This window comes from Mesoplodon densirostris, chromosome 2 (assembly GCF_025265405.1).
Source record: "Mesoplodon densirostris isolate mMesDen1 chromosome 2, mMesDen1 primary haplotype, whole genome shotgun sequence".
Classification (NCBI taxonomy): Eukaryota; Metazoa; Chordata; class Mammalia; order Artiodactyla; family Ziphiidae; genus Mesoplodon; species Mesoplodon densirostris.
The window spans coordinates 65,097,023-65,241,201 of NC_082662.1; positions in this window are offsets into that span (position 1 = coordinate 65,097,023).

Sequence of the window (144,179 nt, forward strand, 5' to 3'; positions counted from 1 at the left end):
ACTTTTATAATCTCTGGCCTTACATTTAGGTATTTAATCCATTTTGAGTTTATTTTTGTGTATGGTGTAAGGGAGTGTTCTAATTTCATTCTTTTACATGTAGCTGTCCAGTTTCCCCAGCACAACTTATTGAAGAGACTGTCTTTTCTCCATTGTATATCCCTGACTCCTTTGTCATAGATTAGGTGGCCAAGGTGCATGGGTTTATCTCTGGGTTTTCTATCCTGTTCCATTAATCTATATTTCTGTTTTTGTGCCAGTACCATAATGTTTTGATCACTGTAGATTTGTAGTATAGCAAAGGAAACCATGAACAAAACAAAAAGATGACACTTAGAATGGGAGAAAATATCTGCAAATGAAGAAACTGACAAGGGGTTAATCTCCAAAATATACAAACAGCTCATGCAGCTCAATATCAAAAAAAGAAATAACCCAATCAAAAAATGTGTGGAAGATCTAAATAGACATTTCTCCAAAGAAGACATACAGATGGCCAAAAAGCACATGAAAAATGCTCATCACTAATTATTAGAGAAATGTAAATCAAACCCACAACGAGGTATCACCCCACACCAGTCAAGACAGCCATCTTCAAAAAATCTACAAATGATATATGCTGGAGAGGGTGTGGAGAAAAGGGAACACTCCTACACTGTTGGTGGGAATGTAAATTGGTACAGCTACTATGGAGAACTAAAAATAGAACTACCATATTACCCAGCAACCCCACTCCTAGGCATATATTCAGAGAAAACCATAATTCGACCAGATACATGCACCCTAATGTTCATTGCAGCACTATTTACAATAGACAGGACATGGAAGCAACCTAAATGCCCATCAACAGAGGAATGGATAAAGTAGATGTGGTACATAGATACAATGGAGTATTACTCATCCATAATAAAGAACAAAATAATACCATTTGCAGCAACATGTATGGACCTAGAGATTGTCATTCTGAGTGAAGTAAGTCAGAAACAGAAACACAATTTCATATGATATCACTTATACAGGGAATCTAAAAAAAAAAGGTACAAATGAACTTATTTATAAAGTAGAAGTAGAGTCACAGATGTAGAAAACAAAGTTATGGTTACCAGTGGATAAGGGGGGAAGGGATAAATTGGGAGACTGGGATTGATATATACACACTACTATATATATAAAAGAGATAACTAATAAGAACCTGCTCTGTAGCACAGGGAACTCTACTCAATACTCTGTAATAACCTATATGGCAAAAGAATATAAAAAAAGAAAAGAAGAGAGGATATATGTTTATGTATAACTGATGTAATTTGCTGTACACCTGAAACTAACACAACATTGTAAATCAACTATACTCCAATAAAAAATTAAAAAAAAAATCAGACATGAAAGGAGAGCTGTTATAACTGATAATACAGAAATAGAAAAGGATTATAAGCAGTTACTATGAACAATTATACACCAAAAGTTGGATAATCTAGTTAGAAGAAATGGATACATTCCTGGAAACATACAAATTACTAAGACTGAATCATGAAGAAACAGAAAGTCTGAACAGACCAATGTGATTGAATCAGTAACCTAAAACCTCCCAACAAAGAAAAACCCAGGACCAGAAGGCTTCACAAGTGAATTATAACAAATATTTAAAGAAAAATTAATGCCAGTTCTTCTCAACTTCTTCCAAAAATTTGAAGAGGAAGAAACCCTTTGAAACTATGATGGTTAATTTTATGAGTCAACTTGGCTAGGCCATGTTATCCACGGTACCCAATTTGTGGTCAAACACTGGTCTAGATTTTGCTGTAAAGGTATTTTTAAGACGTGATTAACATTTAAGTAAGTAAGCTTTGAGTAAAGCAGATTGCCCTCCAGAAATTAGGTAGGTCTCATCCAATCAGTTTAAGGTCTTAAAGAAAATAAGATGTTAAGTCCCCTGAAGACAAAGGAATTCTGTCTTTGGACTGCTGCAACATCAGCTGGTGCCTCAGCCTTCAGCCTTCTGACTGCCCCGCAGAATTTGCACTTGCCAGCTCCCATAATCACGTAAACAAATGAACCAATTTCTTAAGACCTCTCCCTCTCTGTCCTATTGGCTCTATTTCTCTGGAGAACCTTTACTAATACAACCCCATTTTCAGGATAACTTCAGAGAACCTAGCATATATTATGTGCAAAAGCAAAGAATTTAGGAGGTGCTAGTCTGACAACTTCAGTACAACAGAGTATAGGCTTGAAATACTGCTTTCATGTTTCTGAAGAAGTAATGATTGTAAGTCATTCCTATTTTAATTAGGCCAGATTTATGACACATTCACCATACAGAGATGAATTTTCCAAAACTAGGATCCCCCTGGCACAGCCTGATATGTATTATTGTATTTTAAAAGTCAATTATAAGTGTGTACTATCTTGGCTTGCTCAAAGCAGGCCAGGATCTTAGCAAGAGATAATAAATATTTGCCTTTATAATATTATAAGCTTTTGTGATGTTCATGTAAAAAATTATCTTTTATGAAAAAGCTGATTAAGTGTGGTCAGAGCAGAAAACTAGAAGTGGAACTTATAGAAGTATATGGCAAATCCTCAATCTTATAATGCATTTAATTTACCTGAGTTTAGAAGACATAATATGGTTTAGGAATTCCACCTTGGGGCTCTCAGATATATATTTTTCATCTATTGTCATAGAGGTAGTTTCATGGCAGGGTCATGGACTGCTGAAATACATGATGGGTCAGGATAGAATATTAGGCTATTACTCAGAGAACCATGAACGCTTTTCAATGAAAATGTTCAAGAAATGAAAGATGGCCAGGATATTCTAGAACCCATCTGTCATTTCAGAGCACTTCAGCTGGCTGATGATTACAGAAAGAAAAGAAAAGAAACTATCATCCTCCACCAACTCCCAAATGGACACAGTTCTAAAAATATGAGATATAACTTCATAATGCATTTGGTAGAGGGTTTCAATGATTTTTCAGTTAGATGATAGACTCACTTGGTGTTTTCATTAACATAGAAGTCCAGGAAGAGCCAGGCAAGGTTTTTTCTTCTATTCTTTCAGGAAGACCAATCTACTAAAGAGAAAATGGAGAGAGTCTAGTAAAACTCTGCTTCAAGATAGTGACATACAGATTCCCTAGTCTTGGATCCAGAGGACATGGGATGGGAAAACAGGCTCAATAACCAGATCCATTGCAAAGTTGCATTTGTAGTGGTGATAAATGGAGGTGATGGTGGTGGTAATAGTGTTAGTGGCAATGGTATTTAGAACAGATGTGGAGTCTGGGGAGTAGAAATGGATTCTCCAAAATATATATTGCATATGCAAGTAATTGTATTATAAAACAGAGTATATATACTGGTGACCCCCCAAAATGGGAACTCAATGAACATTTAATACATTTTATTCACACTAAAGGGAAAGTAAAATTTGAGGATTTTGATTAATATGATCTTTCTGAAAGCCCCAAACTACTTCTGAATGATTGCCAAAATTATAGAAACACAGATGCTGGTTTTAAACTATATTGTCTACCACATTAGTATACCTACAAATTCACACATGTATACACATATTAGTATCCAATAATCAGACTTTGTAGTGTTCAAAATTAAAAGAAGAGTAAATAAGCCTATATAACTAGTTCAAATTTACATTGTCCATTGGTCTTAGAGAGGAAATAAAATTATTTTGTTTGAAAGTGAGATTTTTTAATTAATATGACAAAACTTACCATAATGTTTCTATTATTTTGTTTTTAGATAAATACAACAAAGGAGGAATAGAATTGTACAATCCTGAGTTGACATTAGACCACTGTGTTAAGGCACAGAATTAAACTTGTTTGATTCTGATTTTAAGTTAATGGCATCTGAAATTTCTTAACCAAGTATTCAATGACTTTCTATATCTCTCCACTATGTTAAGTATATTACATTTGACCCTGTGTGATTACCTTTTAAGAGGAGTGTTTCAGCAATCAAAACTGGGTTGCAACTAATTTATTGAAATTTTATCAATAAAATTGATGAATTATCAGTTAACCAGTCAGAAAGCTACATATTATTTTACATAAGCCCACTAGGTAAAATAGTTCTATATAAATATTATAAATAAGTGAATTTAACTTTCCAATTGACTTTGATATGTACTACATTACCATATACTATATCTTTTACTTCATGCTTTTTGCTATTCCTTTTTCACATATTTGACTGATCTGCAAATTGATTTTATTTTATAATAACTAGAAAAAATAAAGTGCCAATTTTTACCCAGATAGATATTTTACTGTATTTTCCCCCAAATATCTAATTCTTGTTAAGGACATATAATGATATTCATGCCACTAAAGTGAGACTGCAATTTGGAATTCCATTAGCTTAAGGGAAGAAAATGATCTTAGGGTAAAGGCAAGAAATTTCAACCTCAAACAGCCAGATTTCCAAATTTCATATAGACAACATAAGTTTGATAGTCTATCTCCTTATTTTTTGTACTTTAAAAGAGATAAAGTGCATAATATTACAAGGCCTTAGCTGGAGCTTAAATTAATATTACTATTAATATTAGGCATGAGAAAGAGGGAATGATAGACTTAAAAAAATCTGAGTTTCTATCTCTGAGTTATTTGAGCAAGGAGAAAAAATAAGCTCTGTATTTTAGCTGTCAAGGCAATTGCTCAAATATAATTTTGTGGTTGGGTAACTCAAGAGTGGATTAGTTACAAAACTTCTGATTTCTGTCTTTTGCTGTTCAAAGTCCTGAATAGGAAGGAAGGCTGCCTTGTTTCACAATGTGCATTTAAAAAACAATGTGGTGTCAGTTGTTTCTCCTTTTTCATTACTAATTCTATTGATTTGAGTCTTCTCCCCCTTTTTTTTTTGATGAGTCTAGCTAATGATTTATCAATTTTGTTTATCTTCTCAAAGAACCAGCTTTTAGTTTTATTGGTCTTTGCTATTGTTTCCTTCATTTTTTTTTCATTTATTTCTGACCTGAGAAAACCATAATTCAAAAAGAGTCATGTACCACAATATTCATTGCAGCTTTATTTACATTAGCCAGGACATGGAAGCAACTAAGTGTCCATCGACAGATGAATGGATAAGGAAGATGTGGCACATATATACAATGGAATATTACTCAGCCATAAAAAAACAAAATTGAGTTATTTGTAGTGAGGTGGATGGACCTAGAGACTGTCATACAGAGTGAAGTAAGTCAGAAAGAGAAAAATAAATACCATATGCTAGCACATATATATGGAATCTAAAAAAAAAATGGTTCTGAAGAACCTAGGGGTAGGACAGGAATAAAGATGCAGATGTAGAGAATGGACTTGAGGACATGGGGAGGGGGAAAGGTAATCTGGGATGAAGTGAGAGAGTGGCATGGACATATATACACTACCAAATGTAAAATAGATAGCTAGTGGGAAGCAGCTGCATAGCACAGGGAGATCAGCTTGGTGCTTTGTGACCACCTAGAAGGGTAGGATAGGGAGGGTGGGAGGGAGACACAAGAGGGAGGAGATATGGGGATATATGTATATGTATAGCTGATTCACTTTGTTATAAAGCAGAAACTAACACACCATTGTAAAGCAATTATACTCCAATAAGGTTGTTAAAAAAAAAAAAAAAAAACAATGTGGAAACAACAGCAATCTGCATCTCATCACTTTATTGGGATTTTAAGCAATTCTGCAGTCTTCCTCTGCTTAAAGCTGTACAGACCAGAGGGCTCCAGATGTTTGCAGCAAAGGGCATTTGCTTTCACCAACATTTTTCTGACCACAGGGGATTCCCAGTTGGCTCTGGACAAAAGCAACAGAGGCTTTGTGTCATTCCAGGTGTCATGTAGCTAACCTCTAGAGATGCTGGGCTTTTTGTATAGTCTGCCTATTGCTTAACCGTCCTTCCCATAGACAGATTTCTTTAGTGCACTCAGACAGTTTGCAGAGCATGCAATAAAATGTTTAAGTTAACATTATTAAGAAAATGTAAACAGTGATTTGATAGATGTCGTGAATCTGCTCAAAGTACAGAATCGGTTGCAGTGGAACAGCTGGCTACTTACTGATTTAAAAAGAGCAGAGGCTGAATGCACTGTCGTTTATCTACTTCTTTCTCCAATAGAATTTGGAAATGTCCCTAGAGTATTGGTTCAGACACTTGCTAAGATGAAAGAAAGGATCTATTATACAATTAATAGTTATTTAGTTCTGCATCAATAAAGTCTGCAATTTTTTAGCTGACTTTGATCCCCTAGTCTTTTATCTAGTTACTTGATGGAACTAATTATTTATAAATACAATCATTTAAAGTGATATTTCATCATAATGCTAATCTCTAACTACATACTTGGTTCATGAAAGTTTTCAAATTTTATTTATTTTCAGAATACCGCTTTTGTTTATTTGGCACTTTTATTTTTATTCATATGGTTGAGCTGGCCTATTCTTTCTGAGAATCTATTTTCAGTGGCTTATAAATTTCCCCTTGGAAGGTCTCATCTTAGAGATAATTTTTAAAATTTTTTTTCAGAAAAATGTATTCATTAATTTTTAAAAATCAGATGCTAAAGTCAGTGATGGGTAAATGGAATGCTTAATTTCCTGAATAGCATGCACACTGGCACTATCTTATTTTATGATTAGGGCTGACTCTCTGGGGCCAATATTCATACTTATAGATATTTGGTTTTCCTTCCTTCCCCAAACAGCTAACAGAAAGTAGAAAAGCTTTTCAGTACTCAGTTCTCAGTTTTCTGAAACTCAAACAATAAGCAATCTATAAGCCTTACCCGAATGTAAGTTCTTCTTTTCATCAGTCAGCAACAGACAAAAAGAAGTAATCCAAGACTCCATCAGACTCTGATTAAAAGGTTATTTCCCTCCACTAGGCTTTTTCTAAATCTTTATTCTTGTTTTTTGTTGGTTATCTACCATAATCTTCAGCACTCTCTTTGTAGGTAATTTTATTGGCTGGTCCTATGAATCCTACTATACCTTTTGAGAATCAGATGCTTTTGAGACCAATGAAACACATTATGGGTCAGGATCTATTTTATTTGCCTTTGAGGAACTATGATCATCGAATGGAAGAAACTATCGTGACAGGGTCTCACTGCTATACCTCTTTGGAGGGTTAGGAAGTCTGAAGACAGAGCAATGTGTCTGAATCCACAAGGTATTCCTGACCAAATGCCACTTGGTGCACCTGAAGTGGCTAAAACCATTCGATTCTCTAAAACATAAAATATGCTTTGCCCATGGGCAGACCCTATTCATCTATTCATGAAATAGATAAGCCCATGATTTTTACACTTCACAGCGCCAAAGTTCCTGTGATCTTGGTCTGATGTAGCACATTTTGATTAAGATTATTTGTACAGTTATATCTTGTTAAGCTAAATTTTCCTATTCATTTACTTGGTTGGTGAATTATGGATACTTCTTTATTTTCCTACATAAAAATTATCAAGGGTTTAGAAGAGCTGACACTATATTACGTTGCAAATTCTTGTAATAATGGAACATTAAAGATATATATATATGTATATATATACATATATATGTTAGAACTATAGGAACCTAGAGCACAAGAGAACAGAAAGATTATGAACTTCGTACTATGACTTATTTTGATAAAATAGATGTCTTAAAGGTTCAAGCATTTGCCTGGGTCACATAGCTTGTTAATGACAAACTTAATATTTTAACCTGGAACTTGATATTTTAACCTGAAGCCTAACCAAAGGTCTAGTGTTATCTAAGTGGATTCACAAAATAATAATATGATAATAATAATAATATAATTACAATCAAAATAGAAACAATACCACCACCCATAACAAGAACACTTAATAGTAATATGCCTGTGTAAAAGTAGCTCTGTGTTCTTTATGCATTTTTCAACCCAATAAATAATTGCAAGAAAGAGACTTTTCATCATAACAGTGACATTATAGCAATTTAGTCTGTGGTATGAACAAGACTAATTTGAGAGATCTCGGGCGAGTCATGGCTTCTCTGTGTATATGTAGTCATCTTTAAAAGTAGGAAGTTTGGTCCAATATTTAGTGATATTTCTTTCCAGTTTTGAGCTTCTCTGATTCAATGATCTGAAGATAATTATTGAAAGTGATCTTCTTTTAAATGTTTACAGCTTTCATTTAAGTAATTTTTATCTTCCATAGATATATTTAAGTCAGGTAACAAATCTATAACAGAACTCAAAAAATTAATAAATAAATAACAACACCTGTTATATAATGTTTGAAGAAGTTCTTTTGGCATCCTTAATAATGGCTCTGTAGATAACTTATGTTAAATCTATGGAGGGTTGTAAGACATAATCTTGACTGACAATTTAGGTTTGGGACAAATTGCACCTTTCAAAAAACTACAGCATGGCCACACATAAAACATTCCTGGCAGATCAACACCATAAATTTTGAAAAGTCTGGAAGTATCCAATCGGTGTTCTTATTGCCATGCATTACACCCTTAATACAAACAGTTGTTGTATGTGTATCCCAACATCTAAAATTTCCATAGAGTAAAACAAACTGTAACTCAATATATATATATTTTTTATCTTGTTACTTCATTGGGAGAAACCAAGCCAGTTTTCTTAGCATGACTGAAAAAAAAACATTAAAAGTGAAAAGGAAAACACATACTCTCTTCTTTCTTTCTCCCTCAATAGATAGATAGATAGATAGATAGATATAGATAGATAGGCAGATAATAGATATATAGATCAATATAGATATTGATATGTAGAGAGTTATCTATCTATCTAAACAGATAGAGTAGAATATAAGCTTTGCTTTTTATTTTTAATGTTTTTTCATTCATCTCTTTCTATGTAGAGATGTTTATACAGAGAGACAATATATAATTATATGCATAAAACTGTGTATATAAAAAACAATGTATAACTACATAAGTTTCAGTCTCGCTCTTGATATAGTTGGATGATACGTGATAGATAAATAGATAATCTAAAGAGTCTGCTTAGAAACAATTTGCATGATACAGAAAGTATTCATGTCCTAAATTCTTAACTAATTACTCTCAAGATATTTGGTCATACAACACAAGTTCAGTATTCGTGTTGAACAACTATTAACACTAGTATACAGGTTGTTCCATGTGTGAACTCCATATTGTAACAACATAATATAAAAATCAGTGCAATAGAAAGCAATGGAAATGGATATATTCCTGTTAACCCTGGAAAAACAGTCTGTCCCCTTATTTCAAAACAGTGATAGATTTCACAGATATCATAATACTATTATGTTTCAAAAATTCAGTATGGAAAAATCAGATCTTTTGAACCTTATTATACAGCTATAAAATAGGTGATAAACTCCAAACAACAGGTTTGAAAAATAAGTGAATGATTAAATGGATAAGCAAACAGTCACCCTGATCCTATTGCAGACCTGATTGGATGTTTCAGAGATGGCTATTGCTACTGACCTTGTTGATGAACTTGTGAAACTGTCTCCTCCAGATGAAGGTGACAATGCTGTTACTGATAGACACAAACAGAAGCAAATGGTAGAAGATAAACTTAAAAGGTCTATGGAGGTGCTCAGTAGTGCTCTAAAACACCTGTTAGAAATAAAATCTCTGTCAAAAAAATACATATAGAAAAGACCTCATAAAATACAAGCTGAGGGCTTCCCTGGTGGTGCAGTGGTTGAGAGTCCACCTGCCGATGCAGGGGACACGGGTTCGTGACCCGGTCCGGGAAGATCCCACACGTCGTGGAGTGGCTGGGCCTGTGAGCCATGGCAGCTGAGCCTGCGCATCCAGAGCCTGTGCTCCACAATGGGAGAGGCCACAACAGTGAGAGGCCCGCGTAGCACACACACATAAAAAAAATACAAGCTGAATTCAGAGTTATGAATCTCCAAAATACCCATACGTCATCTTATTCTCTTTGAATTTATATTTATCTCCCTGAAAGGAAAATACTTCTATTGTTTCAGGTTCCTTTTAAATTCAGATCCACAGAAGTCAATGGGTAAATAATTTTGCAAAAGCTGACAGTATAGCTTAAAAAGTGTGGTCTGTAAAAGTAGCAACACACACACACACACAGACATATATATATATAATTATTATTGTTATTTTCTAGTAATTTTTATGCTCACCATGTATGTTTTGATATGTGAGTTAGGGAAGCTCTGACATTTTTAGGCACTCACTTCAGGTCACACAACTGATAAGATTTGAGTTTCCAAACCTCATCTTCTATCTATATTTCTTGGCTTCTTTTTTCATTTTGTTTTATTTTTTGGTCTAATCTTAGTTAGTAAATCATAGTTTTAAGTACAGCTTGAAGGGCTGGATGTAGAGATTCCCTTTGGGGGAGGGAGCATATCACCTCTATGTAGAACATATCCCTGCCCATTTTCTGTGGGTTAAGTAGTGATCATGGATAACATCTATATATGTCCCTTCTGCTCCAGTTACTAAAATATATACTTAGAATTGTGGAAGCCATCTGTCAAACAGGAGATCACCAGATGTTCCCATAGTAGGTGGTTACTATAGGCATAACAATTAAGTCCTGAGCTTGAATTTGTCAATTTGTGAAATATGAGTGGTATTAAGAGGGAGGAGCATCACCTTGCTAGCATTCCTTTTATTGCTCCAATGAGAGCATTTATGTCTGTGGAGATATATTCAGGACTCATGAGTTATATTGTTTCTATGTATGGAAACATAGATTAAAATGTGTCCTTTTCAGCTTGGGCTGCTATACCTGGATACCATAGATTGGGTGGCTTAAACAACAAATATTTATTTCTCACAGCACTGGAAGCTGGAAGTCCAAGATTAGGGTAGAGGTATGATCAGATTCTGGTGAAAGCTCTCTTCCTAATTTACAGCCTGCACTCTTCTTCTTGTATCGTTAACATGGTTGAGAGAGAGAAAAAAAGTGAGCAAGATCTCTGATGTCTCCCCTTATAAAAGCACGAATACCATCTGTGGGTGCTACCCTCATGACCTAATTACCTCCCAAAGGCTCTGTCTCCTAATGCCATCCTCTTGGGATTATGGTTTTAACATACGAGTTAGGGTGAAGAGACACAGAGATGCAGTCCATAACAAAACACTTTAATCAAAAATTTAAAACGTGGTTGACTTCCATAAACATAACATTGATATCATGTTCTTATTTCAGTGCAAGCAACATCTGAGAAGGTTAAAATATCTGGGATTACATATCTGAGAAGGTTCATCCTATATGGATGAAATGCATCTGCCTCATGGGCCCAGAATTTATAAAAAAAAAAATAAGGCAAGAATCAGCCATTAGTTAGCTGACTCTCTAACTTCCATTAAAATAGTATTCATCTATTGAAATAAGATGTTATATGTGATTTGAGTTTCAGAATGTATAACTTCCTATCAAAGTAGGAGGTGCATTAATGTTTACTGAGGCCCTTTGATATATTAGGCCAAGTAATCAGGACTTTAAATATATTATCTCATGTAATACTCATGATGGCATAATCTCATGTAATGATCTCTGACTCTCACTTTCAGCCATAATGAAATAACAGCTACAGAAAAAATAAAATGTTATGAAACAGTGGTTTGAGGAACAAAATCTTGTAGCTTTTCTCTGTTGATGAGGCATATTCAGAGTTTGAGACTGATGTAACTAAAATCTTCAGTGTAGAGTACTGGAGAGAGGGATCTACAGAGAGAGCATTAGTATTCTAGAGTGGTTCCTTGAGTTTTGGGCTGAGTACTGATCTGTGTATGTATGTGAGGAAGATACCAAGATCAGGGAAGTGCCACCAGAAAGTAATAGGAAGAAAAAGCAATCAGAGCTCATACACGGCCAAGAATGTGTTGTATTCCCAGGATATGAATGAGGAAAATCTTCCAATGTCAGGGCATGAGATAACATTCTCAGAAGAGTATTGTCACAAAAGGGTTTTGCTGCAGAGGTGAGGAAGTTAGCCCTAAAGCAAAGGGTACTCAAAATCCTTGCTAAGAAAATTTGAAAAGAAGTCTCAGAGGAATCAAATTGATTGCAAGAAGCTTAACTAAATGACAGAAAAAAAAATCTTACACTACTTAAAGGAATAAAATATAATCCAGCAACCAACAATGTAACACATTTGGAATTAAGTTAAAAATGATCAGGTATGCACAAAACAAGAAAATGAATAGTCAGGAAAAAATATTTAAATAGAAAGGGACCCAGAAATAACAGATAATGAAATCAACAACTCAGAACATTAAAACTCTCATAAATACATCTATGTATTTAAGTAGGAAAAGAAATGCATGAACAGTGATAAGAGGTATAGACAATTTAAAAAAATCCATACCAAAAGTTTAAAGTTAAAAACATACAATATTTGGAATAGAAAATTAACAACAGATTAAAAACCACACAAGAAAATACTAGTGAATTTGAAAGACATGCAATAGAATATATCCACAATTTGAAAAACAAAAAGAAAAATACTGAAAATAAATGAATAGTGCTTCACCAAGCTCTAAAACACTACCGGGCCTCCCTGGTGGCGCAGTGGTTGAGAGTCCGCCTGCCGATGCAGGGGATACGGGTTCGTGCCCCGGTCTGGGAGGATCCCATATGCCGCGGAGCGGCTGGGCCCGTGAGCCATGGCCGCTGGGCCTGCGCATCCGGAGCCTGTGCTCCGCAACGGGAGAGGCCACAACAGTGAGAGGCCCACATACCGCAAAAATAAAAATAAAAATAAAAATAAAAATAAAACACTACCAATCAGCATCATATATATATATGTAACTGGAATTCAATAGGAAAGAAAAAAGAGATAAGTTATGGAAACAAAATAAGATATAAGAGATAGAAATATTAAATATTATCAAAAAGAACACAAATAACAAATATTGGGGAGGATGTGAAGAAAAGGGAACCATTGTACACTGTTGGTGGGAATGTAAATTTGTGCAGCCACTTTAGAACAGTGAAAGCAAACTAAGTGTACATCAGAAGATTAATGGATGAAGAAGTTGTGGTATATATATACAATGGAATACTACTCAGCCATCAAAAAGAACAAAAATTTCCCATTTTAAACAACAAGGATAGACTTGGAGGACATTATGCCAAGTGAAATAAGTGAGACAGAGAAAGACAAATACTGTATGATATCACTTATATGTGGAATCTAAAAAAATACAACAAACTAGTGAACATAACAAAAGATAAACAGACTCACAGATATAGAGAACAAACTTGTGGTTACCAGTGGGGAGGGGGAGGGGCAATATGGGGTGGAAGAGTGGGAGGTACAAACTCTTGGGTGTAAGACAGGTTCAAGTATGTATTGTACAACATGGGGAATATAGTCAATATTTTGTTATAACTGTAAAACTTTAAAAAATGTATAAAAATTTCCAAAATGTTAAAAGTTAGAAACCCATAGATCTAAGACATTCAAAGAATTTCAAGAAGAAAAAAAAGAAGAAAATTATGCCAGTGTATATCATAATCAATTATGAGGAATTTCATGGTAGCAAATCATTCTAAAATAAATCAGAAAAAAGGATGATAGCAGACTCCTCATTAGAAGTGTACAAACCAGGGGAAAGTGGAGTGACATTTAACAAATACTGAAATTTAAAAAATGTTAAATAGGGGCTTCCCTGGTGGCACAGTGGTTGAGAGTCTGCCTGCCAATGCAGGGGATACGAGTTCGTGCCCCAGTCTGGGAGGATCCCACATGCCGTGGAGCAGCTGGGCCCGTGAGCCTTGGCCACTGAAACTGTGCGTCCGGAGCCTGTGCTTCGCAATGGGAGAGGCCACAACAGTGAGAGGCCCACGTACTGCAAAAAAAAAAAAAAAAAAAAGGTAAATATCAAACATATTTTCAAAAATGAAGTAGAAATATGTTTCCCATCATACACAATAAAGCATACATAATTAATGAGAAGATGGGAGAATTATAATAAGTGTTAATTAAGTCCTTTAGGAAAAAAGAAAATTATAATGAATATAAATTTTAATCTACACAAATAAGTGTAGAGGATAAGAAAAAGTAAATATATAGGTAAATATAAAATACATTTTAATCTCATTCTGCAAACCTCTTTGAAATATAATTGATACTTTAAAGAAAAATGATAACAATATATTGTATTTTAAAAAAATATGTAGAATTAAAATGTGTAACAGCAATAACAAAAATGCACAAAAGTTGAAATGAAGGTTTTTGTCATTAGGGTTTTATATTATACATGAAGTGTTATAATATTGTTTGATTATAACAAAAGTCAAAATATGTATTTTAAATCTTAGAGCAACAGCCATTTTAAAAAGAATTAATGAACTGTAGCTAATAATCCAATAGTGAAGATGAAAGTGAATTCTAAAATTTACTCAATGTAAAGGAAAGCAGAAAAAGAAGAAAAAAGGGAAAAAAAAACTTAATGATAGAAATAGAAAACAAAGAGCAAAATGCTGTTTCTAAATCCAATTATGTAGAAGAAGCATTAAATGCAATCTTCTCAAAACTTAAGTTAAAGACAGAGATTTTCATATTGGATAAAGAAAGGCAAAATCCAACAATATGCTGTCTACAAAAAAAAATACCTAAAATATGAAAACATAGGTGGATTTATAATAAAAAGATATACTATAAAAAGATATACTATACAAACATTGTTCAAAAGTAAACTGGGGTGACTATATCAATAACACAAGAAGTAGTTTTAGAGAAAGGAATAATAATCAGAGAAAAACAGGTTACTGATAAAGAGGTCAATTTTCCAAGAGTACATAACAATCTTAAATGCATATGCACAAGATAATGAACATTTGTGTACAAGAAGCAAAACTGATTGAACTGAGACAAGGTATAGAAAATCCACAATTGCACGTGGATATTCCAAAACACCTATCTCAATAGTTGGTAAAATAAGTAAACCAAAAAATTAGTGTGGATATGACAGAGTTGTACAACACTATCAACCAACATGATATAATTGATATTTATAGAGCACTTCATATTACTCCAGGAAAAGACATATTTTTTTTCCTGTGTATGTGAATAAACCATCTCATGCATATGGATAAGATGAACCATATTCTGGAACATGAAACTAATCTTAATTTTTATAAAATATTTGAAATTGTACAAATTCATTTTGGAATCCCAAAAAAAAGAAAATTATAAAAAAAATAGCATAAAGGTGTTTGGAATGTTCCCCAAATATTTGGAAAAATAATTTTAAATAACTTAAGGGTCAAAGAAAAATTATAAAAATGTAAAACAGGGCTTCCTTGGTGGCGCAGTGGTTGAGAGTCTGTCTGCCGATGCAGGGGACATGGGTTTGTGCCCTGGTCCAGGAAGATCCCACATGCCGCAGAGCAGCTGGGCCCGTGAGCCATGGCCGCTGAGCCTGTGCATCTGGAGGCTGTGCTCCGCAACGGGAGAGGCCACAACAGTGAGAGGCCCGTGTACCACAAAAAAAAAAAAAAAAAAAAAGTAAAAAAAAATAGTTCTTGCTTAATGAAAATACAAAATAAAAATATCAAAATTTGTTGATTGGAGATAAAATGGTGATTTTAGAGAAATTTATAGCATTAGGATGATTTTAGAAAAATGGAAAATTTTCATATCATTGATCTTGAATTCTACCTAAGGAAACTAAAAAAAGACGATCAACATCAACTCAAACTAACCACAGTGAAGGAAATAATAAATCATGAGTGAAAAAGAGAACATAGAAAACAACAGTGAAAAATCAAAGAGAAGCAGGGCAAATATAAGAAAAATAAATGTATAATTTGCAAGCCATAATTATCAGGAAACAAGGGAAGAAACACAAATCTCCTATGTCTGGATTGAAAGAGATGACATCATTACAAATATATTATAGATACTAAGGAGAATAATAAAGGACCATAACAAGCATCTTCCTTGCAACAAACTTAATTTAGTTGAAATAAACACATTCTATCAACAACACAAACAAAACATTTTATGAAAAAAGGACATAGCCTGAGTAATTTTATATTAATGAAATTAAAGTTGTAGTTAAAAGTCAATGGAAATCCCAAGATCAGATGTCTTTACTACTGAACTATAATAATTAAAACAAATATTTAAGGAAAATAGCAACAACCCTACCCTAGCAAATGGTGAAAGACAGTTAATTCAAATCACTCTAATGAACCAACATTACTCTGATACGCTTGTGAGACAAATATATTAAAATAAAACAACAGATCAATATCCCATATAAACATGGATATAAAAAATTAATAAAATGTTAGCAAACCACATTCAGCAATATCTAAAATTGAAAATACAACATGAGAGTTATCTCTGGAACCCAAAACTCATTTAACTTTCAAAAATATTTTAATATAATTCACTCTATTGAATTTTTTTAAATAAAAATAATGTGATTTTAGCATATGACTAAATTCAACATAAGTTAATGACAATAAATTTTTTCTCAAACTAGGAATACAAAGAAGCATCCTCAACATAATAAAGAGCATATACAGGTAGCATCAAGCTTAATAGAAGACTCAATGCAGTCCTCTTGAGATTGGGACAAATGAAGGATGTCAACTATCAAAATTTATTTTCAAGTTTTTACTTTGAGGTCCTGGCCAATACAATAAGGAAAGAAAAAGAAATATGCCACATACATATTGGAAATATATAACTAAAACCATATTTATTCACAGACAACATGGTCATTTATGTAGACAATACTAAGATAGTTACACAAGAAAAAAAGTAATAGGTGAGGTTAGCAATATTTCAGGATATAAGGTTAACACTAAAAATCAATTTATAACTATATAAATATAAAATTGAAATTTAAAAAATCATCATTGCAAGAGCATCAAAAATATAAAACATGTAGGGAATCTTAATAAAATATATGTAAGACCTACATATTAAAAACAATGAGACACAGATGAAAGTGAATAATACATAAATAAATGGGGAGTTAGACCATGTTAATGATCAAAAAACTCAATATTGTTATCAATTCTTTCCAAAGTGTTATTTAGATTCAACACAATTCAATGAAATTTCCAGCATATTTTGTATTTTTTCAAAATTAAATTGATATCTAAATTAACATGATTTTTCTTAAAATAATATTAAGAAAATGAAAAGATAAGCTACAGACTGAGAGACATGCTTGCCAAATATATATCTTCTAAAGAATTAGTACCTAGAATAAGTAAAGAAACATTATATTTCAATAATATAAAGACAAGCAACATAATTTAAGAAATGACTAAATTATTTGAAGAGTCATTTTACCAAAAAATTAAATGGGTGACAGATGACAATATTTGATATCATTAATCCTTAAGATAATGCAAATTATGACCATAATAGGACACTTTTATATAACCACATAATGTCTAAAATTGAAAAGACTGACACTTCATAGGGTTTGGAGGATGCAGCTGGAAGTCTCACACATACCTTGTGGGAAAGCAAAATAGGATAATCACTTTGGAAAAATGCTCAGCAAAGTCATTTAAAGTTAAATTACCATTTTGTGCAGCAATTCCACTCCTAGGCCCAAGATAAATGAAAACATACATTCACACAAATAATATCAGGCAAATATTCACATAAAATTTATTCATAATAGCCAAAACTAGAAATAACCCAAATGTCCATCAACTAGTGAATGCATAAGCAAATTGTGGTATAACCATTAAATGGAATACTGTAAGCAATATAAAAAAAACTGAATCACCAATACAGACAATTACATAGGCAATTACATGGATTAATCTTAAAAGCTGTGTGTTAAGTGAAAGAATCCAGAATCCAGTCATAGTTTATTTTTTGTTTTTTTTTTTTTTGTATAACATTAAGGAAAGATGCAAACCTTTTTTTTTTTTTTTTTTTTTTTTTTTGTGCTACGCGGGCCTCTCACTGTTGTGGCCTCTCCCATTGTGGAGCACAGGCTCCAGATGCGCAGGCTCAGCGGCCATGGCTCACAGGCCTAGGCACTCCACGGCATGTGGGATCTTCCCGGACTGGGGCACGAACCCTTGTCTCCTGCATCGGCAGGCAGACTCTCAACCACTGCGCCACCAGGGAAGCCCCAAACCTATTTTTATAACAGTACATCAGCAGTTTCTAGGGACCAGAGAGTGGAAGGAGGAAATTAACTGCAAAAAAAAAAAAAGAAAAAAAAAAAGTTGGTGACTAAACTATTCCATTCCATGATTGTGGTGGAAGGGGTTATACAACTATATATATATTTGTCAAAGCTCATCAAATTACACATTTGAAATTGATTGATTTTATTGTATGTAAACTGTAGCTCACTAAAGCTGACAAAATTTGATTTTGAGTAAAGATCTCATTGGTTGTGGATAGAACATTTGCATAGGAAAACTACTGATGAATGAATTAACTAAGAAATGTCTTCTTACAATGTTATTCATTATTCTGTCCAAGATGGTCCAGAGCTTGTTTTATTGTTATTGATAAAATATACTGCCAAAGATCAGCAAACTCTTTTTTCTTTTTTTAACAAATTGAAGAATAAAAAACATATGATCATCTCGATAGATGCAGAAAAAACCTTCTGACAAACTTCAACACCTATTTATGATAAAACTCTCCAGAAAGTGGGAATAGAGAGAATCTACCTCAACATAAGAAAGGCCATATATGAAAAACCCACAGCAAACATCATTCTCAAAGGTGATCTTAGAGGAAAAGCATTTCCTCTAAGATCAGGAACAAGACAAAGGTGTTCAATCTCATCAATATTATTCAACATAGTTCTGGAAGTCCTAGCCATGGCAATCATAGAAGAAAAAGAAATAAAGGGGATCCAAATTGGAAAGAAGAAGTAAAACTGTCACTGTCTGCAGATCACATGATGCTATACATAGAAAATCCTAAAGATACCTTCAGAAAACTACTAGAGCTAATCAATGAATTTGGTAAATGGCAGGATACAAAATTAATACACAGAAATCTCTTGCATTCCTATACACTAACAGCAAAAGATCAGAAAGAAAATTAAGGAAACAATCCCATTTACCACTGCAACAAAAAGAATAAAATACCTAGGAACAAACCCACCTAAGGAGGCAAAAACCTGTATGCAGAAATCTATAAGATACTGATGAAAGAAGTCAAAGCCTACACAAACAGATAGAGAGATATACCTTGTTCTTGGACTGGAAGAATCAATATTGTGAAAATGACTATACTATCCAAAGCAATCTACAGATTCAATGCAATCCCTATCAAATTACCAATGGCATTTTTCACAGAATTAGAACAAAAAATTTTACAATTTGTGTGGAAACAAAAAAGACCCTGAATAGTCAAAGAAATATTGAGAAAGAAAAATGGAGCTGGAGGAATCAGACTCCCTGACTTCAGATGATACTACAAAGCTACAGTAATCAAGACAGTATGGTAATGGCACAAAAGCAGAGATATAGATCAATGGAGCAGGATAGAAAGCCCAGAGATAAACTCACACACTTATGCTTCCCTAATCTATGACAAAGGAAGCAAGAATATACAATGGGAAAACGACAGTCTCTTCAATAAGTGGTGCTGGGAAAACTGGACAGCTACATGTAAAAGAATGAAATTAAAAATGATAATACATGATATATTCTATCTCTTTGCATATTTTCTAGCCAGTAATTCTCACTATCTAATATTTCTAAGGGTTTGAAGGATTTGGGCTGATCAAGGAAAACATATGATCACAAGGGTTATTTAAACACAACAGGATTTATTTGGGCAGCTTTTGAAAAGGGTTGCAGGAGAGGGAAGCTCACTCACAACATGAGTCCATTCAGAGGCTATAGAGCTGGGGTTACAACTTAGAGGAGAGGAGGGCAAGGAAACTCCTAAGAGAGAGGAGGATTGGAGAGGGGTCTTACATGTCTAAGTAATGTTGCTCAGCCCCATAGGAGGGGAGTCTCTGTGTCAGAGTTCCAAAGGGCCATAGCAGCTTGGGGCCTTATAACTGTAAGATCCTATCTTATCAATAGGTAACAGCTGTTGGATAAGGTTTTGCCGGTGCTCAGAGCAGGTGTTCTCTAAATGGCTAAAGTTTGTTCTTTTGGGCTTTTAAAAGAGTAAATAGATGTTTCAAAATTTGAGTTTAGTGCCAGAGGGTTTTTGAGAAAATGGGTCTCAGTTTGCGATAAAGAAATGAACAACCTGGGGGCCGATACACAGAGGCCACCTTTGACTTATTTATTTAATAAATAGATGCATATATTTCATTTATTTATCTTTATTATCTAACAGCCTCACTAGAACACAAGCCAAACAAAGGTGGGGATTTTTGTTTACATTGGTCACTATTCAATCTTCAGGCCTTAGTATTTGCCCAGTACACAGTAGGTACTTAATAAATATTTGTTGGATTAATTAGTTAATTCTATGAATGTGAAAAATAGCTCATCCCTTGACATCATAAAAGCAGGTCATGAGTTATATAATCAAAAGAGGCAATTGAAGTAGAGGTTTACTAAAATGTATATTTAAAAATAACAAATTTTTAAATTAAAATTTACAAATATATATTTATTTGTCATATTTTAATATGGGAATAAGACTTTTATTTGAGAGTTGTAACTACAGTTCCGCATTGTGATTATAGAATAAACAACATTAAAATAGCCTTAAGTATAATTTCAAGCTTGGGATATTTTGAATTCTGGTGAGAACTTAAAGATATTTGTGAGGAAACATGAGTGGAGATTGTCTAGATTCTTTACATTTTCCCGTTCTTTGACAATTATCTTGCACATAATGAGACAAAAATATTTTTGAGTAATTTGTCTTTATCTAAACTTTCAAAATATTTAATTTGATTTTTTATAAAAAGCAACTCTTTCTTTTAATACTTTGCTATATACATGAAAACTGAAATTACAATAACAAATATGGCCAGCATAGACATGTTTGGAAACAAACACATTTGTTATTATTAAAGACACAACTTGTGTAGAATTGTGTCCAGACATTACCCAGTGTTCTTTTTTTTTTTTTTTTTTTTGCGGTATGCGGGCCTCTCACTGTTGTGGCCTCCCCTGTTGCGGAGCACAGGCTCCAGACGCGCAGGCTCCGGACGCGCAGGCTCAGCGGCCATGGCTCACGGGCCCAGCCGCTCCGCGGCATATGGGATCCTCCCAGACCGGGGCACGAACCCGTATCCCCTGCATTGGCAGGCGGACTCTCAACCGCTTGCGCCACCAGGGAGGCCCTACCCAGTGTTCTTGAGCCCCTATTTTTTTTTCTACTCCTGGCCATGAAGGGATGGATGGCTGTTATTGGACTTGCTCTCCTGTTATAATAATCAGGAAGCCAGGCAAACTATGTAAAACAACTGTTTCAGAAACTGGACAACAAGCAGTACAAAATGCTGATCCTCAGAGAACGAAAACAAGAGAGGGAACTCTTATGATCTGTCTGGCTTTCTGTCTGCAGTCAGGAGGATATCACAGGAAGGGTGTGCCCATCCCACTGAGTATAGGACAAAGAGATTAGGCTAGAATTTTTGGAGCACAGAGTAAGAGATGAAAAATCTATGTAGGAAAAGATCATCATAAATTGGCATATGGGTGAGCTTAAATGTTTCGATTAATACTGAATTGCATGTTTCTAGGAAAGGAAACCACAAGGGTTGTCAAAGAACAACTACAGAAGAATGAAAAATTACTGAGGAGCTGGGAGTTGAAAATCCTTAGAGTTCACACATTTGGGATCCAAAAGTCAGAGATGGGTTCTCACTGAAACTGTGAGACATTTGGTAGAGACCTCAGAGTATGGAGTTTTTCAGCTGGGGACAATTTTGCCCCATTGGGACTCTCTAGAGATAATTTTGATTGTCACAACTTAGGGGGGTGTTACTGCATCTAGTGGGGAGGGGACAGAGACACTGCTGAATATCCTACAATGCACAGAACCACCTCCTACAACAAAAAATATCATAAGAGTGAAATGTATAGTAACTAAATAAACCACCTTAAATATAGTCACTTTTTAAAAATAAATGTTTGAAACTGAAAAGTCATGTACACTTCATTTTTCTACTGCTAATTACATTATAACTTCAGTGAAAATAATTTGGATATCTGTGTGTATGTGTGAGTGTGTGTGTGTGTGTGTGTGTGTGTGTGTGTGTGTGTTTGGGGTAAGTCGTATTAACACAGCATTAAAATTTTCCATGATTTAATTTTATCACCAATAATATAATATTATCAGCATTCATTTCACATGCTTCAAACTTATCAGCTGTATTTAAAGCAGCTAATGTTTGTCAGAGATAGTATAGGAGGCCAAAGTATCACTGTCAATAATACTGAATGTCTACACAAACCACAAAATTAAATACCTTGGAATAACATTACAAAGTCTCATGTTTGCATTGGCATCAATTGAACTAAGAAAGAGGAGTCCCAGAGGAGGTTCATTTGCATAGAATTTACATTACCACTCTTGTCAATTAGCTCAAATATAAGCCAACTCTGTAGACACATATGAGGCCAACCTAAAGGAAAATATGTCAGTTTATTTTAGCTTCCATGACAGGAGGCACACGTACAGTATTTGGTAGAAAGGAAAAAATGGAAAAGTCAAACATTATATTAATAATATTATATATGTATGTGTAAATATTGTCGACTTAAAAGTTGCACAATATGAAAGTTGTGAGTCAAGTTTTACTTGGGGCTAAATTGAGACTATAGCCCGGGAGACAACATTTCAGATAGTTCTGAGAAACTGCTCCAAAGACGTATCAGGGAAGGTCAGTATATATATGATTTTTGTGAAAGGGGAGTACATACAATCAAACACATATTTTTTTGCAGAAGGTTTCTGCTAGTCACGAGGAGCAATTTTCACCACGAAGGATTTTAGTGCTTTTATAAATATGAGGATATACACAAATTAGGCTCATAGAATCTGCTCCTGTAAATATCCAACTACCTGAAGACCTGTTCTGCCAGTTTTCCCAGAGCACAGAGTGCCTCATTTCTGCTCTCCACCCTGAACTCCTTTCAGGGGATGTTGAAAATCAGCAGCTACAGGAGCACGTGATTTAATCCTTGTAGAGGTAGGTGGTAAGTGCCAAAGGCAGGTGCCAATTTGTTTTGACAATATGTATAAATATAAATCTATAAATAAATAGATGGGTAGATATAGATAGATATGTATAATCTATGTTGCTTTCTTTCAAACTTAAACCAAACCTGTTGAGATGCACAAATAGTTTTGATTGTAAAGTTGCTTATTCATATTTCTAAATATTGTCTAAGAAAATTTATTGGTTTATAAAAATTTAAATCTGAAGCAAAGTGTCTTTCATACTGAAAATGGATCACCAAATTCAGTTTATTAAAAATTGGTATATACATTTTCAAACACATGTTTAGCAACACTCACACCTTTATTTTTCAATTAGATTGTTTTTTTCTATTCTGCAGGGAGATTTCTTCTACCTGTGTCATAAACTTGTGTAAAATTTGGGAGCTCAGTTTAAGAATCCTGGTGTTGTTTTCAATATTTAGAATAGAAAAGGCCAATTTATTACTTGAGAATGAATTCTAAAGTTCTTCTTAAAACATTCAAAGCAGTTTACCTTCCTAATAGAAGCAATATAGATTTTGTAAAGTCCAGATGTATTGTGAATGTTGGGCATGTATTTTGTTTCCTTACAACATCATAAACTACCATCTTAACCTTGCATTAACATTTGTGTATTCTGGGTGTGCTTGTTTTTCCTGTTAAAGCTTTGAAAATTTGTATATATATTGAAATTGAATATGCCCCACATGATCCCAGAACATATTTATGTTATTGTTACCCAGGATTAAAATACAATGGTATTATATTCCACATGCATGATTATTGCTTTATACTTTGTTAATAGTGTCAAATCAGGAATTTTTTTTCTTCTTACTCCCTCTGCCTATATGTCATCTCCTTCTGTTTATCCACCTTAAATTTATAGATGTCTGCAGTGCTAAGGGTCAAGTTCTCAGTGTCTGCCAAATTCTTCCCTTTGTCTTGACTAGAAGAATGAATTGAACTGACTACCAACTGAAAATAAAATTAGAACTGGGAGGCATCATCAACTCTTGTGCAAGAATGCCAGCTGCTCAAAGGCAAAGGCCATAACTTTATGTGACTATAAGGTAGCATACTGCTTGGAACATAGAAAATGCTTAATACTTATAACAGCAATTAGTGAGTTAATAAATGAATGACTGAATAAGCCTAATGGTCTTTACCTATTTTGTAAATATAAGAAATGATTTCAGGGTATTTAGGTAACTTCTCCAGACTTGCAGCTATTTAATGATAAAAGATTCATATAATTCTGTACTTTTATGTATTTACTTTGAAGCTATATTATTTGGAGCATACAGAAATTTTCAGTTACTTTTTTTTTTTTAATTTCCAAAATTGTTAGTTTGTTCTGTTTTGAATCTGGCTGGTCAGGTTTGATAATCTCTCCTTTTCCATTGTTTCAAGTCTTTCTTGTATATCTTTATAAATACAACTTTAAATTTTGCATCTTTTTAATTTAATAATTGAATTTGCTGTGGACATAATTATACATTTTTTAGTGCTTTATCTGTCTTTTTCCTGTTGGTGGTGAAGTTTTCTCATATTTTTAGTGATTTTCAATGGTGAGTTCACTTTCCTTGGAACTTTGTGGAAAATATTTGAGGGCTAGGTTTGACATTATTTTCTCCAGAGATAATTTACCTGGGCTTCACCAAGGTGCTTAATTATTTCCAAAGATCAAAATAACTTGTGTTCACAATTTTTCAAGTTTGAATTTTAGAGATTTTGAGGAGGGACTATACAAAGGTAGAATGACTGATGCTTTGTGATAGTTTAGAGAAAATGGTGAGATGGAGATAAATTCCCAAAGTCTTACTCTGCTAGGAGTTTTCTTATTTTTTCACATCCTTCACTAAGATTACCCCTTTGGGGATGTCAAATGTGAGGATGGAGATGATGAAGTTGAGAGGTTGATGACTTCCCACCTGCTTTGTCTTCTGGCCAACTTCTAGACTAGCAATTATTGGTTCCAGTTTCTTACTTTCTTATTATTATGAATTTTAGTTTTTGTGTTATTTCTGACTTCCAAAGAATTAATTAAATTTCTGGCTATGTCAGCCATGTCTTAAATATATATCTTTATTTTTTCAAGCATTATTAAATATACTGCATCTGGAGTGGTTTCTCTAAACATTTAATCTTCTGTACAAGTATACTCTCCTTTTTCTCACTAGATAAACTTACATTTCTAAAATTATGTAGCTGGTAAATATCAATACAAGCTTAGTAAGTTTTTCCATACAGCTCTAATAGAACAATTCAAGCATATGATTCACATCTGAATCAACTACAAGACAACAGAACCCATCGAAAGCAGGCCATGTTTTAAGCTATCTAAAAGATCAGGAAGTAAGAAAAAAAATAGATGCTATTTGAGGAAATGATGGTTCATTTGTGTAAATCATATTCCACATTTATTTTTATAGGGAGAACAAGATTTGGGGAATTAAGGAGAATGGTTGAAAAAAACATTTACAGTTAAGCTTAATAAGCACAAATTATCCAACATAAATTAATTTCTCCTAAGAACTAATGAATTAGAAAATTTAACACAGATGAAAACAGTAAGTCTGTTACTACTGGTTTTTCTGAAATTACAAGAGAATAGCTGTTTGTGTTCAAAACAAAAAAATAAAGATCTACTATATGCTATTGTGAATATTTTAGCCACACATATGATAAAAAGAAATTTAATAACTAAATTTTATGCAAGAATAATGTGAGTAAAGATACTTCTGATGTTCAATTTCCCTTTATATGTCCAATTAACCTTTATTTACTGAGAAATCATAGAATTCTAATTTGATTGGCAGCACTAGAGCTGGCGCCAGTAAGGGAAGTTCAGAAACTCTGCTGGAAAATCATGGTTTATTAATACATCATTAAGCACTTTAAATGGATTCCAATGGTGTATGTCTAAGGAAGGAAATAATTCAACATTTGTTAGTTACTGACAGAGTACAGAATTGAAATTTACATTATAAGCCTTATGTTAAAAATCATAATGTGCTAGCAATTGAATTACACATCACAAAATGATAGTGTATGTCATCTGCTTTTTTACCACAGGGAGAATTATAAATGTTTATGATTATACACTTTCATCCAGACAAAAGCATATTATCATACAGTAATATGATCTAGAAAAGTATGAGTGCAAATAAAATAAAAGCTAGATTTATTTGCAATATGCTTGTGATGGGTATTTAGTCCATTTATGATTTAAAGCTAAATGATGTCATGTACAGTTGAATATTTGCAATCTGAATTGTACTTTGTTTCTAATGACCACACAATCAGTACAGATATCTGTGATTTTAAGACAGCATTATATTTTTATCTATGTTAACATTCTAAATCACTTCTAAGAAAAACATAAATTCCTGAGTTTAGAAAACATTCACATCTTTATTTTAATTTCTGATATCAATATAAACCATGGTTACATTTGTTCATATCTTTCTCATGTTTATGGTTGAATATGGATAATATAAGAAAAAATTATTTTTACACATTTCTAATTAATTCATGATTGCAACATAAAACATAAAAAAATATTTTTTGGAGATACTTTATATTTCCTAGCTATGTAAGACTATTAAAATACTTTTCATCAAACATAGACACTTGGGGCTTCCCTGGTGGTGCAGTGGCTAAGAATCCACCTGCCAGTGCAGGGGACATGGTTTCAAGCCCTGGTCCAGGAAGACCCCACATGCCATAGAGCAACTAAGCCCATGCACCACAACTACTGATCCTGTGCTCTAGAAGCCGTGAGCCACAACTACTGAATCCTGTGCACTTAGAACCTGTGCTCCACAACAAGCAAGCCACTTCAATGAGAAGCCTCTACTCACCACAACTAGAGAAAGCCTGCATGCAGCAAAGAAGACACAACACAGCCAAAAATAAAATAAATTTACAAACATAAATTTAAAAAAAGCCTAGACACTTGATTATGAATAGATATATTTTTTGCATGCAAAATTTTTACAGTATTAGAGATCTATAAATATTAAAATTTGCACAATACTGCTCTAAATCCTCTTCTTTTGGTGTAAGCTGAACTGTCAATTTCTATTGACACATTCGTTGGAGATTTTGTATACATTTGACTGATGTACCAAGAAGAGCAACCACAATAATTAAGGTAATTCAATTATACTAACTATGCCACTTGATTGAAATCAATATTTCTCTAATCACATGCTTTGGTATTTAGGGAAATTGTTCTCTGAGAAATTCCAAGAAACAAATTGGTAGCAGGAAATTTGGAACTGTATATAAGGAAGTAGTGCAATCACTCCTTAAGTTCATATCAACACAATTCTTTTCTTCCTCTCTAGTGACAACATAAAATTAGTTATGTGATAACACACAGCACACAGTCACCTTTCATGGCTCTATCTTAGTCTCCTTAACTCAGGTGAGAACTTGATCATTATGGAGATAACCATTGTTGAGGAAAATTTCAATATTTCAATGCACATTGCATACAGGGAATGAGGTGGCTAGGGGTGGAAGGAGTAGGAGACAATCTACTTTTTTGTAGGCAGAGATAAAGATGTGGTACCTTAGAAACTGACACAGATGTGGGTAAGGCATGGAACATATTTCAGCATCCTTTGAAATGTTTCAAAAGATAGTTCTTAGTGTAGACACAGGATGAAAAGTCAAGTTCCAAATGGAATTTTCTACCTCTTCTTCTTATTTCCCTTTTATATAATGACAACCCTGGATTCAAATTACCAAATTAGTCAATTGTGTAAAATCTGTAAATGCCATAATATACCTACAGTCAAGTTTCTGTGCATAAATTTGAGGACGTATGTTTTTATAGTCATGCTTCAGTGTGTAGATTCTTTAAAACAATGTCACATTTAATTTTTTTCTCACTTTGAAAATCAAAAACTCATCAGCATGATTAATGTATTGATAAAAATATGCAAAATATTATATGTCTTTATAAATTAAGATTGATGTACAAATTATGCTGATTTCTATGTTAAGAATAGACTTCTTAATAAAGGCTGTCAAATGGATCTATGAGTATTCATTCAGAATATCTATATTTTGTTTAACTTATATTACATAACCCCTGCTCTGAAACATTTTCTACATTGAAAATGAATAGCTATGTGCACTAAATCTTTTATTATCATGATTCTTCAAAGTAAGTATCTAAACAACATTCAGAAAGTGTGAATAAATCTGAAAGATTCAACAAATAAAAACTTCAGATACAATAATGAAGAAATTAGGATTATTGACTCCTTAAATATCTTTGGAACCACATTGCCTGTACATTAAAAAGTGTGTCATTTCTTATCCATACAATATATACACTAGTAAGAGTTGATAAATGACTTTAGTAGACTGTGGTGATATGTAAGGAAAAATAGAAATGAAAGCCATTTATGAGATTGTGGAGAATAACATATGTGTGTAAACTTTTTGCCACAATTTCAGTTTGTGAAAAAAAATATATACATTTTGTTAGGTGGGAATGTGTAAGAGAAAAATGACTATTGTTGAATTCATAGTTTAGATAGGAGTTAGATAGGAAGTTAGAAAGAAAAATGATCAAGGAGAGAGCAGCCAAGAGCAAGAAGTAAGCTGTGATTCTAAAATGAAAGTAAGGGAAAGTGAAACCAAAGGTAGATAGAGATGACACTGAAAATAGAGTGTGATAAGGAAAACTAGGATCATAAACTCACAATTTTACACACCGCACTTCTGTTAGAAGTTGTAGGCAGGGGATCAAAAACTAAAATAAAACACGATAGAAAGAGAAATAACTGACAAGATGCTAAGAAAAAATTGTTTTATACACTTGAATTTTGTATGAGCATGAGTAACTGGAGGTCAATTTTAGATATTCTCTCTTTGGAATGTTTTTAACATCAATAATCACCAATAAACGCAATCACACTCTCTTCATTCCCTTTTTCAAACATGAAATGATATAAATTTAGGTTGGCAGGAGGCAGAATTGATTCTACTATCTCATGAATTTTTTATCTCAAAATATTAACTCATCACTGTGGCAGTTATTCTGTTTCTTCTCTGTGTGTTTGGGAAGGTATTAAGGTACATTAAGAAAACTAGAGAGGAATAAGTAAAATTAGAAGAACACAGACTTTTTGTTTGTTTACTTTTACAATTTTTCTGAGACTCCATAAAGTTGCCTGCTATATGTATCTAAGTTTAGACATTCAATTATAAACTATTTGTGTTAAAAATCAATCCTATTTTGCTTCCTGGTAAAACCAATAGGTGACCACCTTGTGAAAGCAGAACAAAGTAGATTTGGTACACAGTATTTATCCATGTGTATATTGTGCTGTGGTAACACTAGTGATTAACATGCTATGGGCTTGAAAATGTTATTTCAATGATTAAAATAGAAGAGAAAGTTAACAATAAAAAACTGAGGACTAACATTTCCTAAACAACAACAAAAAATAATAGCAACAACAAAAAAACCTAAGCAGTTAGAGAAAATCTATCTATATTTATCTGTCTCCCTGGAGAAAAGAAAGGAAGGAAGGAAAGGAGGGAGGGAGGGAAGGAGGGAGGGAGGGAGGGAGGGAGGAAGGAAGGAAGAAATTAAAGTCTTCAAGGCCAGGAAGTACAGATTAATACAACTGAAGTAGCACAACTAAAATGAGGTAGGTAGAACCCTATTAAAAATCAGAAAGACAGGGCAGACAGCAGAAGCAAGAAGAATTACAATCCTGCAGCCTGTGGGACAAAAAACACATTCACAGAAAGATAGACAAGATGAAAAAGCAGACAGCTATGTACCAGATGAAGAAACAAGATAAAACCCCAGAAAAACAATTACATGAAGTGGAGATAAGAAACTTTCCAGAAAAACAATTCAGAATAATGATAGTGAAGATGATCCAGGACCTCAGAAAAAGAATGGAGGCAAAGGTTGAGAAGATGCAAGAAATGTTTAACAAAGACCTAGAAGAATTAAAGAACAAATAAACAGAGATGAACAATAAAATAGCTGAAATGAAAAATACAATAGAAGGAATCAATAGCAGAATAACTGAGGCAGAAGAATGGATAAGTGACCTGGAAGACAGAATGGTAGAATTTACTGCCACAAAACAGAATAAAGAAAAAAGAATGAGAAGAAATGAAAACAGCCTTAGAGACCTCTGGGACAATATTAAATGCAACAACATTCACATTATAAGGGTTGCAGAAGGAAGAGAGAGAGAAAGGACCCAAGAAAATATTTGAAGAGATTATAGTCAAAAACTTCCCTAACATGGAAAGGAAATAGCCACACAAGTCCGGAAAGTGCAGAGAGTCCCAGGCAGGATAAACACAAGGAGAAACATGCCTAGACACATAGTAATTAAAATGACAAAAAAGAAAGACAAAGAAAAATTATTGAAAGCAACAAGGGAAAAATGTCAAATAACATACAAGGGAACTCCCATAAGGTTAACAGCTGATTTCTCAGCAGAAACTCTACAAGCCAGAAGGGAGTGGCATGATATATTTAAAGTGATGAAAGGGAAGAACCTACAACCAATATTACTCTACCTGGTAAGTATCTCATTCAGATTCGACAGATAAATCAAAAGTTTTACAGACAAGCAAAAACTAAGAGAATTCAGCACTACCAAACCAGCTCTACAACAAATGCTAAAGAAACTTCTCTATGTGGGAAACACAAGAGAAGAAAAGAACCTACAAAAACAAACACATTACAATTAAGAAAATGGTAATAGGAGCATAGAGATGGATAATTACCATAAATGTGAATGGATTAAAGACTCCAAGCAAAAGACACAGGCTTGCTGAATGCATACAAAAACAAGACACAAACAGACTGAAAGTGAGAGTATGGAAAAAGATATTCCATGCAAATGGAAATCAAAAGAAAGCTGGAGTAGCAATACTCATATCAGATAAAATAGACTTTAAAATAAAGAATGTTACAAGAGACAAGAAAGGAAGCTACATAATGATCAAAGGATCAATCCAACAAGAAGATGTAAAAATTATCTATGCACCCGACATAGGATCACCTCAGTACATAAGGCAAGTGCTAACAGCTATAAAAGAGGAAATTGACAGTAACACAATAATAGTGTTGGACTTTAACACCTCACTTACACCAATGGACAGACCAGTTAAACAGAAAATTAATAAGGAAACACAAGCTTTAAATGACTCAATAGACCAGATAGATTTAATTGATATTTATAGGACATTTCATGCAAAAACAGCAGATTACACTTTCTTCTTAAGGGCACATGGAACATTCTCCAGGATAGATCACAACTTGCAACACAAATCAAGCCTCAGTAAATTTAAGAAAATTGAAATCATATCAAGCATCTGTTCTGACCAAAATGCTATAAGATTAGAAATCAATTACAGGGAAAAAGACGTGAAAAACATAAACACATGTAGGCTAAACAATACGTTACTAAATAACCTAGAGATCACTGAAGAAATCAGATAGGAAATCAAAAAATTCCTAGAGACAAATTACAATGAAAACACAGTGATACAATACCTATGGGATGCAGCAAAAGCAGTTCTAAGAGGGAAGTTTATAGCAATACAAGCTTATTTCAAGAAAGAAGATAAATCACAAATAAACAATGTAACCTTACACCTAAAGGAACTACAGAAAGAAGTACAAACAAAACCCAAAGTTAGTAGGAGGAAAGAAATAAAGATCAGAGCAGAAATAAATGAAATAGAAACAAAAAAAAAACCAATAGCAATGATCAATAAATCTAAAAGCTGGTTCTTGGAAAAGATAAAATAAATTGGTGAACCATTAGCAAGACCAAAGAAGAAAAAGAGGGAGAGGATTCAAATCAATAAAAATAGAAATGAAAAAGGAGAAGTTACAAGAGACAACACAGAAATACAAAGCATCCTAAGAGAAAATTGCAAGCAACTATATGCCAAAGAAATGTACAACTGGGAAGAAATGGACAAATTCTTAGAAAGGTATAACCTCCCAAGACTGAACCAGGAAGAAATAGAAAATATGAACAGACTGATCACAAGTAATGAAATTGAAACTGTGATTAAAAATCTTCCAACAAACAAAAGTCCAGGACCAGATGACTTCACAAGTGAATTCTACCAAACATTCAGAGAAAAGTTAACACCTATCCTTCTCAAACTCTTCCAAAAAATTGAAGAGGGAGTAACACTCCCAAACTCATTCTATGAGGCCACCATCACCCTGATACCAAACCAGGCAAAGATATCACACAAAAAGAAAATTACAGACCAATATCACTGATGAATATAAATGCAAAAATCCTGAACAAAATACTAACCAACAGAGTCCCACAACACATTAAAAGAATCATGCACCATGATCAAGTTGGATTTATCCCAGGGATGCAAAGATTCTTCAATATACATAAATCTATCAATGTGATGCACCATATTAACAAATTGAAGAATAAAAACCATATGATCATATCAGTAGATGCAGAAAAAGCTTTTGACAAAATTCAACACTGGTTTATGATAAAAACTCTCCAGAAAGTGGGCATAGAGGGAACTTACCTCAACATAATGAAGGCCATATACGACAAACCCACAGCAAACATCATTCTCAATGGTAAAAACATGAAAGCATTTCATTTAAGATAAGGAACAGGACAAAAATGTCCACTCTCACCACTATTATTCAAAGTAGCTTTGGCAGTTGTAGCCACAGCAATCAGAGAAGAAAAAGAAATAAAAGGAATCCAAATCAGAAAAAAAAGGAGTAAAACTGTCACTATTTGCAGATGACATGATAATATACTTAAAGAATCCTAAAGATGTCACCAGAAAACTACTAGAGCTAATCAATGAATTTGGTAAATTTGAAGGATACAAAATTAATGCACAGAAATCTCTTGCATTCCTATACACTAATGATGTAAAATCTGAAAGAGAAATTAAGGAAACACTACCATTTACCACTGCAACAACAACAAAAAAAGAATAAAATACCTAGCAATAAACCTACCTAGGGAGACAAAAGACCTGTATGCAGAAAACTAATGAAAGAAATTAAAGATGATACAAACAGATGGAGAGATATACCATGTTCTTGGATTGGAAGAATCAATATTGTGAAAATGACTATAATACCCAAAGCAATCTACAGATTCAATGTAATCCCTATCAAATTACCAATGACATTTTTTATGGAACTAGAACAAAAAAATCTTAAAATTTGTATGGAGACACAAAAGACCTCAAATAGCCAAAGCAGTCTTGAGGGAAAAAAATGGAGCTGGAGGACTCAGACTCCCTGACTTCAGACTATACTACAAGGCTACAGTAATCAAGACAATATGATACTGGCACAAAAACAGCAATATAGCTCAATGGAACAGGATAGAAAGCCCAGAGATAAACCCATGCACATATGGTCAACTAATCTATGACAAAGGAGGCAGGGATATACTATGGAGAAAAGACAGTCTCTTCAATAAGTGGTGCTGGGAAAACTGGAGAGCTACATGTAAAACAATGAAATTAGAACACTCCCTAACACCATACACAAAAATAAACTCAAAATGGATTAAAGACCTAAATGTAAGACCGGAATCTATAAAACTCTTAGAGGAAAACAAGGAAGAACATTCTTTGACATAAATCACAGCAAGATCTTTTTTGATCCAACTCCTAGAGTAATGGAAGTAAAAACAAAAATAAACAAATGGGACCTAATGAAACTTAAAACCTTTTGCAAAGCAAAGGAAACTACAAACAAGAGGAAAAGATAACCCTTAGAATGGGAGAAAATATTTGAAAATGGATCAATTGACAAAATATTAATCTCCAAAATATACAAACAGCTCATTCAGCTCAATATTAAAAAAACAAAACAAAACAAAAATCCAGAAATGGGCAGAAGACCTAAATAGACATTTATCTAAGGAAGACATACAAATGACCAAGAGGCACATGAAAAAATATTAAAAAGCAGGAAGATATTTTTTTACAGGAAAGCTAGACTACAAGGCAGGAGGAGGCAGTGTACTGTATTATCTAAAGGGAGATATAACATGTACTCCAAAGACCAAAGCAATCTTTTGGATTACAGTAAAAAATAGAAATGGAAAGGAAATAAATGATAAGAAGCTGTTATATCTCACGCAGGTTGAAAAAGCAGATTTAGAAATATGTATTCAGATAAGAAAAACCTATAAAAAAGCTAAGGCATTAATCATGGAAATTTATAATTACACCAAATGCCAACAAGGCTGACTATAGGATGATGCCTGTGGAAGGTGGCACACCTGAAGAAAACTGAATGTATAATGTAAAGATAATATTCATAAAGAAAACATATCTGTATGTACACTGGAGTTAGATTTTGGAAACAGCCTCATAGAATTATGATAAATGTGGTTGGTATAAATAGAATCAATAGGAAAATGAAAAAAAAGAGAGAAAAAGAAAAGACAGTAATACATAGTGATTAAATATCAAGACAGTTTTATGTAGTTCAGCGTAAGAAATTTCACCATTCAGTAGATTTAGTGAGCACCTACTGTACATAAAGCACAGAATTTTAGAAACTAATACAAAGATGGATGATCCATAGTCTCCAGACTCAAAAACTACAGTTTGAATTTATGCAGTATTTACTGGTGTTTAGTGAGTATGCCAAGTGTTTAATTTATGATAGTCTATTTCTGCTGGGTTGAAAATAACACATACATTTCCAGCTGAGTCTTCTGATTCAAGTAACAGAACTCCACAAATCTTAGTTATATTAACAAAGAAGTTGTATCAATTTGATATGGGAACACACAGGCAAAAAGCACCAAGGTCACATAAGAAACTGAATCCTTCATCTGAAATACCAAAACAAAAACAAAGCAAAGCCAAGCAAGCCCTCTTTCACCTTGGCTCTTTCCAAGTATATAGTTTCTTAACTCAACTTTTTTCCATATGGTTGCACTAAGAAGCATTGTGTACAGTTTCTGACCTCTAGTCACCTGTGTTTGAATTCTTGATCCACACTTACTGTGTCGTGTGGCAGAAGTTGAATTCCTGTAACACACTTACTGGGTCTTGGAGCAAATTACTTATCCTTTCTGTTTCTGTTTCTTCAATGTTAAATGGAGCTAACAATACCTGTTTCTCAGATTCTCTCCACAATAGAGGTGAAAGGAGGAAATATAATAATTGTGAATAGTACCTAGCACATTGTAGGGGCTAAATAACCTTTCACTCTTTTCTATCTCCAAGGTGGTTGCCTTTCAGCTCTGGAGTTTTTATTTAATATAACCTTTAATTTTAGCAACATGTCAAGATTAAATTGTAATCTTTAAATCTCAAGTTTAAATTTCCAGAAGGAATAGGCCAATAATCATAAAATACCTAAGCATTTTTATAAATATCTATTATTTAGTAATTATTATAAATTATAAGGTTACAAACTAGGTGGTTTTACAGCTGAATTCAATCTATACTTTATATAAGAAACCACAATTCTATATCTATTCCAGATAGTCAAGATCATAGAAAAAAGATGCAAACTATCTAGTTTTACTTTACAAAGTTACTTTAGCACAATTTTAATAGCAAAGCAATTTTAGCAGCAAAATAATGTTGAAATGCCAGAAATTCATTGGTATCTTGTAGAGAAACATATCCAAAGGCTTAGTGATAGTGGGATCTTAGAGTATTTTATCATAGAAGACCTGCTCACACTCCTTGGAAAGGTCAAGAACACAGAGATTTTAACCAAGACTATGAGAAATAAATTTGTGAGAGGAGCCTCATCACCACTGAAGGTCTCTGTGGTGACACTTCTTTGTAAGTCAGATATTAGTGATAACTGCTACCATTGAAGTAGGATCCCTAAATGCAGTGAGAATGACAGAATCCTAGAGTGGCAAGAAGCAAGTGATGGTATTCATTCACCAAAGACAAGGTGATCATAATTACTGAAATGGACAGTGAAGGCAAAACAGTAATCAGAATAGTTTTCCTTGCAGGGACCTTTGGCACTGGCTATTTCATCATGTCATTCCTAAAAATTAATATATGGGAAACCTACTGTGTTCTTCATGTGATTATTCAATGTGGTTTGAGCACATATAATGGGCATTTGGATTCTTAGAGGAAGAGAAGCTTGGAATGAGAAATTCCAGAATTTGATTTCTGCCACATTCTACTAGCCAACCCAGTCAGAGTCAGCCCATATTCAAGAAGAGGGGAAATAATCTCCATTTCCTGAATGTGGGTGTTCATACAGGGAGGGAAGGAATTTATTGTAAGAGACCAACTATCATGGTCCACACTCTGGCAACAATAACCACATCCCTCTTGTATGCAAAATATACTCAAATATTATATTCGTTAAATCATTGGTTGGCAATACAGGATCTTATCAGCAGGTGTGGAAGAAGCTTCTAATGTAGCACAATAGAAGCAACTTCTCAGGTGCATTTTCTAATTTGCCGAGATAAGTTATCTTCCCTAGAACATATCCACTTTTACAGTGGTGAAAAAGAGACAGCATAATCATAGCAGACATGCCAGCTCACAAGGGGGAAAATAAAAGACACAATACAGTTAATGGTGCATAGAAATTTTGAAATCAAACTGGACACATAGTGTTATTTCCTCCACTCCAGAGGTAAGAACTTTTCTTTGCTTGGGACTCAATTTTTTTTTCCCAGGAGTAGTTATCAATGGCTGTTGACTTTCCCTCTGGAATTTTGACTCTTCTCTCTGATTCATCTTTTATTTTCCACTAGAAATGATCCATGTTTGCAGATAAGTATCATCCTCCACTTGCAGGGAGAAGGATTGGGATCCAGTGACCTCTTTACATATTGAACTATGTTCCTTTTAGTCAAAGATGATATGTATTTAAATATTCTTGAGATCTTCCTGCATATCAAGTTATAATAAATCTGCTTAGGCAAAAGTCTCAATCAGAAATATATTTGAGAGGGTGACCCTCTCCCTACTTTAGACTGAGATACAGGGTGCTATAGGACAACAGTCAGAATTCTTAGAAGTATTTCTGTCTGGGTCAGAGCATCTATAAGGCAAATCCCTAAATCTTTCCAACATTTCAAAAAAGGTTCTTACAGACATATTTTGATCTCATCTTTTATCTGAGGCTACAATTTATGGGAAAAGCTGTGGATTAGGATTTGATCTTTGGCCACAGGCTTTAAATAAATCATTAGTTAATTTATTTTTGGAGACTATCTTGTGGGCTGGAGAAACTGTAAATGATATATAGTTTGATTTTCCATCTTGGTATATCCTTGTGGAAAATGTTTCCCTAAATTTGCCCTGTAAACAGAATAGCCCCTTTTCTAGTTCAACTCTCCTGTCTATAACTTATATATAACTAAATGAAACCAGTTGACAATTTCATTATTTGATCTGGAAATATGTTACTAAAGTATCAAATTCATTAGGTATATTTTTTTGAACCATAATGATTAATTTATTACATCAACTTGGCTAGACTATGGTATCAGCTGTTTGGACAAACAATAGTTTAGATGTTGCTGTGAAGATATTCTTTAGATATGATTAACATATAAATCAGTAGACTCTGAGTAAAGAAGATTACCCTCCATAATGCAGGTAGACCTCACCCAATCAAGTGAAGGTCATAAGCCCAAAGATTGAGGTTTTCTAAAGGAAAAGAAATTCTGCCAAAACCTTGAAACATATAAATCCTGCCTGAGATTCTAGCCTGCTGGACTGCACTGCAGATTTTAGACTTAAGACTGCATACAGTATCAGCTCTTACTTGAATTTCCAGCCTGCTAGCTTGTCCTATGAATATCAGAATTGCCAGACACAACACATTCAACTTTTTAGTGGCTTAAAACAAGAACAATTTTTCTATCTCTCATTGTTCTGCCAGCTGACTAAGGAGGTTAGGTTGGTGGTTTGTTTATTCTATATAATGTCAGCTAGGGCTAAAACCGAGAGAGATTGGTTCTCTCCCCTCATTGCAAATAATTTTAAGAAGAAGGGAGAGGAAGCTACCAGTTGGCATACAGCCTGGGATCAGAAGTCCCAGGATGTCATATATGCCACATTCTACTAGGTAAGGCATTACAGGATAAGACAATATTGAAGGAGAGAATCCACCTCTCTATGTGCATAGATGTAGAAAAAGAATTAATGTTGGTCACTCATGTGGGAAAGGAATTAGTGATGGCCATTGCTAAATACTCTCCACCACGACAAAATTACAGACATCATAAAAAGGTGAAATATGAAACTTATCTATAAAAATGATATGTGAGAAAGAGGTGCCTGCTATCTCCACTATTATCCAATAGTTTGTAAGTCAGAGATAATGTAATCAAATGGGGAAAAGTAAATGTGGCGGATTTTATTTTTTAAAGATGGTTGCAACAATATTTACCATTCTACATACTCTTTCTACAGTATATCCTTGATGTTCCTCCTACTGAATAATAGGGTTTATATTGTCTTCCCTAGAATATGGGCAGAGCTTTATAACTACCTCAACAGCTAATAGATACTATGCACTTTCAAGACAAGATTTTTTAAAATACTATTCACTTCTGCTTTGTTTTCTTGCAACTCTCGTGTTTGTAAGCCATTCACCATTTTGTGAGAAAGCCCAAGCAGTCACATGCAGATTTTCTGGTTGACAGCCACAGCAAACACTACAGTCAACAGCCAGCATCTACTGCCAAATATGTGAGTGAATGAGTCCTTCCAGATGAGTCCAGCTCTTAGCTACTAAGCCATCTCTAGCCTTTGAATATTCCCACTTGACTCTGGAGATATTTTGAGGGAGAGAAAATCATCTGCATTATACCCTTGTCCAACTCATGACCTACTGACTCTGTGAAAATAATAAAATATTTGTTGCTTTAAGTTTTAAAATTTTAGTTGACATGTATTTTCCTGCAGCAATACATAACTGAAACAGTAATCCTTGGAAAAGAAAAAAATTAAATTAAATTTGCATGTTTACAGTTGTCTTAACAATCAATAATTTTTTGTATGTTTTCTTTTTTGTATGTTTTATATTAGTCTTCACAACAATTATATTTGTAGTTGCTATTGATTCCCATTTGACAGGGGAGGTAACTGAAGAATGGTATGGTTATGCAAATTCTGAAAAATCAGGAATTGACAGAGCTGGAATTTGAACCCAGCTGTTTCACTCCAGAGCATGGATGTTTATCTTCTATCCCAGTGTCCCTAACAATAAAACCCAAGAGAAAGGGAAAGGAAAGCTCCAGAAAGAGGAATCAGAGAGAACAAGAAATGACCTAGAAAATAAATAGAATTCAACACAGTAGAGTTCAAGAAAGGAGGAATAAGGCTGGTGAATTAAGAAAAAACAAAATGAACTTTATTGAAAGCAGTGATGGACACAGTGAATTTCATTGTGGCTGAGCAGCTATGCCAAGTATCCATGAGGTTGTGTCCTGAATAAGTGATTTTTTTTTTTCTGGCTAGATCTAAGTCATTGTAAGAGAATCATGAAATTTGTTATCTTTTCCAGAGGTAACTAGAAAACCAAGGCATTGTTGACCATTTACCTTTTTTTTCTTAACATTTTCTGTATTTACTTTCCATGCATGGAAGATACGCAACAGTAATTATTGTCTATTTCAAATGTGATTTTTTTTAACATCTTTATTGGAGTATAATTGCTTTACAATGGTGTGTTCATTTCTGCTGTATAACAAAGTGAATCAGCTATATGTATACATTTATCCCATATCTTCTCCCTCTTGCATCTCCCTTCCACTCTCCCTAACTCACCCCTTTAGGTGGTCAAAAAGCACGGAGCTGATCTGCCTGTTCTATGCAGCTGCTTCTCACTAGCTATCTATTTTACACTTGGTAGTGTATATATGTACATGCCTCTCTCTCACTTCGTCCCAGCTTACACCTCTCCCACCCTGGGCCCTCAAGTGTATTCTCTACCTCTGAGTCTTTATTCCTGTCATGGCCCTAGGTTCCTCAGAATCTTTTTTTTTTTTTTTTTTTTTTTTAGATTCCATATATATGTATTAGCATACAGTATTTGTTTTTCCCTTTCTGACTTACCTCACTCTGTATGACAGACTCTAGGTCCATCCACCTCACTACAAATAACTCAATTTTGTTTCTTTTCATGGCTGAGTAATATTCCATTGTACATATGTACCACATATTCTTTATCCATGACTCTGCTGATGGACATTTAGGTTGCTTCCATGACCTGGCTATTGTAAATAGTGCTTCAATGAACATTGGGGTATGTGTATCTTTTCAAATTATGGTTTCCTCTGGGTACATGTGCAGGAGTGGGATTGTTGGGTCATATGGTAGTTCTATTTTTAGTTTTTAAGGAACCTCCATACTGTTCTCCATAGTGGCTATATCAACTTACACTCCCACCAACAGTGCAGGAGGGTTTCCTTTCTTCCACACCCTCTCCAGCACTTACTGTTTTTAGATTTTATGATGATGGTCATTCTGACCAGTGTGAGATGATAACTCATTGTAGTTTTGATTTGCATTTCTCTAATGATTAGTGATGTTGAGCATCCTTTCATGTATTTGTTGGCAATCTGTATATCTTCTTTGGAGAAATGTCTGTTTAGTCTTCTGCCTATTTTTGGATTGGGTTGATTGTTTTTTTAATATTGAGCTGTATGAGCTGCTTGTATATTTTGGAGATTAATCCTTTGTCAGTTGCTTCATTGGCAAATATTTTCTCCCATTCTGAGGGCTGTCTTTTCATCTTGTTTATGGTTTCCTTTGCTATGCAAAAGATTTTAAGCTTCATTAGGTCGAATTTGTTTATATTTGTTTTTATTTCAATTTCTCTAGGAGGTTGGTCAAAAAGGATCTTGCTGTGATTTATGTCATTGAGTGTTCTGTCTATGTTTTCCTCTAAGAGTTTTATAGTGTCTGGTCTTACATTTAGATCTTTAATCCATTTTGAGTTTATTTTTTGTGTATGGTGTTAGGGAGTGTTCTAATTTCATTCTTTTACATATAGCTGTCCAGTTTATCCAGTACCACTTATTAAAGAGATTGTTTTTTCTCCATTGCATATTCTTGCCTCCTTTATCTAAGATAATGAGATCATATGTGCATGGGTTTATCTCTGGGCTTTCTATCCTGTTCCATTGATCTATATTTCTGTTTTTGTGCCAGTACCATACTGTTTTGATTACTGGAGCTTTGTAGTACAGTCTGAAGTCCAGAAACATGATTCCTCCAGCTCCATTTTTCTTTCTCAAGATAGCTTTGGCCATATGGTGTCTTTGTGTTTCCATACAAATTGTGAAATTTTTTGTTCTAGTTCTGTGAAAAATGCCACTGGTATTTTGATAGGGATTGCATTGAATCAGTAGATTGTTTTGGGTATACAGTTATTTTCACAATATTGATTCTTCCAATTCAAGAACATGGTATATCTCTCCATCTGTTTGTGTCATCTTTAAATTCTTTCATCAGTGTCATATCTGCATACAGGTCGCTTGTCTTCTTGGGTAGGTTTATTCCTAGGTATTTTTGTTGTTGTTATTGCAATGGTAAATGTGAGTGTTTTCTTATGTTCTCTTTCAGATATTTCATCATTAGTGTATAGGAATGCAAGGGATTCCTGTGTATTAATTTTGTATCCTGCTACTTTACCAAATGCATTGATTTGCTGTAGTTTTTTTCTGGTAGCATCTTTAGGATTCTCTATGTATGTACAATATCATGTCATCTGCAAACAGTGACAGTGTTACTACTTCTTTTCCAATTTGGATTCGTTTTATTTCTTTTTCTTCTCTGACTGCTGTGGGTAAAACTTCCAAACTATGTTGAATAATAGTGGTGAGAGTGGGCAACCTGGTCTTGTTCCTGATCTTAGAGGAAATGGTTCCAGTTTTTTACCATTGAGAACAATGTTGGGTGTGAGTTTGTCATATATGGCCTTCAGTATATTGTGGTAAGTTCCTCCTATGCCTACTTTCTGGAGAGTTTTTATCATAAATATGTTTTGAATTTTGTCGAAAGCTTTTTCTGCATCTAATTAGATTATCAGATTTTTTTTTTTTTTTTTCCTGTATGCAGGCCCCTCACTGTTGTGGCCTCTCCTGTTGCGGAGCACAGGCTCTGGACGGACAAGCTCAACATCCATGGCTCATGGGCCCAGCCTCTCCGTGGCATGTGGGATCTTCCCAGACCAGGGCATGAACCCATGTCCCCTGCATCAGTAGGCAGACTCTCAACCACTGCACCATCAGGGAAGCCCGATCATATGGTTTTTATTCTTCAATTTGTTAATGTGGTGTATCCCATTGATTGATTTGCATATATTGAAGAATCATTGCATTCCTGGGATAAACCTCACTTGATTATGGTGTATGATCCTTTTAATGTGTTGTTGGATTCTGTTTGTTAGTATTTTGTTGAGGATTTGTGCATCTATGTTCATCAGTGATATTGGCTTGCAGTTTTCATTTTTTGTGACATCTTTGTCTGGTTTTGGTATCAGGGTGATGGTGGCCTCATAGAATGAGTTTGGCAGTATTCCTCTCTCTGCTATATTTTGGAAGAGTTTGAGAAGGATAGGTGTTAGTTCTTCTCTAAATGTTTTATAGAATTCACCTGTGAAGCCATCTGGTCCTGGGCTTTTGTTTGTTGGAAGATTTTTAATCACAGTTTCGATTTCAGTGCTTGTGATTGATCTGTTTATATTTTCTACTTCTTCCTGGTTCAGTGTCAAATGGTTGTGCATTTCTAAGAATTTGTCCATTTCTTCCAGGTTGTTCATTTTACTGGCATATAGTTGCTTGTAGTAATCTCTCATGATCCTTTGTATTTTTGCAGTATCAGTTTTTACTTCTTTTTCATTTCTAATTCTATTGATTTGAGTCTTCTCCCTTTTTATCTTTATGAGTCTGGCTAATGGTTTATCAATTTCGTTTATGTTGTCAAATAACCAGCTTTTAGTCTTATTGATCTTTGCTATTGTTTCCTTCATTTCTTTTCATTTATTTCTGATCTGATCCTTATGATTTCTTGCCTTCTGCTAACTTTGGTGGGTTTTTTTGTTCTTTCTCTAATTCCTTTAGGTGTAAGGTTAGGTTGTTTATTTGAGATTTTTCTGGTTTCTTGAGGTAGGATTGTACTGCTATAAACTTCCCTCTTAGAGCTGTTTTTGCTGCATCCCATAGGTTTTGGGTCATTGTGTTTTCATTGTCATTTGTTTCTAGGTATTTTTTGATTTCCTCTTTGATTTCTTCAGTGATCTCTTGGTTATTTAGTAGCATATTGTTTAACCTCCATGTGTCTGCACTTTTTACAGATTTTTTTCCTGTAATTGATATCTAGTCTCATAGCATTGTGGTCAGAAAATATACTTGATAAGATTTCAATTTTCTTAAATTTACAAAGGCTTGATTTGTGACCTACTATATGATCTATCCAGAAGCCTATTACATGAGAACTTGAGAAGAAAGTGTATTCTGTTTTTTTTGGATGGAATGACATATAAAAATCAATTAACTCCATCTTGTTAAATATATCATTTAAAACTTGTGTTTGATGGGCTTCCCTGGTGGCGCAGTGGTTGAAAATCTGCCTGTTGATGCAGGGGACACGGGTTCATGCCCCAGTACAGGAAGATCCCACATGCCGCAGAGTGGCTGGATCTGTAAGCTATGGCTGCTGAGCCTGCATGTCTGGAGCCTGTGCTCCACAACGGGAGAGGCCACAACAGTGAGAGGCCCAAATACCAGAAAATAAAACCAAAAAACTAAACACAAAAAACAAAAAAAAACTTGTGTTTTCTTATTTATTTTCATTTTGGATGATCTGTCCATTGGTGAAAGTGGCGTGTCAAAGTCCCCTACTATGATTGTGTTACTGTTGATTTCCCCTTTTATTGCTGTTAGCATTTGCCTTATGTATTGACGTGCTCCTATGTTGGGTGCATACATATTAACAATTGTTATATCTTCTTCTTGGATTGATCTCTTGAACTTTTTGTAGTGTCCTTCTTTGTCCCTTGTAATAGTCTTTATTTTAAAGTTAACTTTGTCTGATATGAGAATTGCTACTCCAGCTTTCTTTTGATTTCCATTAGCATGGAATATCTTTTTCCATCTCCTCACTTTCAGTCTGTATGTGTCCCTAGGTCTGAAGTTGGTCTTTTATAGACAACATATATCTGGGTCTTTTTTTTTTTTAATCCATTCGGCCAGTCTATGTTGTTTGTATGTTCCTATTACCATTTTCTTAATTGTTTTTGGGTTATCTTTTCCTTCTCTTATGTTACCTGCCTAGAGAAGTCCCTTTAGCATTTGTTGTAAAGCTGGTTTGGTGGTGCTGAATTCTCTTAGCTTTTGCTTGTCTGTAAATGTTTTAGTTTCTCCATCGAATCTGAATGAGATCCTTGCTGGGTAGAGTAATCTTGGTTGCAGGTTTTTCGCTTCCATTGCTTTAAACATATCCTGCCACTCCCTTCTGTCTTGCAGAGTTTCTGCTGAAAGTTTAGCTGTTAACCTTATGGGGATTCTCTTGTATGTTATTTTTTGCTTTTCCCTTGTTTCTTTTAATATTTTTTCTTTGCATTTGATTTTTGATAGTTTGATCAATATATGTCTTGGTATGTTTCTCCTTGGATTTATCCTGTATGGGACTCTCTACACTTCTTAGACTTGATTGTCTATTTCCTTTCCCATATTAGGGAAGTTTTCAACTGTAATCTCTTCAAATATTTTCTCAGTCCCTTTCTTTTTCTCTTCTTCTTCTAGGACCCTATAATTCGACTGTTGGTGCATTTAATGTTGTCCCATAGGTCTCTAAGACTGTCCTCTATTTTTTTTTAAGTGGTATGCAGACCTCTCACTGTTGTGGCCTCTCCCGTTGTGGAGCACAGGCTCCAGACGTGCAGGCTCAGTGGCCATGGCTCATGGGCCCAACCACTGTGCGGCATGTGGGATCTTCCCACAAAGGGGCACGAACCCGTGTCCCCTGCATCGGCAGGTAGACTCTCAACCACTGCACCACCAGGGAAGCCCCTGTCCTCTATTCTTTTCATTCTTTTTTTCTTTATTCTGCTCTGTGGTAGTTATTTCACCTATTTTATCTTCCAGGTCACTTATCTGTTCTTCTGCCTCAGTTATTCTGCCACTGATTCCTTCTAGAGAATTTTAAATTTCATTTATTGTGTTGTTCTTCATAGTTTGTTTGATCTTTAGTTCTTCTAGCTCCTTTTTAAAACTTTCTTGTAATTTCTCCATTCTATTTCCAAGATTTTGGATCATCTCTACTATCATCACTCTGCATTCTTTTTCAGGTATACTGCCTATTTCCTCTTCATTTGTTTGGTCTAGTAGTTTTTTACCTTGCTCCTTCATCTGCTGCGTATTTCTCTGTCTTTTATTTTGTTTAACTTAGTGTGTTTTCAGTCTCCTTTTCTCAGGATACATGTTGGTAGTTCCCATTGTATTTGGTGTATGCCCCCAGTGGCTAATATTGATTCTGTGGGTTGTGTAGGCTTCCTGGTGGAAGAGACTGGTGCCTGTGTTCTGGTGGATGAGATTGGATCTTGTTTTCCTGGTGGGCAGGACCGTGTCCAATGGTGTGTTTTGGGGTGCATGTGAACTTATTATGATTTTTGGCAGCCTCTCTGCTAGTGGGTGGGATTGTGTTCCTGTCTGCTAGTTGTTTGGCATTGGGTGTCCAGCACTGGAGCCTGATGGTCATTGAGTGGAGCTGGGTCTTAGCATTGAGACAGAGATCTCTGGGAGAGCTCTCACCAATTGATATTATGTGGGTCCAGGAGGTCTCTGGTGGTCCAGTGTCCTGAACTCAGATCTCCCGTCTCAGAGGCCCAGGCCTGACACCCGTCCAGAGCATCAAGATCCTGTCAGCCAACTCAGCTCAGAAGAAAAAATAAATAAAGAAAAAAAAGTTTTTAAAATAAAAAATAATTATTAAAATATAAAAAGTAATAAAAAAGAGAGAGAACAACCAAACCAATAAACAAATCCACCAGTGATAACAAGAACTAAAAACTAAACTAAGATAAAAATAAAAATCAGAAGCTAGTCAGTCACACACAGCAAACCCCAAATCTACAGTTGCTCCCAAAGTCCACCACCTCAATTTTGAAATGATTCCTTGTCTATTCAGCTATTCCACAGATGCAGGGTACCTCAAGTTGATTGTTAGGATTTAAACCACTTCTCCTGAGGCTGCATGGAGGAATTTCCTTTTCTTTTCTTTGTTCGCACAGATCCTGGGGTTCAGCTTTGATTGGCCCTGCCTATACATGTATGTCCCGCTCTGGCATCTCTCTGTCACTCAGACAGGAGGGAGTTAAAAGAGCGGCTAGTTAGGGGTCTCTGGCTCACTCAGGCCAGTGGGAGGGAGGGGTATGGCATGTGGGGGGAACCTGCATTGGCAGAGGCTGGCATGATGTTGCAACAGCCTGAGGCACACTGTGTGTTCTCCCAGGGAATTTTTCCCTGGGTCACAGAATCCTGGCAGTGGCGGACTGCACAGACTCCTGGGAGGGGAGCTGTGGATGGTGACCTGTGCTTGCACACAGGACTCTTGGTGGTTGCAGCAGCAGTGTTATCATTTCATGCTCCTCTCTGGGGTCTGCGCTGATAGGCATGGCTTGCACCTGTCTCTGAATCTCATTTAGATGGTGTTCTGAATCTCCTCTCCTCACATACCCTGAAACAATTGTCTCTTGCCTCTTAGGCATGTCCAGAGTTTTCCCAGATTCCCTCCCAGTTAACTGTGGCACACTAGCTTCCTTCCAGCTGTGTTCATGCAGCCAACCCCCGTCCTCTCCATGGGATCTGACCTCCGAAGCCCAAGCCCCAGCTCCCAGCCCCTACCTGCCCTGATGATGAGCAGACAAACCTCTCAGGCTGGTGAATGCTGGTTGGCACTGATCCTCTGTGCAGGCATCTCTCCACTTTGCCCTCTGCACCCCTGCTGCTGCTCTCTCTCTGTGGCTCTGAAGCTCTCCCCACAACCTGCTGTCTCCACCAGTGAAGGGGCTTCCTAGTGTGTGGAAACTTTTCCTCCTTCACAGCTCCCTCCCAGAGGGGCAGGTCCCATCCTTATTCTTTTATCCCTGTTTTGTCTTTTATCTTTTGTCCTACCCAGGTACCTGTGGAGTTTCTTGCCTTTGGGGAAGTCTGAAGTCTTCTGCCAGCATTCAGTAAGGGTTCTGTAGGAGTTGTTCCACATGTAGATGTATTTTTGATGTGTCTGTGGGAAGGAAGGTGGTCTCCGTATCTTACTCCTTTGCTATCTTGAAGATCCTTGACCTCAAATGAGATTTTGAAAGAGGCCACTCTCCATTAAATATGTAATTCTGTTTATGTGTTTCTGAGTGTGTGTGTGTGTGCATATGTGTGTGCATGTATCTTAATTGTAAAGAAACATCAAGAGTCTGTTTGGCTTTCAGTAATGAAGATAACAATCAAGCCTAGAGTTTTGACTTAGACAAGTGTATATGTGGAGTGCCAATCACTGTGTTCACTTTAGGCCATATGAACTTGGGGTGTTTTTATTATATCACAGTGGAGTCACTAGATAATAATTGAAAAATATAGGTCTGTATCAGAAATCATGGTTGGATCTATGTACATATGATACTTAAACCATAAATACAACTCATTTTTATCTATTTATCAATTACCCCAAATATAAATAGACATTTACATATCATATATTCCATACATCTACAAAGTTGCTTTAATGAAATTCTGAATACAATATTTTTTATTAAAGTAAATGTGTATACTGTAACTAAAATAGAGGGGAATTCACTCTTAGCTAAGTATTGTAATAATATACTTGGGGTTCACTAAGGAAAATATAATCTCTTCTAGGCATTTCAAACAGGATAATATCTGTTCAGAAAAATAGGTGCTTACAAAATAAGGTGCAGGAGTTAAAGTCAGAGGTGGAGGAAATGTGCTTTGATCTGTCAGTTTTGTCACTCCTCACTAGTTCTTAGGACACCAGTAAGCTACTTTTGCCACCTTACTTACTGTCACTGCCCAGATCAAGAGCTACAAGTAATCTCACCAATGCAGTTGTCTGCAGAACCAAGGCAAATAATTTGCAAAGGAACTCCTAGTTGTTAAAAAACCCTATGGAAGCCCATGTGGCTGCTTGTCACTGCTGGAGAAAGATTGATGATTTCTGCTTCTCTTTGGTTTTTAGAACTTATGTAAAGGGCTCTCACTGAAAAAATGACAATCACATCCCAATACCTGGAGGCAAAACATTCTGGCAAACACATTGGTCTTTCGGAACCCATGATAATGGGGAGAACAAAGGAGAAAGTAGAAAAAAATTCTATTTTGAGTTAAAATAACCTTTATGGCTACATTAAAAGAATCTGTTCCCTCAAGATTTTATTTTACACTGAGGTTATGAGCACATCTTTTTATTTGCTTCTTAAATGATTGTTCTCTCTTTAAAGTTGTGTCTATACCTAACTAAAGAGAGATGGGCTAAAAAATAAAATGAGGTTGATATCAATTATAATTTGAGCAGTCTGAACATGAGGTTGGAACTTTAGCAAAATGCACTGTAGAGGACAAGAGTTGAGGAGTTGGAAGTTTGAACCTACTACACAGAGGCCAACCACTATAAGGGGTAGTAGGTGGGGCAGTGTACAAAGTAGTGACTTGTTCTGTGAATCAAATGATGTTCAGTGATCAAAGTATTCCAATCTGTTAGTTAGTACATAACATATTGATGAAGGACAAATTGCCGTTGATCCATACCAGTTCAACATTCATCTCAAATGTCTTCCTTTCCAGCCTACACTGACCTCATAGAACCACTCAATCTGTGTTTTAGACTACAACTCTATGCATATTTCCAAAATAATACTTTCCCCACATCTACTGTATTTCTCTATCCATATGTATGTTTCTTTCTTTAGACAAGAACTCTTTGAAGTTAAAGATCATGCCTTTTTAAACTCTTTGGTGAGCTCAGCTTAGAAATAACAGGATTTAAAGTGTGAAATAGTTAACCTATGGCAGAAAACTAACTTCAAGAGCTGGACCGAACATCTTGGGAAGAAAAAAAAAGGGAGAAAAAGAGAGGATAAGAGGAATTCATGCTCTGTGCATGTGTGTGTGTGTGGAAAAGGGATGTTACAATTTCAAGTCTTGTGCAAACTATTAGAGCTTATTGCCGACTTGGCAATGGTATTTTATGGGAAATTAAATTGAATTCAATACTAAAGAATATTTTCTAACTTAAGAAATATATAGTACTTCCTGTCCTGGCCATAACTGGGCACTCCTTCCTCTGTGCTCTTTCATGACACATAACACTTAATTACCTTATTGTTTATATCCTTCTGTGTTTTATTATATTTTTAAGACCCATGTGTTTTATGGGCCACATAACTGCTTTTGTTTCTTTTTTTATCTCCTAAACACTTAACACAATGCCTACAGTATACTGGGTGTCCCTGTGACTGTCTATGTTGAGCTTTAGGAGAAAGAAGTGAATGAATTAGGTATAATTTTAATCAGTTTTGAATTATTCATGTTTTAAACAACACTCCATTGCATAGAAGCATACACTTTGGAAAAAAATGTAGAAATCGGAAATCCATGGGGTGGTGATATTACCATGTTAAAATGTCAATTTCCAAGATCATCTGTGTTGGAAACGACTAATATTTTTTATTATGAAATCATGGCTTTAGACCTTGGCCACAGGCATCTGACAAACTAAACAGAAGTTCTAATGGACAGTCCAACCCTCTTAATCACCTGTCTCAGATGTGCACATTAGAACATTCTAACTGAGAAAGAGCGAGATTTCATTTTTTAAAGCACTGAATTGGACATGTATAAGTCATAGATAAGGTACGATAGGTTGAAGACTTTGGGAAAGATATTTCATGGGAAAAAATAATGTTTTTTTCCCAAAATTCACAGAAAAATAGATAACAATTTGAGAATAATTAAACACACATACATGCACACATGAACTTACACATAGTTTTGAAAACTATATCTTACTTTAAAAAAACATGTTTGATAAGTTTGCAGGAGAGTGTATAAAGTATGTATTTTAACAGAAGCAATCAGGATAAGAATATGTATATTTAAGATAATTAGGAGATCAGTTTCAAATAAATTTAAATTTTCCAGCAAATCTCTCTTGTACTTCAGGTGACTTTACACTGGCAAAACGGAGAATGAGTCTGTAAGCCATTTTGATTCCATGGTGTGAGAGCTCTGATTTCTAAAGAAAGTATAATAAATGCAATTTTTGATGCCATTAATGTTGCATTTACATATTTATGCTAATATTTGTTTTTCATAATTACATAAAAAATATGCAGAATTGACAGTGTTTTTTAAACTAAGAATGGCATTCCCAAACTATTCTTTGTTACATATATATGTATATATACATACTACAAATATATTACTAATAGCATACTATGCATATATTATATTAATATAATAGTATATAAGTATATATAAACAAATATATAAATATATACTTTTTCTGCATATGGAATATCCTTGGTAATGTGACTTCCTGGACATTTAGAGAACCCACATATTGTACTCCACAATGTTCCCCATGATTCTCTAGCTTTGATATGGCTATAAATATTACATCTCTATTTAACCTGTTCTCCTAATTACTCCTGTTCTATTATTTCTTTCTCTGTCTGCCTTTCTCTTTCAACTTCTCTGCTTCAGATTGGAGAAGATCCTGAAAATGGATTTGAGGGCAGACCCCAAATCTAACATACAGCCCCAAACTACCTAAATCAATGTATGTTTGAAAGGACAAAACCCAACAAAGACAGTAACAAGAAAGAAAAATACTTAGGCTTGCCTTCTTTTCCCCCATTACTATATATCATATCATCTAATATACTTTACAGATGGGAAAGTGGGAGATGCTTCTAATATTTGTAATTCCTAAGAGATTCTTTTTAACTAAAGTCATTGTAGTTTCCTTTTTGAGCAATAGATAATTATGTAACATGACATACTCAACTTTCTGGCCTTGCATTTAACATTGAAAACAAATTTTAAAATTCTACCAAGGAAATTTTAATTACTATTTTTTTTATTGACAACAGACTTATCATGCACGCCATGATTCTATGACATTTATAACACCACATAGATTTATGAGATGAGAAAATAATTCTTGTTAGATTTGATGAAAGGACAACTAGGTAGTGTCCCAGTTAGTGCAAATCCCTCAAGCAGTGTATGCTAGTGTTTGGGGAAGTCAAGGAGGGGTAGTCTTGGGCAATGTAAAAGAGGCTTGGTAGGTCTTTGTAAGTATTTGGAACTTTAAGTGTAATTAGAAGTCATGAGAATGGTGAGAGTGAGAGAATTTTATGATCACTTTAATTCAAGATTAACTGTAGAAAACTGTTTTCAAAACATTACTTCAACATAAGATATATAAATATATATATATATACATATAGATATATTAATATATATATACATATAGATATCTTATCTATAGATATATTAAAATACATTTTATAAAATTTTTTATTCATTTCATATCTGAACATTATGTAAAATATGGAGAAAATGTGTTGATATATTAGCTTCAAGGGCAAAGGCAACCAAGCATCCTTTAAGATGAGCTACTGCTTGTCTTTTAAAAGTTGCAGCATCCTATTGATACTTTGTTCTATGGTGACATTTTAAACTTCTCTGATAAAATGTAGCTGTATATATTTCGGTTAAAATAATTAAAATTAGTTTTATTTGATATGTTCATGCCTATAAAAAATCAACTTTTATAAAAATAATAACACTAATGTGTATTTTTGAAGAAACAGAGAATCGTAGAGGTTGAAGGGATTGCCCTGGGTCTTAAGCTAGCTTGTGGAAAAAAACAGACATGAGCTCTCATTTTCTTATCCCAGTGGCCAGGAGTCTTGTCATTTCATCAGCCCTCTTGAAATACTATTATTGTGAATTTCTACACAGTCTTGCCTATGGTAGACATGGGCTAAGGAGACTTGATCAGTGGTTCTCCATCAACTAGAAGTTAGTAGGCCTCTATAGATTTAGGTATTTTTTACATAATTACTTTTGTTTTGTTTCTCAAATGAAAATATATTTTTTATTGTTTTCATTTTTAGGTTTATTTAAATTAGCATTACATAGTCATAATCAACTATAATTGGGATTTATAAAAAATGTTGAGTTATATACACACAAATATGATTCAGTTTGAACCATCGATTTTGCCATAACAGAGTTATTACATATTATTTTATTTACAATGACTATAACATTGTCTTACTTATGAAGTCTTAGTATGCCTCCAGCTTCTTTTTGTGTTATTCTCTGGGATCCTTATATGTTAATACAAGAGAGTTTATGAACTCCTACTGTTACTATATGGTATTTAGTTCATACCAGGGCTATGCAGTTTTCACTGAAAATAATTATTAGTTTCTATACTTTCCTTTGAGCTCTTTCTTTCTCTTCCTCTTATTCTTCTTTGGTAATTCTATGTCTTTCATATGCACACTCTATAACTTGAATTACACAGCTATATGTGTATTGCTGTTGTTACTTCTAACTCCACTGTGTGGTACTCAGTCACTCTCATGCTGAATGCTACACAGAAACTTCTGTAGCCTATCTTAGTCTCTTTTAGTACCTCCTTGATTGGATACATAAATTTTTGATCCCCAAAAGATGGAAGAGATATTCTTTTGCATGAGGACTACAGAGGGATTCCCAAGGCAGTTGCTGGGACTTAACTCTAACCCACCATGGGGTTCCATGATTCACCATGGGGTAAAGTGGAAAAGTCCATATAATTTTTATAAAAAGCTGGATGGCTAGTCCCTTTTATACTGCTTATAATTTTTGTCACGATGAGAAGAATAAAACATTTATCCTCTCAACTCACTTTCTTATCTGTAGTATAAAAATAATAATTCTTACCTCCTATGATTATTGTAAGAAGGGATCAAAATTTGATTGAATTGCTAAAGTACTCATCAGGTTGGATATTTTTCCTTTTCTTTTGTTTTCTTCTTTCTTACTCTTTTCTTCTCTCCTTTATTCATTATTCCCCTTATCTTCTTTCCTCATTGTTATTCATTCCATCTTTCAGGGTTTTTAGGAGTGAATAGATTACTTAGTGAAATGAGTACCATTCATAGCCACAAACATCACTAAACCCTATGCCAAAATGAAAGGTTATTGCAGAATCCTAAATATAATACCTGAGTTCTTCACACCTTCAAGGAATAAAATAAAGATTTATACCAAATGACTTTTCATCTGCCTTCATACTTATTATATTTGCAAATTTCCTCTTTGGCACAGTATATTGATATTCCTATATATTTAATGCCTTTTCACATATTGTCTGGTAAAAAGAATTTATAGAATACAACTCTCTGGCCCTGGAAAAACATATAAAACCATGCATAGGATGTTAATACAAACAACCATAATTTCCTGTGAAAAAAAGTCCTCAGCCCACTCTTCCCAGCTCAACTCCATATGGTCAGAGATGCCTGCTATAGGACTTACCATGACAAAACATTACGAACAAATCTTAAAAAAAAAAATTTGTGTTCCACAGGTGTGTAGCCCAAATACAGTCTGTAGCAATCATGATAAATCAGGGTTATGGGCCACATGGAAATCTTAACTTTTTGTTAATGAGGGAGCTTTAATATATATATATATATATATATATATATATATATATATATATATATATATATATATATGGATCACCCTTTATTTCAGCTTCAATTGAGTTGGCTAAAACGTTTGTTTGTTTTTTTCTATAAGATGACTCTAGAAGTGCTTAGTCATTTTTATATTCATTTGAAACAATTTTGTTAGATTGTATTGTGACAGCTGTCATATCAGCATGCATTTAAAGAAACTTATCAAAATTGGTGATTTTTGTGTAGCCATTTTAATATTGAAGATGGAAGAATAAAGCAACATTTTCAGCATATTATGCTAGATTATTTCAAGAAAGGTAAAAAAAAAAAGGTAAAAACACAACTGAAATGCAAAAATAAGATTTGTGTAGTGTATGGAAAAGGTGCTGTGACTGATCAAACATGTCAAAAATGGTTTGTGGATTTTCGTGCTGTAGATTTCTCATTGGATGAGGCTCCATGGTTGGGTAGACCAGTTGAAGTTGATGGCAATCAAATCGAGACGTTAATTGAGAACAATCAACCTTATACCACGTGGGAGATAGCTGACATACCCAAAATGTCCAAATCAAGTGTTGAAAATCATTTTCACCAGCCTGGTTACATTCATCGCTTTGATGTTTGGGTTCCACATAAATTAAGTGAAAAAAACTTTCTTGACCGTATTTCTGCCTGAGATTCTTTAGTTAAACGTAGTGAAAACATTCCGTTTTTAAAACAAATTGTGACAGGCAATGAAAAGTTGATACTGTACAATAATGCAGAATGGAAGAGATCTTGGGGCAAGTGAAATGAACCGCCACCAACCATACCAAAGGTCAGTCTTCATCCAAAGAAGGTGATGTTGTGTATATGGTGGAGTTGGAAGGGAGTCCTCTATTATGAGCTCCTTCCGGAAAACGAAACAGTTAATTCCAACAAGGATTGCTCCCAATTAGACCAACTGAAAGCAGCACTCAATGAAAAGCATCTGGAATTAGTCAACAGAAAACGCATAATCTTCCATCAGGATAATGCAAGACCACATGCTTCTTTGATGATGGCAAAAACTGTTATAGTTTGGCTAGGAAGTTCTGATTCATCTGCTGTATTCACCAGACATTGCACCTTTGGATTTCCATTGATTTCGGTCTTTACAAGATTCTCTTAATGGAAAAAAAAATTCAATTCCCTGGAAGACTGTAAAAGGCACCTGGAACAGTTCTTTGCTCAAAAAGTTTTGGGAAGATGGAATTATGAAGTTGCCTGAAAAATGGCAGAAGCCAGTGGAAAAAAACGGTGAATACACTGTTCAAAAAGTTCTTGGTGAAAATGAAAAATGTGTCTTTTAGCTTTACCTAAAAACCAAAGGAATTTTTTGGCCAACTTGTACATAAGAAGACAACAAGGGGAGACCGTGAAGACAAGGAAGAAATAACGTATTACTATAGTAGTTATATTGTCAGAGATAACTATGTATTCTTTGAACCACAAAATTTCATGAAGTGGCCTCAAATGTGAATGCTGAGAGCACATTATGAGTTTTGAGGATTTCTAAAACATCTGAGAAAATACTCTGGAGAGACACTATGGAGTGGGAAGTATGTAGTTTAACAATTTGAACAAGTGAAAATTCCCTGAGATTAAGACTCAGGAAGTTGCTTCAATGAAATTTTATTGTTACTGTTGTTGCTTATACCTACACTGTTTCTCATATTATAAAAAGAACATCAATATAAAAAGAGTATGAGAAATATATAGATGAATTATTTTACTTATTGCTGTTTTATGTCATTCTTTTATTTGTTGGTGACATTACTGACTGATCAGTTTCCCGTAGTGAAAAACGAATAAAAATTTTTAAAATATCCTTACCATAATAACATGACCAAGAATGTTTCTTCATGTTTTTTTCAAATTTATTTTAATTCCCTTAATTCCTTATGTCATATGAAGTACAATGATTTCACAAAATCAGACTTTACCAATGCAGTGAAATTTGTCTTTGTGCCCCTATTGCTCATCCATCATTCTTGATACACTCAGATTTGTCTTTTCACTTTGCACTTACCTCTTATTCATCATATTTAATGATGCACAAAAAAAATGTGCAATAAAACTCATCATAGCTGTCGTTTATCTATGTCCAACTCTCATTGTTTTCTATTAGAAATGCATGTTTTAAGCTTCTCCATATCTATGTGTATTTCTCCTCATTATTTACTATTGTTTTGCCCTCATCTTCTTTCCTTTGTTTGTTCATTCCTTCCTTTCTTACCTTTTGTCTAAGATCCCCATTTGGAGCTATTTCGACCAGATATCCTTTAATCACTGACATTCACTTACTGAATGCTGCATCTTTGTCACAGTAGATATTTTACAGTTACTATTCATGACACATTCTTTGTATTAATCTTAAAGTACAGTCTTTTGAAAAGATGAGTGGTATTCAAGCATCTTTTCCATCCTGATAAAACTTAGCTTTAAGAAGACTGCATGTGTGAATGCCAAATAAAATATTAAGTACCCACCAAGCATTTTTATCAGTCACTCTCTCACTCCAGAAAAACCAAAGCAAACAGAAAAACTGGGCACCAAAAAAGCAGTCTCAGAGAAGAGAAGGAAAATGCCAGAGAGGTGCTGTTTTTTGCTGTGCTAATTACATGAACATTTTAATGTAGTACTACTTAGAAAAAAATCCTTGGAAATATAAAGCTGTATGTAATATCTTTCTTTACATGCAAGACTGAGAATTGAGAGAATTGAGACAATTGTCCAGAAAACTAGGCCCAACAACTATCTCACTAGAAACTCAATGATAATGAGGCAAATTTATATGTGAAATTGTGATTTATCCTTGCTTTTCTTATCTGGACATTTCTTTCAAATCTCTTTTTCACAGTATAGTAGTGGGCAAAACCTCAGCATGAAAGAAGCATTTTAAGTCCATTTTCAAGTAGACTGGATGAACATAGAATCAAATTTGGCTTAGGTGTCATTCTTCCTGTCCTAGAAAGGAAAGTTGCTTTGTGGTCTTTGATTTTGTGCCTCTAAGTTCTTGGTTAATATTTTGCTTCTCCAAGGAGAGAGAATTTTTAACCACAAGTAAGGGGCTTGAATTATTTATTTATTTTTTTATATTTCAAAGTGCTCACCACTCTTCCTGGTTTTAATTATAATTATGTCAATTTGTTATGTTTACTCTATAATTACAATAACTGTTCTGCATTTGTTTTTAGTACAGTTCAGAGAGGGGCTGAAAAGTTGTATACTGTATGTTAATGATGCCATAAGAGCACATAGAATCAGTGTGTATTTGTTCAGTAGAATTACACACTAAGAAACCTCTCAGGAATGGAAACAAAGGTAAGAAGTGTGTTCCTAAACTTGAATTATGAAATCAAATATGAATATTGCATAGCATGAGAGGAAATCTGATTTACAATGTAGTTTCACAGTATAGTGTGCTCTTCCTTACCCATATTGTGGCTCAAGTAGTCTAGTTACCTAACATTTAAAAATCAGTGGTATCTTGAATAAGGTAGGTCTTGAGAGTATTTTGCTTCATGGAAACAGAGGTATAGGCAGATAGTCTCATGTAATGGTCCTCAGCTTCCTTAGCACATTGGTCAGAGTATGACCTTAAGGACTAAAAAGAAATATTAAATTCATTTGCTTCTCTTTCTGCAAAATGTAGAAGACATTAAGAGTCTTCAGATATTCTAAATTGAAAAGAGAAAATATATGTCTTGAACTCACAACGGTTCTATGGGTAATTAGAGCAAGTAAATGTATGTAGGATTTGGAAATCAATTGCTTTAGGTTACATCTTGGTTCTTCTGTTGACTTACGTGTGTGACCTTTTTTATGTTACTGTGCATTTCTGAACTTCAATGTTCTAAGCTGTAAAATATGGTCGTGACAAAATTATAACAAGAATTAAGTCAATATATGTGAAGTTAATCACATACATTGTGAAAACTGTGCAGAGACATTGATGACATATTTTAATTCTTAATTCCTATTAAAATATCTACAAATGAGATCATTAATTTCAGTCTTTAAAAACCTTAAAAACAGAATTAGTCTTGTTTACTGTAATAAAGACAAAGACTTCATTTTTGATGTTTGACCACTAACATCTTTCAAGCTCCCTCCTTCTCCTTTACCTTTTACTTCACAACTGAACAAAGTTGTGAGAAAGCTGCCTGCTCCCTCTCTTGGTGCTGGTGGAAAGTTCAAACCATGCATGTCCCAGTCAGGACAGGGGACATTTACTCTTGCACCATCTCCTAACCATAAGTAAAACCAGAGTCATCCTTCCCCAGTGATGTTTCTGGTTTCACTCCAGACCAAACTTGAACCCTTCTCCTTGGGAATCTTTAAATGTTTACTGTGTAAATAATAAGCTTTCTTTTATACATATTGGCATTTATGTGTCATTCATCCCAACATTCACATAAATTCTTGGGATGGGAATGAGGGCATGGAGGTTAGGTGGCTGCCCAACCCCCAGCACTAGGTACCCAAATAAAACATGTGCTCTGTGTAGCTGGTTCCCCATAACATTCCTTAGGACTGAAATGCCAAACTATCTTGGTTTTCTCCTGTTTTAAAATGGTTTATTTTCAGAGTGCTCAAGAGAGATTGATATAGAAATAGAAATTAAAAATACCTTGTTATTCTTACTCCAAAGACAGGTGCTAGAAAAGTTGATAACTGAATAGTCCTCACCTACTAGGACTTTGGTTAGTACCTACACATTGATGATCCAGAAATGGGAACCGGTTATGTTACAGCAGACTAATAATTATGGTGGGCTAAATATTATGCTTGCCATGAAGATAATAATGGTGAACAAGACTAAGGCTCTACACTTTCATGTTCCATATGGTCTAGTAGGATAGATAGAATAATAAATGGTTAAAATAATGGATGATATATGCTATACTAGGGTTATTATGGTATGCCTTGAGAAATCATATCAGGGGAATCTCACATAGTCTGGAAATAATGAGTAGATTAAGAAAAGGTGTAGATAACAATTAGGTGATAAAGCTAGAAGCAGTGGGATAGACTAATCCAAAAGGGAGAATGAGGTTTGCAAATACCTTGAAGCAATAAAGGGCATAGAATATCCATATGTCCAGACTTAGGACAATCTAAATTTCCAGCTGTTATATTGATGTGATTATTAATTATGCCCTCATAAGTGTGTCTTGGATCTGGCAAAAAATATAAATATATTTAGCCAAACCAGATGAATGGAAACATAAAGTAGTTTAGTATGAACTTAACCTTAGACATAATTTCTTCTTCTAACCATATTATTTGCTATTCTTTTAAACATAGAATAAAGCATATCAAAAAAATGTTCTGCTCAAATAAGAGTCATGATTGCAAATAAAATTTAGTATACATCCAACAAGCTTCTCTTAATTGTAGATAACTTCTTCTTATTTCTTCAGAATGAACAACTCACCTCTTTTAGTACTAGTGTTTTCCTGTTGTCCTTTCACATCTCTTTCATTAAATAAGCTTAGTCCCTGACATGGCCCCTATAAATCTTATCAAAAAGAATTTTTTATAATATTTTTAACTCACTGCCAAAAAGAAAGAAAGAAAAAGAAAGAAAGCAAGAGAAGGAAAGAAAGAAGGAAAAAGAAAGTAAAGGAAAGAAGAAAGGAAGGGGAAAACAAAGAAAGATAACCACAAATGCTGTTACAGTATTTCACTGTATGCCTGGTGACTGAGGAGATAACTTAAAAGTTTGTCTTTCATTTCTACATCTCAAATGAAGGAGGAAAGGATCTTGAGAAATTCAATTTCTGCCCTTAGACTCTTAGTTTGATTTGTTTTATTATGACCAAAGCAGGAGGGAGCTGTTTCTTGAGAGAAACTTCAGTTTAGAGAAAATTCAGGCGTGAGGAAAATGCTGTATGTTCCGACGAAAAAATAAGTCAGGTTGGGCTTCCCTGGTGGAGCAGTGGTTGAGAGTCCACCTGCCGATGCAGGGGACACGAGTTCGTGCCCCAGTCCGGGAAGATCCCACATGCTGCGGAGTGGCTGGGCCCGTGAGCCATAGTCACTGAGCCTGTGCGTCCAGAGCCTGTGCTCTGCAACGGGAGAGGCCACAACAGTGAGAGGCCCGCGTACCGCAAAAAAAAAAAAAAAAAAAAAAAAAAAAAAAAAAGGCAGGTTTATATCTGATCTTTTGGCCTAAGTTAATGTTTAATCAGAGATGTTATATAAAGTTCATTTATTAACATATCTAAACTAGTTAATATATTTCAAAGAGTATATAAATGGACTGATAAAACACATGTAGCAACACTTAATGTCTCAGAGATTATATGTACACTTTAGCCTGTAAAACTGGATGAGAAAAATTGTGCTTATTAAATATACCTGTATGCAATTAAAAACCCTTTTAGAAATCATTAGACTATAAAGGTGAAATGAATAAGCAATTCTGTCAAAATGATTTGACATTAGCATCTACAATGATACTAATAAGAAAAGAGGATTAGAAAGACATTAGAAAGCTAAAAAGAGCATAATGAAAGGCTATTTGAATATCAGTCATTTTTTCATGTTTATGTTCCATGGATGAATATAGATATGATTGAATGTGATTGATGGAACTTACAGAGTGTAGAGACTTTAAGAACCAAATATTTGGCTGGATGTGTTTAGAAGCATGTAAAAAGGAACCCAGGTGGTCAGAGAATAGCATGATATGGATAGCTATATAAGAAATAAATGAATGAAATGATATTTTCATGTTCAAAAGCAAATATTGTTAGGGTAAAACATTTAGGAAATAAGAAAATTAAATGAGTGGAATATTTATTATATGCTATGCATCTTAAATAAATTCATTTCATTTAGGCCTCATAGCAATCTTACAAGTTGAGCCGAATATCTCACAATGGTAGTCTTGCCTAATATGTCCCATTGATGTTTTATTTGTCAGGAAGAATATTTTAACAAAATTTGGGAATTTAAATTCCTTTGGGTGGGGCATTTGCTCTCCAGTTTTATTATAGACAGCCACCTCTTTTCACACTTTTGGCCCTCACCCCCTTAGCCCCCAAAGACCTTCACTGTGGTAAGAATTAGTACCTTGATATAAGAGGAACAGAAGCTGAGGCTCAGAGAATTAAAATATCTTTCTCAAATTTAAACACCTAGCATCAGGCATAAAAGGAATCCAGGCAAAAATTCAAGGACCCTCTACATTCAACATTTTTTCCCTATATTTTCATTTTTACTTCCATAGTAGGAAGTATTATGGCTCTCTAAAATGCTCACATCCTAATCCCTCGAACGAGTGAACATGTTACTTTGGCAGAAGGAAGTCAGGTTGCAGATGGAATTAAGTTGTTAATCAACTGACCTTAAAACAGGGTGAGGATCCTGTATTATTCAAGTGGTCCAATTGAGTTGCAAGAGTCCTTAAAAGTGGAGAACCCTTCTTGCTGGGTCAGAGAGATGAGATAGAAAAAGAAAGAGAGATCCAGTGTGAAAGGAACCAGACCTGCACTTGCTGGTGTTGAAGATGGAAGGAGACACCATGAGACAAGGAATGTGGGTAGCCCCTAGAAGAGGGAAGCAGTTGACAGAAAGAAACAAAGATTTCAGTCCTACAATCTCAAAGAACTGAATCCTGCCAACAACCCAAGCCATCAGAAAATTGATTCTCCCCGAGAACCTCCAAAAAGGAGCAGAGGCCCGCTAATACCTTGGTTTTAGCATCATGAGACCTGGGTTGGGCTTTTTACCTACAGAATTATAAGATACTAATTTTTTTGTTTGTTTAAGATGCTAAATTTGTGGTAATTTGTTATGGCAATACTAAACTAATATAACCACAAAAGGAAAAGATTATGAATCTGATTTCAGGGCATCAATTAGACCAAGACTGAAAGTGGGTGGTACCATTGCCTTAACATCTTAAAACAGGCTCTCTTTCTCACTCTTTCTATGCCTGGAACGGGGAGGAGGTGTTGGGGGTGTCTGGGAGGTATAGCACATGATCCTTCCTGTGGCTGCTTTACTCTTTCTCTCACTTAGTTGGACCCGGGACTACTCCAGCTATAGCTGCAACCTGAGGGAAAGTGCACTCATGTGGACAAGTAAACTCCATTCTCTCTCTTTTTGGTAATGGGATGCTTGTGCATGCCGGGGCTTTCACTTGGATGGGTAGTGGGAGGGGTACAAAATTAGGTTCCCTTGTTTTTGAGACCTAAAATTATTTAGATTTTACTACATAACATTTATAAACAATGACATGCCTAGCTACCAAAGTCTTCTGCTTGTGGTTTTGGGGCCAAAACTAATAATACAATTTATTACTACTAAAAAAGGACTAAGAATAAAATTTTATTTTTTTCCATCTGAAATTGTTTTTTTGTGTGTTCAACTTAGCTATGACACTTTGTGGCTGTCTTGGCTGATGCAGATTTTGAATACTTCTGGGTTCCCTGACCCTTATCTTAATTTCTAACAGATTTGCACATCAGTGTCTCTGGATTCTCCCATCCCGTGTTTGTTTCACAATACAATTCCTCCTAGTCCACTACGTGATCCTCCGTGTAAAACTGACAAGTAGGATAATTACTACTCACAGCTCAGTGCTCTGAATATAATATGGCTATTCCAGAAATAGGGGAGCTTCTATAGAGTCATAGAACATAGGGCGTAAAGGCAGATTTATTTCTAGTGTTTACTGACATGGTGAGAACACTTGTTAGCATTTAACGAGAAAACAACTAAATCACACGTCTTAATAATACATCCTGATTTATTTTATAGTAATTATCTCAAAGCAAGAACCATTTTCTAATAATAAAAAAGCAATTGATGATTTAACCTTAATATAATCTTATTTTAAGTGATTTCATTGCTATAGAAAAAACTTCTTCTATAGTGAACATGTGAAGATAAAGGAAATCTGGCAAAGACATGGTGCCATTTTTCCAATTGTTTAGGATGTGAAATTCTGCATTAGAAAGGGAAAGACATTCCCTTTAGGTGGGCTATATTTCTGGGAGGGCCTAGTTCCAGTTACCTGAAAAGTGGCCAAATTGTCAAGTCCTTGGGAAGAAGGTGATGGTGTTTGTCTCCAGATGAACTATTATTAGTGCTTGAAGATTCAGTAGACTTTCTAAAGACTCTTGTATTTCTAGTCTCCATTTAAAAATATACGAACTAAAATAGAATTTCATTTGGTTCAGTACAATTACCCCCTCCAAATTCCACTGAATCCACAGATACATTTGAGGCTAACACTGAGATCCTCCATTTATTAAGGGGATAACTCAGGGGGACTCTCCTAAGCCAGTGGCTCATTGTGTCAGTCAACTCTGAGCTAGAGAATTATGATTTTGAATTTGTTTGTTTATTTATTTTTATTTTTGGCTGCATCAGGTGTTCATTGTGACATGCAGGATCTTTGCTGCAGCATGTTGGATTTTTGTTGTTGTTGTTGCATCTCATGGGCTTCTCTTTAGTTGTGGCGTGTGGGTTTTCTCTCTCTAGTTTTGGTGTGCAGTCTCCAGAGCATATGGGCTCTGTAGTTTGTGGCATGCAGGCTCTCTAGTTTAAGCACGAGGGCTCAGTAGTTGTGGCATACAGGCTTAGTTGTCCCACGTCATGTGGGATCTTAGTTCCCCGACCAGGGATCAAACTGGAGTCCCCTGCATTGGAAGATGGATTCTTTACCACTGGACCACCAGGGAAGTCCCTTGAATTTTTACTATCATATTTTGTAATAAAGTTATTCAGGAGTACTTATGTGTACTGAGTTCCCACTATGTGCCATGGACTAGAACTTTTTTACAACTATTGACTTTCTAATTCTTTTTACCAGCCCAGTAGTTAGACACTATCATTCCCATTTTCAGGGGAAGGACACTGAGATAAAGTGAGATTATGAGACAACTTTCAAGATCATCTAGAAAGTTAAGTAGCAGTCTGAGTTTTAAATCCAAGAATGCCTGTCACGTAACTCCATTTTTTAAGTGATCTATAGTGTCCAACATGCAAAATTCTAAAGGAAAGGGGTAAAATCATAATACTGGCAAACAAATACATCTCTCTAATCAGAACTGTGTCTAGTTTTTTCCTTTTAATTTCTCTATGTTTAGTCTTCTGCGGATAGCCTTCTCAATTGCAGATGGAGGTAATCTCCTGTGGGGAATTATCTAAAGAAAATATCCAGAAAAAAAGTATTTCAGAGAACTTAAATTGATAATTAAAACACCGCCATGATAGTTTCCAAGTTTTGAGGGAAACTTTCTCTTCAATTAGACCAGCTGATCTGTCCCTGCTCTGTGTTTGCCCCGTGGAAAATAGACTATATGATTATTATCTATCTATCCACCAGTCTTTCTCCATGAGATTATGAGATAGTTGGGGGCAGGCACTGTGTGTTTCTTAACATCACAAGGAACATTAAGTACGCAAAAATATGTTTTAGAAGGTGAAATTAATTTCAGTGATGCAAGGCCCTCACCCAATACAAGCCCACTTTTAGGATGTCAGAGAGCTAAATATTTCTCAGCAATAAAGGACCCCAAAGATTTAATACCAAACCTGTGAAATATAATGGATCTTCTTTATTTTTTTTCCCATTTTCTAATTTCAAGATAATATCCTATTTAATTGATCTCTGCAATTCAAGTACATTCCTAGGCATAATGTTTAAAGAGAAGTAGGAGTTTTCAAAGGCTTATTCTTACCAGTACATTAAGGCAGTGTTCACATCCTGTGTCATATTTTCTTTTCTGATGCTTTCAACAATGCCATACTCATAGGTACATTTTTCTTTCACTTCCCTTCTTCTATTAAGCAGCTCCTACTCCTACAAAGAAATAAAACTCTGCATCTCTGCCTCTCTCTCCACCTCCCTCTCTCTCTGTCTCTTTCTCTTCCCTCCCTTTCTGTCTGCCTCTCTGTCTCTGCCTCTCACTCTGCCTCTCACTGATGCACACACACACACACACACACACACACACACACACACAGTGCTTTCCTTGTTTATTCCCCTGGTAAGTGTGGCTATTTCTACAATGGTAAAAAATTATGTAAGAGAAACTGGGTTATCTAGGATTGAAATTTGTGATGAAAAAAATTGGTGAGTATAGGAGAAAGACACTTCAGGAAGAGCAGCAAAGCGGTAGAGCAAAGGGAAAGACTAAATCTAGGGTCTCTAAAAATAGCTATGAGTCTAGAAAAACCAAATTTAGCTATAAAGTTAATTGTTTTCCATAATTTTATTTCCTAAGATCATGAAAATATATGTGATACATATCCTATCTAAACTGTTTTTTCCAAATTAACCACTATAATTGTACACCTGTTTTATATGATACTGATATTGATTTTGTTCCAGTTAATTTTACATAGACATTACACCTGTATCTCTCTAAAGGCAATATTTATTACAGCAACTGAAAGGCATAATTTGATAGAAAACATAAACAGCGTAAATAATTAGCTGATTTACAACTTGTTTTAGATAATATCTTCACTTATTTAAATAATTAGTGAAATTGAATTCAAGATAAAAACCTCAGCTTAATTTGAACTTGTCCTTGAAGCTACTGTCTGATCCATTTGACACATTACCTATTGAAATATTCATAAGAAAAGAGAAATTTTAAGCTTTGTGTTTAAGGTGACTTTTTTTAGTTGACTTTAATTTTTTAAACTTCCCTTCTTTTTTATATTCCTTTCCCTAGATAAAAACATCTTGAACATATCAATACAAATTACTTTAATTCACTTTCTCTGAGAATGTATGTTCCTTTAACAACAGATTTGCAAGACCTCGGTGTATCTCTGCTTTTTGGACTCCTCTTCAAGCAGTGTCTAATTCATTTTCTTTCTTTTCTGTTATTCAAAATATATGTAAACATTAAAATATAGCCATTTCCTATTAGGTAATGAGGTTTGCTTTAAAATAATAATACTCCCCTTAAGACAAAAGATTATGAAGATTAAAGAAAATATGATTACAACTGAAATGTGGTCCAAATTGCGCCTTCTTCTCAAAATAAGCTTTGACCATTAATTTGAGCTTCTGTATAATAGAGATGCTTACTGATTTATGATATAAGTATGCACATTAGTAGTAGGACTATTTCTCCCTATTATAAAAGACGATTTGGTCTTCCCTGGTGGCACAGTGGTTGAGAATCCACCTGCCGAGGCAGGGGACACAGGTTCATGCCCCGGTCCGGGAAGATCCCACATGCTGCGGAGCGGCTGGGCCCGTGAGCCATGGCCGCTGAGCCTGCGTGTCCGGAGCCTGTGCTCTGCAGCAGGAGAGGCCGTGGCAGTGAGAGGCCTGTGTACCACAAAGAAAAAAAAAAAAAAAAGACGATTTAACACAATTTTATGGGCCCAAAGGAAAGGAGGACAAAAATTTTCTATATTTCCTTTAAGTAAACATAATCATGTTTTTCTGTAAGAAAATTTCTTAGAATCTGTGTGTTTCTGTAATCATCAGAAACTTGCTTATTATATACCAAGATGTCATGCAGGGAAAATGTAAGTACAGAGTACTTCCTACCATGGCACTGCTTAAAATGTGTAAGTTTGGGAATATGGACTTGGAGCAGGCTTCCACAGCTACCTGCTCTGTCTTATTTACACTTACATATTTCATTCTAGCTTATTTTTTCAAACAAAATCAAGCATGTTTTTACTGCAAAATGAAAGAAAATGGAGAACAAATCTTTTGTTTCCCTCATATGAACTCCTACTTCCTTACTTGCAATGGTGCTCATAACCTCAAGGAGGCTTAGGTTTCTGTATGCTTAATGGAATGGTAGAGTTCTTGTATATCAATTTTGTCTACCTTGGCTCCTCTGAAAATCTTGTATCCAAACTCTTCACATCTTTCGGTTCCTGAGGGACCACAATTTCCCTAGTAACAGTCATAGCAGACAAACACAACATGAGTTCCTATAGCCCATGGTCTTCTACTCCACAAGGAAACTGGAATTCACCAGGGGAAGTCCATGGCATTCCCAGAGTAAATAAAGTTTGACCTAGAAATTGTAAGTTACTATAAATGACATGTATTGTTCTTCCTTCCTGCTAAAATTGTATTTCATGTCACTAAGTGTCATTTTTTTAAGCAATAAAATTAAATTAGAAAAGAAGTCTTATCTCATCACTTTGGTAATGGAGACTACATCTCTTTGTTCAACAACCTTGTAGGAATCCTGATATTTGTATTAATATTAAACCCTGTGATCTTTCCTAGGAACATAAATTACCCTGCAAAGGATCTCTTTCTTCTACTCGATATAGTAATCTGAACCCAACAAAAGCCCAATGAGAGAGTTAAGACTGTTTTCCAAGTAGAGGTTTCAGGGTCAAGTTTAACCAAGACTCTTAACAGCTTTCCATACAAATATTTATCTTTCTAAAATTTTTGTAGGTTTCAAAATACATTCTGGAATACATTCTGACATGCTGCAACCGTAAAATAATTTTAAATTTAGGTCAATTTAACACTTTTATTAGGTGACTTCTGTGCTTCAGTTTCCATGCCAGGAGCAGTGTTTAAATAGCTGTCTAGGACACAATCTCCACACTCCCCAACCCTGTCTGGCAGGGTAGATATGTAAATAGATTATATTACAGAGAGATAATGACAGTAGCACTAAATGTATCATGGAATCTATTTCTTTAATTCAACCTGGAGTTATTAAGTGCAAAATTTACTTCCAATAAATTGAATTAGAACACACCTTATTTATTGTTCAATGCTCACCGATTATAGAATGAACAAAACCCTGCTGCTTTTAGTAAGAATAGTATTTTACTTACCATGAAACTCCTTTAAAGGATCTACCTAGCCAAGGCAAACACACACTAAGAACTGTTCACAGAAATTCCCTGGCCCTCTTCCCAATTCTTCTGTATCTTTCACCATTGGCTCTATTTGTCCATTTTAATAATTTGGACATGCTGTTCTGACTTGACTCTTGACCCATAGTCTAATGAACATTTTGGTTGTTGTTGTTCTTTGTTCTCTGTATTACAGGTGCAGATATAAAGTCTTCCTTCCCTAGTATCCCATGGATACTACAAGGTCCATGGGAAGAAGCAGTACTCTCAGTGGTGTGTTGGTATATATTAAACATCTGACTTTTTAAACATTTACTCTGGGAAAGTAAAACAAATAAATAAACAAACCAGAGTTAGAGTATTTGTTGATTTCCATGCTGTAAAACTAGCACTGTGGCTGATATCAAGTCATCAGGATGATGTCACTGAACACAGTGTTGAGAAGTTCTCAATTGAGGAACAAGCTGACTCTAGCACATCACTGAATATTTCCTTTGTAATACAATTTTGTTATGGTACTTAAGTATAAGTGTCAAGTACATAACTGAAGACTAAGAATTTGTGACACTTGGTAGTGAAAATTAAAAAGATATCAACTACAATAAGGGAAGAAACAAAGTTAAGACACAGAAAAGGAACAGCCATTCTTGGGCAATGTAGAAATTGTAGAATTCAGAATCAAATACATCAGAGATTGTTCTGATTTCACCAAAGTGAAATTATTCCTCTCTTTCACATAAACTTTGCTTAACATATGTAACATTTAATGTGAACATTATAAACATTCACAAATATCTTTTTTTTTTTTTCATCAAATTATCCATCAAAGAAGGATGCTACTTCTAGGCTCTCCTGAGTTTAACTGTGGCTATGTATCATTCTTAGGCCAAATAATGCAAACAGAAGTGACATGTAGGAAGTATCTATTAAAGAATATTTTGGATTTAACTATCACTGTCTGAAGCATTGCTTCTTGGTAGTAATGAAGCTATATATTTTGGTCCTGTCCTTTTAAAATGAGCAGAGCAGTTATAGAAGAGTGATTGTGACTATATTACAAAACTGGGGAAAATGTTCAATCTAAATCCACCTCACTTCCTGTATCAAATAAGAAGCCTGAGATTGAAAAATATTTCTAGGTGATTCTAATCTTGTCCTCTCTATCCTTTACTGTAAAACACTGAGGTAATGATTATGGATATCTTCACTCTATTACTCCTTATGACATTTTAAGCCAATTAGTTAAATTCTCAGACCTATACTATCTTCATCAAAAACATAGATAATGCTTCTGTCTTGATGGTGTTGTGAGGATAAATTAAAGTAAGTATGTAAAATGCCTGAAACACATATTCTTTTTCTGATTATTTCTCAGGGTATAAAAGCTATTCTAGAATTTTTAAATATGTTAAAACAAATTATTTTACTTTATTCAAAATGTCTGTGATTTTATATATTTGAATCATGTGGACTTTCAGATTTCACCTTTCCATGAGGAGTTCCAAATCTCCAATCTATGCAGCATTATGCCTTGTCCTTGCATATTTTAAAGTTTACATTAATAATTATTATCTCATTGCACTGTAACACAATCTTATTGATTAATTTGCAAAAGTTATTCACAATTAATTGACAAGAAAATTAATATTCAAGCAAACTACCAGACTGCCCAAGGGCCATGGTAATATATCCAAGGTTTCTTGATTCTTTACTGTTCTTTCCATAAGTCCATGGTGGCTACAGTTTGATGATCAGATAAAGTAAAGATGGACATGAAACATCTCTTAACTGTAAATTTAAAAATAGTCAATACTCAGAAACAACTACATATTAAGAGCAAAAATTATTCCTACCACAGTGCCTTGAATTAGCCTGAAAATTTCACACCCACCTAACAATAGAATAGGTATATCTTTCTTTGGTGGCAAAAACTTCATTTTCATGTTGAATTGTTTTCTCCATTTCACTAGAGAGGACAAACTATAGGTTGCAACGTCTATTTTTTTCAAATTTGGTACTTTTCAGTTTGTCATTCCTGATGGTTGTTCATATTTGGTGGCTGTATGTTCTGATAATTTGCTATCAAGAAGATGTTTCAATATATTGTGCATCACCTGAGTCCTGCAATATATGTATATGTGTCTATATGTATATACACACACACAACTGTGAAGTGGTTGATTGTAAAGGCTCATTGAATCAGATTGGGGAATCCTTCAACAATCAGCTCAAATACTATCATCTTTATGAGAACCATTGATTAAGTCTTTTCCTATTAAGAATAGAAATTAAAATCTTTTCTTCTCCTATAGTACCTCACACGTCTCTGTTAGAGCACCGTCCACAACACACTGAAATTACTTTTGTGCATATCGGTCCTTCCCAATTATCTTGCAATGCACTGGGAGCAGGAAGTATGTATGTATGTATGTGTGTGTGTATATATATATATATATATATATATATATATATATATATATATATATAATTACCATCTAATATTATCCTGGGCTAATAGTGGTGTTAATGCCAATTGTTTAAGAGTAGAATGAATAATTACTGAAGTCATGGGATCAAGAAAGATAGGACCTACAAACTACATAGCCTTTCTTCATGTTTCATGCTCATCCTGGCTGCTCAAACATCAAAACCCAATAAATCACCTCTAACGCATGTTCTTATTTTAAAACTTATGTCCACTAAGGAAAAAAATATATATATACATAATTACTGGGGTAAAATGATAAAGTGGAAACCAAAGAATATAATTTTATTTTGATATTGTTAATCATACATTAACATATATTGTATGTGTGTATGTGTGTGTGTGTGTGTGTGTGTGTGTGTATATAAACTGTGCTCTTGGTAGCAGAATAGACCCAAGTATTTATTATAGAAGATTTCTCATTGTTATCTTACTAATTTTTTAAAAAATTTTAGGAAGCAAACTTGGGAGAGTAACTGAAACATTCACTACATAGATATCAAAATATCAATACAAGTTTAATAATAATCATAAGAAAAATTGAGATTACAATTAAACATTTATTTGGATTTATGAGTAAAGACCCTGCATCTAGCTAGCTCCCATGATGTTCAGCACTTGCATACAGCTGATCAAATTCATTTTTCATAACCTATCTTGTTTATCTACCAAGCATTCATGATTCACACAATCTTTGTAAAAATGATAACTTTCCAACTCTCCACTTTCACATATATTCTCATGTCTGCATTCTAGCATTCACTCACAACCACTAATAATTAAATATACACACACAAAGAAAGAAAACCTATATTTAGTTAACCATATAGATCAATGCACAGGTAGACATGAACTTGCAAGAGAAACTTGTAGTGATATATGGATATATTTTCATAGTGAGGTATATTGATCAATTAGACATGTAGCTACATTTACAAACATAGAATCATAAATAAATGTAAATAAATTAGGTAAGATATTGTGGAAGGAGAAAAGTGAGCTGAGTGAATAGGTAGATTGATTAGGGAATAAGAAATAGGACTTTCTAAAAAAGTCAAATAGTCTGTATATGAGAGAATTGAAATAAGGTTAGAAGAGCAGCCTAGTGGCCCATGAAGGAAATGGATACTGCAGTACTATGATCTTAAAATAAGAGCAGGAAAATATTAGTGGAATACATTTGATTGCTCATGCCAAGAACAATTCAGGCTAAGGAATGTGTTCTTGGTGTTTTTAAGTTGGAAATGGAGGAAGTAGAGATACTACATACTAAAATATTTATTATCAGTTTTATCTGCTCCAAGTAATATTTGAGGTCTCAATGAGAACAACATTGAAAGAAACTCATGCTTCCTACTTTCAAGTTTACATTTAAAATAGATTTTATATTTTCTGAGTTGCAGCTGGTGAATGGGAGACAAGAGTGACACACATGTAATATATCTACTACATTGGATTTCTGAAGGGGTAGTAATGCTGGCTCCTAAAATCCAGTGATATACCAAAAATAAAATGTATTTAAATTATGTTATTGTTAATCAAATGAGATTGGCTTGCTTACAAAAAGGTATATATTGTTTGACTTCCTTGGAAAGGAGGAATAGTCTTCCTTAAAATTTAGTGACTAGTTTTTAACTTAAATTATCCCACCTGCCTAATATAATAGCTGAATACACTTTTGCTGCTTTTTCCCTTTCCTGGCCATTTCTTTAAATTGAATCAAAATATTTGAACTAAATTCCAATAATTTAATATTAAAGCATCCAAAAATATCAACCCAAAGAAATGAAAAAAAATAACATATTTAAAGTAAATGATAATTTATAGTCATTTAGTCAAAAGTACAGAGCATCAACTAGGGAGAGAGAAAGTTGGTCTTTTTGAAAGATGTTATTCACCTGATTCCACCTTTTTCTAGTGTCTTTTTTGCTGCCAAATTCTTTCATACAGATGGACTGTCCCCACAGATTCTAACTTTGCAGTAACTCAAACAAAGCAGGGGTCTTTTTTTTCCTATTTACTGCATATCTTTCTGTTTCTCTTCCTATAGGAAATTTAATCATTTTATTAAGAATTAAAAAAAATTACTTTCTTTTTAATAACTTTCACCAATATTATGCTAATTTCTGTTTCCTATGACACATTTGCTTTCTTCTCTTATTTCCTTTATTGTTTATTTATTTACTTACAAATTTTTTTTGAAAATTTAGAAATAATTTCATAAAAAAATGTTTAATTCCATGCACAGACATATCTTAAAATACATCTCACAAAATTTTTCTTGTGCCTGTTTCTTCTTGAGTTAAGTATATTTTAGCCAACTAATTAATACCAAGAAGATAAAATTATCTTCTCATGTAACATAAAATAGTCATAAATATGAATCATTAATAGAATAAAAAGAAAGACATTAATTTGTTCAATAATAAAATATGCAGCTTCTAACTTAAGGAATTTTCACTGTCTTAAAAAGTAGAACTTAGAGATCTCAACTCAGATATCTAATAAATAAAGGTGTGACAATAAACCTAACTTTTTCATAGAAGTTGAAAGTCAAAGGGAAAAAATGACTGAAAGGGAAATTTTACTAGGTGAATACATAGACAATAAAAAATGGATGTTATTGTTTTCTGCAAATAATTTATCCATAAACAATTTATCTAACTCCTTTACCTAAAAATTTGGGTAAACTTATAACATAAACTAAACAGGTTTAAAAAATTGTCATATCACCAAGCTCTTGCTCTTTAATTTTTTCAAATTTTCTTTCACCAATACTTTTGTTTAGGAGTACAAAATGTGATTTTAACACTCTCTCTTATTTTCTCTTCTCTCTCGTTCTCTTTCCATGATGTTTGTCCCTTCCCCCTTACTTTCTGTATCATTTATAAATATTTATCTTTCTTTACCAATTTCTGTTATACTAGGATATATTACACAAAATAAAAACATTTCTCTAAATTAGAGATTATGTAAAAATAAGACATCTTTTGTTACTATTTTGCATATATCTTATTTTTCACTTACATGTTACCTCCAACCTTTACATTTTTTTCCCATTTCTGAAGCTCTGAATGTGTATTTGCTTGAAATGAAACATTTCATAAGCTTTTAATATACGACAGTAAATTAGAAAACAAATAATAAACAGAAAAGAAAAAAGAAAGGACGGAAAGAAAAAAAATGTGTTGAAAATAGTCTTTAAACAAAATATAAACTGTAGGAGCAACATCTTTTCAAGTGGAGGTGATATTGTTTGCCCGAGTACAGATTATTGGTAGGCACAACACTTTACATTACTTGAGAATGAATGAGCACATGGCTTCTCTGGTATAGAAGAGCAAGGCATCTCATAGGGAGTACTACATATGAGAGTGTCCGGTGTGTTAAGAATCAGGAAACCTGAGCTATGGTCCCAATTTGACCATGACTGTGGAGCAAACTCTCCTAGATTTCAGAGGTCTCATCTAAAAACAATGATAAATTTATTGTCTTGGCAGCATGTGTTTAAGAAAATCATGGATATAATCTTTAAAAATATCTCACCTTGTTATCAATGCAAGCTCAGCACCTATTATAGGCTGGACTCACAAACGAGTCTATGTCAGTAGATTTTGCTACTTTTCTCCTACTCTTTCAATGGGGCAGTTTAGTCTTTTCCAATTGATTCTGCACATAAGTTTTGTGTTTATGGCTATTGCTGGTCAGGCAAACCAATGAATACTGTTACTAAGTTGCTGGGTGTGGCAATCCCCAACGCACATGGACTACACTCTATGGTTGCCACACCGGGCACTCTGTCTCCTGCCGTACCAGGACCAGAATTTCCCCACTGATGGCTACTGCTGCACAACAGAAGAAGGATTTTCCTACTGGTACTTATTTCTTGAGCCTCTTGATGGCATATCTCTAAAGTGGCCTGTGACTAAGAGTATATGAGGGATAGAATCAATGGGAGTTCCCTGGTGATCTAGTGGTTAGAATTCAGCACTTTTAGTACTATGGGCTGGGTTCAATCCCTGGTCAAGGAACTGGAAAAAAAAAAAAAAAGAACTATTCTCTCCTGCTAGAGTGTTCCCAGGCAATGTTGATTATTCAGTAAGGTGTTTCATAGTTCAGTGAAACAGCTCATTCAGAATTTTAGGAAAATATTTCTTATAGTTTACCTCTATCTTTTATAGGTCTCAGAAATAAGAATAATGGAGACTGAATCAAAACATAAATCCTACAGAATAATTCCATATTATGCCCCAAAACCACCACTTTTTGATTTAGATAGTGGTATCCAGTTAATATTTTTATACCTAGTTCTCTCTAACTCTAAAATTTATTTTTTCCTAGGCAGCTAAACCTTTCTACTGCTACTGGGCCTCTCTTTAATAGTCCTACCAGTGTTCCACATATAACCAAGAATCTGAATCCCCCATATGGGACCAGTTAATATTCTTCCTCAGAAGGCCCCTCCAGTCCATAGACAAATAGATTTCAATCAGGACTTGTTATACAACTCACCAGATGTCCTTACACATTCCAACACTTAGAAGTAGACCAAGTGTAGGTTGACATTAGTGTTATACTTCAGGCAAAGGCACATAAGAGAAAAACAAAGACCTGACAAGATCTACCACAAGTTATGGATAGTGATTATAGAGTTCAGCTAAAGTTTTAATTTCCTTTTTTTTCCTTTGCCTTTATCTGTATTTTCCAAGAGAGTTACAATAAGGATGCATACGGTTTTAAAAATAAATAAGAGGAAAAAATTAGTTTTAAAATGTTTTATCTGGTTCCTATCAGAATGTCAAAGTAGCAAGAGTGCTGGTTCCCAGCCCTAAAAGAAATCAAAAAGAAATCACAGAGAAACCCTGGAGGCAAAACAACAAGAAAAGGAAAAAAACAAACAAACAAACAAACAAAAACTGTAAGAAATCCCTGGGTGACATGTGGCTGTTTTGAAACTGCTGTGTGAGGGGAATGTGAGGAGCAAGACCTACTGTGAGAGGAAAATCTTGGGGAATAAAACAAACTGTAGGGCCTCCCTGGTGGTGCAGTGGTTGAGAGTCCGCCTGCCGATGCGGGGGATACGGGTTCGTGCCCCGGTCTGGGAGGATCCCATATGCCGCGGAGTGGCTGGGCCCGTGAGCCATGGCCGCTGGGCCTGCGCGTCCGGAGCCTGTGCTCTGCAACGGGAGAGGTCACAACAGTGAGAGGCCCACATACCGCAAAAAGAAAAAAAAAAAAACAAAAAAAAACAACAAAAAAAACAAACTGTAGGGTTCTTCCTTTGTTCTTCCATCACCATTGTGTTGGGATGAACTGTCTGCCTTCCAACTTGTGGCAATTCTGCTTCCAGACCAAGTGCCATCAAAAGTAAAATCAAATCAGCAGAGAAGGGCTTCCCTGGTGGTGCAGTGGTTGAGAGTCTGCCTGCCGATGCAGGGGACACAGGTTCGTGCCCCGGTCTGGGAAGATCCCACATGCCATGGAGCGGCTGGGCCCGTGAGCCATGGCTGCTGAGCCTACGCGTCCGGAGCCTGTGCTTTGCAATGGGAGAGGCCACAACAGTGAGAGGCCCGCGTACCGCAAAAAAACAAAGAACAAAACAAAAAAACATCAGCAGAGAAAATCTGTGTTATCAGAACTTGAGATAAACAATATGGGAACAAATTAACTTATGGCAGTTGTTTCCCTGACCATTTAGGAAGTGTCTTCACCTTATCCTTGGGGCATAATGAATGAGGTTATGATCCAAAGATTTGTTATATGGAGGGAACAATACTCTGATACTTCAAGGTTCCCTTCACCTCAGGCTCAACCCACCCCCAATCCTTGAACTCACAGGGTTTGGGGTTTGACTGAGGTCTGGCCTTTGTTCACATACTGACCATACAGAGAAAAGTTAACATAGTAGCCTAGAGGCTGTTATTTTTCAAATTCGACCCTTGGATGGTTTCTGGGAATTTGGTTTCTGAAACATTACCTAAATGATAAGATTGTGTCCCTGGACTATATCATTTGTACAAGCAACATTTATGGTGAAAACCTGCTTTTCTTTTGAAAGCCTGAAATATTCATAGTTGCCAGACAAAGAATGCCTATGTGACCAGCCCCCACTAAAACCTCACATTTCTGAATCTCAAACAGGCTTACCTGGGCAGAAACATCACACAAGTGTCACTGCATTTTTGTTGCTGGAGGATGGGTGCACTCTCTGTGACCCCTTAATGGGGGGTGGAGGAAGAGCATGGGAAACCTGCAAATAGATTCCTCTAGATTCTGCTTGTTTCTTCTTCCTAGTTGATCCCTGCTGTGTCTCTGTAATAAATCTTAGCAGTGAGTACAACCATATTCTTAGTCCCTTTTGTCCTTCTAATAAATCATGAAGTGTGGGCAGTCTTGGGACACTGGAAAAATTCAAAAAGTAACATAACACTGGAGGATATGAGGTCCAAGGTCAAAATAACAGGACTCTTGAGGAGCATAGCTATTTCAAAAGAAAAACAAATATTGGATTTCCACTTTCATCAGAAGCAAAATGATAGAACAGATGGACCAAGAATTAAAAATTATCTTAATAAACATTCTAAGAGAGAACCAGATGCACATTCAACAGCGGAAATGAAAAGGGTTTAATGAAGACACTGTTTATGGAAATGGGGGCAGAGATAAAGGAACCAAAAAGATTGTTAATAACAGAAACGTGTTACCAAGAGCAAAAGTTGACACGGAGACTATAAAAATATATCTGGCAATGCAGAAAGTCATCACAACACCTAAGCCTGAGGCAATAAATGTAAGGAATGATTACTAGAGCCCAATAAAACACAGAGCTTAGCTGGAGCATAAGGGATCACTCACAGACAGTGGAAAAGTATAGTCATGGACCAACCATGGCCTGGCATGTAGGGAGCTGGAAGAACTCAGACACAGAGCTCTCACTCCCCCCATGTTCCCAGTTATTACTGGTGTCTCTCATTGGCTGAAAACAACCAGAAGCCAAGGGACGAAATAGAGGACAGCCTCCACACACAGAACAGGGCAGGATCAGGTTAAAGGGTGGGTCTGACTGGCAAATGGAGAATCTCTGAAAACACTAAAGCCCAAGGTCAAGAATGACATGCTAATTCATGAAATAAAATAAAGACAGAACACCAGAGAGGCTAGTGCATCAGAAATTCAAAGACCTGAGTTATAGTGCTATTGACATCCCTAACTAGTTCTGATATTTCAAACAAGTCACTCCATCTCTCTGGGCCTGTTTTATCTTTTGTTAAAAGAGTTCCATGAACTCAAGGGTTTCTTAGAGTTTTTACAATCCATAATTATATATATCTAAATTTCCTATACAAAGTATATGAAGAGAATTACTTTTGGAAATCATGTTCAGAATTATTTAAGAAAGCAGGATAATTATCAGGTAGCAATGATCTGCTTAAAGAAAATTAAGAGAACAGTGGGAAAGGTCATCTGTTGTGTTTGCTAGTAACAGTGGATGATTAACAAGAGCAAAAGTTGGCACAAGGGATGACATGAAAATAGAAGAATGCAGCAGAGAACACAAAGAAAATTCAGGTAAATTAATGAATTCTTCAAATAAGCCTAGTTTAATATTATCTAATTCAAAGCATAATAGACATAAAGGACATAGAATACACAGGCTTGTAATTTTTTTTTTTCATTTGGAAATAAGAGCAGTATGGGTTAATCAATAGAACAGGTGAATTTAGGATCAAAGTTCATGAGGTTAAATTTTCAGAGTACTTAGGAAGAATAAAAGAGATATTTATTTGAAAGTGTTTGGAAGCTTTAAATTGCCACTAAAATGCTTTTGACCTTTTTGGGGGATCAATGTATTGGAAACTTAATAGATTTCTTCCTAAATAAAAAAGTGCTTGGATTTTTCTAAGCACATATTTTTGAAAGAGGAATCAAGGGTCATGGCAAAATTATGACATGGAGAAAACACAGGTCATTAGCATTGTAGAATACAATAATTTTTACCAAATATTCTAGTTTCTGTCCCTGCAGTGCATCTTCATGTGAGAAGATAATACCCTGTTGGACTTTGTGGCCTTGAGACTTGCTCTGAGTGAGGACATATAAGTAGGAGAGATATGTGTCCCTTTGGGACAGAAGTTCAAGAGCTGGCATGTCTCTTTCTCCTTTGTCACAGCGTGGAGCAATGTCCTGGGTAGAGGCTGCTCTATCAGCCTGGGTCCCAAAACAACTATCACATGAACCAAAGCCACAGTCAACCCAAGATGGACATACAGTGTTAAAGAGAAATAAACGTTTGCTCTTTTAAGTGACTGGGGGTTTTGTGACAGTTGTTACTGTAGTATAATTTAGTGTATCTTAACTGATGCAGTTGGTTTTCCAATATGTTTACATAATTCAGGGTACATATTTCCAAAGGGATATATAATTGCTATAGCTGTGGCCTATTAGTTTTAATGTAGAAATACCTCACCAGCTTTCCTTCACTTTCAAGTGGAGACTGAACTCACTCGGGAGTTGTGGTTTAAAACCATAGAAAAGCTAAGGACTTACTGTTAACCCTATGCTTCAGTCAAGCTATGGATTTTTCTTCTTGAGGCAAACCAGAGTGTTCTTATTTCTGATACTGATACATTTATTTGCTACTCATATTTGAAATTATTTCTTTGGACCTTTTCTTGTATCATGTGCAAATGTACTATTTTTATTTCTAATACTGTAGTAAATACTCCACTGGATAACCAAGATGACATTAAATGCTGTGTCCAATATGAGTAATTAAAATGTTAAATAGAAGTCATGCCCCCAAGGGAGATTGTAATGTACGTGTATGTATATTCCTAATCCTAGCCAATACCTTAATCATATATATATATATAGAGAGAGAGAAAAGTAAATAGAAAAGAGGAGGGGAGAGGAGGTAAAACAAGGCCAGAAGACAAGAGGAGAGAGAAGTATCCTAAAGAAAGAGAAGTAGAAATAAAACGCCATAGTAGTTCAGGGCAGGGAGAGATTATGTCTTCTTCAAAGTAAAGGTGGTAAACTGTAATTTGCAAGCTGTGTAAAATTCAGACTATGCAGGTGTAGCACATATGTATTACATAAGAGCCGGGTTTACTGTGAAACGGATGAACTGTAAGCTTAAGCATCCGTCCTCTTGCTTTCACAGAATATTCCAAATCTCTGGATGGGGAGGGTTTTACAAAGCAGTATGTGCACCTGGTAAAATGTGTCTGTAATGCAATTTTGAACTGCTGTGAAGACTGTTTTCTCTTCTCACTCTGATTTCCCTTTGTCACAATTCTTCTTGTTTATGTACTGTTGGAGTGAACACAAACATTTTTGAAATCTGGCTAGGGGAGATTGAATTGGGAATACATTTATTTGGGGTTTAATGATATAACTGTGTGGCTCACAGTCACTTCTGTGAAAATTTATTAGTAACTAAACTGATGTAGAAATATATACCAGGAATACATCCTCCTGCCTCTAATGTACAGATTACTTACTTGGCATTATGACATGACTCTGTCATTAACTGTGTGTCTATTTACACTTCCTAAACACGGAATGCTACAAGTATGTGGTTATGTGAGAGAAATAAGATATGGAGCAAGAAAATAGTCTTGGAAATTTCTTATAAATCTTAGACTAGGAAAATCATAAATGGAAGATAATAATCTAGAACAGGTGTTATCCTGTCAGGAATATAGTTGATAATGTGGTGTATACAACGATATAAAAAGCCAAAGTAGGTTTTTTCTCTAGTTTTTACAGGATTCACACAAAAGAAAAAATTTCAGAACTCCTTTGTTTGAAGAATACAACTTTCAGCAGTACTGTAAACAATAATACATCAATTTGTAGTACTGCATATTTTATGCAACTCAACTTTTAATAATAAAATATTGTCAGTCATGCTAAAGAATATATTGAATTAATATTATAATCTCTCCAAAAAAAGTTTTACAAAATCATTGTCATGTGAAATATGAAGAAATGATAAGTAAGGTAAAAACAAAAGATATTATATGTCAAGCAATTAATAAAAATTAATATATTATCATTCAGGAATTTGTGATGTTTATAGTGTTTGTCAGATTTTAAAAATTTTAATATGTTGCTCTCTTTTTTTCAATCTAAATAAATATCTAAATTCATAACAAATTTTATATTCACAATTTTGTAGTATTTATCTTTTTAAAATGAACCTCAAATTATATAAGCTTCAGGACCCACAAAGCCTGAATCCCTGTATATGGGTAATGGAAGATTATACTGTAATGAGAATTACAGTATAAGAAAAGCATGGAAGCACCAAATTGAATAGCATTTATGACAGAGGATAGTATGAGAATGTGTCATTTGAATTGGAGTCATTAAATACCTTTTGAATAATTTGAGTAAACCTGGAAAGCTTTTAGTCAACTGATGATGATGTCTGTAGTTCAGTATTTATACTCTGACAGCAATGACGATGAAGAAAAATGATGAAGAGTCATATTAAGAGGGAATTAAGTAAAGTTGATAGGAAAGGTAAACATAGATTCAAATACACACACACACACACACACACACACACACACACACACACATATATATGTAAAATTGCCAGAAGTTGAAAATTCATATGAGAGTAAAGAATAAAGGTAAATCAAAAATGATACTGTCATCCCAAAGTGTCTAGGAAATGTTAGTGATAATAAGACATTGTTAATAAATTTAAAAGAAACAAGGCTACCAAAGGTTACTAGCAATCTCCATATTTCTAAACACCAATTAATGTTTTCTAGCCCTTATCTTATTAGATATCTCAGCAGCATTTGAAAATTATTAATACTTATTAAAACACTCTTCTCTCTTTAATACTTTTGGTTTTTCTCCCCACATTATAACTACTCTTTCTATGTCCAGTTTGTAGCTCCATCCTCTGCATGACTATTTGAATTTCAGAGTTCCTATAAGCCAATACTAGATTCTCTCCTTTTGCTGCTGTATACTTTCTAAAAGACATCATTCAAATCGTTAGTGACCACATGTATGTCTATGACTCACAAATGTATTTATTTGGTTCAGAACTTTTACCTGTGATCAAGGCTCTCTCTCTCTCTCTTAGAATATACATATTCTTATGGTTATTGTATATATTATACAATGTATAATTATTATTTGTTAAATATAAGATATAGATGTATAGATATATTAATCTAAAAATCTAATTATTATATATAGACATTGTATATATTATCTATGTATAGATATTTTGTATATACAAGGATATATAATATATACATATACATATACATATTCATATACATATACATATATATGCTTATTCTTCAGTATGTGAAAGTAACTAGAAACTCTTGGTACAAAGTGGAATTGAGGATTTTCCTCTATCATCTTTATCTTCTTCTTGGGTTTCCTAATGAAATAACTGGATCTTCCATCTACCCTCGTGAAAGGCACATAATCTTTTTTGGGTCTCCAAGAAGCAGGTTCAGAAACATCAAAACAAACAAATCAAGACAAACAGCTTATTTGGAAGGTGCTGTGAACACAAGGAGGAACATAGGGAAGTTATCCATTGAAAGGAAGTCAGTCAATAAAGGGTAAATTACTAAACCAGGTATCATAGAGAGGAAACAAAACTTAATCTTGTAGGGAAATGCTGTAAAATGGTTTGAAACATGCAGCACAAAAGTGTTGAAAGGACAGGAAACTGGGATATTTACACATCAATTTCCATAAGTCATTAGTTAAGGGCTATTCCTGAAGGATGTTTATTTCTTGGTACTTCTGCATATGGAGGAGAATTGACTTCCATGGTTCCAAAAAAAAAACCTCTCAGGAACTGAGATGCAGATATTGACAATTGGAAATAATATTGATTATATAAAAATGGTAAGGTCTAAAGGATATATGCAGGAAACGCTCAGTGACTGCTGCATTCATCCTTTGTACCCCTCATTCATTCCCCATGTAAAATTCACTGAATCCTGAGAGGTGGCTAGTGAAACAAGTCAAATGAGTGGGAGAAGCTGTTATAGAAGGTCTCAAGAACACAGCTTGTCATTCAGCTCAATAACAAAAAATAAAAAAAACCCAATCCAAAAATAGGCAGAAGATCTAAATAGACATTTCTCCAAAGAAGACATACCGATTGCCAACAAACACATGAAAAGATGCTCAACATTATTAATTATCAGAGAAATGCAAATCAGAACTACAATGCGGTATCACCTCACACTGGTCATAGTGGCCATGAACAAAAAATCTAGAAACAATAAATGCTGGAGAGGGTGTAGAGAAAAGGGAACCCTCCTGCACTGTTGGTGGGAATGTAAATTGATACAGCCACTATGGAGAACAGTATGGAGGTTCCTTAAAAAACTAAAAATATAATTACCATATGACCCAGCAATCTCACTACTAGGCATATACCCAGAGAAAACCATAATTCAAAATGACACATGCACCCCAATGTTCATTGAAGCACTATTTACATTATAGTATATATAATAGCCAGGTTATGGAAGCAACCTAAATGTCTATCAACAGATGAATGGAAAAAGAAGATGTGGTACATATATGCAATGGACTATTACTCAGCCATAAAAAGGAATGAAATTGGGTCATTTATAGAGATGTGGGTGGACCTAGAGACTGTCATACAGAGTGAAGTGAATCAGAAAGAGAAAAACAAATATTGTATATTAACTTATATATGTGGAATGAAGGAAAATGGTACAGATGAACCAGTTTGCAAGGCAGATGGAGACACAGATGTAGAGAGCAAAGGTATGGACACGAAGGGGGGAAAGTGGGGGTCAGAGGTGGTGGGATGAATTGGGAGATTGGGATTGACAGGTATACACTAATGTGTATTAAATAGATAACTAATAAGAACATGTTGCATAATAAATAAATAAATAAATAAATAAATAAAATTTAAAAGAAAAAAAAAAAAAACTAAAAATAGAACTACCATATGACCCAGCAATCTCACTACTGGGCATATACCCTAGGAAAACTATAATTCAAAAAAATACCTGTACCACAGTGTTCATTGCAGTATTATTTACAATAGCAGGACAAGGAAGCAATCCAAATATTCATTGACAGATGAATGTATAAAGATGATGTGGCACATATATACAATGGAATATTTCTCAGCCATAAAAAGGAATGGAATTGAGTTATTTGTAATGAGGTGGATGGACCTAGAGTCTGTCATACAGATTGAAGTAAGTTAGAAAAAGAAAAACAAATACCGTATGCTAATGCACATATATGGAACTAAAAAAAAGTATTAATGAACCTATTGGTAGGGCAGGAATAAACATGTAGATGTAGAGAACGGACTTGAGGACCCAGCGGGTGAAGGGTAAGCTGGGGCGAAGTGAGAGAGTAGCATTGACATATATACACTACCAAATGTAAAATGGATGGCTAGTGGGAAGCTGCTGCATAGCACTGGGAGATCAGCTCAGTGCTTTGTGACCACCTAGAGGGGTGAGATAGGGAGGGTGGGAGGGAGGCTCAAGAGGGAGGGGATATGTGGATATATGTATACATACAGCTAATTCACTTTGTTGTACAGCAGAAACTAACACAACATGGTAAAGTAATTATACTTCAATAAAGATGTGAAAAAAAAAAGGAACTCTCAAACAATCTGAGGTCTTTAACTCAAATACATAACCTTATAAACAAATATACATACTTTTTTGTTTTCCCCTTCCTTGGAACAAAGTAATATATAAGTTAAATTAAACCTCTAAACATAAACTGCTTTATGATTGTAAGGTTAATTCACGGCTCACACAGCTTTGTGTCATTTTTTATTCTGTAGCATTTTGCCACACGTAAAGTATATACATAATGAGTTAGGTTGGAGTGGGTCTTACAAAAGTTGTGAGAGAGAGAGAGACTTAAGATTGTTCCTTCTTTTCTCTGCCCCATTACTGAGTAATGGAGGCATCTGCAATTCACAGGAGCATATATCCAGGGTAGAGATTGGAAGTGTTGTCTCCTGGAGGTCAGCACAAAGTTGGTTTTCTCAGTCTTGGTATTGTGCTCTTGGGGATTTATGGCTTTTTGAGGTATGTTTGGGAAAGAAGGATCCTCATTCCTTGCTAAACCTATGCAAACAATCTTTAAAGACTTTGATCATTGGAAAAAGGAAAACGAGACTCTCAACTGTCCCCCAGATGAAAGGCTCATTTTGGCAGGAGTGTTACAGAGATGGGTCCTGAATTTTTGGTCGCTTTGATTTTATGCTTCTATAAAGTATCTTGTAAAAAAAAAAAAAACAGCTAGTATTCATTGTCTCATTCTGTTCATCCACTTTAGCATTCTTTCACCTCAGGTTTTTTTCTGAACTTCTTAACCCCAGGTTAACATGCCTTTGTCAGATCATGGTTATTACTTCAATTATCTATTTACAGTTATTACTGGATATGACAGCACCAAACAATGCCACAGTGAATCACTTGGGTTTCAGATATATTCCCCACACCTTATTTTATAGTAACAATCTCAAGACCTAAGGATAATCACAGTAAATTATTTGTGTCAGCATAGTTACTCCTTTCTTTGCCTGCTAAGGTACTTGTATGATAAGCCCAACATAAGCAATCAAAGTTGTAAATTAATGTGTGATGCAACTCTTTCTTGTCTGAAGGTAAAAGTGTGCCTCCCCTGGGAACCTGTTAAGCAAAATTTCAGAAATTAATATAGAATTGAAATAAAGAGGTGTTTATTTGGGGATTATTAAGACTGCAGCTTGGGAGACACAGACTGAAGAAGCATTTGAATTGTGTTCGACTGAACTACAAAATGGAGAAAGCTTATAAAGACAAAAACCACGAGGTTGCACTTAGTTACATGAATTGTTTATCAAGAATTATAATTGGAGCTGACAAGAAGAAAGTGTGTTTGTTAAGCAAGGATTGGTTGGGGTCTGAAATGGCTGCATAGTTACAAAGGGGAACAACCTTGAAACCACAAGGTTGCAGCTAGCAGATTCTATTTTAAAAACAGCTGGTTTCCTCAGGTTTTGTATAGTTCACAGAGAGTTCAAATTCTCAGTGTTGCAGGGATGTATCTGAAGCCAGATCCTCAATGGCCGCCAACTCCATTTTGTGTGCCTGAACTATGATTACTCCATTATGATTTCAGTCTGTCATGAGATCTCTACTTTAACAGAGTCGAAATTTGTGGGGACAAAAAGCACAACATTCTTAAGTAGATCACTGAAAGCAATGTTAAGAGGGTCCTTCCTTCTTTAACCTCTCGGTTGTTATTCTAAGGAATGAACAAATATCTACCAATATTCTGCATAACATAATATCTGTGATATGGTGATTTATAGTAAGAAATAGATATTTGGTCTTCATCCTCATTTCTGGTACAGAATTTCCTAACTGATAGGAATCTAGGGAAATCTTTTGTTCTAATACTTAGTCTTTGACCCTGGTTCCTGTCATAGGGCTTCTGAAACCCTTGTAATTTCCTGGGTGATAGGAAAGTCTTTTGTGCTATTGAGATGACTCTGGGTGGGCTCCTGGATGCTCCTGGATGAGGGGCAGTTACTGGAAAGACCAAGCCATGATTAGAAGCTTGGAATTTTCAACCCCATCCCCCAGGCTCTTGAGAAAGGAGAGGGGGTAAAAATGGAGTTAATGATCAATTATGCCTATGTGATGAAACCTCCATACAAATCCCAATAGTATGGGGTTCCAAGAGTTTCCAGATCTGTGAACACATCCATGTACCAGGAGTATGATATACCCCAACTCCACAGAGACAGAAGCTCCTACACTTGGGATCCTCCCAGACTTCACCCAACATATCCCTTCATCTGGCTTCTCATCTGTATTCTTTATCATATCCTTTAATAAACTGGTAAACCTACATAAATGTTTCCCTGAGTTCTGTGAGCTGCTCTAGCAAGTTAATCTAATTCAAAAGAAGAAGAGGATATGGGAATCTTTGATTTGTAGTCAAGTCAGACAGAAGTTGTAGGTAACCTGGGGACCTACTACTCATGACTGGCATCTGAAGTGGAGGACATCTCTTGGGGCTGAACATTTAACCTTTGTGATCTTATGCAATCACCAGATATATAGTGTCAGAATTGAGTTTAATCGTAGGGATACATAGCTGGTGTCCTAGAGAATTGCTTGGTGGGCCCTCATCAAAATTGGAAGTCTTATGAATCAACTGATAAATTAGCTGAAACATTATTGCCAATTGATGTGCTGTCTCTGTAACATGAAAGGACCTATAAAGCATTTGTGTCTTTTGCTTAGTGGTAAAGCATATTCTACCTTAGAGGTAGAATATGTGTTCTTTATCTTGGAGAAGTATCTCATAATACTCCACTGTAATGAATCCTTTAAAATTTCACCCATTTGGCAGGCACCTGAAGCTTTTAAGGTTTTATCTTTCATCCTTTGATGTATATGAGCCTTACTAGGGCATCTAGAGTATGAGCTACTTTCTTCGTTCCCATGTTCAATTAACAGAATATTATCAATAGAGTGTGACAGTTTAGTATTCCATTATAGTCAAAGTCCTTTGAGACAAAGAAAATAAACATTACATAGCCCAGGGGAAAGATCATTAATATATCTTACTCTGTCCCATGACTGTATCCTGCTGTTTCTTCCATGTGAATTACTACAGGTTCTTCTCCACTACAGAAATTGAAAAGGCTACATTTTCCATATCAATAGTTTCTGGTGCTTGCTAGGAAGCTATTGATTTGATGGGGTATTTTCCTCAATTCTGTCATAAATTGGTGTTGTCTGTTCTTATCTATTTTATAGATCTATTATTATAAATTAAAGATGCCCAGAATAGCAGCTACAACTGAGGCTTCCAATTAAGTTTGTAGTAGTTCCCTATCAAAGTCCATGATTCAGCCAGTTTTTGAAAAGTCCCAATTGGTGAATTAAATAAGGATATAAAGGCTACCACCAATTCTGCATTCTTTGTTTTGGAAAGTGGCACTAGTCTCTCCATTATGGGTTCTGACTTATATCCAGGGAGTGTGGAGTTATAGTTTGAGGGACTTCCCCTTGGCTTTTCTTACATTGCGGATCTTATTTCACAGGTGAAATTCTTAGTAACTCTGATGCTACAGTAGGCCAGGGATAAGTACTACTTGTCTTAGTGAGTTTGGACTGCCATAACAAAGATGCCAGAGACTGGGTGGCTCAAATAACAAACATTTATGTCTCAGATCTGGGAAGTCTGAGATCAAGGTGCTGACATTTCTGATGTCTGGTGAGAGCCGTATCCTCACATGGCCAAGAGAGCGAATCTCTCTCCCATGTCTCTTCTTATAAGGTCACTAAGTCCATTCATGGGGGTTTCTCCCTCATGACCTAATTACCTCCCAAGGGCTCTATCTCCAAATACCAACATATTGAGATTACGATGGCAACATATGAATTTGAGGGGGATACAAACATATAGTCGATAGCACCACTGTACTTACTATAGGGTCTTTTTTTTCCCATCTGTCTGACTAGTGATCCAGTTCCAGAAACTTATTTTAGGAATCAATTCATAAAACCACTTTTAGTTCCAACTGTTTGAATTTTGATTCCTAAAACTGCAGATACTCAGATAAGTATTCACTTTTAAGTAGTTAATTTTGGAGGTGCCAAAAGCATGAACAGGATGAGAAATTGATACAAAGAAGAGAAGATGTCACTAAGTTAGCTACCTCTGGTGACTGAAACTTAATCACCCTGGGAAACAATATAAAATATGTTTTTTGAAGAATGTAATTGATTGTGTATTTGCTTATTAATTTCTATCAGTTATTGTTTGAAAGCTACTATCAGGGGTGTTATTTCTTAGTAATTCTAGATCCCCACGCTTGTGGGATAAAATGGTCTTCAGTGTTTTCAGAAAAAAAGTTCTCAGCATAGCAATGCAGAAATTGACAACTGGAAGTTGGTAGTCATCTGACATCAAGTAAATACTTAGTCTGAGCTTCTGCTAGTTTGACTATTAGTAATTACTCTGGGTCAAAAGGCCTGTGCTGGGACTGTCGTGGGCAAACCAGTGCATATGGCAACTTTACATTACCTCAATTAAATTGTCCCTCACTGATATTCTCCACACTGAATCCAGAGTGATTGTCTCAAAACACAAAGCCCATCTAGTTATCTCCTTAGGTCAAATCTTTTGTTGGTTTACTATGGCTCAAAGGATGAAGTGAAATATCCTTAACATGGCCTACACCTTCTGGATGATCTTCTTCCACCTGCCCCAGGGCATTTTCACATGCTGTTCCTTCTGATTAGAATGCACTTCCCTCTTATCTTTCATATATCCATTCAAGCATCATTTAGAGATGCTAGTGTTTATCTTTTCTGTTGGTGCTTTTACTTTTTTTTTTTTTTTTTTTCTTTTTGCGGTATGTGGGCCTCTCACTGCCGTGGCCTCTCCCGTTGCGGAGCACAGGCTCCGGACGCGCAGGCCCAGCGGCCATGGCTCACGGGCCCAGCTGCTCCGCGGCATATGGGATCCTCCCAGACCGGGGCACGAACCCGTATCCCCTGCATCGGCAGGCGGACTCTTAACCACTTGCGCCACCAGGGAGGCCCATGGTGCTTTTACTTTTATTTAGCTAAAACACTGCTTTATTATGAAGAATTATAGGACATTTGATAGACTCTATAGAAACAAAAGGAGTGAAATATTTCAAGATGCTTGAATAATTACAAAGCCTTTTTCTCCTAAATAATCTCAGGGCTGAGGTTTAAGAAGAAATGGGAAAACTTCTTATGATCTAAGTATTCCTAGATGTCCCTTTCCTCTGTGGAATACTTCTTATGAGCCTTGATTTCTTTCATCTTGGATTGAGTACTGGCACAGAATACCTGCAACTTCTTAAATACTCCGTCTACCTAAGCTAATTGTCACAAACTGTGGTAGTGAGATAAACTTGTCTGGATGGCAGCTTGCTGCAGCTAAATATATTTTTGATATCATATGTGCAGTTCGAATCAAAGCATCTGGAGCTTGTTAAATGTTGTAGAATAATCACATCATGCTTATTTTATTTAAAAAAATTGAAAATTGAAGTATAGTTAATTTACAGTGTTGTGTTAATTTCTGGTGTACAGCAAAGTGATTCAGTTTTATACATATATATGTATAATTTTTCATGTTCTTTTCCATTGTGGTTTATTACAGGATATTGAATATAGTTCAGTGTACTATACAGTAAGATCTTGTTGTTTATCTATTTTATATGTAGTAGTTTGTGTCTGCTTATCCCAAACTCCTAATTTACCCCTCTCCCATCCTCTTTCCCCTTTGGTAACCATAAGTTTTTTTCTATGTCTGTGAGTCTTCCTCTGTTTTGTAAATAAGTTCATTTGTATCATATTTTAGATTCCACATATAAATGATATCATATGGTATTTGTCTTTCTCTGTCTGACTTACTTCACTTAGTATGATAATCTGTAGGTCCACCTATGTTGCTACAACTGGCATTATTTCATTCTTTTTAATGGTTGTGTTCTATATATATATATATATATATATATATATATACCACATCTTCTTTATCCATTCATTTGTCAATGGACATTTAGATTGCTTCCATGTCCTGGTTATTGTAAATAGTGCTGCAATGAACACGGGGGTGCATGTATATTTTCGAATTAGAGTTTTCTCCATATATATGCCCAGGAGTGGGATTGCTGGAACATATGGCAGCTCTATTTTTAGTTTTTCAAGGAATATCCATACTGTTTTCCATAGTGGTTGCACCAATTTACATTCCCACTGATAGTACACCCTCTCCTGCATTTATTATTTATAGACTTTTTATAATGGTCATTCTGACCAGTGTGAAGTGATACCTCATTGTATTTTTTATTTGCATTTCTATAATAATTAGAGATATTGAACACCTTTTCATGTGTTTATTGGTGATGACATGTTTATATGGCAACACCGGAAACCATCTCCTGTGCTATATATTTGTGTTGAGGTTCTGAAGTTCCCACTGTCAACAGGGCTACTACTAGAGGGTCTTTATTTCCTGCTCTGCCCCATCATACACTGAGCTTGCTGGATGTGGACCTTCAATACATTTCACACAGTTCCCTCCCTGGCAGCCGTAGAGCATTTTAATGTACTATTGATGTTTAACTACCCAGAGTTAGCACATATTTCTCAGGTTAAAGCCAAAGTCCTCTACAATACGCCTTTCACTTCAGACACCAACCACATATTCTAGGGGTTCCAAGGTCACTCATGCTTCTGATCAACTGGCTACAACTGGTAGGGGGTTGCCACTACCCTCTCAGGTTCAATAATTCACTAAAAAAAACTCACAGAACTTAAGAAAGTGCTATAGTTAGAATTACAATTTTACTATGAAGAATACAAATCAGACCAGTCAAATGAAGAGATGCATAGGATGAGGTCTGGCAGGGTCGCATATGGAAAGCATCCACCACGTCCTCAGGACCTGTCACCCTCTCTGTGCATCAATGTGTATCACCAACCAGGAATTTCAATCAAACTGAGGTGTCCAGAGCTTTCTTTGGAATTTTATTACACAGACATGATTGTTTGAATCATTGTCCACCTGGTTAAACTCAATCTCCAGCCACCCTCCCCTCCTTGTAGATCAGACTGATATAATAAAATATCTCAAAGCTCCAACCACTTAATCACATGGTTAATCTTCCTTGCATGACCAGCCCACATCCTTGAACTATCTAAGGGCATGCCTTGAGTCACTTCATTAGCATAAACTCAGTGATGGCCTTAAAAGTCCACCATGAATAACAAAGACACTCCCATCACTTGGGAAATTCCAAGGGTTTAGAAACTGCCCCTTGGAACCTGGGACCAAACTAGACAAATCATGTATTATACAACAGGTATTCATATTATTGTTTGTATTCACAGAAGTCAAAGTTCAACTCATCACAATTTCTGCTTGACAAACTGGCCACAGTCCATGTAGAAACAGAGTATCCTTAAACTATTTCTGAAATTAAATAATTAAGTACTCAAATATTTTGTCTATGAGGGAGAGAAGGATATACAATGTAGGTGTATTTCATCATGCTGAAGGTAATGTTTATTTCTCTTCTATTCTTCTGATTAATGGGTCATACATATCTATAATTTAACATTTACAGATTATTACTTTTACCTGATAAATGAAGCATAAAACAGAAGTAACTCTTTATCAGAAACAATTTAAGGACACTTTTTGTACATGGCCCTTGAAAAAATGGGAAACATATTATACCGTATATTCTTAAGTGCCACAAATAGGAAAAAAAGTGCCATGCATTTTCTTCTCCATTTGCTGCATAATTTAGCTAATTACTAAAATAATGGATTATTTCTTTAAAGAGGCACTATAATTTGATTAATAAGAGTATCTCAATGGTTAAAATAACCTAGTCCAGTTACTTAAGCATTTAAATTCTAATAGCAAGCACACTATCCAACCTAATTCTTTGGTACCAAAACTTGTAAAGGTCAATTACATTGAAGGGAAGGACACAACTATACATAGTCTGAATTCTAGCTTTGCCACAAAAAACCCCTCTATTATATGGAAAATGAAGTCATTGGTGCTGAGAGATCTTAGACCAAAAAATAAAAATAAAAAACAGTGTCCTGAATTCTTTATTAGTGTACATTTTCCCCCAAAGATCGTTAAGCACGTCATTTAAGTCTTGGAGTTATGGCTCTCTTGTTTTACTTAATTATCATATTTGAACAGACCTCAGGACTCCCTATTTTAAGCCTTGTTTCTTTTTGTTTTGAAAACTCCCCAATTGCCCTGGGGTTAGCAAAGGAAGAGAGGCAAAATAAGCTGAGGGGAGGCTGGTAATAGTAGGAATTAAACATTATATTTGTTTTGTTAGAAATACAATTTTATAAGCCTCCTCTCATTAACTGAAGAATGTGGGCCCATTACACTCCCAGTGTTACCCTGTTAAATTATTCTCCTCATTTGATATTCTTCACCACACCAAATTATGCTACATAAAATGAGTCTTAACTTTTAAAGTATTAACATGGGATATTCTGAGACTAAATGTTTCCATCAAGTGTACGTGAATCTTGCTGACACTCAAGACTCATACTTCAAGAAATGGATTTGCTCATAGAATTAGACATAAACAATTGTGAGTTAAGCAGATTTCTATTGCCCCTTAAGCAGATTTCTATTGCCTCTTAGCAGCCAAACACCAGTGGGGGTAATGTAGGCAGAGCCTTAACCTTTAAAAGTGTGGCTTTCTGCCATGCCCATATCAAAGCATCTATGGTGTGGGGGATGGGCATGTGTGATAATGAAAATTAAATATTCCAAACTAAATATACTGAGGACAATTGTTGTGGAACTTAATTAGCCATATGCAGCCTAAACTACTTAGCTTTAGGAGCAGTATGAGCTCCACAGTTACTTCAAAAAGAGAGATGGCAGGCTAGAGTGTGAATTTGCAAAGGCTTAAGTGAAATGACTTCATTACCTACAATGACCACTCTGGTGTAAGCCTTTATCAGCACTGTCTGTCAAGTTGTAAATTGTATTAAGCAGTTGTTATGCCTCTGCCACCCTACAATCAGTTTCCTTTGTCTTTTTCCCTCATATTTTTAAAATGGATGCCTATGTGGAGGCATTTGCTAAGTTTCAGATATAATGGTATATATATATATATATATATATATATATATATATATATATATATATATATATATATATATATATATATATATATATATATATATATATATATATATATATATATATATATATATATATATATATATATATATAAATTCTTCAAATGTACCCCAAGATGTAACATCCACATTGAGAGGTCACACTCTTTATGGGTAGAACTTAACTCACCTCTTTATCTTGATCTTAGACTATGATGTGATTGCCTCTATACAGGTTTTAGAAAAATCCAAGTGTTGAATCACATCTACATTCATCTTTGGAATAAGCAAGATGCTTAATCAAGACTCCAATCCTGTATATAGTTTAGTATTCTTTATTGCCTCTTCGTTATTGTAATAAAGGTCAAGGGTGGGGAAAAACTAACTAACTGAAGCATCTTCCACCAGATTGTTGCATCAAGAGTGAACTCATTAATTTTTCTCAGTGTCTTATTGTTCCTAAACATTCTTTATTTGTTTAATGAAAAATATATAGTAATATTGATATTTAAAACTTTCTGTGATCAGTATTTGCTGACCAGGTGAGGTTCTCATGTATGCATTTTCATAATGCTTATATTGTTTTAGCTTTCACATTTAGGTCAAAGATCTACCTTCATTAATTAAATTTGATATTGATTCTATTTTTTTTCATTTATCAAAGTATAATAATATAGTGACACAACCAAATTAACAAATTATGGAATTTTAAAGGTGAATGTGGACTTCAAGATCACCTAGGTGCTGAGGTTTTGGGCTTGTCTGAATTTAGTAATTTTTTATCTCTTGTAGTTATAGGTGGGTACCTGGCAGGACTAGTGGGGCTGGGTGGGAGTGCAGTAGGAAAGAATCCTTTAGACCAGGAATTATAAAATTTCCAAATCCCTTTCAATTCCATCTAATATTCTCTCTTTATAAATATCAGATCATACAACGTATGCTCTATGGATAGAAATATTTTACTTCAGGTCATATAACTTTGTGTTGGAAATCTTATATCTTCTCACTTCCTATGGCAAATGTTATTTCCTTCATATCCTGTGTCTCTCCCATCTGCCCAATAAAAGGGTATTCATTTTGTCCACTGTTCTTTGTGTTTCAAACTTTAATTATAATCCATTAGGTGCAAAGCTTTAAGCTATTAAAAATATAAACCATCTTCCAGCCATGGAGTTTAAAATATATTGTAATTAAAAGGATTAACAAAATAATAGTTAACATTGGGAAGTTAGAAGTTGATGAGTGCTGAAGCATTTGCCACAAGGTGGAATGAAAATATTCTTGAAAGAAGCCAATGTTGGCTTCAGTTGAAATAGTGATGCACATAGGTGTGTGTGTTTGTGTTGGTGGGGAAGAGTGTGAAGTGACTTAATGAGAAACAGTTGTTGACACTCTTAGAGCTAATAGACTTGAGGGCTCTGGTACAAAGAAAGCACCTTATAAATTTTAGCCTTTGTTCTACCAATTTTTAAATTGTCTTTTGTAGAATATTAACATACTCTGGATGATAAACAATGCAGCAGTAAATAGTATTGAGAAGCTTTTAAAACCTTATCTTACATTTTGGAAATTCAAAGGTATATTACATTAGAAGTGTTTGCAATAAGGTGTCAAAGAAATTTAGATAATGTTATTCAATTCCAAGGTTTGACTAGAAACTCTAGTAACAGAACAATTATTAATATTTTGAGGCCACTATTTTTTTGTAGAACACTAGTTGAAAAGTGATGTTTCAAAGAGTAAAGTATCCTATTCTGACCCTCTGATTTCCCTATGCTGGTTTCTCTGTTTGCTAATTATTTTATTTACTCTGTCCATTTAATATTTTGTTATCCAACTTCTCCAGAGAATTCATTCCATTAGAAACACCTAACAGATGGGCCAGGGATATTGAATGGTGTGGTTTCCACCAGCCAGGAGCTTTTAGCCTAGTAGACAAAAAGATATAAACATAAACAGTAATAACAGGTCTTCCTGAGAGAGCACATTTCAACCAACCACACTAAAATAAAAGAAAAAGAAAAAAAAAAACCAGAAAAATTATATTCTAATAAAAGTAATAAATATTTTTAAAACTTTACCTCTACAAATAAATTCATATTTCTACATAATTTCAAGCTGGATATAAAGTGAAAAACTTATTTATAGGCATAACTAAATATTCATTGGTACAATTTTTAAGATAGTTAAAAATTTGAATGTAGACTAGGAGTCTTTAGCTTTTCTAGTTTCTTAAGACTACTGTATGATATAGTGTTTTGCAAAAGCACCAAGCTCAAAGCCATTGTAAAACTATTATTTGTGCTGAGATAGTGAATCTGTGGTCTTGACTACCCTAAGAACGCATCACGGCTTAATATCTAATATGGATGTGTTAAGTGTTTTAATAATATCCCTTACTAGTAGGCATGATTAGACAGTTCTAGTAGGGGTTATGTTGGAAAATTACTTGTATAATTAATGAGGAACCAGCCCAGGCCTGAGGAATCTTCTGCTTATAGATTACCTATTGTCTAATTATGTCCTCTTTAATTATATTGAGTTCAAGCTGTTCCTTTTATTGCACTTGGGCGTTACTTTGGAGTATATTAACACAGAAATAGTTGCACAGTATTTTAATGAGGTTATGTGATAGATAACACTAAAAAGGTATATAATTTATCAAAAGTTAGGTTGAACTAAATAATTTTTAAGAGCTACAATTCATTACATTATAGGGCAATAGATAATCATAATCAGAATTTTAATGAACTCATAAGTATTTTTCAAGTAAAAAAATAATAAAATATATTTTAGCAAGTTCATGAAGCAAAATCTTATCTTACTATGTTTCTGTGAGGTAAGCAGTTAAATTTTCTTGGTCACAAAATTTGTTGTTTTACTTTGCTCAATACCACATGACTACAAAAAGAGAGCTAAAATTAGAATTTATATCAGAGGTCATTTATAAGGTAATATATTGTAGTAATGTCTTCAGTCTTCTAGTCTTATCCTTGTGCCATCACGAAGGAATTAATAAGGGCGATTACTGTTACCATTTTTAGGGGCTCTGTGATGGAAAATTTTTTTTCTGTCAACTTGATGGGGACAGGGAATGGCCAAATATTTGGCTAAACATTATTCTGTACATGTCTCTGAGGTTGTTTCTGGATGAGATTAGCATTTGAATATGGAAGACTGAGAAAGCAGTTTTCCCTTCCTGAGAGTGGGGGCGGAGGGGTTCTCATCCAATCTGTTGGGAGGTTGAATAGAACAAAAGCTGCTGAGGGTGTAAGTTCCAGCTTGAATTCAGGAGAAGATCAAAGTCTTAACGTGAAAACACTCAGCTCTGCTGGTTCTCAGGCCTTCGGACTTAGATAGGAACTATACCATATACTCTCCTGGGTCTCCAGCTTGTAGACAGAAGACTGTGCGACTTCTCAGCCTATATAATCACATGAGATAATTTCTTATAATAAATCTCATTATATATATAGTCATAGATATAGATACGGGTATAGATAGATAAGTTGATAGATATTGATGTAGAGATAGACATAGACATAAAGACATAGATAGACATAGATGTATCTCCTATTAGTTTTGTTTCTTGGGGAAACTTGGCAAAACAGTCTCCATTTTGTCCTTTGGTATAGCAAGATTTATAACACCCCACACATTCTTCATTGCCTTTGAAAAACCAAGTAATTGAATTTTATATTTTAGAAATATTCTCAAGAGATGAAGGAGATCATGCTTTTCTAAAGGAAAAATTAGAGCAAATAAAGTAACATGTGAAGGTTATAATGCAATTATATGCCCATTCATGCCTGATATGCTCTGATTTGTGGAAAAGAATGACAGAGACTAACTAATAGGTTAAAAAGTTTCCTGAGTTATTGGCTTGTTTATTCCTCCTTATGAGCTATTATTTTACTCTATTATAACATATTCTGAGAAAGCATGATAAGGCCTTTCTCTATAACTGAAGGAAAGAGTATAGATTCAAATTCAGTTATAAAATTCTGATTAGTAATGCATTTTTAAAAGTTGAAATATAGCACTTGGTATATTAATCAACTGAATGCTTTTATTTTTTGGTGATGACAATTTGTAAAAAATGTGACTTGACATCAGTGGAATGACTGCCCTTGGAAGAATTTTGGGGGATTGGCAAAAATCGACATTTATCTAAGAATGAAGGATTTAGTAAGAACATTCATGATATTAACAAATAGAGAAGGAACTATTTACTTTTATATGAGATACTTTTATTGTTAATGAAAGCTTCATATGTTAAATTATAAATGATGTTTGAAAATTCAAGGTGAATTCAGAACAATTAATACTTGACTTTTTTTATAATAGAATAAGAAGTCCTAGATAGATCTTGTATGATATTTACAGAAGGTTAGCTCTTACAGGGAATATTAGGCTCAATTAGAATGCTAGCTAGATAAAAGAGTTCAAAAGATTTACTGTGCATCAGAGATCCATAGCTTTGTGTTAGACACTGTTTAGAGTGCCTCAATATTTTTAAAGGCAATGAGGGAAAATTATTTTGAGAATGACCCTAAAATTCACTGGAAAAACCGGGATAATAACTACAGGACAAAGAAGTAAAATTAAAACTTCCAAAATTCAATACATTTCACAGTTGAAAAAGTACTCCTTTAAAAGTATATTGCTTAATTTTGAAGCAATTAAGATTTCTTATGGAAATTAAATAAGAAATAAGAATACTTGTTCTGGCATTGCAAATTCACTCAGAAATTCTTGAAGTAGGTTAAGTAGACATCAATATTCTAGCTCTTTTGTTATACTTTCTGAGTGGAATGGCATGCCAACAATTTCTGATGGAGTTGCTCTTCATAAAATATGATCATGTAGATTCTCAGTAATGATATGTTAAGTCCTGTTATAACAATACTGACCACTCCAGGAAGAAATTTGTTGAGGAATATGGTTATAAAAGATAAAACGTTCCCATATGTTATACTGCTAATTTTTCTTCAGATCATTGGTGGTCTTTCAAAATGTTTCTGCCTTTCTTCTCTCTGTGCTCCATTTTGGAGAGCTTCTATTACTATATATTCAAGTTCAATGGCATTTGCTTCTCCAGTGAATAACCTGCTATTAATCCCATACAATGTATTTTTCATTTCAGATAATATATTTTCATTTATAAAAGTTTAATTTGAGTCTCTTTCAACTTCCATTTATTTTCTCCTCATACTAATGTTTTTCTTTTTGGACATATGCATTTTCCCTGGTTATGTGTCATATTTTCTTGCCTCTTTACATGTTAGTATTTTTAAATAGATGCAGTACATCAAAGATTTAACATTGGGTGGTGCTGAATTTTCTTTAAATATCTATGGACTTTATTCTGAGACATCATATTATGCTCTCAGAATTAAGTTGTTCCTTTGGCGCTTGCTCTTAAACTTTGTTTGGGCAATCGTAGTTGGGCCCTGCTAACCCCATTACTGAACCCCTACTTTTGAAGGATTTTACCCAATTCCCTGTAGGTTAGGAAGACTTTCTCTTCTGGATGGTGGGGACATGAAATACTTTTTGTCCTTAAAAAGCTCTACCCACTCCTTTCTGGTAGTTCTTTTTCTAGCCTCAGGTACTTTCCTCACAGCACAAACTTAAACACTTAAAGGGACACATCTACATATTGCCATAGTTCTCTCCTTATGCAGCTTCTTTCTTTGCAGTTTTTTTTTTTTTTTTTTTTGCCTCAGAAATTCACACTGTCCTCTAGAACATTTGAACTCTGACTCCTCAGCTCAACAGGACTGTTGATTTCTGTTTGGGTTCTTCTTCCATCCATTAGTTCCTGGAAATTCTCACCAATCAGTAAGTGGGGCAATTATCCATTTCACTTGTTTCCCTTCTCTTAAGTGTCACTGTCTTGAACTGCCTCTTGTCCAGTATGTGAAAACTGTTGTCTATTATATTTTGTTTGATTTTATAGGTGTTTAAGGTGTGTGTATCAGGGGTGGGGTAAATTCAATTCCTGACATTTCATCAAAGCCAGAAATGGAAGTTCTGATTCCTTAGATTTTGATGGTAAATGTACTTAGGCCTATTTAGTCAATACCTTGAGAAGTGTTGAAGTTACTAGGCATATGATGCAACATAGTACTTGATAGTCTAGGCATGGGGCTCTGAGTGTTTTAAAAAATTAGAAATGTAAGTTTATTTTCCAGACCAAACTATGGTGTTGTTACTATGGGATGTCTGGCAGTGCTGGGGGGTATGAGATAAATGCTATGGGTGGAAAGTATGTAAAGATAAACACGTATAAAATTCAGGTAATTCCATCTATTACTTGAGGACATCTATATTTAGAATTTAACATAGTCTATTATTGATTCTGGGTCTAAGCAATCTTAGAATATACTTATATATTTATAAATATATTTATATAGAAAATTAGGATTTTCTATATAAATATTATATCTAAATAGATCCATCCTGAAGTTACTTTGAGTGTATAACCTCTACTCTTATAAAACTATAATATTTCAAATATATGTTTGCTCATTGCTACAGACACCAACTATTTCAAACTAAGCACATGATGATATAATGTATTTAGGAAAATTAATAATAGTTGTGATAGGAAAAGAGATACCAACATTTCCCTTTGGGTCCAAACTGATGCTATATATTATATAAATTATATTTACATTGAATACTTTGTAGAGCAGCCAGCTTTTTCATATGTACTCACAAGCATTTATTCAACAAACATTAATATGGTGCCTGTGTGCGAGATAATCTTAAGGCAGTGGGCATATGGTAAAGAAAAAAAAAAATGACAAAATTCTCTTCTCCATGGAGTTCGAGGAAAATCAGACTGCAATAATCAAACCAGTAAATGAAATGAAGTATGTCAGAGACTTCTGCTTATGGGCATAATGAAGTAACTGGAAATACACTTAATATTTTAATGTAAATAATTTTAAGAAAAACTGGAAAACAGGTAAGGCATCACTGTGACTATTGGGAGAAAAAATAAATAAAGTGAGTTCTACAATACCCTGTCTTTCCGCATGGAAACATTTTCCAAACATCAGTGCATGTCTGCCTGGCTGAACTGACAAGGCAGAGTTCTAAATTCAGGGAAGTGGAGGTGACCTTAATTTGTGAGACAGACTGCTTTGAATAGAGTCATGTAGAGGAAGAGCTCGGGAAACCTGAATTGGAGTCTTTCTTTGTCTCTTGATGAATCCTAAGTTAAGAATATGTAAGTAAAAATTTCATAAGGCCAACTATAGAATGGCAAGGGAGATTTAAGATAAAAATTCCCACAGCTCATACAAGGTTAAAAGACATTGAATTTCAATCATCAAGAGTGGTAAAGTCTTCCAGAAAGAGAAGATGTTGAAAAAACTGTATGGTACCTATCAAACTTAAAAATTGTAATATGTGAAAAAAACATTTGCCTGTTTGGCTTAATAAGTGATTAAATATTGTTGAAGATGACATTATTTTGTTCTTTTTTATGGCTGAGTAATATTCCATTGTATATATGTACCACATCTTCTTTACCCATTCCTCTGTTGATAGACATTTAGGTTGCTTCCATGTCCTGGCTATTGTAAATACTGCTGCAATGAACATTGGGGGGCACATAACTTTTCAAATTATGATTTTCTCCAGGTATATGCCTAAGAGTGGGATTGCTGGGTCATATGTTAGTTCTATCTTTAGTTTTTTAAGGAACCTTCATACTGTTCTACATAGTGGCTGTACCAATTTACATTCTCATCAATGGTGCAGGAGAGTCCTCTTTTCTCCACACCTTCTCCAACATTTACTGTTTGTAGATTTTTGGATGATGGTCATTCTGACCAGTGTGAGGTGGTACCTCATTGTAGTTTTGATTTGCATTTCTCTAATAATGAGTGATGTTGAGCATCTTTTCATGTACTTTTTGGCCACATGTATGTCTTCTTTGCAGAAATGTCTGTTTAGATATTCCACTTACTCTGATTGAGTTGTTTGGTTTGTTTTCATATTGAGCTGCATGAGCTGTTTATATATTTTATAGATTAATCCCTTGTCAGTTGCTCCATTTGGAAATATTTTTTTTCCATTCTGAGTGTTGTCTTTTTGTCTTCTTTATGGTTTCCTTTGTTGTGCAAAACCTTTTAATTTTAATTAGATCCCATTTGTTTATTTTTGTTTTTGTTGTCATTACTCTAGGAGGTAGATCAAAAAAGATCTTGCTGTGATTTATGTCAAAGACTGCTCTGCCTTTGTTTTCCTCTAACAGTTTTATAGTGTCTGGCCTTAAATTTAAGTATTTAATCCATTTTGAGTTTATATTTTGTGTATGGCGTTAGGGAGTTTGCAGTAACATGGATGGACGTAGAGATGGTCATACTGAGTGAAGTAAGTCAGACACAGAAAGACAAATATCATATGATATTGCTTATATGAGGAACCTAAAAAAAAGAAGGTACAAATAAATAGTTATAAAACAGAAGTAGAGTCACAGATGTGCAAACAAACTTATGCTTACCAGGGGATAAGAGGAGAGAGGGATAAATTGGGAGATTGGGATTGATATATACACACTACTGTATATAAAATAGATAACTAATAAGAACCTACTGCATAGCACAAGGAACTTTACTCAATACTCTGTAATGGCTTATATAGGAAAAGAATCTAAAAATAGAGTGGGTAGATGTATATGTATAACTGATTTACTTTGCTGTACACCTGAAACTAACATAATATTGCAAATCAATAATATTCTAATAAAAATTAAAAACATATATATTGCTGAAGATGTAGATCATAATACTTGAAGACAAAGTAATAGGAACTATACAAATGAAGGCACAAAATTAAAAAAAAGAAAAAAGAACAAAACGTTAGTGGAAACATGAGACAATATCAAGTTTAATAATAAACTTTAAAAAAAATGTTGAAACCTATAAACCTTCAGAGAGTGTACACTTAAAAAAAATAAAATGGTCCAGGCAGATTATAAATTTCTGGAAACAAGGAAAAAATAGAAAAAAAAAAAAGAATAAGAGGCAGGAAAAATTACATACTATGTGCAGAGAAATGAAGACACAACAACACAGTTTTCATCATAAACTATTCAAGAAGGGAATTGAACAACATCTTTAAAGATGTTTTTTAATAAACATATTTTTTTTCTAAAAAAGGAAAAAATTGGTAATCTAGAATTTTACTGCCAACAAGGATATTCTTCAAAAAGTTAATGTAAAATAAAGACTTTTTTTCAGGGGCAAAAAATGAGAAAATCATCACTAGTGTCTTGTACTGTAAGAAATGATAAAGTGCTTTCTTCAGGAAGAATATCAGATGGAAATTTAAATTTATATGAAAGAATGAGGAACACTACAAAAGGTAAATATAAATTTCATAAAATATGTTTTCTCTTTTTTGAAATTTCTTCAATAAAGATTGGCTTTTAAGGAAAAATATTATTACAATACTATTTTAATGAAAAGTGAGTATTATATATAATATACATAATATATATAAATGTCTGAAAAAATAGCATAAAGGGGAGGAGACTTTTGAAATATACCACTGTAATTGTCTAAGATTATATGTGATATTGCAGACTTTTATTTATTTTAATTGTAATAAGTATGCACATTTGAAGTAGTGAAACAAAAAATAAATATAAAAAAATCCAAATATACCCCATAATCAAATAAAGAACTAAAATGAAACCCTTAAAACACTCAACTCATGCAAACAAAGGGCAGAAAAAATTAGAAAAATAAAATCGAAATCAAATGGAAAAATATTTAAAAATGCAAGTAGAAGATGATAGATTTAAGCCAAATCACATAAATAATTACACTATATTTAATGTTCTAAATCCTCAAATTATGAAGCAGAGATTTTCTAATTATGTTAAAAAAGCAAGACCTGACTCTATTCTGTTTACAAACTTCCACTTGATATATTGTTAAAAATTAAAAAAGAATTAAAAATTATATTATGCAAACATTAGTCATTAAAGCTGGAGTGACCATATTATTATCCAGCAAAATTGCCTCCAGAATAAGAAAAATCACCAAAAATAGAGGTATTTCAAATTAATAAGTAATATTAAATGTCTATGTACCTAATATCATATGCCATAAAAATACTGACAGAATAAAATAGACAAATTCATCTCTGTAGTAGAAGAAATAAAAACTGTTCTCTCAGTAATGAAATCAAAGATAGACAGAAAATCAGAAGGGTTATAAAATATTTTAAGAAACAAATACTCTACACAATAACAGTACAACACACTTTTTTTGAAGTGTGCAGAGTACTTTTACTAAAAAGGAATATATCAACCCTGAAGATTTAAACTAATTAAAAAGTATTAAATAATACAGAGAATGTTATTTTTACAAAAAGGGAATTAAATTTGAAGTAAATTAGAACTGCATGAGGGGGGATAATATTTTGAAGTCAATAATATACAGCTAAAAGAAAAAAATCACAAGAAAAATTAAAATTTATTTTAAACTGAATAGACATAGAAACATGAAACATATCCAATGGCAGTAGGATGTGATTATAGAAATATTTCTAGGGAAATTTATAATATCCATGCCTGTATTAGAAAGAAAAAAGGTCTCATAAACTATATGCATTTCTACATTTACTATCTAGGACAGAAGAGTAAATTAAGAGTAAATTAAGTCCAGACTGAGTAAATGAAAAATAATTTTAAAAAGATAAGAATGGGACTCAAAATAGGAAACAAACAAAAATTAGAGAAAGTCTTTTTCTTCAAAAATATCAATAACATTGATACATGTTTAACAGAAATAAAAAAGAAGTATCACTAGAGATCTATACTTCATTAAAATATAAGTGAATATTAAGAACAATATTTTCCAATACATTTGACAACTTTAGATAAAATAGTGGCAATTTTTAAAGTCAACAAATTACCAAAAGTGAGTCAAAAATAATCTCAAAACCCATATATTCGTTCATTTATTAAAATATTCAATCCCCCATTTAGAGCCTTTCCACAATGAAACTTCCAGTCTATTTCTTCAGTGATAAATTCTATCAAACATTTAAGAAAATATTAACATCAATCTTACTAAAATGCTTATAGATAATAGAAGAGTAAAGAATATGTACAAATAGGTTTTATCATACACTGCCTGACTTTTTAAAAAAAGACAAGGACATGACAAAACAAAACAAAAATCTTGAGACCAATATTCTTAATGAGTACAAAAATACTTAACAAATGATTACCAAGTTGAGTTTAGGCCACTTTAAAAAAAGTGTAATGAATCGTGATCAGGTAGTATTTATCTCAGGAATATAATATTGCTTAGTATTTAAAAATCAATGTATTTCACCATATTGAAAACACAATAAAAACAATACCATATAATCATCTCAATATCTGAAGAAAAAGCATTTGACAAAATTGACAGTTTTCACAGAATTGAAATTCCTACCAATGAAGGGATTGAAGGATATATCCTTAACCTGATAAAGTGTATCTACAACAAAATTAAATACATTTAACATCATATTTAATGGTGAAAGACTGAATTTTTTTTCCTTAAAATCAAAAATAAGGCAGTGATCTTTGCTCTCACTATGTCTATTCAACATTAAACTGGAGGTCTTATCTAGTGCAATAAAGCAAAATAAACAAATAAATAATTAAGACAAATAATTAACATTATGCAGCTTGAAAAGAAAGAGGTAAAACTGTCTCTACTCTCTGTTGATAGGAAGGGGCCAGATAACACTACTCTTGTGCATATGCAGTCCAGCTTATGATCAGGACTGCCCTTATCTATAAAGCTGCTAAACTCTGAACCTTGAAAGGAAAAGATAACTACCAACTGCCAGTCTTTTAGTTGTACAACAAGAAGTCCTGGACAATGTAAGCCCTTTTTCTGAAATGGTTTCACTGATGCCTTGTCCCTGAAGTCAGGAAGTACCTTGCCAGTAAGGGACTGTCTTTTAAGGTTCTTTTGATATTGGACAATGCCCCCTGGTCATCCAGACCCCGTGTGTTCAACACCAAAGTCATGGAAGCTGTCTACTCGCCCCCAAACATATCTCAAATTCAGATTCTAGATCAAAAGTTCATAAGGACCTTTAAGACTCATTACACATGGTGTTTTATGAAAAGGATTAGTCAACACTATGGGAGAGAACCCCGATAAAGAGAACATCAAAAAAAAATGGAAGGATTACACCACTGAAGATGTCATTGTTGTTATAGAAAAAGCTGTGAAAGCCATCAGCTTGAAACAATAAATTCCTGCTGAAGAAAACTGTGCCCAGGTGTTGTGCATGGATTCACATGATTTGTGACAGAGCCAATCAAGGAAATCGTGAAAGAGTTGTGGATATAGCAAAAAAGCTGGGGGGTGAAGGATTTCAAGATATTCATTTTAGAGAAATTCAAGAGCTAATAGATGCTTTGCCAGAGGAATTAAGAGAAGACAACTTGATGGAGATGAGTCCTTCTGAACAAGTGCCAGACAATGAGGACTTAGAAGCAGCAGCAGAAAACAAATTGACATTAGACAATCTAGCAGGAGGGTTCTAATTATTCAAGACTGCTTTTGACTCCTGTTATGACATGGACCCTTCTATGATATGGGCACTGAAACTTAAGCAAAAGATGGAAGAAGGATTGATACTGTATAGAAACATTTTTAGAGAAAAGAAAAGTCAAAAAATTCAGACAGAAATTACAATCTAGTTCTGTAAATTTACACCAAGTGTGCCTGCCTCTCCTGCCTCACTTTCCAGCTCCTCCACCTCGTCTGCCTCTGCCACCCCTGAGGCAGCAAGACCAACCCCTCGTCTTCCTCCTCCTCCTCAGCTTACTCAATGTGAAGACGATGAGAATGAAGAGCTTTATGATGATCTACTTCCATTTAATGAACAGTAAATAATCATCACACTGCAGTTAACAAACTTATCTGTTGTGTATGTGTGTGAGCATCTTCACGTGAAAATCTAATAACTCTACCACAAGAACTGTATGAGACATTTTTATATCATCATCATCATCATTGCCAAAGATTTCATCTTGTAGAACATCCTCTCAAGACTTGTATTGAAGTGGAAAGCCTATCCTTACATAGGCATAAAGTGAGTGATATTTAATATAAAATTAATAATGTGTTAGTTTTTACTGTTTTATATTTAGATTTCAAATAATTACATTACAATACAGTATGACTCTCTCTCTTGTAGTTAGAGAAACCTCATATCAGCCTATCATCACAGGTAAGATGTTTAAAAAAATGTTACAATTGTCCAATGCTGTAGTATGAAAATGACTGTAAGGCTGTATGCCATAAAAAATTTATAACAATTCTTTCATTAGTGTATAGGGTAGGCTACCTTGAAGCTATCTGATCGATTACACTAGGCTACCATAAAGCATCATATTGCTGCTTCATTATAAATGCATGAAACCTTACACCTGTAAATAAATATTAATTTCTTTTTCACAGTAGCTTTTCACTTTTGATGTTTAATGTTAGCAATACGTATAACATCTACAGTGTTTTGTATCATATAAGAAAATATTGATGTAGGTGATGACAGACCATTCATCTTATGAGAAGACCTTGTGAACTTATGATATTGATAAATGCAGTACATTACTGTAAATTTTCTCTTCCTTATGGTAATCTTAATAACATTTTTTTCTGTAACTTGCTTTAAGAATACAGAATATAATACATGTAACATACAAAACATGTATTTTTTTTTTTTTGGCCATGCTGCTTGCAGGATCTTGATTCCCTGACTAGGGATCAAATTCAGACCCCCTGAAGTGGAAATGCAGAGTCATAACCACTGGACCACCAGGGAATTCCCAAAACATGTATTAATCAACTGTTTATGTTATTGGTCAAGGAAAAACAAATATCATATATTAACACATATATGTGGAATCCAGAAAAATGGTAGAGATGAACCTATTTGCAGGACAGGAATAGAGACTCAGATGTAGGGAATGGAAGTATGGACAAAGTGGGGGGAAGGGGGGAGTGTGATGAATTGGGAGACTGGGATTGACATATATACACTACCATGGGTAAAACAGATAGCTAGTGGGAACACGCTATATAGGGCAGGGAGATCAGCTTGGTGCTTTATCGTGACCTAGATAGGTGGGATGGGGGTGGGGTGGGAGAGAGGGGATATATGTATACATATATTCACTTAATTGTACAGCAAAAACTAACACAACATTGTAAAGCAATGATACCTCAATTTAAAAAAAAAGGAAATTCAAATCAAAGTCACAATGAGATATCATTTCATAACTGTTAGGATGGTCATTACAAAAAAATATAATAGCAAATGCTGGTGAGGATGAGAAGAAGTCAGAATTCTTGTTCATTGTTCCTGGGACTCTAAAATGGTGTGGCTGTTATGGAAAACAATACAGTGGTTCCTCAGAAAATTAATAATAAAACTGCCATATATGATCCAGCAATCCCACATCTGGGTATTTATCCAAAATAATTGAAAACAGGATCTTGAAATGATATTTGCATTCCCACATTCACTACAACTCTATCTACAATAGCAGGAGGTAGAAACAACCTAAAAGTTCATCGATGGATGAATCAATATGGAAAATGTGGTATAAACATGCAGTGTCATATAAATCAGCCTTGAAAAAGAAGGAAATCTTGACATGTGCTACAACATGGATAAATCTTGAAGACATATTGTCAAGGAAATCTTGACATGTGTTACAACGTGGATAAACCTTGAAGACAATAAGCCGGTTACAGGAGAAATAGTGCATAAGTCCACTTATATAAGGTAGCTAAAATAGTCAAACCCGTAGAAGCAGAAAGTAAAATAACAGTTGCCAGGAACTAGAGGAAATGGGAAGTTGCTGTTCAATGAGCATAGAGTTTGAGTTGAGTGAGATGAAAAAGTTCTATATACCTCTGTACAATAATGTGAATATATTTAACAAAGCTGTGCTATATACTTACAAGTTTGAGAGGGCAGATTTCTGTTAGAGGTTTTTAATAATAATAATAATAATAATAATAATAATAATAATAATAATGTCAGCAAGATAAGAATAAGCAATAAAGGAGACTGAGTGGGCAGAAGAGCCAGGCAGAAGAGAATGTGGTGTTCAAGAATAGATAGATATTAATAGTCAAATAGTAATCCATTAACTAAGATGAGGACTCATTGGTTTAGCAACAAGGAAATCATTGGTAAAATTCAAAATAACATTTCTGTAGAGTGGGAGGGCAATGCCAATAATTCAAAAAAGAATAGAAAAGTAAGAAAGTGGTTACAGTTAGAGTCAAAACAGTAGTAACTCTTAGGATGGAAGGAAATGTTGGTGATTGAGAGGATGCTATGGAGAACTTCTAAGTATCTGGCAAATTTCTATTCTCTGACATGTGTAGTCATAAGCAGGTTTGTTCTAAAATAATTTTTTAAACCATACATTTATTTTATATTTTTGTGTAAATAATATCTAAATTTTAAAGCTTTACAAAAGAAGAGTAGAAAGAGAAGCAGGGCAAGTTTTGCTATCATGGAAGCCGAGAAATGAAGCAGTAATTAGAGAAAATTGTAAGGTTTAAAAAGGTTTTACATTGTTTTTAATGGAGAGAAATAAAGCATTTGTAATCTGATAGGAATTATCTAGTTGAAAGTAAATGATGATGATGCAAAAGAAGTGGGAGAATTCCTGGAAGTATATTTTTGAAATGTATTAGAAGATGGAATCTAGTACACATGCAGAAGGCTTAGCTTTAATTTGGAACAAGGACAATTTATCTCCAGTAAGAGAAATAAGTTGCAGAGTGAACATAGATTTAAGTGGGTGGGTAAATGTAGATGTGAACTTGTGCAAGATCTAAATTCCATTTTTCAACTTCACTTGACACAAGATCATCAAATATTTTTGACGTTTTAGAAAGAGGAGCTTCATGTGTAATAAAACTGGAGAAAATGCAAAATTGAAGTCTAAGGGAGCAAAAGAGAGACTGAAAGGGAAATACAATATGATTGCTCACATCATTAAAGATCCACTTGAGGTTCGTGGTTATGATTTCAAAGTGAGAACAGTCAGCATAATTATTTTTTTAGAGTTATGGTTTTGACAGGTGAATAAGAAGTAGCAAAAAAGGGCCAAGGGAACTGAGGTTGTATGAAAGGAAGTAATTATAATAATTAATCTTACTTCAAGCTAGAAAGGAGGGAAGGAAAAAGATAAGAGGGTTGAAAAGCAATAAGGAGGGTTGGTGTGAAAGAAATGTTGAAGTTAAAGCACTTGGGAGAGTAAACTATTGTGAATTTATTGTTAGAAGTTAGAGGACTCAAAATTGAGATTAAAGTAATGTGAGATTGAGGAAGTTCTGTGGTATGAAAATAACAATTTATTGTGGAGAAAGAGAGACAGACAAGATCATTGAAGGGAACAGAAATCAAGGTAGTTGAAATGTGAAAGTATTGGAAATATAATCTATCTGGGTACTGGAATTACTGAATATTATGTTAGGAGGGAGTCCAGAGAATGGCAGTGAGCCAGAATTTACAATGATCAAGGAATCAGAAGTTGTGGTTAAAGGGTCTTTGGAGGATTGCAAAGTGGAAGAGGGTGATTTAATTTGATGAAACACTTTAGATTTTTAGGGAGGAATGAGAGAAAAAGGTCTGGATGTGATAGTGAATAACAAGAAAGACACCTATATCACCTCAGACTTGGTGGTCAGGGTGCCAAAAACCATCAAGATATTTAAGAAGACTTTGAGTTGAAAGTTTCAAGATTTTACTGCTTATTAATTAAGAGTTCCAGAAAGTACATTGTAATGGTGTCAGGAGGTGAAGAGTGCCTATGGATGTTGTCAGTGCCTTTGGAGGATACGCAATAGGGAATATGTAGAACAAGTTGGTAATCCTGGGTGTCTTGATGGGATTTACACAAAGGGTGATCAAATTATTTAATATTATTCTTATAGATGGCTCTAGAATTGACTAGTTGAGGTTATTTTGTGAAGGGATTGGTTAAGACCTTGTTAGAAGCATGCAGAACTCTGGGACTACTTTTTCACTTGTTCCAACAGTGACACGGAATCTAGGAAACCAGAGATCTTATATAAAACACCTGCATACCTAGAACTCCTTCCTGGTCCAAGGAACACACTAGAGCTTCAGTGGTGGAGGTCTGGATGCTGAATAAGAAGTGGTTCTACTTAGAATACCTGGAATTCTATGCTTTTTTTCTTTACTTCTTCCAGGGGTAGCACTGTAATTCTGCTGAATATTGAGTGTATCAACCACACTTCAGGAGGTTTGTACCCAATAAACATTTTCTAGGCTGCAGAATCCCATACTAAGATATTGTCACATTCTTTTCCACTTACATTTCTAATATACAAATCTTTTAGCTCTTTTTGAAAATATAGCTTTCTACTTAAACTGCATCCTTAACAGATAAAGTTTGTACATAATAGTGAAAACATGGGTTTTTTTTCTTTCTCCCCAATGACCTTGTAAAAATTCCAATTGAAACAATAAATCCCTTTTGTGCACTAGTGCTCCTGAGCTTCTTTGAAGAGTACTTTTCATTTTGTAAGTATAGTACTTGAATTGAAAGGTCTGAGAAAACGCTGTTTGTCAGTATAGCAGGTCAGTTGATGTCTTTTTTCAAAATGTATTTGTTTTGTTTTCCTTTCTTATGCTTTAAGTGCTTTACCAGACTTTAACGTTAAAAGTAAAGAAAGAGAATTGTCTTTACAGGCAATGGCATTTATCACATATCTATTTTGTGTCAAGAATTGTGCTAAGTTCTGATGACACAACAACCACAAAATTTGACTTTACCCTAATCTTTACATTTATAATCTATACAGAGGCTGACATGGAAACAAAGTGCAACAAAACATAGTCAGAAATAATAATGCCATAGTCTGAGAAATTGTATGATTAAAAATATACCTAGTTTACTCATTTATTTACTAATGTTTGTGTAAAATAAACAATTTCAAAATGTATTGCTACTAATATAAACTGCACTGGAATGTTAAAGTCAGTCTATTTTAAGTTATTTATTAGCATGCAAAACATGATCCTCAGAATAATCTTACAAAATAATTGCTCCTGATACCATTGTATCAGTTGAATAATAAAAGTTCAGAGAGATTGTGTTGTTTGCTAAAACTAGCAAGTGACACAAATAGATTATTAGCAAAGCCTTCTCAGATGGATGGGCCAATATGATTTCAGTTATGTCATAATTTATCTAGCAATATTTGCGGAAATATGAGCTGATACAGTTCTTTATTTTTTTGGTGTAGATCTTTGCTAATTCTCTTGTATGTTGTAAGAAATGGAAAATACATGAGTCATTTGTAATTATAGATATGTTTCCTGGAAAAGAAGCTAATGATTTAACTCATGCAAACAAGCTTATAAGTTATTTAATACTGCACTTTTTCAACATTAACAAAGTCAATATGGATTTAAAGCATAACATTCTATTAGAATGTGAGAGAAACTTTGCACTGCAAATATTTTCTTATCCAAATGTGTTTGCCAATAAAGCAATTTTGTGCTCCTACTGATAACTGTACAAGGCAGGTGTCATCTGCATCCTGAAATTAGACACCATCATGCAAAAAATCAGTTTACCAAATGTGCTGACATATAATACAATGACAGCACTCATTTGTATACATAAATTGCCAAAAAGGCCAGACAGCACATTATTGTTATAGTGTTTTGCATAGTGTATATTTTACTGCAATATAAATTGACAACTTTTCAAAGCAAATTTTATCTTTGCTATCAAAGATGCAGAATGTGCAGCAAAGCTTTAATATATATGATATGGTTTGGGCCATTCAAAAGCTATTTTTTGACATGCTCTGTCTAAATGCTCATATTCAGGTTTAATGAGTTCCAAGCCTTAATCTTTTACATGTGTCTAAATTAAATTATTATTCATAAATGCAAAAACAAACTGTATATAACTCTTTGTCATTGACAAAGAGATTTATTACAAAGGAAATGAGGTGAACCATATTGTAAAATGTTTGGATTTTTTTTTTATAAATGCAAATAAAAACAGTAATATAGTAAAAACTCCATTTAGAGTGCCATGGTACTGAACATTGGATTATAGTGCCAGTCAAATCATGTTTCTCTTATATATAATATGTATGTAACTCTTTCCTTATGAAAGAAGTATTCAGTGTGATTCATCACTATTATAACACAACTAATACAGTCTTGCAACCTTTTAAAGGCATTACTGAATCATTTATCACACTGACATTATCCACTAGTTTACAAATATTTTAGAGGAAAACAAAAAACTAGTTTTCATATGAAACACATTGGGCTTTCTCGGAATGTGGGACTCAACAACTCTAGCTGAAAAACAAAATTCACAGAGATAGTAAATCAATTTGCACATACCATGCCTGTTTGATAATAGCTGATGAAAGATTGTAAAAGGTTTAGATCCTGAGGACTATGGAAAAGTCATAGATTTCATTCAACCAACATTGATTGAGCACTTTTTAGATTCCTGAAAATTCTGGGCCCAGGTATTAAAAGATGAACAAACAAGGTTTCTACCTCCCTAACCCTTAATGTCTACCGGAACAGACAGACACATATGTGAATAATAATAATGCTTTATGAAATAGACACCCAGTAGATGTATTTGGTGGAGGTATAATTCAATATTTGAATTTTTCCTTATAGTGTTCAACCTTAAAGAGTCTGGATTTACTTTACTTAAGGTGGAGTAAAGAATTTATGAATATTCATTTACTTAAATTCCAAATTTCAAACTTATTTTAGTACACATCATTAGTTGATCACAAAAATTCACATTCTTTTCTTTGGAACCATTTATTATAACACCAATGTTATCATAATAGTGTCATTTGAGTACTCCCCAATAGGTCTTAGATCTTCGAAACCTATTGATAATAGTTCTAAAATGCTCACAATCACAAATGCTCACAGAGCATTCCATGCCCACTATTTACTTAGTACCTTGCCCACCTGTTAATAGTGAGAAAGAGTTCATGGTTCCAAGAAGTTGAAAACTACCCTGGCTAACAAAGACAAAAAAAAATAGTGAATTGAAAAAATATATAGGGTACTTCAGAGAATTAATGGGAAGACCAGAAAATCAGTTTGGCAAAAGGTCAGGGACTAAGGAACACTAAGCCATAGATATCATAAAAGAGATCATGCCATAGACACATTCTGAGATGTCATTGCTGGCTCCACAGCCACTGCTATCAATGGCTACTGCCACTGCTGGACACTGCCTGCACGTCATGCCCTGTTGAGGACATTTACCTGTACATTACTTACTACAGTAGGAACACCTGATTATTCAAAACTAGGACATGTATGTCCCCTTTGACGTCAGAGTATGGAGAGAGTGAATATTCCTCTGTCTACCTTTGAATTATAGTCAAAGGGGCTTTGGGTGATTGAGAGCAAAAGTAAACAAATTAATTAATGCCCTCTACAACTACCTTTTATCTAAACTCTCATTCACCTTATTGAATCTTGTCATTTCCTTGCTTAAAAGCTTTCAGTGCATTCCCACTATCCAAATAATATCTTTGAAATTTTAGGATGGAATTTTATGGGGATCACAATTGCCTTTTGTCAATATTTCTAGTCTAGACTTTCTCTGTTTCTCTTGCAAGCAAGTCACATTAAGAAAAAAAGAAATCACCATTTCCTATACATGCTATATATTAATATATGAGTATGTATATAGATAGATATTTCTTATGAATCTGGTTTTACTTATTGTGATTCTATGTCTCTCTGTTCAATTGGAAAAAGCATTTCCATCACGTCTCATTCAAGATTTCTTTGTTTTTTTCATATGTTACTCCTCTCTGAATCCTCTCTATACCACTCTCCTGCAATACAGAATGACCTACTCTATTCTCTCTGCTTCTAAACACTCTATGTATATCATTTATACAATTGTATATTTATCTTAGTGTATTTTTCTAGACCAAGAACTACTTGAGGAGATGAGTTTTGTCATATTTTACTTATTTCCTAGCCATTACAAATATTTGTTAATTACTTGTTGCATGTCTTTACTTAGTAATAGGGATGCAGTAGAGATCTTTACATCTCTCACTTAAAACAATAACTGACATAAAATGGGAGTTAGTACAAGACATGAATGACAAGCACTTAAGGAAATTGCTTTGAAACTATCATTTTCAGAAGTGCTGGGGAAGGAGGAATTATTTATCAGTTGCATCTGATTATCTCCCAATTCTGAATTTATATTTGAGAGTTTAGACTGACAGAGTTTGGAACACTTTTATACACTTCAGTGAGTTTCATTACAAGTTTAGTTCATTTTACCATGTTCAACATAATTATTGAAATAAATACATTTATATAAAATGATGCATTTTTCCATCAGTGGCAATTAGCTTGGTTTTGGTTGCCAGTAGTAATTTTTTAAAATGGTTTGCTGTTTTCTCAGCATTTTTACAGCTTCTGCTTTAAATGGGAAACTGGATATACCAGGTTGACACTTTTTTTTTTTTTTTTTTTTTTTTTTGCGGTATGCGGGCCTCTCACTGTTGTGGCCTCCCCTGTTGCGGAGCACAGGCTCCGGACGCGCAGGCTCCGGACGCGCAGGCTCAGCGGCCATGGCTCACGGGCCCAGCCGCTCCGCGGCATATGGGATCCTCCCAGACCGGGGCACGAACCCGTATCCCCTGCATCGGCAGGCGGACTCTCAACCACTTGCGCCACCAGGGAGGCCCAAGGTTGACACTTTTTGTATTCATTCCACACTGTTACAGATCAGTAGTATAACATCTCTTACAAATTCACTGTGAATAACTATTTTTAGTAAAACCATCTATTCAAATCTCAGTAGAAGTCATTTAGTCTTCCCATCAAATCCCTACACTTTTCTTAAGTGTTCATACTAAACTATCATTAAATTTTTCTGTCACCGTTTAGGTAACAATACTGATTGTGAATGCTCTATGATGACTTGCTGTCAAGGTTGGAAATCCAGTCAGGCTCAAAGAAATGAATGGTGTCAGTGATAAAATGCTATTTAATATGTGTGGAAGTATTTAAATCCTTCTACTTGTAATAGACAAGAACTTATTACAAGGAGGAAGACTTGAGAGTGAAAGCTGTGTGATTGGAAATAGGGTGTTTCTTTGGAGGGCTGTTTCTTTCCATAATGAATAGAAGGGAAATCTAGCTGAGAGTCTCTAATTTCTTGCAACCTGTAGTGCAACAAACACAAAGGAAACTACCTCTTTATATTTACTGCCACTTATCAGGTTTTTTTTTTTTTTTTTCAAGTCAGTGAATTTCTAAGTATGGCCCCGGGTTCCTGGGATTCCAGAACTGCTTTCTGAAGGTCAGTGAGTTAAAAATTTTTCTACAGCAAGATTAAGTTTCCATTTGTCTTTTTTACTCTCATTCTTTTATAAGTGCATAATGTAACTTTAAAAAGTCTACATGGTGTGTAATGTTGCAACAGAGTGAATACGGAAGTAGATATACGAATCCAGTTGTCTCCTACTAAGCCAGGCATTGAAGAGATTAGAAGCATGTCATACAGTGACACTCATCACTGTTTCTGTAAAATATAGTCATTTTTCCATAAAAATATATTTTAAGTGTAATAGGGCTTGCATTGTTTCTTCAACAAGTTAATTAAAATATGTAAAATATTTTCTTAGTTCTAATGTCTAATGTAAATATCAATAGATATAACTCACAATAACAAGGCTGAGGATGCCTTTGTGTTCCTGAATCATTTGCAAAAAATGTAAAGAAGTCCTGAGACTATAAGGTTTAACAACCACTGACCAAAAGAAGTTGACTTGCTTTGAGTCTTTTCTGTGACTGTGTAGCTTAACTAATTGCTTAGCTAATTCTATGACTTATGTTGTATTATAGAAATATGATTTATAAGTCCACAAATGTTTTCCCATCTTACCCTACTTCCCTTTTCATAACACCCATTACACTCCACTGTAATTGCTTGTTTATCTTCCTCCCTCATAGTTCAGGTGAGACTACATATGTAATTAATGAAAAGTTGCTTATAGCATGATAATTTAATGAGATATTAATATTGTTTTAATAGCTGTATGCCCATCCACTCACCTATATATATACCTTTGTATTCAAGCACATCATCCACAAACATTTCTAGGTTTTTTTATTCCCTTTTGCCTTAGGAGAAATTTAGTGCCTTAGTCTCTTTGGGCTTCTATAACAAAATAACACAGGCTAGGTGATTTATAAACAGCAGAATTTTAATGCTCACAGTTCTGGAGGCTGGAAGTCCAAGATAAGTGTGCCAGCATGCTAGGGCTAAGGTCTTCTTCTGGGTCAGACATAAGGTATTATCCTCACATGGTGGAAGAGAGTAAGGAGATCTATGGGATCTCTTTTCTAACAGCACTAATCCCATTCTTGAGAGCTCCACTGTCATGACCTAATCACTTCCCAAAGGCCCAACTTCTTAATACCTCCCAAATCCTCTACCTATTAATACCATCACTTTTGAGGGTTAGGATTTCAATATACGCATTTGAAAGAAACACAAACATTCAGGTCATTGCATTTAGTTAGAGATCAAAAGTAAAAGTTGCTTGCAAACTACTTCCTTTCCTGCCATATACTTTTCAAAGGCTCAGGTCATGATAGAAATTGTGCTAAGGCACAAAGTGCAAAGAAATATTTCTAAAGACAGAAAGTAAGCAGATTCAAAAAAAATTGAGAGAGAGAGATGAGAGAGGGATTGAGAGAGAGAAAAAGAGAGAGATAGTGAGAGACAATCAAGGCTAGCAGGATGAGAGTTGGAGAAAGAGAAGAAAGTACTTCTTGAAGTCTTGGACCAATAAAATGGCAAGACTCTATAGAGGATAGTTCTATGGTAAGCATAAAGTAGGTAGACTCTAGTCACTGAAGTACTCAGATCTGATAAAATTTTTCATATATTATATGAGACAAAGAACAGTACTTTCATCAGACTCCAAGGAATCACTCATGATTTAGTCAGTGAGAAGTACAGTTCTATTCACCTTAGAGATTTGAAAATCTTCTCCAGTTTTCAACAAACATCAAGACTGACTCAGTTTCAAGAAGCCTCTCTCAAAAAAACCTAGTAGAAGTTCAAGGTCTATTACATTTGTTCTAAAAAAGGTAGAAGTTGATACTTATTGCTCAGTTGTATTTGTAGAATAGGGTTCATAATGTTTATACATGAAAGTTAGGTTAAATCTCCATTTTTACAGTGCATACTTCCTTCTGCTTGATTTGCAAATAATTTAAAAATAAATTGTTTATTTAGTCATGTCACCTTAGTGAATTACAGAAATTCAACGAAAACACAACAGGAACTCCTTTAAGAGGCAGCATACACACTGTAAACTCACTGTTAACCATGAGGGACAGACATGAAACAATATAATTTGCCCAAGGTCATGGAGCTGACCTTGGCTTCTTGGTCAATCTCTTGAATATTTTGGAAAGACTAGGTTTTTGTTATTAGAGAACAAAAGGCCTATTTCATGTTTTGCCCCAATGTGCCACTTTTTACAAAAAAAGGGAAATTGAGTATTGTAAATACAAGTTTGTAAAGAGCCAAAGGAAGAATCAGTATCCCTGTGCCAAGATATAAAATCCCAGTACATGGGCTTCCCTGGTGGCTCAGTGGTTGAGAGTCCACCTGCCGATGCAGGGGACATGGGTTTGTGCTCGGGTCCGGGAAGATCCCACATGCCGCGGAGCAGCTGGGCCCGTGAACCATGGCTGTCGAGCTTGCATGTCTGGAGCCTGTGCTCTGCAATGGGAGAGACCACAAGAGTGAGAGGCCTGTGTACCGCAAAAAAAAAATAAAATAAAATAAAATAAAATAAAATCCCAGTACAAAACTGAACTCCTGCTATAACTTGCCAGGCACCTTCAAGCTAGCCCTTGGAGACATGTCTTCTGTTTTAGAGGCTTTGTACATTTAAATTAGGAAGTTGAACCTTCAAAGCTAACATCAGAAAACATTGCAGAAGCTACCCATGGCATGTTCCTGTAGGTCTCTATTAGCAACATAGAAACCTGACTGGATAGTCCCGAACTTTTGATGTTTCGATTTCTCTCTATTTTGGTTAAAACATGAGGCAGAAATTCTGGTTGTAGAACATAAGCACTTTTTTTTTTCTTTTATTAAGAGTCTCATTCTCCTCTGTTTAACTTTATTCTCTGTTCTTAGACATGGAATATGAAATTTAAGGAGAAAGTTGTTTTTTTTAGTTTTAAAGATCAAGCCTGTCGAGCTACTGGCCCTGACGATTTAACTGAATTATTAATTTTAAGAAAAGGAGCTAAATACCATATCTCAACCTGAGCTGACTTTTCATGATACTCTTAGAACAGGAAGTCCTCGATTATTTTTCCATGAGAGAATATTTTTCTTTTTAATTTATTGCTAATCCTCAGGATAACTTACCTTATCAAATCATCAACCATTAAGCTATACAATGCTTATACAAATAAATGGAGATATGATTTCCATAAGAATAAATTAGGGGTGGGGTTCAACTATGTAAGTACAAACTTTAAGAATAAATTGTTAGACATTCCCATATGATATGAATAACAGTGGTGTGCTGAAGCCAGCTTTTACTACCTCATGAGAGACAATTGTTAAATTTTCAGGTTTTTTGTGACATCACATTTGTAGCTTGAAATCAGCTGTGGTGGAAATATTTACATCATTGAACCCATCAAATGTTATAAATCACTGCTTTTTCCCTCTTGGAAAGCAGGTTATTAAATATGTATGAGTACGCCCCTGTATGTAAGGCCAGTGTTAGCATCTCCATTTTGTAGGATAGTCAAAAAACTATATTTTTTGTTGGAAGTCAATGTCTCTTCAAATAAAACTATTAAGATTATGTCACAATGAGATAAATTAAGCACTTTTTTTTAGTCAGACCATATAATCAATTCTTTGTTATCTTTTTCGTTTCATTTACTTTGGCTAAACTGAGTAAAATACAAGGGAGATATTTTAGTTTTAGTAAAAATATCAGCCTACAGCTCCTTTGTGTCATACTCTAGCTTATTCTGAAAAATAACATCTAAGGAGATATTACTGACTCCATACACATCAACTGTCTCATTCAAAATGCTCCTACATAATTATTATTTCCCAGTTTTGGTACTTATTTACTAAAGATAATGATACATTTACTACTTTTAGATTATTTCTCTACTTCCTAAATTTCCTTGTACATATACTATGTGCAAGTATAGGATTAGACATATTATATTATTATTGAATTTAATTCTCACAATCATTAATGGCATTTCTCCATCTTACAAATTGAGAAAATTGAGATCCTATAGGATCAGTATTTATTGATGTCATATAGCTAATAAGTGGCAGAAAGAATCTTATTCCAGGTTTCCAAATTTCTATCTCTAATGAAGAAGCTTCCTAGATACATCAAAATTATTAACTGTTTTTCATCACACCTGCTTACTGGATATCTAATATTCCTTTGTTAGACAGAGTAAATAGACATGTGTCTGCTTACAAGATTTATTTATTTTTCCTTTTCCTCAGCAAAGAAAGTTATACACCTAGTTTTTCAATTTGAAAACATACTTTACAGATTAGCTTGTATAATATGAAGCTATTACATTTTACTCAGTTATTCTTCTCAGGTTACATATTTAGGTGTTTATAATGATACAAATCAAATTTTGAAATGTAATCTTGTAAGCCTTAGCTTGGAAATGAAGCTGTCGACTGCATTTAAACACAGCTAAGAGTTCATTTTCAGTTTGATACAATAAATCTGTGTTAAGTGCTGAGTGAGATTAAGGCATTTTATTGGATTCAAAATGAAAAAAAAATAACATAAGATTTTTTCTCTCAGTAATATCATATATAGTCTTTTTAAAATACATATTAAAATAACCTTAATATGCCATAAATTCTAGGTGGTTACTCCAGGTATAAAATTCTTTGAAGTTAAGATTCCAACATAATTTTCTAATATTTCAAAATATCTACAAGTTCCTTTCTATTCTTTCCTGCCAATCTTACTGATTTTTTCCCATACATGCAGCCTATGTTTTACTGTCTAAAACTTGCCTGATTCTTTCTCAGTTACCTGTTTGTGTTTTCTGAGATACTTGGTTCTATCTATATTTTATGGCTCAGTAGTAGTCTCAACTTTGCCCATCATTCCTTGCACACACATAATCATTAAATTCCTAGTATTTGAACTGGCAAGTGGCACCCAGATAACCTTTGTTTAAAAGGTAAACACAAACTTTGTTAAGACTTATAATGTTAAAGACATCAAATTTGTAGTAGTAGTAATTACTATGATGCTGATGTTTTTTAGAAAATGTCTACAGACTTGAGCAGAGACAGGATTTTTTGGAATTTATCCATGTTAGGATATTCAGAATTATTATTTAAAAAAGTTTTCTTTGGGCTTCCCTTGTGGCACAGTGGTTGAGAGTCCGCCTGCCAATGCAGGGGACATGGGTTTGTGCCCCAGTCCGGGAAGATCCCACATGCCACGGAGTGGCTAGGCCTGTGAACCATGGCCGCTGAGCCTGTGCGCCCGGAGCCTGTGCTCTGCAACGGGAGAGGCCACAACAGTGAGAGGCCCGCATATCGAAAAAAAAAAAAAAAAGTTTTCTTTGAAATAATAAACATGTTGTACAAGTTTAGCATTATAGAAACTGAATTCAGAAAATGCTGTGAAGCTTAGAGGAAATTGGAGAATCAAAAAAAAAACCCTTTGAAATTCACAACAGATGTAGCAAGATTGAGGAAGTGAACAAGCTGAAGATAAAAGGCAGAAGGTTGAGTACTGGATTTTAAGATTTCTGAAGTATAAAAATTCCATATGATAACAAGATTTATGATGTGGCCATGGCTGTGAATTGATGCGTATGAAGAGGAACTAAGAAAATATAAAGTATAAAACTTGGTTACTTGTAAGATCATCTATATGGCTGTTTAACTCTTCCAAAATGATGGAAGCATGTGAGACTTAGAGAAAGACTATGTTTGAGATTTGAAAGGCCCAGAAATATTTACTCAGTAGCTTAAAACGTTCAGTTTGTTGACCTGGAAAGAATAAAAAAACTCTAAGTTATAAAAGCTCAGAGAGTATGCCTCTGCCTTTGGCAGCGACAAACTAGACAAATTCTTCAACTAAGAACAAGAAGAATAAAATAACAACTTAAAAAAAATATGAATGAAGGCACCCAAGAACTATTAAGGTAGCTGAAATTTGGGGGCAAAAGTCCCAGAGAAAGGCAAGCTCAGAGAAGTAAGTCAAACGTTCATCGTTTTCCCCTTGAGGAATTTGCTAGCTTCTAAGAAGTAGCTAAGAGACTGAGAAACTCAACAGTAAATGATGGCTAAAGACTGGGGAGCTAAGCAGAACATTTGACAGTAATAAAAAATTAGAATCTAGGGATTAATAAGGAGAGACGCCCTGGAAAAACAGCCAAGGAAGTTCCTTGGAGAAAGTATAAATTGGAAATAGACCTTCTCTCAAAAGATAGAACTTAGGTTCAAATCAGGTCAAACCCATACTGAATCAGGGTGAATTTGTACTTGTTCTAATAATTTGTTATAAGCAAAAGTAAATCTCTGCTGGAAGTTAACATCATTCAGAGCATTTAGAATTTTTAATATAAATTGTTTAGCACTCAATAAAAATTTACCAAGTAGGGGCTTCCCTGGTGGCGCAGTGGTTGAGTGTCCGCCTGCCGATGCAGGGGACATGGGTTTGTGCCCCGGTCCAGGAAGATCCCACGTGCCATGGAGTGGCTGGGCCCGTGAGCCATGGCCGCTGAACCTGCGTGTCCAGAGCCTGTGCTCCGCAACGGGAGAGGCCACAACAGTGAGAGACCCATGTACCGCAAAAAAAAAAAAAATTACCAAATGTGCCAGCAAAAAATAATAAGAATAAAAAATTTCAAGTAATACCATTGACTTCTACATATGCATAAACTCCAATAGATTATGGCATCTGAGTGTTCCTACTCTAACACATCAAAACACAGAAAACTTGCAAATACTATATTTGAAAAGCTTTGGAAGCTTCTGCAAACTTCAGAAGACTACATAAACTAAAAGTCCAGTAAGGAAAAGACCCTTCCAGTGAGGGAAGTGCTGAAGAGATCCAGCCATCATCTTCTCAAAGTTGATGGTGGACAGAGAATTATGCTGAGACCAGCCAAAGATACTCTACTGCAGGAAAGAAAAACTGGCAGAGAATGATGCTGGCAAGACTGAAAATTAGAAGAGCTCCAAATGTAAGACCACTTTTTTTTCATGAGATTTCTGGTATGGTTTATGGTGGGCAAAAACAGGGACAAAAGCTAAAAGAGTAAATTTTTCTGCTGCCTTGTGGTGCTTGGAGACAAAATCCTATTAGAGAGAGCCTACTACACATAAAAACACGGCTGGTCTCAGGATACTAACTACTATGTACACTTGTGTGGACAAAGAAGATAGATAAGCTCAAACCCTCTGAAGCAGTGTTTCAGAAGTGAGGAGTTGGGGACCTGCCAAGTACTCAATCAAAAGACAGACAGATGGCCAAAAAGCACATGAAAAGATGTTCAACATCACTAATCATTAGCGAAATGCAAATCAAAACTACAGTGAAGTATCCCCTCACACCAGTCAGAATGGCATCATCAAAAAATCTATGAACAATAAATGCTGGAGAGAGTGTGGAGTAAAGGGCGCCCTCTTGCATTGTTAGTGGGAAGGTAAATTGATACAGTCACTATGGAGAACAGTATGGAGGTTTCTTAGAAAACTAAAAATAGAGCTACTATATGATTTTTCAATCCCACTCGTGGGCATATATCCAGAGAATACCATAATTCAAAATGATATATGCACCCCAATATTCATTGCAGCACTGTTTACAATAACCAAGACATGGAAGCAACCTAAATGTCCACTGACAGAAGAATTGATGAAGAAGGCATGGTACCTATATACTCAGCCAGAAAAAAGAATGAAATATTACTCAGCCAGAAAAAAAGAATGAAATAATGCAATTTGCAGTGACATGACTGGACCTAGAGATTGTCATACTAAGTGAAGTAAGCAGACAGAGAAAGGCAAATATCATATGATATTGCTTATATGTGGAATCTAAAATAATGGTACAAATGAATTTATTTACAAAACAGAAATAGAGTCACAGATATAGAAAACAAATTTACTGTTACCAGAGGGGAAAGTGGGGGTGGGGAAGAGGAGGGATAAACTGAAAGATTGGGGTTGACATATACACAGTACTATACATAAAATGGATAACTAATAAGGACCTACTGTATATCACAGGGACTCTTCTCAGTACTCTGTAATGACCTATATAGGTAAAGAATCTAAAAAAGAGTGGATATATGTACGTGTGTAACTGATTCACCTTGTTGTACAGCAGAAACTAATGCAACACTGTAAATCAATTATACTCCAATAAAAAAAAAAAGCAGAAAGGATACAACCAAACTATAAATAAACAGGAAGTGGAGTGAAATTGCAGTTAAGTCCTAACTCAGCTCAGTCCTTGAATGAATTGAGATGATACAAACCTTGTTATATATTCGGACAGAGGAAATGGGGAATCCTCTCTTGTGGAAGATAATTCCTGACATTTCCATAGTCTTTTATATGTAATGAAAGCATAAAATTAAGAATTATTAGATAGGCAAAGAGGCAGAAAGTGTGACAAACAATATAATCCAACTCAATTATGTTTCAGATATTGAAACCATAAATCTTTTAGGAGAAAGTATGAAAATATGCTCACAACATGGAAGTAAGTAAAGGTTTTATAGTTTGCAGAAAGGAGTAACAATAAAAAAAAAACACCTGATAAATTAGACTTAACCATAAATTAAACTTCTCTTTTTTGAAAAGCAATGCTAAGAAAATAAATATTCAAGGCACAGACTGTAAGAAAATATTTGCAAAACATACATCAGATGAAAGTATGAAGAACATGGCATATAAAGACCTTTCAGATCCCAATAATAAATAAAACAACCCAATAAAACAGAAAAAAATCAGACACTTAACAAAAGAATGTGTATTAATGTCTAATAGCTCATTAAAGAGTTCTGAGCTTTATTAATTATCAAGGAAATGTAAATTAAAATCAAAAATGAGATACCAGTAAACACCCACCATGTTGTCTAAATTATTTTAAAAGAATGACACCAAATTTTGGTGATGATTTGGAACAATTTTGTTGGTGGGCTGAAAAACTATACAACTACATTGGAAAAAAGTCTGACAGCTTCTTATATGTCAAAACTGAAACCAGAAATCTCCTGACAATGTCTTATAAGATTAAATACTTACCATAACCATGGCACTTTTATTACTAGTTAAGGTTTACCAAGAAGAAATAAAAGTATATGTTCATAAAAAGAAGAGCATGAAATGTTTTTACAGCTTTATTGATAATAACCCCAAACTAGAAACACCAGAGATGTCAATAATGCAAAAATGAACAAACTGTCTTACATTTATACAAAGGAATAATACTCTGAAAATATAAGAATGTACTACTAATATGTCAAACAACAGTGATGGGGCTCAGACACACTGAGTGAAAGAAGCATTACACAAAAGTACATACTGCATGATTGCATTTATTCAAAAATCTCGAACAGAAAAAATTAAGCTGGACTTCCGGTTTCTAGTTCTGCAGGTAAGGAACAGCAGTTGCCACTCCATCTTAATAGCAAGTAAAAAGCTAAAGAGTATAAAACTTCAACAATTCTTCTTAGATCCATAAGAGAGAGGAAGACACAGGGTAGACCTCACCCCCAAGATTGGAGAGACAGCAAATAAGTGAAGTCATACTTGACAGGGGCAAAGACTCATGGATGGAATTGCAGCAGGAACCAGTGCCAGGATAGGAAAACCTGAACTGTAATTGACTTGAGCTACAAATTGGTAGAGGCTCAGTGTGGACAAGTCTGAGAGTTAAAAACTCCAAGGGGACCCAGTCATAGAGGACCCATTTAATACTGTGAGATTTTCCTCTAGGAACTTGACCACAGTAAATATGGAAGAAAAATTCCCTCATGCTTCCAGCAAGAGGAGGAAAAAGGAACCATTTTGAACTATACCAGAGCACTCTGCTCTGCTTATCAAGGCCTGCCCTTAGGTGAAACTAGTTAATCAGAACTTAACTTTCAGGGATATTAACAGAACCTAAGGGGGGAAGGGAAATAAATCAAGTTCCAGCCCACTCTAGACACTTCCCACATCAGGGGGGAGAAAAAAACTGAGAAAGCCTTGTAAAGTTCACTGTCCAGAGGTACAGGTTCACTAAGAGACTGAGCCCTAAATCACAGGAGTACAGAATGCTACCCCTCCACCCCCACACCTCACCACCACATTACTGAAAGTCTATTTACAAAAGTTCCTTTTACCCAAGACACTATTTTTTGCTATCAATCAATCAATCAATAAAATGTGGGGAAAATAAACTCACAATTTGAAATGTCAAAGCAAATATCCAAACCAGAAATGGTAGGGATGTTGGAATTATCAGAATGGGAATTTAAATTGATTATGATTAATATGCTGAGTCCTCTAATAAAGTAGACAATATAGAAGGACACATGAACAACATAAGCAGAAAGATGGAAATTCTAAGAAAGAACAAAAATAAATGCTAGAGATCAAAAACACTGTAACAGGAATAAACACTATCTTTGATTGGCTTATATGATAGACTGGACAAGGTTGAGAAAAGAACTCTGAATTTGAGGATATCTCATCAGAAACTTCCAAAATTGAAAAATAAATAGAATAAAAATAGAAAAGAAAACCAAAAAAAAAAAAAATAGAATAACCAAGGACTGTGGGGCAGCTACAAAAAGTGTAACATGCCCATAATGGGAATAATGGGAGAAGAGAGAAAGAAATAGAAGAAATACTTGAAACAATAATGACTGAGGGGCTTCCCTGGTGGCGCAGTGGTTGAGAGTCCTCCTGCCGATGCAGAGGACACGGGTTCGTGCCCCGGTCTGGGAAGATCCCACATGCCACGGAGTGGCTGGGCCCGTGAGCCATGGCCGCTGAGCCTGCGCGTCCGGAGCCTGTGCTCCACAACGGGAGAGGCCACAACAGTGAGAGGCCCGCATAGCGCAAAAAAAAATAAATAATAATAATAATGACTGAGAATTTCCCCAAATTAATATCAGAGCCCAAAGCACAGATCTAATAACTCAGAAAACACCAAACAGAATAAATGCAAAAAAACTATACCTTGGCAAATCATTTTCAAATCACAGAATCAAAATCAAGAAAAAATCCTGAAAGAGGCTAGAGAAAAAGAAACACTTTATATATAGAGGAACAAAGGTCAGAATTACATCTGACTTCTCCTCAGAAACCATGCAAGGAAGAAGAAAGTAGAGTGAAATATTTAACACGTTGAGAGAAAAAATAACATCAACTTAGAACTCTGTAATTTTCAAAATTAATCTTCAAAAGTAAATGAGAAATAAAGACTTTTTCAGACAAACAAAAATTGAGAGAATACGTTACTAGTGGACCTGCCTTGCAAGAATGTTAAAAGTTCTGTAGAGAGAAGGAAAATAATATGGGTCATAAACTTGGATGTACAGAAAGTAATGAACATCAAAAAAGGAGGTGGAGGTAAAATTAAAATGCATTTTTCTTATTCTTAATTTACATAGCAGATTGTTCAAAATAATAACACTAACAATATATTTGATTATGTATGCTTATATATAAGTGAAATGAATGACAAAAATGATACAAGGGATGGAAAGGAAGAATTAGATTTATTTTGTGATTATAAGGTATAATATCTTTGAAGTGGAATAGTGGTATTTCAAAGTGGAATTTGAAATTAAAAACACAATATCATTTATATTAGCACCCCCCAAAATGAAATATCTGTGTTTAACTCTAACATAATATGTAATACTACTATATGATGAAAACAACAGAACTCTGATGAAAGAAATCAAAGATCAACCAAATAAATGGAGAGATATTCCATGTTCATGGATAGGAAATCCATGATTTGGATTTCAAGATATAATTTCTTCCCAATTTGATCTATGATTTAATGCAATACCAATTAAAACTCCAGCAAGTTATTTTGTGGATATTGGCAAGTTGATTCTAAAGTTTATATGGGGAGGCCAAAGACCCAGAATAGCCAGCACAAAACTGAAAGATCAGAACAAAGTTGGAGAACTGACACTACTCAAACAAAACTTGCTAGAAAGCTGTAGTAATCAAGATATTGTGGTATTGGTGAAAGAATGGACCAACAGATCAATGGAACAGAATAGAGAACCCAGAAATAGATTCACATAAATGTGATCAACTGAACTTTGACAGTAGAGCAAAGGCAATACAATGGAGCAAAAATGGTGTTTTTAATAAATGGTGCTGGAACAACTGAACAGCCATGAAAAAGAAATAAATCTAGAAACAAATCTTGCAACCTTCACAAAAATGTAAATTAACATGGATCACCCGCCTAAATGTAAAATGCAAAACTATTAAACTCCTAGAAGATAACATTGGAGAAAATCAAATTTTTATTATTATTATTAATTTACTATTTGTTATTATTGTTATCTTTTACAATTGGTGGTTCACCCTTGGTATTGTATATTGTGTGAGTTTGGACAAATGTATAATGATATGCATCCATTATTTTGCATTTGTCTGAACTCACACAGTGTACAACACCAAGTGTGAACCACATGGACTTTGGGTGATAATGATGTGTGGATGTATGTTCATCAATTGTAACAAATGTACCACTCTGGTGAGGGATATTGATAATGGGAGAAACTACACAGGTGTGGGGGTAGGCAGTGCATGAGGCAACTTTGTACCTTCCCACCAATTTTGCTGTGAACCTAAAACTTCTCTAAGGAAGTAAGGTCTTAGTAAAAAATAAATACATAAGTAAATAAATAATAAAAATTGTAAACAATAATGATGGCATTACTTGTGATTAAAGGATTGATTGGGATAGGGTATGAGGTAACTTTATGGGATAATGGGTATGTTTTGTATACTTCAGGCATTATACTTAAATTTTAGGCTTAAATATATTTATACTTATATTTACACTGTAATTATAGGGTTTCATAACACATGCATCTGTCAAAATTCAGCAAAAGTGCATTTAATATGTTTGGATTCTACTGTATGTATAGGATACCAAGGTGGTGTGCAAATCTTCGAAGGTAGAAGGACAGAGTCCGCACAACATGGATTACATAATGCAAATGCACTTTAAAGCCTAGGAATTTTCAAAACAGATGGAGGAAAGCAACCAAGTTTATAAGATGTAACCTTAAATCTTACAATATATAAAGCAAAAATGTTTTCAGCTTAAAAAAATCTGAGAGGAGAAACTGACAATTTGCAGCCAGAATCCCAGTCAATACAGCCATGCCTATGCTTGGTATATTGCTGTTACCTAGTCAGATGCAACAGACCCTTACATTATTATGCCATTAAAATTCAGAATCTGAGACTCACTCTCCTGAAAAACTTTGTGCTCACTAAACAAGAATAAATATGGCTTATCCTGAATATTTTCCATTCCAGACTCTGCCATTTATGTTTACATTATAAATTAATTAATTGGATAATGTAATTTGTGTGTCAATCTTCTGTGAACTTGGTTATTGTAAGTTAATTTTTCTGAATTCACTTGAATTCAATTTAACTCTAGGAAATGGATAAAAATTAATTTATGGATGAGGAAATATTTTTAAAAAGACACCTAAGAAAAGTAAATTAATAGAAGCAATTAATTAAGGGAAGATTTTCTTGACTGGTTTATTATATATGCTTTCTATCATTATATATCTTTTTAATTTGTTATTAAAAAGAGATGTCATTTGTCTTCTTTTGATGACAATCATTCTGACAGGTGTGATGTGATACCTTACTGTGGTTTTGATTTGCATTTCTCTGATGACTAGCAGTGTTGAGCATCTTTTTATGTGCCTGTTGGCCATCTGCAGTTCCTCTTTGGAAATATGTCTGTTCAGTTCTTCTGCCCATTTTTTAATCCAGTTGTTTGATTTTTGATGTTGGTAAGGATGTGGAGAAAAAGGAACCTTTGTCCACTGTTTATGGGAATCTAAGTTAGTTCAGCCACTGTGGAAAACAGTATGGAGGTTTCTCAAAAATCTAAAAATAGAACTACCATATTACCCAGCAATTCCACTCCTGGGTATATATCCAAAAAACCCTAAAAACATTAATTCAAAAAGATACATGCACCCCAATGTTCATAGCAGTATTATTTACAAATGCCAAGATATGGAAGCAACCTAAGTGGCCATCAACAGATGAATGGGGAAAGAAGGTGTGGTATATATATATATATATATATACAATGGAATACTACTGTAAAAAGGAATGAAATTTTGCCATTTGCAGCAACATGGGTGGACTTGAATGTCATTACACTAAGTAAAATAAGTCAGATGGAGAAATACAAATACTGTGTGATATCGCTTACATGTGGAATCTAAAAAATACAACAAACGAATGAATATAACAAAAAGAAGCAGACTCACAGATATAGAGAATAAACTAATGTTTACCAGTGGGGTTGTGTGTGGCAATATAGGTGTGGGGGAGTAGGAGGTATAAACTATTGGGTGTAAGATAGGCTACAAGAATGTATTGTACAACACAAGAAATATAGCTAATATTTTGTAATAACTGTAAATGGAATGTAATATTTTAAAATTGTACAAAAATAACAAAATTAATTTAAAAATAGAAAAATATGCCATCAACCATTATAAAGCTATAAAAAATAAAATAATAAAGCATATCCTAAATACTGTGGAAATTGAAGATGGAGCAATTAATTTGGCCCGAGAAGGTAAACAAAGAAACTTTAATGAACGTATACAAGTTAAAGTTTAAACTTTAATATTTCTTAAGTTGTTCAGATTTCATTGTACATATATCACACAAAATAACTGATTGTATCTGACTTAAAATTTTAAAAAATCTGGAAATAGTGGCTTTATAGCTGGAGGAAATGAGAAAATCTTTCTAGAAACCTTTCTATTGTCTGTGTGTATATAGGTAGGTAGGCATGCATGTATATATGTATGCATTTAGATTGTTTAAGAAGTGACTTAAGATACCTTAGAATATGAACAATCTTCCAATCCCCAAATATTTGCTTTACATACTAAATATCACTTTGGTCAGGAACCATGCATCACTCATTACACCCACAGTCAAGCACATTTCTTGGCACATGTTATTCAGAAAAATATTTGTTGATTGATAACTTCTTCAGAACTCTTTCACTAGCTTTTTATAGAACTCTCTGATTGACAATTATTTTACTTGTGCTTCTTCTCTATCAAAACCTCATAATAGTATGTTTAGGAAAAGTAAATGTATTCAAGTGACATAATACTTTCAGACTCTGTGTTTTTTTAATTAAATACCTTCTCTTGGGGTAGAATAAGATGAACATAGCAATATAAAATTTTTATCTTTTAAATGCATATATTTTAAAATACTATATTATAATATTTTACTTTATCCCTGACATAAAGTTATTTTCTTAAAAATGCTAGTCCTTATCATGAAAAATATTTTCTCAACAACAGTCTTCTTTAGTTTGAAGAAGATGGAATCCTGTTCATACAGAAGTATGATTTTGTTACTTTTTTTGAATACTCTAGAATTATAAGATATACTGCTGCCAAAAAATCTAGAGAGTTCTAAAGATAATTCTAACTTTTCTAAAATAAAACACTAACCATTATAAATAAGTAATGCTATTATAATTTGCTTTAATGTCATTGTATTTACTTTTGTTCATATTTTTGTGTAATGAATTATTAGTGACAATAGACATGTACAATATAAGAAGACTTAACTATTATGTTAGCCAGTATGAAATGACCACATTTATAATGGATGTCAGTGTGTTATAGTGAGAAGAACATGGGAATCACAAGAACTGTGCTTGAGTATTGGTTCCAACTCTAACTTACAATATTACTTATGTCACATTGATGAGACTTCGCTGTCTTGTTCTGAAAAATAGATAATAAGTGTGAGTCATAAACAACAATAATATTAAATAGAAAGGTAGAAAGAACATTTCACAAATTTTAAACCACAAAATATATGTGGAAAATACATAATTACATGTAAAATTTTTGCACATCATTTTTTAACTAATTTATTGTATTACATTTGTCTTTGTTGGACTACTTCACAGATTTTTCTTTTATAATAAGGGCTATGATGAATTATTTTTACATTTCGTTTTCTTTGGACTACCAGGTAGCTCATAGCTGCAAAATGTTACATTGCTGATACCTATTAAAGGTTTCTGGTAATAATATTTCTCATTTGCCCTATATGACTTGTCTCCTTAAACTTCAGTTTGGTCATAATTATGGACCTTTATACCTTTAAATAAGCTGTTACTCATTTCATGAATAAATACATTTTGAGTGACTTCTATGTGATCGACATCTGCAAGGTAGTGGAGATACAATGGTGAGTAGGAGACCCTTAAATTATTTTTACAAAGATCAGGGAATAAAAATATTAGATAAAAATTATGTTTGCTTATAAGCAACTTCTTAGAAAAGAATATGTCCCAAATCTACTTATACATATTGATTACTGTGTTAGTTGGTAAATGTATTGATTGTTGGATGGTGGAAGGCTACTAGGAGAAAAAAGTTAAACCAGCTGTCTTAGAATCTAATCATTCCCTTTAGGTGTGGGAAGAGGGTCACCTGGGTAAATAACCAATGATATTTAATAAGATAAAGAGACTTTAAGAGGATGCCCCTGGCTAAGGAATATCTCTAGACCTGTGAGTTTTGTCTCCCTGGAAAATATCACTAGGATACGTTACACAATAATATGGAGTATAAAATGATGATTTCAGAATCTAAATTATCCCCCTATGTGATTCTGTGAACCTCAAGTAGAGATCACATCTATTCTGATCCAAAGGGCCATGTTATGAATGCAGAACCTAGTAAATTGCCCTTCACCTCCCAGAACATTTTGTGTATCATCTGAGCTTACAACTGCCTATATCTTTGACATTATGTAGTTAAGCTTAATGTGTGAACTCAATTTGACAATCTGATCTTGGTGTAGGCTCAGCTATAGAATGGGTCAATGGATGTAAAGAAATATATATATTCATACTTTTACTTGTGTCTTTTTGTCCCACTAATTTACACATTCTGGAGTGCATCTAGGGTAGATACTATATGGAATGCCAAGTCCAGCAACATATCTGTAAAGGTCCTGAGAAGTTTGTTTGAGACAGAAATGAACATAAGTTATTTACTACCTGGGCAAAATTCAGACATCAAAATATAAAATAAGAGCTTTCTTAAGAAAATAGATATTGTTTGCACTTTTATTAAAAACAGTAAACAAACAATTAATAGTTCCATAATAAATCCTATATTTGTTATTTATCTCTCCTTTCTAACCTAGATGCTGGCAACATTCTACACTGCTAAGTATATCATGGTAGTGTGTTCCCAAATACAGTCAATTTGTACCACAACAAAGATCTCACATACTACAATGAGTAAAGATATAGATCACCTAGAGTTCATTTCTCTTGATAACTCAAAATATTGTGAACCCAGTCTATTCCCTTTAACTTATGAAGCTGGATGATCTTAAAGGTATGGTTTCAATTCCTTGATATATTAATATACTAATCATGAAATATATGCTTTTTTCTTTATTTTAAAATTTGTATACGCAAAACACTCTGTCAAAAATATTTGTATTACACATCACTTTCCTTTCTAGACATCCTAGTTTCTAAAAATATTATTATGGTATTTTCTGAGGTACTTCTGCTTTTATTTTATAACTAGTAGTATCTAAGAATATTAAGACATTGGCATAAGTTTCTATAGAGAAAATTTCCCATTGACATTATTGTGAAATGTGTAAAGATAGTAATTTACCTTTATTGCCTGTTATTTTTAATCCACTCAATATTTGTAATCATTGAATAATACCAGACTAGATCCCTAATGGAATATATGTAAAGGAAAATTTTCTAGAAAAAAAATGTTCTCTTTCTTTACAATATAAAGTAACTTTTCTTATTAGTTACAGTGAATTAAGGTAATAATTAATCTTTCCTAAAACAATCTTTCTCAATCACTTCAAACTTTTTCTCAATTAAAGGTTATGGATTTCCTCCTTGGTGAATTATCAGCTTGCTTTGCCTTTTGTATATTGTATATGGCTGTCGATCTAAGAACTGTCTAATATTGTGCCTACTGTTTTAATATAAAAGAGGCATTTGAAAATGTGAATAGCTTTAGTAAAAATGATATTAAACACAGTTAGTCATTATAGACTAAATGTGCTGTTTCTCAGCATGAATAATTTCTGGTACATGAGTAGAATGAATTCAACTTTTATTGGTTGAATTTTTAGTTTCCAGTTTTAAGTCTTACCAGCCTCATATCTCTCCACACTTTCCATTAGAGGGGATCTCATATAAATCTGAGGTCCTGCATAAAATTGTGGCTTTATTTGTAAAGGAATGGTGTGTAATTTTCCTTTAATTATCTTAAATAGAAAAAAATCTATTGATATGTCAAGTGGTTAATTCATATCCAAAAGAATATTCTAGTCTTGACATTAAATTTTTAATTAATGTCTAAAGAATACATCATCCAGCCTAATTAAAAGAGAGATGTATGCACAAAAACTAAGATAATTCAAAATTAGTAAGGATTATAGCAGATATACTACCACACAAAAAGATACCTGAAGTTTCATGTATCTGCATAATTGGACTCTGGCATATACATTTTTTCTTTTTATTCAGAATTACTAAACTTTCTCCAATAAAACTGTTACTTGTAATATTTCTAAATAAAAAAAATCACAGAGTACACATACTACTATGAAAAAAAGTATTTATAGTTTCTGATATACCATCAATAGTATAACAAAAATGTTATTCAAATAATAAAATAGACTGATTTGCCATGTACCAGCTATATCCCCCTTTCATAATTTGCTACTGGTTGCTCATATATGGAAATACTATTCTATTTAAATGGTTACATTAGCTTATAATTTACAAGCAATGAAACTGCACTCTCATATTAACTATTGAGATATATATATGTGTGTGTGTGTGTGTGTGTGTGTGTGTGTGTGTGTGTGTATAACCTACCAAACCACAGACATTTTTGCATGAAGCATTAAATGGTGAACTATAGGGCTTCAGATGGATTTTTAAATGATTAATGAATTAATTCATTAATCATATAAAATACATGGGTGAAATACAAAGCTTAGCTAGCCTAATATTCTTCCACATATTTCTAATACTTAAAATGAGAGTATAAGAACATAAGCATGTTAGCCAATGTCTAAAGTTGTCACAGCCATAAAATTCTATGACCTCTTTAGTCTAATACTATAGACATAAAGTTGTAGAAACTAAACATCGAAGTTGTGTACCATATTTTAATAATAAAAAAGAAAATCATAAAGAAGAATGCATATGCTCAAATGAAAATGTCTCTAACTTAATACATATAAACATTTTAAAAGCTGTTACTTGCAAAGTTACCAATCTATTTTAGTGTATTAAATAGCTGAGTATTTATTATAACATTAGTGTCTGGTCCTGAAAGTGAAAGTGCATTTAATAAGTAGTTAAAGCAATATCTCTATCGTCAATTTTATTTTCTGTTTCTGAGAACAGGTTTTTTAAACAATTGTTTTTCCTCAGCTGGCTTGGAATGAGGTGATGAAAGATGTTATCATTTTCGTATTTTTTCATATACAAAGCCAGGAGTAATTGACTTATATATCTTATATTTATAAAGACACTGATGTAATTTCCCATGTAAATCCCATGTAATTCCCCATAAATCTTTTCCTGAACCTTGTCAATTCTATTTTATATGCATTGTGTTTGCTGAAATTGTGTGTTTTTTTCTCTAAGAATATGTTAGAAACTTGGGAAAATATTTATTATATTTTATTTGCATATTTATGTGACACAGATTCGTTTTCAAACTATATGTAAACTTTATGTAACTGTATGAATACAATTAGCTGCATTTAACTAAATATTTTTATACACTGTAACATAACATTTCAGGACATATTTTAACCATGTATTTCTAGAATGAAGCAAGAAGAGCTGAGTAATTAAGGGACTGATTAGGAAGGTGTATGAGAAAAAGAAAATTGGTTAAGTACAAATTTAGAACTCCAAGTAAAATCCTGGCAGGTCAGAAAATTTATTAAAACAACTTTCATGATTATCATAGTAGCTAAAATTGTTGAATGGGGAGAGAAAGAGAGAGAAAGATGTTCTTTTATTATTTTGCCCAGCTCAGTAAAAGACAGATTAATCACAATTTGCATCTTTAAAATGCCATAAAATATCAAGACATTTTTCTGTAAGTAAGAAAGCAGTAAGACATACATTTTTGTTTTGAGACAAAACCAATAAAAAGAGGTGCCATTTTCCAGAAAGGATCTGAGTGAAAATAGGAGAATGAAATTGAAACAATTCATTTCAAGATGTCTTTACAACTTCATATGACCAGCATTTTATTTATTTTATTTTATTTTATTGGGGTATAGCTGGTTTACAATGTTGTGTTAGTTTCTACTGTACAGCGAGGTGAAGTAGAGTTCCCTGTGCTATACAGCTGGTTCTCATTGGTTATCTATTTTATACATATTAGTGTATATATGTCAATCCCAATCTCCCAGTTCATCCCACCTCCCCACTTTCCCCACTTCGTGTCTGTATGCTTGTTCTCTACATCTGTGTCTCTATTTCTGCCTTGCAAGCTGGTTCACCTGTACCATTTTTCTGGATTCCACATATATGCATTAATATATGATATTTGTCTTTCCATTTCTGATTTACTTCACTCTGTATGACAGTCTCTAGCATTTTAAAATACAGTCAGCAATTAAAAAGGACAGCATACACTGACTGTATTTAATACTAGAAAACACAGAAGAAACTAAGCAGGTGTTTTCTTATTGCAACCTAAATAGTATATATACACAGCTAACGTAATTACAGCTAAGAAAATGTGAGTTTAATGAAACATATTCAGAAATCTATATTGTACAATATGTGGTCTTTTTGAGACCATTTTGTAGCATCCTTTTGGTCATTCACCAAGAATTTCTAAAATTGGGGCGTTGCCTTTGTATTTTCATAAAGAGCAAAAATGTGCTTTTAAATGTATATAATTTGTTTTTCTGCTTATGAATTTATGCTGCTTCCACAGAAATAAACTCCTAAAAGTAAGTTTTGGTTTACTAACAACAATGTCTGAATTTGAGATACCATTATTGACACTAGTCTACAGTACATAAAACCCACTACAAAGATTAATCTCAAGTATTTGAAAATAAAATATGCATCTTTTTATTTCAACTAATATGAATCACCTATTTCCTACAAGTCATGTACCCTGCTTGATAATGCTCATTTAGCAAATTCATTTTGTCATTAGAATTTAATGATACTTAGGTAAAAGGAGCAAATCAAGCCAATTTCAGATTTTTTAAAAGAAACTAACAAATTCTGCCAACAAATTTTTGCTAAATTGAAGTTTCTTTCTTATTGTGTTAATAGAGTATGATTTTTTTTCCAAAAGGTTTCTCTTGTCAAGACATAAATTACCAAATATAATTCATATGGTACTGACATTGAAACAATTTACTACTGAATGTATTGGTCCACAAAAAATAAATGTATTACATAGGGATATTGCTCTTGATATGTAATAAAGCAAATTCTTTCCATAAACATCCTCATAAATTGAAGAAGAATGAACTAAGAAGGTTAATTCCAAAAAAGAAACAGGGAAAATGTTAAACCTATGACATCCTAATCTTTTTAGGACAGAATGGAGGCTCATTGTGCTATTGTAATCTTAAGTATTAATCAGAAATTTTTAAGACAAAAATCTAAAGTCTATCTGAAAGCCAAAACCGGGTCTGGAGTTAGATAAAAATTTCCTTCATTCAACCAAAATTCATGCACTTGCCATGCGTCAGCCTGCTCAAGTGGTTCATAGTCTGCAAGAGCTCTTGTAAAAAATTTATGAAGCTAACACTGGTTCTTTGGAGTATTGAAGATTAGGGTTCTTTAGTCACTGATTCACTATCCTAGCCTAAGAATAACAAAAAAAAAAATATTTCTAGATTTTCTTCATTTAATTATCTCCTCAAATGAGATTTCATATATGGGAAAGAAGAGTCCTTAAAAATGCCAGTTAATCAGGGGAAATAATTCACTTTCAAGAGATATGTCTTAGTAATAACAATGTGATTTCCTTCTTTCCTTTTTCCTTTCCTTTCCATTCCTTTCCTTTCCATTCTTTTCCTTTCCTTTTCTGTCCTTTCCTTTCCTTTATTTTCCTTTTTTTCCTCCCTCCTTCCTTTCCTCCATCTGTGGTTCTCTCTCTCTCTTAATTATTTATTCTTACATTTATATTTTGACTATTATTATTAAGGTGAATGAATGACATTTATCAGGAAGATCCATACTGGTCTAGATCTAAATCCTGTGATGATCAAGATAGACCTAAAATCTTTTTCTCTTTAAGTTGTTTCTGATCTTTCTTATATTTAATTTTTTTTTGTTGTTCCAAAAAATGTGTGTACCCTAATGTGTGTTAGGAAATTTCATATTTTCTATGTTTTTAAATCTTCACAAAAATTCTATTAGGTAATTTATATCCACCTTGATTCCCATAAGGGAAGTGGAGCTTAGAGATTTTTAATATCTTGCCTAAAGTTTAGATTTAAGGAGATAATTTCAATCAACTCCAGGTTCTTTGCTTTGACAAACCTTATAGCTTTCACTATAATTACTATATCACAAATATTTTAAAAATAAACATCCTCTATTTTATAATAGCTACAAGCATTGAGTGCTTGTTAAGAGATGTATGGTCTACTAAATATTTCTATATACTTAGAGAATAGTCTACATAGACTAGTCTTCTATTCTTATACTATATACATTCTTTTTCTTTCTTTTTTTTTTTTGCTGTATGCGGACCTCTCACTGTTGTGGCCTCTCCCGTTGCGGAGCACAGGCTCCGGACGCGCAGGCTCAGCGGCCATGGCTCACGGGCCCAGCGGCTCCACGGCATGTGGGATCTTCCCAGACCGGGGCACGAACCCGTATCCCCTGCATTGGCAGGCGGACTCTCAACCACTGCGCCAACAGGGAAGCCCTATATACATTCTTATATACTACTTCTATACTCATATATCTATATATCATAATAACATAATTATTATATATTTATATATAAACATATATTTATATACACATAAAATCCTTATAATACTGCTGTGAGGTGCCAGTTATTAACATTTCTTTAAAAGTTAGCAGCCTCAGGCATAAAGGGGATACATTATTTGTTAAATTCCTAAGAGGCAGAAAGGAAATCAGGGCTATATTAAGCTGGTACTTATCTAACATTGATTCATTTCAGTTTTACTCATTTCCAGTCACCTTGTTTAGTGCTTGACATATGGCAGGTACTCAAATTAGACCCATTATTCCTTATAGAGTCAAATAAGTTGCCTAACATATAATATGGGCCCTCAAAGTAGCTTGAGTTGAACGCCTGCTCATTCTAAGATCTCTGTTCTAAAATATTCTGCAGAAAGTACATTGAAATAATTTCTATGTTGTGATGCAGCAAAATACTTCTTTCAAAAGCAGGAGTATTTTAATTTTATTTCTAAAAGGAGAAGGGATAATATCCATTTTATCAGAAGTTGGATAGTTACATGACAAAAATGACACTGATTTTCACTCCCACAAAATGTTTTTTTGTTTGTTTGTTTTAAAGGATCAGAAGGAGGAAATTGTTGTGCTAGAAAACATCCACCAGTTGCAGCACCCATATTGTTATTTTATCTGCAGAAGCACAATTGGATATACATTTCATTCGTTTTATTCAACTGTTTTTAAATTTGAGTAAATTTTTTTTGTATACTATGCTTCTTAAGCATTCAAATGTTATTAAATACATCTTTATACCATGTTAATCATGAAACAATTACATACATATTCTCTTCTGATCTGACATGACTTAGAAAATATTCCTACTGATCGTTTATCCTAAAAGAGTGGATGGAGCCTCGTTATTTGGATAGACAATGTTCCTTTTTTCTCCCTTTTCTTCCCTACTTTCTCTCACAAATATTCTGATTTCGTGTTAGTTTCTCTCAACCTTCAATAGGGAAATTTAAAAAAAGCTTATCTTATCACCTAAAATTTTGTATTGGTGGTTATCATTCCTAAGGTTCAATCATCTTTATCAGAATAAATCAAAAGTTATAAGATTTTTTAGATGATGGTAATAATCCATTATGTCAAAAAGTTAACATTGCTAGGTTCAGAAAAGGATGAACTAGGTTAAATCAGTCTCAAATTAGTCTTTTCACCCCCAGTCCTACCATCCAATATTTTATTTTGTTGGCTCCCACTCTGAATATCTTGTGCCTTCACCTATAATGGGATGCAGTGATTGTATAAGAATCTCTACTGTGCGTAATTTTACAGATAATAGGTAAAACCGTCTGTTCCAGCTACCCTGCATAACCAATTCCTTCCCTCTGAATTTCCTTGTAACAGTTGTCATTTTCCTGTACATTTGTGATTCTCTGGGACTCAAAAAGATTGCTCCTTCCAGGTTAATATATAACAAAGCAGATAGCTAAAAAGTTAATTAAAGTTTGGTATAGAAATAATGTGATAACCTGTGGTGACAGTGTAATACTGCATTTAAGAGTGCCTACCAAATTGTTAGCTTCACATTTTTCTCCCCTAACGTGGATCAGGACCTCACTATCCTGGAAACTCAAGAAATATTAATGCCCAGATTTTATTTCCAATCTTCTACAGGCTCTAACACTTTAGGAGAGCAAATTAACCTCTCTTATACTCACGTTCTTTCTAACATTAAGGAGTTGAGCTATACGTGATTCTCAAATGAAATTCATAGGACAGCTTATTAAAAAAAAGCAAGGACTTCTCTGGTGGCATAGTGGTTAAGAATCCGCCTGCCAATGCAGGGACACGTGTTCGAGCCATGGTCTGAGAAGATCCCACATGCTGCAGAGTAACTAAGCCCATGTGCCACAACTACTGAGTCTGTGCTCTAGAGCCCGTGAGGCACAGCTACTGAATCCCACATGCCTAGAGCCCATGCTCCACAACAAGAGAAGCCACCACAATGAGAAGCCCATGCAACACAACGAAGAGTAACTCCCAACTGGAGAATGCCTGAACACAGAAATGAAGACCCAACGCAGCCAAAATAAATAAATAAATAAATTTATTTATTTAAAAAAAAGAATAATAAAAAAAAGCAAAACAACAGTAAAGATTATTACTCCAAGCCTACTGAGTTGCATGCCTAGAATTAAAGTCCAAGAATGTCTATTATAAACATAAACTCTCCAAATTCTAATGAGCAGCCAGATTTGGGAAACACTATCTGATGAGTTCCTATTTCCTTTTCACATTTGCAATTTAGAGATCCTACTCTAATGCTATTAATTTTAAACATTGTATAGGTGGATTAAGATCATAGCTTGGGACAGGTTAGCAATTTGGAGTCCCTACTTCTTACCACATAGATATCACATACACCACCCTGTGGGTAGAATGGGCTCTGCACTCAAGAAATCTGTGTTCCAGGGACTACTTCCATTCCAGATAAATGATACATAGAGTGATAAAATGAGCATAAACTTTTGGACCAGTAATGAATTTGAATTCCAGTTTTGAAGCTATATTGGGAAAGGAGATCAGATAACAATAATCCTCTTCTCTTGACTGGCCCTCAGATAGGATCTAGCCCTCTGAATCCAGTATCTGATTCTTCCTCAAGCACAATTACATACTGATCATTAGGTACACAAGATGACCCTGAGGGTCTCAACATAGATGTTGTAATGTTATCAGGATGCCAGGTCAAATCCAGTTAAATTTGAATTTCAGATCAACAAATGATAGCTTTTATCCTAAGTATGTCACAAAACTGCATTTATCTGGGTAGCCCATGCAATATTGGAGACATACTTAAACTAAAAAATTATCAATTGTTGAAAATTCAAATTTAAATAGCTGACTTGTATTTTCATTTGTTAAATCTGAGAACCCTAAATAGAACCCCTCCCCTGTTTAAAGAAGCCCTACAGAGTTTCCAGATAAAGAAAAAAAAATTCAAAGGGATTAAGGATGTCTAATATTTAAACACTTTTTTTTAAAACATGGTAGCATCTTGCCTATAAAACCAAGAGAAAAAAAGACTAAACTATTGCACAAATAATTTATTAAAATGGCCAAAACTTTAAACAAATGCTATTTTCCTTGTGCATTTGTGAGTATGGGTACATATATGTTTGTATATGTATAATCTTAATGTACTCATTTTAACTTTCTGAAAACATCACTGTTTACATGGGCTAAAAAAGCATTAAGTGTTCGGGCTTAAATACATTTTAAAATTACAGCTACATCACATCAGAAAGGATATTAAAAACAACTATATTTTGAGATTTTAAAATAATAATTCACAGTTTGCAATATGGAGAACTATATATAAATTATATTTCAACAACTGCTTGCAACTTCAACTTTTAAAGCTTTTTAAAAGTCTTTTTCCATGGAAAGAATTGTCTATTGATAGCATAATTGCCTTCAGACTGGATATAAGGAAACTTAGAATGAAACAGATGGTTGTCTGCAAAGTAATGCCTACAAAGTACAATTGAAAATCAGTATTCAAAAATGAAAAGTTGGAACTTTTTCTTGATATAATTGCCAAAAGAACTCTGGCATACAAATTTAGAAAATACAATTTTCAGTATTTACTTTTTATAAATATTAAATAAACAACTGTAAATTTGTTGATATATACTAACATTTTGATGTAAACCATTACAAATTCTAGTCTCTTTAATGACATATGTGCTATGTCAAAATCAGATTTTAACTCCACCGTTTAATTGTAATCCTCCAAGATCTTCACTGGCATATGAAAACAGCAAAATAATCTTTCTATGCCATGTGAATAATATTCTATAATTAATCAAATGACAAAAATTGCTAGAATTGTCTACTATGTTATCCATATATTTTATCTCCTATATACCTTGTGAATAACTTGAAAAAGGTCATTAGGATCCATATTATAGATGGGTTTTACTTTGATCTCAAAATAAAATGTTTTCTCTTGAAATCTGAGCAAAAAAATATAATGAATGTCTTCATTTCCTTTATTTTTACCAAGTATTTGAAGGACCGGGCTTTTATAACCACATAGGGAGATCATTCATATTCTCCAGGGAATTCAGAAATGAAGAAACCAACCACATACTTCTTCAAAAAGATAAAAATTTTCCCTAATAAACTTAAATGTCAGTGCATAATCACCTAAAGCTAGGCAAGGATTAGAATGAAAAATTTTAACAAGGACTTTTACAAAAGATTTCATTTTAAACTTAATTTCATTATTAGGACTTTGGCAGCAGATTGGCATGCTCAGTCAGTTGAGAGTTCAAAATAGCATCTGCTAGTGTTTGTTTAATGAAAATTGATTCACTTTGTCTATTGGCAAGTTCTTTTTCCTGAAGATGCTCAAGAAAGCTAACTTGTGGAATTTTAATGTATTAAACTGATGAATAACAGTTATTAGGAATTTTAAATAGGTATTTTTTTTAATCATAATATCCTTAAAAAAATTGTACTCATTGTTCAGAGTTCTGCCATCATGGCTAGTATTACCTGAGTTGGGTTTTCCCTAATTATCTTATTTTCTTCCACTCACTATCATAGCCTTCTCAGCATGGCTATTACATAATGATGTTTGTAAAAAACCAGTTTGTATAGATGAATTTTATTCACAGTTCATCAGCCCATCATTGGTTTCATTTTCATCAGTTCTGAAAGCTAAACCTAGCACCATTATACTTTTACCTGAATGACCAAGCAATAAAATCTTGAGAATCAACAACATATTTTTAAATGTATATGAAAATAAAAGTTAAAAAATTAAATTAACATCAAAATTTGTGAGATAGGGCCTCCCTGGTGGCGCAAGTGGTTGAGAGTCCGCCTGCCAATGCAGGGGATACGGGTTCGTGCCCCGGTCTGGGAGGATCCCATATGCCGCGGAGCGGCTGGGCCCGTGAGCCATGGCCGCTGAGCCTGCGCGTCCGGAGCCTGTGCTCCGCAACGGGGGAGGCCACAACAGTGAGAGGCCCACATAACGCAAAAAAAAAAAAAAAAAAAAAAAAAATTGTGAGATACAGTTAAAGCAGAGTTTAGAGAGAATTTTATACCATTGAGTGCATATATTAGAAAATTAAAAAGATGTAAAATCAGTAATGTAACTTTTCACCATAAAATAATTAGTAAAAGGAAAGAATTAAATCAAGTAAGCAGAAGAAAAGAAATTTTAAGATTTAGAACAGAAATCAAGGAAACTGAAAACAAAGAATCTGTAAGAAAAACAAGGAAACTTAGTGCTGGTTCTTTGAAAAAAAAATCAGTAAAACAAATGTGTCTAGCCAAGCTAACTAAGAATAAAAGAAAGAAAAACAAATTACTAATATTAGAAATGGAAGATGAGACATCACTTCAGATCCCATGGAAGTTACAAGGATAATAAAAGTATACAGTTGACCCATGAACAATGTGGGTGTTAGGGGCACTAACCCCCAAGCAGTCAAAAACCCGAGAATGTTACAGCTGACCTTCCATATCTGCGGTTCTACATGTGTGGATTGTGTAGTACCACAGTACATATTTATTTATCAAAAAAGAAAAATACATGTATAAGTGGACCTTCACAGATTAAACCCATGTTGTTCAAGAGTCAACTGTATATGAACAAATGTATGCCCACAATTTGAAAACCTAGATAAAATAGACCAATTCCTTGAAACATAAATTTATCAAAACTCACTCAAGCAGTAGACAACTTGAATAGGCCTATATCTATTAAAGAAATTGAATCAATAAATAATAA